Source organism: Paroedura picta, chromosome 10, assembly GCF_049243985.1.
Source record: "Paroedura picta isolate Pp20150507F chromosome 10, Ppicta_v3.0, whole genome shotgun sequence".
NCBI classification, from domain to species: Eukaryota; Metazoa; Chordata; class Lepidosauria; order Squamata; family Gekkonidae; genus Paroedura; species Paroedura picta.
In genome coordinates this window covers 60,191,767-60,335,945 of record NC_135378.1, presented here as the reverse complement: position 1 = coordinate 60,335,945, position 144,179 = coordinate 60,191,767, and the positions used below count along the sequence as shown (strand labels likewise).

Here is a 144,179-nt window from a genome sequence, read left to right as displayed (position 1 = left end):
ACCAATGCCTTTTGGCACACTGGCTCCTAGTCATGACAGATACCTACTTCCTCCAGTTCAAGAGGCAATATGTCTCTTTATATCAGTTGCTTGGAAAACAGGGAGGAAGATGCCATTGTAGCTTCCCAGGGGCACAGATATCACAGAGGCAGATCATCTATAAAATTATGTTGCAAGTACAGTGGGTTACAGAGTTGGTGAGTGGAGCAAGCAGGGACTGGTCCCTTGTTAGCATATAAAGGAAATGTGTCACTGGATTTCATTAGCATATGAACATATATAGTCTCGAAGGAACACCTATAATCATTTATGCCACAGTCGTGCTTTCACTTGGGGTCTGACGGCCAATTGAGACTCAACAGCATGCACCACTAATCACCCCAGTAAAATTCTTTTGTAATGTAGGAATATTTAGATGATTTGCCACAAAAGATTTGTCTCTTACTTGTCCACGAAGCAATTGATAAGCACAACATCAAACAGGCAGAAAAAAGGGAGCAAAATGGTAGAATATAGTGCAGTTTTATGGGGAAACAGTTCCCTAGGGAGGGACAACATAGAGTCCTAGGTCTTGATATGTCCATTTTTTCCTCTCTAAATCACTGTTCCAAAAACCTTCTCATTGGTCTCAGGCTCAGAAATACAAATGCCCCTTATCCTCATTTCAGCTACCCTCTTTTCTCTATGGGCAGGTATGTTTTTTTATAATTCACTGTTGTCACCTTAGCTCATTTTATGATGCATCACATTTGTGAAGAACTGTTCCCCAACTTATAGCTTCATTGTGACATATTGAATTCCCTGTATATGTTATTTCCATTAGAAAAGTAAGCAGTTCAGCAGAAAAGATGGCTAAGTGATCTCCCGCATTTGATTTTTGGAGGGGATAGAGATAATTCCAATGGCGCCTCACAGAGAAGACAGTTTGCAAAATGTCTAAAATGATCACATTGTTTTGCAGAGGAAACTAACATGAAAGGGCAAAATGGAGGGGAAGTAATTTTGGTTTTCCATTGTCCTAAAATGTTTACTTTCTCCTGGCATGTTACATGTTTAAGTTCAATGAATCTGTGGCCACAGCTGTGGGCACACACAAGGGCAAACACCAAGAATGGATAAAGTTTTATTTTCATCTCAGCATAAACATTTTATGCTTGCATACATTTGCCTTCAGTTCTGGGTGTGTTCCAGCCATGTTTTGATCTATGACACCAAACCAAGAACTTAGACTGGGACCCTGCAAATAGGTGAGATCTTCTCCTGGAACCATCTGGGGAGACAGCCATTGTGGCAACCCTTCAGCCAGGGATTTCCACAGGCGAGAACAAGGAAGATCTCATAGTAGCAGGCTGTCTTCATCCCCTTATTCTCAAATACTAATCACACATTCTAAGAAACATCTTCCTCCACAGGTGATTAATACCACACCATGAGCAATATGAGACCTAAGCAACCATTGGAGCACAACCCTCAGGAACAAATCATGTCCTCTTTAACTGAAAACTGAAATCCTCCAGGGAGGTAGTACTTGTCATCCTCTAAAAGCTCTCCTAGAAAAAGGAGGTTAAGATCTCTGCCAAACTTGTTCACCTGTTCAATTTTTTTTTTTTGGTAATAGGATTTTTTTTTAAAGAAAATAAAATACAGCTAATAAATTAAACTTGTATTGTGGTATTAATTGTTAGATTTTCTCTTTATATCCATTCTTTTTGTCTCTTAACAACATATCATTTTTGACAGTAAGAATCAGGTGGTGGCGGCCTGGACACTACAGTCCCCCAGACTGGGGAACTTTACTGTCCATGCTGAGCTACCATCCTCTAGAAATGCGCTGGATCTGGTGTCTGCCATGATGACACTCGCAATTTGTTGTTGGCCCTACCCATCAGGCAGGGCACACCCTGGACCACACTTTCAGCGCAGGTTTAAATGTAGATCTGGTTGTAGAAATGGGGACTGAGATGACTAGAATGAGTTTGGAGGAAAACTCGCAATAAGATTATAGAATGCAGATGAAAGCCTAGGAGATAGCGGTGAAATCACTGAAATGCAATTTTTTCTCAACTACCATCGCATACGCTAACTCACGCCCAGCGGAATTGTTTAGTATAGTTGAATCTCTCACTGCCCTAGAGGAATGACAACAAAATAATAGCCAATTGGATATCAGCTGTGAGGCATTTGCGAGTCATTTTGCAGACAAAATCTCAGGAAAGCAAGTGGAGCAGGGGCTCAGGCGGCGGCGACGTCCCTCGGCAAAAGACTGCCTCAGTAAAATTGTCAAGTGTTGACCAGTCCCCGGTGATAAAAAGGTTGGGGACCACTGGTTTAGAGCACTGAATCCAGTTGGGTACCGTGATGACATATCTGTGGGAGGATGCCTATACATAAAGTGCTGTGAATTGTATGGCACAGTTAAGTTTGAATATGCAGAAAGAAGCCTACTTTACAGGCATGAACTGCTCGTAAGCAGCTGGACTCAATCCTGACAAAAGTTCAAGTCCTTGCTTGTAACTGGCTACCTCAGCTGTACCATCAGGTGCTTAACTATCCCAGCATAGACCTTAACACTTGTATCCTATGACATGTCTTAGAATATATCTGTTCTGCTCATATTTATTTATTTATCAATTTCTATGCTGTCTCTTCAGAGTCCTGCTTGAAGTAACTTACAGGCAAAATCACTACAATGTAAGAATAGGCATTAGAAACAAGTGGCTGGACGTTAGCTGCATACAGGTATCCAAACGACATACCATTAAAAAGCTGATAAGATCAAACTTCTAAATAAAAACCTGGGTGAAAATGTTTGTTTTGGCCAGGTGTTAAAATGAAAGTGATTAGATACCACACAATAAGGCAGGAGTCTGAGGGGGGCAGGAGCATAGGGGACTGTCATCCCGTGATAACATCTCCTTAAGAATCACTGGAAACAGTGTGACAAAATCACCATTTCTGGCAATTCCTAGAGTGAACTAATATAATTTCTGGGTTTTTCCTGAAAGTGATCTCACACCGTCATCAACTGTCCTCATTTTGCTCTAGAGGAATCACACTGGAAAGGAAGGAGTTAACTTCCCCTTCCTCAGTGCCACAACTCAATCTGTAATATACAATATGGTATCAAATCATAGATCATTAATTGATGGCATGTGCAGTTAGGCCCTGAATGGTTGTACTTGATCCAATCTCCAGGCACATCAAAGCTTCCTGAATGGCAGGATTTATTAAGGCTTTATCTCCTAAAGTCAGAACAAGAGGAATCTTGTACCTAATGTTATGCCCCTTTTAACAGACTACAGCTGAAGTGGCATACTTTGAGCAATAAAGCATCGAAGGGAATACGGTTTTAGGTTAACTGCTCAGCATGCTTCCAGCAGACAAGCAATGGATATGGAATTCTCTTCAGAATTCACAGCTGGCCACAGGAGCCTTTTGCAAAGGGAGACATTCAAAGTCCGCTGAGTGCTAAGCCACATGTGGTAACATTATAGGGCTTGGCAACATGGATGGAAACCGGTCAATTCAGCACCAACAGTAAAAGGAACTTTTATACAAAACAACATTTTCTTATTCCTGGATCCTTCACCATAGAAAATGTCTGCTATGACAAACTGTTCCAATCATCCAGACAGTTTTCTACCATATATTAATATATGCAAAGTACTAATGGGACTCCACACCAACCTTTGAAATATAATCAGTAGGGTGAATGAAAGCTTTAAATGTTATTGATGAGAAATGTGTTATAATTCATCACAGCTCCAATTCTGAAGTTCGAGATTCACCACTATGTAACCCTCTACCACCCCCACCACCCATATTCACAACATGCAGTATTATGGAAGATTCCTCATGTGGTCAGATTTCCATGTCACAATATCCTGAAAAATGCTAGAAAACAAAATATACCTACTATTTGAATTCTGAGGTTAAAATGTCAACTCACAATCCTTGTTCCAGAGCTGGTATTCTAGTATCTGAGAGTGATCAAAGAAGAAGAAGAAGAAGAAGAAGAAGAAGAAGAAGAAGAAGAAGAAGAGTTGGTTCTTATGTGCCGTTTTTCCTACCCAAAAGAGGCTCAAAGCAGCTTACAGTCGCCTTCCCATTCCTCTCCCCACAACAGACACCCTGTGGGGTGGGTGAGGCTGAGAGAGCCCTGATATTCCTGCTCAGTCAGAACAGTTTTATCAGTGCCGTGGCGAGCTCAAGGTCACCCAGAAGAGAATGCACAGCTGAGAATTAACTTTGCCACTGGTTGATGCTGCACAGGGCTGGCTGGAGGTGACATGACCCTCCCAGCAGCCAGTCCTGGGTGCGCGCTGGGCACGCACAGCATGCACCAAGTTGCGGAGCAAGGCAGGACCTACAAAAGGCACCATGTGGGTGGGTCCCAGCATATTTTGCCCAGGATGCCACAGAAGGAGCTTCCCTCCCATCCACCCTGTGTTGATGTGGAATCAGCCATTGTTGCAGTGTTTGAGTTGGTTGTTCATGGTTTAATTCATCACAGCTGCAGAGTTGCATGAGATGGAGCCTGTTAGCAAGAAGTCAGGGCCTCCCTAGGCCCCATTATGCACGGCCGCCGAAAAGGTGATTTCAGGTCACATGGAAAACGTAGAGGGGGAAGAAGCAAAGCAAACCGCTTATGCACGGGACGGGACGCAATGGCGGCAAAACCCAGAATAACCGATTATGCACGCGGCGACCCCGGTGCCACTTCTGGTTGCGCCCCGGTCACCCGGAAGCTGTGCTTTCTTCCATGTTTTGCTAATGCAGCTTTTTCAGCAGTATGCACCGAATCTGCAGCCGGTTGCAGCCGCCTCCGTGCGTTATCGGTGATTTTAGTCGCTGCCATTCCACCCCAAATGTGCGCTACCCCCCCTCCCCGTGCATAATGGGCCTAGGAGGAGGCATGTAAATGAGTATGGCTAACCCAACTGGGAGGCCAGGGGCTCATTTGCCAGGTGGCCTGGGGGTAGCCAAATGAGGTTGGTGCCCATTGGCTTCTCCCATAGTTGTGGGCTCCAGTAGGCAAGAAGTTCTGCTCCCCCAGCTGGGAAAAGTGCAAATCCCCAGGGTGCCTCTGGTCTCCATGGGTTTTCATGCAGTCTACTGACTACTAGGTCAGGCTCCCTCTCTCATGCTGTGCCAGCCCTCCCATGGGGAGGTAATAAAGCTGTAACCTTGTTTATACCCAACATTAGTGTCGTGTCTTATTCTAGCCCAAAATTCCCTTCTGCTAATCAAGTTAAATTTCACTACATACTTTATTTTTTAAATTTATACCATGCTTTTCTTTCCCAGTGGGAATCCCAAATGGCTTATGGCATTATAATCTTCTTCTCCATTTTATGCACTAAACAATCCTGTAAGGAAGCCTCTTGTGGCAGAATTGGTTTCAAACCTGCATCTCCAAGATCCTAGTCCAATACTCTAACCACTGTACCATGTTACTAGATAGACGTAGGAAAAACATACTCAGCTTTAGCTTCCTGATTGCAATTTATCAATAATCTACTATTCATTGTTCATTGTTAGGATTTAAATAGTACATATTAATTGTTTTAAATGCTTGAACATATTGTATGAATGGTAGGTATCATCTCAAAATTGACCATGTGGACTGAGCAATTATTTGCATACTTTTTTTAACCCATGTGTATTCTGTGAAACCCAGCAATTCATGTTCACTTTGAAATGTGTCTAACTGTGCTCACTGGGATCTCTACTGCCAATAAGTGAGCACAGGAGTACAGCTTTCAGATCAAACAGAATATTTGACATATAGTTTTACCAGCAGCTACTCTTCACCACAATCTCACAAACAAAACTTCACACATGGGGAAAAGAGACTGGAGGGATGGTTGGCAGGCAGAAAGTGCAGAGTGATGGAAGAGTTGATCATATCCTCCCTTCTGAAGTTTCTTCACTTCAAATGACCCCCATTTTGCAAGTGGTTTAGCCAAGACATGGCCCTCTGCCAAGTATGTTGCTTCATCCTTTTTCAGTTTTATCTCTAACACATTTTTTTAAAAAATATTTGAAATTCATCGAGGTAACAATGTTGTACAACTTTCATACCATGAACTGTAACCTCTTTGCAATCTCATATCTAAGGTTCAGAGTCAGACAGATCTAAAATGGAAAGATGCCCAGATTTCTTACTGTGCTCCCAGATGAAAGTCCACTAAATTAATTCATGCTTCAGCACTATTGCATATTAGTTGGTGTCCGGAGAGCATGGGTCCACTATATAACACTGTGAACCCTGGTCCATAATGTTATGCTCTTGCTGGGGAAGCATGCCAATTGCTGCTCAGTTTGGATCAATTATACTTCACTGCCAGTGGGGAAATGGCACAGGGACCCCAATCTAAGCCAACTCCAGCTGGGCTCACACCTCTTAAACACTCTAAAAAAATATCATTCCAAAGTGTCTTGTTGGCAATTTTTAACAGTGCAGCCATCTCCTCTGTTGACATGGATCACTTCTGGTCCTTCATAGTGGGTCCTTTGGAATGGCAAACAATTCAGTTGTAGAGATCATATAACTAAAACAGCTGTCTTTGCTTAACTGGTGGGCTGGATGACTCCATCTCAACCATGGACTCAGTTAAGAGGCTATCTCCCTCTCTCAGCTTTTGGCTGACAGAATTTCATTGATTTTTAAGGGGTCAGAGGGCTGCTCATATTCCCTCTTCTGGGCCAAGCAGCAACAAATGGATAAGACTGACATATATAGCTTGATTTACAAGCAGATTCACTCAACATTTAGGCAGTTGCACAGACCCAATAAAGCAAATAGCAGCCATTCTGGGGCAGCCATATGGAGTGCTTTAAGCTGGAAGTGTGCCTAGACATGAAGGCCAGCCATCCTATTCATGACCACCTTGTAATGTAACACCCACAGGCACAAGAATACCAAATAGTCCTGGGCCATATATGGTCATGAACAATAGTATATATTTAAAACATATAGTACTTTAGAGTATTATCCTATATTGCATTATGACTAGCCTACAGCAGCCTAGCAAGTTAAATAACAGAAACAGTATTCAAATCAGGACTTCTTGATTCATAGTTAATGACCAATCTAGACAAGATAGCTGGAAATCTAAGATTATGGAGCATTTTTTGAAGTTAAAAGCAGATACAGGGGGTTCCATATCCAATGCAGATTGTGGCAGTGAGGGAACAGGGTAAACATTATACCCTGTGCTATTTTTCTGATTTAATTATCCTCTCTCCTGATTAGGACTGTTTCTATTGCACTCAAAAACACTTCGGCACCTGCAGGGTTTCAGTGGGGTGTGATTACAAGGGTAGAACTACCAACATTCCTCCAGCATCACAACTCCTATTTGATTCCCACCTTTCTTGTTCTGTCCTCTGACCTGTAATTGAATTTAACATTTTAAAAATTTTTAGAAGATTCTGCCAATGGCTTTTTTGCTGTCATTTACTTTAAATCATTCAAAGTGAGAAGGAACATATGAATTGCTTCTAGGGTGGGAATTGGTGTGGGTTTTTCAGGGGGGAAATACAAACAAAATATAATTTTGCATGTTTATTTTGACTCAGATCTAGTAAACACATTTTAGAAGAGTTGGTTCTTACATGCCGCTTTTCCGTACCTGAAGGAGTCTCAAAGCAGCTTACAATCGCCTTCCCTTTCCTCTCCCCAGAATGTGCTACCTATTGTATTCCTGTGCAGGAAACTGCCTCCCAAATTTCAGAAAGATTCTGATTTCTCCAGACTGCAAGAACCACATGCCTGCTCCCTATGCCAGGCCCCAATTCTTCTTCTCTGGGCTATTCCCAGTCCCTACCTCTCTTAGCTGACTTTTGAAGATTCCCTTTGTCCCAGGAAGAGTCTACAGCAGACAAGGTCTTTCCACTACAGGCAGGCAGTGATGATTCTCAGTGCTGCAAACCCACCCTCTTTGTCACTCCCTCTGTTCTGCAGCTGGGCAGCTGCCTCCTTGAGGGCTGATACCCATACTGCCTTCTTTCTCCCCAGGAAGGACTGCCAGCCATTACATCACTTCTAGAGAAAGCCCACAAGTGGCTTTGGATAGTTATAAGAACCACCAGAAATTCTAAAGTGAAAACATTGCAAGTGACACAGTGATGCTGGTAATGGTGCAGCCTCCCATCACCTCATTCCCAACCTTCCCACCATGACCGGGCAACCCTCCTTCCAGGCTTAGGTTCCATGGGGTATGACAGCAGAGTATAAATGTTTTAATTAAATAAATAAATACACGGTACATTTAGTGATACAAAGGTGTCAGTTTTCTTTACTAATGCATTTCATGCAAGTTGCCATAGCGTTTTGACTAATAGTTAGTAATCTCACCAGGGCCAAACTGCTTTCTGTATAATGTTTCTTTTTTCTCAACATCGGTTTTTAAAATTATGAAATCTTAATGCTCTGTTAAATTGCTTAATAAAAAAACTAATTTATTAACTCGTGTTTCTGAAGAGTCAAGACTCTCACTGAAAAAAATGAACAAGAGTTGGCTCAAGCCAATGGAGTTTTCCATTTACTTCCATGAATAAACTAGACATATTGTGCGCTTAACAATTGGGCGGGGGAATAATTTTAATTAAAATGATTAATACTTACAGAACAACATAAAGGACAGGAAAGAAACCGTTTAATTCATATAGTGGCTGGAAAAGTTATTTTAAAACTCTTGGCTACTCGATGACTGAAAACTACCTTTAACTCATTATGCTATATATAATATTAAACAGCATGCAATTTGCTTTTAGAATGTAAGCTTTTATACTTAAAGTTCTAAAGAAATGCCAGTGGAACTTTAGGGAAGCAAACAGGATTGAGATGAACAGTGTTGTCTGGATACCAAATCTAATGGATTTTATACACTAAAGAAGACTCTTAAAGGCCCATTATGCACAGGGGGAATAACGCACATTTGGGGTGGAATGGCAGTGACTAAAATCACCGATAACGCACAGTGCCGGGTGCAACCGGCCGCAGCTTCGGTGCATGCCGGCTAAAAAGCTGCGTTCGCGAAACGCGGAAGAAAGCGCAGCTTCCGGGTGACCGGGGCACAACCGGAAGTGGCGCCGGGATCGCCGCGTGCATAATCGGTTAATGTGAAGCAAATTTATTTCCTTTATTTATGATCCACCTTCATTTTTGAGAGTCAAGGTGACGTAAAAACTTAAAACACATAGGAACAGTAATTTATTTACTTATTTATTTATTAAGGGATTTATATTCTGCCCTATATAAAACTGGATTACAAGATCTGAAAACACTACAATGAAACAGGGTATGACGAATAAGAAATGCAAAAACTAGATTACAGAAATCAGAAAACAATGCAGTGAGGACACAAATTGAAAACAATAAACAGTTCCCTTATGTCAAACCATCCACCTGAACAATTCCATTTCACTACAGCCCTATTCCCTTTAGCCAAATGCTCTCCTAAGTAGTTATCTTTAACACATTCATCTGAACAATGAAAGCATGAAAACATTTCATGGAGGCCACCCTACAAAGTGGACGCCACAACAGAGTGCTCTTATACAGGCTGGTGTTCATCTTATCCAAGGAATGGGTGGCACCTTGAACCATCCTTGCAATGAGATCTGTTCACCAAAGTGTATTGGGAGACATGCTTAGAGCTGGTTTACAGTTTTAAATCCCAGTTTCATCCTTATATACCAGTGATAAACAAAAAAGCTTGCCATACAGAGGCAGCTGCAATGAAGAACCATTTAAAATGGCATCCAGGTGGTTTGTTTACTGGTTAGATTTATATTCCACCCTTTCTCATAATGTGGACCTCATTGATGCATTTTGTCAACACAGTGCTTTCCCACAATGCAGGGTTATGATCTAATATACACTGGTGCTAGACGCTTGCTGCAGAATTCATTCCCTTCAGAAACCTCTTGCATTTCATGTTGGCTCATGCTTGTCTGGGTGGGTTTTTTATAAAGAGGAAGATTCTTTTGAATTTACTCAATTTTATCTATTTAGATATTTATACCCCACTTTCCTTTCCAATAGAGACCCAAAGTTTATATCATATATAAATTTATATCATATATAAATAAAATTATTATCAGTCCTAAGCCCTTCTCTTCTAGAATTCCATCCAAAGTCCAGAAGTCCTTTTGGCCAGACACCTCTAAGAAGCTCTAAAATCAAGAAGGGCAGAGTTCTGAACAGAAAAGATTCTTGCCTCCGACTATAATTGTATAATACATAGCAATCCAATAATAGCATGAAAACTTGGCTTAAGCCTGAAGTGGTCCTAGGTTTTGGACAGAAAGCTCTGATGTGTAATTATACAATTTACTTAAACAATTGCTTTCTGGAATGGAAGCAACAGATTTGTCCAACTGCATTCTGGCAAAGCCCATTGCCTGAAATCCACAGTTTGGAACAAAACAGTTCTAAAATTTGGAAACTGTGCAGAAAGGATCTTTATTCTTCTCTGTTGCTTCCTAAGGTTGTTTCGTATTTTTTTTTACAAATAGTATATGATTCAGCATCTCTGGTCACAAGCCATGTTTAACACGAATTGGTCACAATATGTGTGGAATATCTCCTTTACAAATGCTGTTGAAGAAGCTCTGTTTTTGTCTTTGCAACAAGATCTGTTAACCAAGCAGCAAGAGCACACTGGTATGTCTGGAGTTGGTGTGCACTGTAAATGGCAACAGGGTCTTCAGAGTCCAAAATGTACAGAATAGCTTGTTAAATGGAGACAGGTGTCATCTAGTGAAGATGATCTGAGGAAATAAGACAAGAAATCACGAAAGCTTTCAGGCACTATATTGAGAGGCAGAGACTCCTGTTTGGCTGTCAGACTGGTTCTGCATTCAATGGGATTATTCCCCACACCCACCATTTTGAGTCATTTGGGAATGCCCCTTTCCTCATCGCTGTTCTCCCTCCCTCCTCTCTCCCCTTCCTCCCCTTTGTTCCAAAAACACTACCCATGTTTTAAAAGGGGAGTAATCGCATGACAATTTTAAAAAATGCAGCCTTGCTCAGCAGCATTATCTTAACATGAGCCCGCGGCGCCGCGGGCACCACGGACTAAATAAAACAGTAAGCCCTTGGAAGGCAGGCTGTGTCCGGGATGAGGAAGGGTGCCGATTGGCCCCTTCCTCTGGACAGACTATCGGAGCGCCTGCCAATTAGTCCCTCCGATTCCCCGCTGGAGCAACTGTGACCCGCGCACAGCGTGGCTCGCAGTTGCTCCTTGGCCGGCGGCCTGAAGCCTCGGGAGGCGTAAAGCGCCTCCCGAGGCGTCAGGCCACCGGCAAGGGAGCCCCCGCCAGCCACTCGTAGCCTCTCGCCATGTCAGGCTGCCGGGCAGGGAGCCCCCGCCAGCCACCCTGCGCGCAGCTGGCGGGGACTCCCTTGCCTAGCGACAACGGAGCTCCACAATACCCTCCCACAGTCGAAGATGACCGCCGAGGATCCGCCGAGGACCCAAGGACACCCCGCCACCGCCGCCCGCCCTCGACGACGTCTCTTCTTTAAGGTCTGCTTCCTTCCCACACGCTGCCCTCCCCTCCCCTATCCCTCCCTCTGCCCCCACCTTCTAGTGCCCATTGTATTTTTTTTACAATGGGCTCTTTTCCTAGTAAAATTATAACCCAGGGAGGTGATCAAGGGTGCAAAATGGTGGGATTAAGGAACGCAATGAAAATAAAGGTACAAGTAGGCACCAATTGGGGAATACTGTATGTGGCAGGAACCAAGGGAGATTCATCAGGAGAATTTTAAACTAAAGCCACAAGGGGAAGGAGATGGCATGTCCAGTATATGGATTTGAATGTAGAACAAATAACAGTAGCCTGCCTGGTAAGACCAGATCAAATGGAATCAAGGATCAGAGGCTTCAGGTGCCTAATAACAACACTCAAAGCATGGGCAATAAAAAGGAAGAGCTTGAACTTCTCATGCAGGCAGACAGATATCATTTACTAGGCAATACAGACATTTAGTGGAATGATTCCCATGACTGGAATCCAGCAGTGGATAGATATGAGTTGTTCAAAAAAACAGAAAAGGTCAGGGGACGTGGGGTGATGCTGGATGTGAGGAGAGTATAGTGGTTGGCATCTGCTACAGACTACCTGTCCAGGATGAGGATATGGATGCTGCCCTCCTTGAGCAGCTTGTAAGAGTGAGGACATGGATGCTGCCTCTGGGCAGCAGGACCTTGAATAATGAGTGACTTCAATTTCCGTGATGTGTGCTGGGAAACAAACTCTGCTAAGTGTCCAGAATCATGCAAGTTTCTGACCTGCCTGACCAAAAATTTCATTTATCAAATGGGGGAAGAATCTATGAGAAGCTCAGCCACACTCAGTCAACAGGCAAGTAGTAACAGAATTGAGAGAGGTATTTAAATTGCATTTTATTGCTTTTAACTAATGTGTTATACTATTCTATCGTTATTGATATTTCATTTGTATGTTTTAATCATTATGTTGTTAACCCTCCCAAGCTGTCTCACCAGGAGGGGAAGTCATAGAAATCTAGATATAAATAAATAAAAATAATAAACTGTCACTTGCTTATCCAAGAGCAGACTATGAACCTTTCCTTCAAGGAGAGTACAATCCCATTCAGGATGGGTGACACCTTAAATCCTGAGTCAGACCTTCCACCCACCAGTAGAACTTCCCTGTATCCATCTTCAATTCCATCTTCAATTCCAAGGATGTGCCAACTGCTCAGAATGTATGTAAGGCTTTTGATCTCAAGATGAATGAGAAATTTCCCAATGAAATATTTTTAGATATTTGCAGTAGTCCATAGGATTCCCTAGCTACATATACTCAAAATTCTACAAGCATTTAGAAACCTCATCATTTTCAAATACTTTCCTGAATTTCTGCTTACAAATAGGTTTTCCACTTAGCTGATAATACGATTGGTTGAGTTTCCATCATTTATCTCTGTATAAAAAACAGCTGCAGCTGACAGGCCTCAAAAACGGGCAATACTAATGTCCAACCTAGGCTTCCGCTCAATATTGCTACAGCCCAAGGGATTGATTATTTCCCCAACCATTCCATTTTGTCTTATTCTTTGACCTGACAAGTGCCTCTCTAACATTCTCCCGGTGATGAAAATCTATCCTTAGCCCCATCAGGGGAAACTTAAAAGGAGTTTGTAGTTTGGCTGTATATTAAAGAACTCTTTCCAAGATTAAACTTGGCACACTTGCTCTTAACTCAAGACACTTCTTTTCATGTGTGTAGGTGTGGATGTCATGCTTGTCCAGTTACACATACAGACACTTGCAGCTTATGACACAGAGCAAAGAGTGTGCTGAACAATGACCTTAAGAAAGGAAATTCAGCCCAACTCCATCTTTGTTTCCGTCATCTCCTAAAATCATCAGGAGAGGATGGAAATGGAAGAACCCAGAAAGTTAGAAGAGTGGCGAAAACTTCTGATTGACTGGCACATTAGATGATCTTCTTGGTCACTGGAAGCCTGTCTTAAATACTATACTTCCCTTGCTCTCTCTTTGGCCTTGACTTTTAAATGACAGATGGAAGAAGAGAGGGAGAGGTTGTTTGGTTGTTTTGGGGATTCAATCAGATGAAAGAGTAGATTGTGCTATGTGCAGTCCTCTTGATATGTGTGATATGTGTATGAACAAGGAAGTGTGCATATTTTCCAGCTTCAAGATGGACAGTCAGAAACCAAGATTTTGATGTTGTGTATTCATGTATACCAAAGATGGAAAATATGATTATTCTCCAATTTGTATAAAATGGCCATTGTATGGGTAAAGCCATTGTTTGAGGTTGGAGCACTCAAATTGTAATGGTCGAATATGGCTATGATTAGGCTGTCATTGTGTAGCCATAGGCTACCCCAAAGGTAAAGTCAAAGAGAAAATTAGGGTTTAGGTTTGGTTAATTAACTAGATTTGGCAATATCTGGATAGGAAAGGAACTTTAGAGTGAATTCACTGAGGAAAGCAATTATTTGTGTGATTTGATGTTGGCAGCTGAGAGCTTGCACTCTGCTTGTGGCCTTCTGCAAATCAATGGTCCCTCGACCTCACCAGTATCACTTCTGTAATAAGGATGGCACTCATGTTGTACCTGTAAAAGTGAGATCAAAGGACTGACTAAGACCCCACCACTGTCTTATGCCCAGATTGTGACCTTGGGCAAATCACTTATCGTGTTCTACTCTGAAAACACTTCCGGGATGCTTCTGGTCAAGACACATGGGTAAGAACATTTCTCCTTTGAATATGGAGGTTTCATTTAGCTATCATGGTTGACAGGAAGGGCTTTCATGCACAGACCAGGGGTAAAACTGATACAAGTAACAGATATAGCCAAAGGGAAGTGTGATGTAAGTGGCTTGACAGAGGGATAGGAGTTCTAGCACTCCCACTTTTTGAATGAATGAACAACTCCCCTTGCAAACACAGAATATTTTATATGCAGGAGTCACTGCAAAGTTCCTCCATCTCTTTTTAATTACGATTCAATAAGGACAGTTTAAGTTTAAGGTACAAGTATAGTAAGTGTTGCAAATCAAGAGAAATCTTCCACTTGTCATTTCTTATACTGTGATTTGGGAAAGGATATTAGTTAAGCAATAATCCAAAAGAAATTATTAAATAGTTTCTTTTACTTGTTCAGTAAGAAAACAGCAAACACAAGCCAAAATCACATGTGTATTGTAAAATGCAGAAAGGTTGAAATCCACTTGTAAATCAACCTCTGGTATGGCCACTAATCATTTCAGAAACATGATACAAGTACCATGAAAAGCAACTTTCTTTCTTTACACTGAAAGGCACTTTTATTAGTCCATGTTAATCCAGCCATTTTTCTCTTCCCCCCCCCTCCACACCCATCAAGACTATGTTAATCTTGTTAATTACCTAGAAGATTGGAAATTACATGGAATACTGTGACATCACTGTCTGAGTCAAATTCATCCCCCATAAATCTAATAAAACAAACAGAAGCAATGCTTCTAGGAATGCTATACATTAAGGAAACAGATCTGATCTCACTGGGATTGCATTAAAATCCGTGACTCCACTCATTGAAATTCCACTGGCCACAATCCAATACAAAGTTAGGCACATTTAAACCCACTCTCTGTGCTAGATTGCAGCTTATTACTATGATTCAGAGAAAATTAAGCAGCTTGTCATATTGAACTCAAAAAGCCTTAGCATTTAAATGCACACTGAAGCTCTTTAGGTTTCAGTGGGATTTGATCACACTCTTTCTCTCGATTGTGCATGTTTCTGGAAAAAGCACCACGTTGGGCACTGAAATAAGATACTGTAATGAAGAGAGTAACACAAGAGGATGTCAGTAGAAAGCTCAGAAAGATGGCAGAATAAAAACAGAATGTGAAATCGTGTTCCTCATTCTCCAACATGAAGTCTTCCTGACAATGCAGTGGATTGATCTTCAAAGGGAACAAGATTTAAGGAATCTGAGAAGCATTAGCAGAAGTCAATAGAAATGTGCAAACTCAAAAAAACAGTGGCAGAGCATCATTAAGGAAGGGATGGAAAGGCCAGGTTGTTTCCTTAAATCATCCTATTGAGCAGGGCTGTTTCTAAGTGATTTCACAATTAAAAGAAGATATGTAAAGGAAGATATGACTAACCTTTGAAGGTAAATATGTATACACCTGACACAGAGATCTTTGCCTGAAGACTGGCTTTGTGTAACTTGCATACTTCATGCAGGAAGGTGAACTGACTGATATATAAGACAACAACATCTGAATTTTGCTGGGGTTGCTGGGGGGTTAATTACTGAATTTGTTTACATTTTACACATTCTGCCTTAACATGTATCAAACCAAACATACGATAGTTTTAAAGTTTCCATTAAAATCTCCTGGATAGCATATTGGTTTAAGAAATTGATAACCTCTAGGATTGGGGGGAGCAGGGGACTTTCACATGCAAAATTTTATTTTGAAAATAATTGCTTCAACTTTCTGGAAGTTGCTACTCCTAGTGTTCTATTTTGGTTTGTCCTTAAAACCACATGTTTTGACTTTTTTATAAGCAGAGATTATTACAAATATTTGTTTGTGAATATCTTTAAGATTCAACAGAGAACAAGACCTCCTATTGCTGGAACATGAAACTTGCATTTAAGAAATTTAAATTACCAGAGCGCCCTCTACTGATAGACTTTCATTTCCATTCCACAATAAGACAAAAGAGGTCGTTTGACTGTTTCACAACCACAAAAATGCACCAGAAAATACATTGTTGCTCAGGATTCTAGAATAAGTTTATTTTTAAAAAAATTCAAGGCAAATGTGAATGCTTAGGAATAAACATTGAAGTTATACAGTCATCCATATCCATAAAAATAAAAGCATTCCTCATAGAAATTGAAATTATGGGGAAACAACCATACCTTTGCATCACAAATAGTAATGCCTAATGTCTTTGCCTAAAACATGCATCATATTCAATACTATCTCCTTCACACAAAAAAGCACTTCATTTCCATGCAAATTATGTGCCTGAAACCAACAAGGGATTGTAAATAATATTCCACACTAGATAAATGTTAATTGAAATGAAAAATAAAATAAGAGTCTGACTTTAGGGAACATAATGTCTGAACTTCAAAACTTCCAGACCCAATGAACTTTACAGCTGAATTATAAACCACTGATTTAATATGTCATCTAGAGCCAAAGCATTTTGGGGGCAGGATAAAAAATACCCTTTCAGGGTAATTTGTGTGTAAATGGAACTCTCTATTTAAAATTCTTTCAAAGGAAAAACATAAACAAGTGTCTGGACCACAGAGGGGGAAAATTCCCATGGCAAAGTTTGCAGTCTGATTTCTCAAAAATACACTGGAACATAACAACAGCAAAGCAACTCCTTGCACTTCTTTGTTAGCAGCCACAAAATGCAATACGAGGCCACGCCCAGCAAATATTAAACAGAGTGCCACACCAAAGAGAATATTCTTATGCCTAGCCTAAGTAGATGAAACGTAGGATCATCCTCTGACTCCAAAACCAGGCACTCTTGACACCTCAAAAAAAAATTAGCAAGTGAGAACATGAGTCATTGAGATGGCAAATGGTTAGATTATCATTCTTAATCTGGATTTATTCTCTTTGCCATCATGCTACAATAGGGTTGTAGTACCTGGAGATTTGGGAGTGGAGTTCAGGGAAGGAGCTCAGTACAAATGTAACTCCATAAAGTCTCCCCTCTGAAACATCCATTTCCCCCTAGCAGGGGAACTGATCCCTGTAGTCTGGAGATCCCTTATAATTCCAAGAGAAATCAAGGCCTCACCTGGCAGGTCACAACCCTATACTACACCAACTCCATATCTGAGAACTGGAGGTTGCCTTTTCTGTAAAAACAGCATCATGTGTTGATCGTCATCAACATGCAATTTTCCTTTGTCTTGCCCTTTTGGCCCCTATTTGTCCCCCCAAGCATGGAAGAAGAAGAAGAAGAAGAAGAAGAAGAAGAAGAAGAAGAAGAAGAAGAAGAAGAAGAAGAAGAAGAAGAGTTGGTTCTTACATGCCGCTTTTCTCTACCAGATAGAGTCTCAAAGTGGCTTACAGTCACCTTCCCTTTCTTCTTTCCACAACAGAAACCTTGTGAGGTAAGTGAGGCTGAGAGAGCCCTAATATTACTGCTCTGTCAGAACAGCGTTATCATTGCCATGGCAAGCCGAAGGTCACCCAGCTGGTTTCATTCAGGGGAACATGGAATTAAACCCGGCTCACCAGATTAGAAGTCCGCACTCCTAATCGCTACACCAAACTAGAAGCATCTTTGTATACAATCTTTGTATACAAATAATTGTCAGATAATTTGTCGCAAATAAGTAACTGCTTCTCTTATTCAGATAAGTCTTTAAAATCTGAGAAGTCTCTGATTAAATACTCTTTTAATCCTCTGCATAAGGAGGAATGAATCTCTGCTTAAATACACAGGTATAAGCTTCTTTTTTTTTACAGACACTTTGCTTGGTGAAGGCAGAAACATTCAAACAAGTTCCAATGTCCTTCTTTATTCACTGGCTGTGGAGCACCCTCTTCTTTTAGGAGCTATTTGCATCACACTGGTTAGGAATGGGCTGAACTTCCCATTTGCCTAACTCAGGATCCTTCATGATCCTCTCTGTCAGACTGGATAGGGATCACCTCTCTTTTCTAGGTGCTATTTCCCTCAGACATGAATGGAGATCCTTCTTAATCCTCTCACATTCTTAGCTTTCCTGTCAAATCTCATTGAATTCTCCACTCCTAAATGACTCTCTCAACTCAAGAATTCAATTTGAATCCCCTGTCACTCAAGATTCTTAAACCAAATTATGACATTAACCATTTATTGTCTGTCACACCTATTTAGAAAAAGAATTTTCTGGAATCTCAAAAATGAAAGCTGAAAAACAGGTGATTGTTCACCATTCAGTAAAGGATTATTACATGCACTGACAAATATCAGAATTTATGCTTTCACCAATAGATGGAGCTCATTAGTCTTCTAGCTCTTGTTATGTTAGGAAATTATATTAGCCATTGAATGAGGACTTCTAACAAAACTCCATATTGCAGAGATATAACTTAAATAATCCAAGAGTAATAAGATACATTAACCAGAGATGGGAAAAGTAGAAAATAAATCGGTCACTGAATTAGGTTCTGACCACTTCTTTGCAATCCAAATATTTAATTAAGACTTTTGTGACAAAAATATATTACATTTTAATGAGATTTCACTCATGAATTTCCATTTTACTGGTAAGAGTCTGTCCTCACCTCTGTTTTTAAATGGAGACAGATAACAAATCAAAAGGATGTATGCATGAAAAAAGAAAGAATTAACATTTATACTTGCCATATTTTATGTGCCAAACGAGTATTCACCATTTATGAAGCCCAGAGGACTATTCTGGTAGTTGTTTTCCTAAGTAAAAGCTAGGTGGCAAATATATACCCTTACTGCTCAAATGAACATGATTTGGAGTTGAAGAAAATAATATTTTCATCTTTGGTTGGTGATTAATAAGGGAAGGAAATTTCATCCTGAAGTACATTCCCTGTATCCAAATCCCATTAGAAACATGTTGAGGGAAAGTGGGATTACATTACCAAATTTTATTTCCACATTTACTACATTGCCTGACTAGAGTCTAGGGCAGTGATTAGTAGCCCTTAATCTATAACCATCCCTAATACAGAACATCATCGAATCCCCTCCCCCATTTATTTAGAAAAATATTTATATGTGGCTTTCCCCTCAACCATGGCAGCTCACAGGGGCTTGCAATACATCTGACGTACAGGTAGCATTTAAAAATTTTAAAAATACAAGAAAGGCAGAGCTGTACAATTTCCCTCTCAAAATCATGGCCACTTTATGCAATGCCTATCTTTATATTCTTCACAGAAGGTGAATAGCATGGGGGTCTTCTACACTTCCCTAAGGAGGCTGTTCCATAACACTAGAGCCACACACACACACACACACACACACAAAATACACAGACAAAGAATTCTAAGGAAAGCCTCAGCCAGGAGGAGGCCCAGGTAAGCTTTCAGATGGCAAACAAACATAACAAATAAAAAATTAAGGCATAAGAAAAACACCAGAAAAGGTAGCTTTATTTGTGTAGATATCTATGCACACAGTGTACAGGGCACATTCAGTGAGACCCTGGCAGTAGAACTGCTAGTCACCCTCTGCATTGCAGCAGGCTATAAACAGAAGGCAGAAGAACCTTTTTCGGGCCAGGGACCGGACCGTGAGGGGGTGGAGAGAGAGACCAAGTTCCAGTGTGCCAACGTGCACAAACGCACATGCGCAGAGCTGCCACACCTGCGCGTTTGTGCCTGCCGGCGCGCTGGCACCTCGCTCACCCCACACTGGGAGCGATTGGCCAACAATGTGGCTGATCACTCACGATGCAGCAAGCGCCGCACTGCGGGGGGAGAGAGGGAGGCACGGGTGCCGGCGCACTGGCAGGTGCAAATGCGCAGGAATGGAGCTGCTGTGCCTGCAAATTTGCGCCCGTCAGCGCACTGGCACCTGCACCTCCCTCCCACACACACACAGAATGGCGTTCGCTGCACTGGGAGCACTCAGCTGACGAAGCAGCCAATCGCTCCCGATGCAGCGAGTGCCGCACTGCAGGGAGGAGAGGGAGGTGTGGGTGCCAGCATACTAGCAGGCGCAAACACGGAGGTGCGGTGCTGCCACGCCTGCGCGTTTGCACCCGTCTGCGTGCTGGTATCTGCGCCTTCCTTCCTCTCCCTGCCACGGCCTGGTACCGAGGGTTTGACGGCCTGGTTGTTAGAGACCTCTGATCTAAAGAACTGAATTCTGACTCATATAAACTCATACTGTCATAAATGTTGTTAGCCTTTAATGAGCCACTGGACGTGAGATATTTTGGTATAAAATATGGCCACATAAGGATTACCAGAACATTCATGGCAATCAGCCGTGCATAGAGACTTACTGGAAGCAGAGGAAGGCTCAACTGACATTGCAGCAATGTGTCTATATCACTTCCAGCATAACTCAAGTGACATCATCACACATTGACATTAGGGCTATGCTCTGGTATCTGGGCTAAAACTCTATGGTAAATTCAGCTTCTACCATAGAGTTTTTGCTCAAATACCAGAATGTTGCTTGAATTGCTTTGTGTTTCTGTTTCAGCCCATCAGAATTTATGGGGATTGCAATTTGGCTTGGATATGCACAGAAAGTACTCAAATTAGCATTGATTCAAGTATTTTCTGGCTTATCGGAGCTGAAATGTCCATCCCAAATCTGACTTGTACAAGAGCTGAATTTTTAGCTTTCCAGACCAGTCTTCTGGATATGAAAAGGAGCTGAGATTAGGAATATCTCTAAAGGATCGGAAAATGTATAACTGCAGTGGACAAAGATGCTCACCTGAGCTGAATTCAAACATGTGGTTCTTCACTTTATGCTATGATCACTAATGTTGATACATATTTATTTTGCATTATTACCTGTTTTATATAATTGAATTTACACAAATACCACATACATATATTTTCCATTCTTTTCTGCAATAGAAGTAAGAACTTCTTCCAACTACATATCTGTAGCCCTTTCAGACTGTTCTGAAGAGCCTGTAAAACAGCACTCTTCCACCAGGCATATGGTTAAGGCCAAGGCCCACACTTACTAACATCTGAATGGTCCCCCACCCCACCCCTCATCCCCTCCATCCAAACCTGTGCTGTAAACATCTTCAATTCATCTGTCTCCAGGTTTTAGTGATGGAGCATGTTTTTCTTTTAAATGTAAATGGTTGTCACCTGCCCTGAGACTGTTGTCAGAGAGGAGCAGCCTAAAGTATAATAATATAATAAATAAAAATAATAATTCGTGTATATTTTGAAATTTCGTCTTTATAAATCATGGTGATTAAAGAAGAATGGACACTTCTAAAAGCCAATGTCGGGTTTAGATTTTTTTTCAACACCAAAATGTTTACTATTTGGCTTGTAGGTAAAAGACAAAGGATACTGGCTCTGGATGGTAATGGATGTTTATTACCAGCTCTGTTGTCAGAGAGCGTTTCTATACATGACTTGACAAGAAGTTTATTCTTCCGGTGATTGCCTTCAGAGGAGGAGAAACCTGAACCACTGACTGGAAGTAACTGTAATAGAGATCCTGTTTGGCAGGAAGCCTGAAGCCATATATTCCTTCTCAGTCGGCTCCAGTCCACCACCACAGATGTCATAGCGGTTTGTCAGTACAGACAAGGAAGGAAGGAAGGGCTAGCCTATAAAAAGGAAGAAAGTCTGTGAGAAGAATGTATTGAATAAATATGTATGTGAGTATAAGCTAATATAAGGCAACTGGGATTGAGCGAAATGTAAATTATCTTATATTTCCCCACCAATTCTCATTAGATGACTACAGCTCACACCATCTCAGGCTACCTCATACCATCAGTTATTTTATTACTTTCTTTCAAAGCAGTGAGTTTTCAGCCTAAAGGACAAACACATCTGTTCCGACAGGTCACAGGGTCACCAACAGGACTACTTTGAGGTAAATTCTCTACCTGTTTTACTGTCCCTCACCTTCTCAGATAGTGCAGTCCCAGCATTATTTAATGCTAGAAAGCAATTTCTCCAACAAGGACCACTTTTACATCTGTAAAATTCTGCCACTTAACAGCTTGCCTTTTCTGTTGACCTTTAGGGGGGAAATCTTGCCACCCAAGTAGTAGGGAATGCTGTACTAGAGAGGTGGGAGAGTCGTAATACTGAAAGAATACATACGCATACACACATATGTTGCATTTCAACCATGATAAAATAGTGTACTGATTACATTTTTCAGTCATTACATTAATATTCATCAGTCCTAGATGGCCAATTATTTTTATTAATGCATGTCCTGTAGGATTGCCAAATCTGGGTTGGAAAATCTGTGGGTTGTACCTACTGAGAGTAGAATTTGGGCATAGGAGAGATGTCATATTTGATGTTGTAGAATCCACACTTGGAAACAGCCATTTCTTCCAAGAGAATTTATCTCTGTAGTATTAGTACATATTAGTACCTGCAAAACACAAGGCCCTATGAGGGGCATAGGGAGTTAAGTGGTCCCTATATGGGGCATACAGAAGTATCTCATGTATCCTGTTCAATAATATACAACCACCACATTTGGATCTAAAATGAGCTTGAAAATATTAAGTGAGAATCCCATATTGTTTCACAAGTATAGAAAAGTTGTCATTTCAGTAGGCTCATTGTGTTGAGCTACACAGAATGAAATTGACTTTTTATTCCATTATACTTGTGTTGAAGCCAAAGCAAGCTAATCCATCTTTGCAAGTCCTGCATACTGTGGCCAGTTTCACTACATCTGTACATCATCATCCCAGTGGACATACAAATGCTGATATTCATTAACTGCAAATGTTGGCTAAGCAAGAAATTAGCTTTATTAACTCTGATGACAAACCAGATTCTCTGGCTAAATGTTTTGTTTTGTTTTTTTGAGAAAAACCCAGGGCAGTAACTGAGCAAAAAAAATTTTTTTTAATTCAAATATACTGGGAAATTTTATAGAAAGAATTAAGGAAGAAACACATAGTCCTCCCTAAAAGTGGTATTTTTTCTGTTTAGTGGTCCTGACTTGATTGTTTTAACATGGTGGTTTACACCATTATCAGACATTTGTGTAGCATAGAGATTGCTGGTCTACCTTTCAGTAAGTACTTGCCATATTTTTTAGTATTGCCTTTCCATTTTCAATTCCATTTTGCCCCTCCACCGATGCAATCCTAAACAGATAATAGGGATGCCAGTCCCCAGGTGGGATCTGCGTATCTCATGGAATTATATTTCATCTACAGATTTCCCAAGTTGTCTTTCACTGGCTGGTCAAAGACGCAACAGTTATTACCTTGAATGATGGAGGCAAGAAGGTATCATGGAATTATTGATTATTGAATTATTGATCATACACCATAACTGTAGACAACATTATTTTTGTTCTGGTTATTATTATCCCCTCAGTGGATCTGGCAATTGACAAAATGGTAGGATGATGGCTACTCTCAGAGTTCTCTCAGCCCCACCTTTCACACAGGGCTTCTTTTGTGGGGAGAGGAAGGGAAGGCAATTGCAAGCCACTTTGAGACTCCTCCGGTTAGTGAAAAGTGGGGTATAAGAAGCAACTCTTCTTCTAAATAAATAATTCTTAAGTATTGGAAGTTATGTTTGAAGTAATCATGTGCCTGACCTTAGTGATTCTATGCTGGGCCAGTCAAGAACTAACCAACCGGATACAAAATTATCTATTCCCTTTAATATACCTATCTCTCCATTTCTTCCTTTCACACACAGCAAATAATGCTTCTTGTGATTCATCTGGCTTGATACTGAAGGTATGAAAACATTAAAGGCTGCTTCAAACAGTCAACAATATTGGGAAGTTTTGCCAATAGTAAAGCTGTAGTTTCTTTTCAAATAACAGTTTTCTCACCCACCACCAGACAAGGACCATTGATAACCTAAGACAAACATAATCCTTCATTTGAATATCTTGATAGAACAACAGAATTCATTGTTTTGGACTCCCCATGATAGTTTCAGCCCCTTCCCCTTAAAGTCAAAGCCCATTACTCTCTTATCCCCAGGCCCATTAACCGAAGGGTCTGTGGTCTGGCAATACTCCCATAAATCTCCTGCGATCCACTGGAGTCTACCAAGTGGCCATTTTTAATCCCTGCCTTGTCTCACTGAATTAACTGACCATATGAAGACAGAAGCCAATGTGTGACAATATGTAGACAAAAGCCAATCACTCATCTCAGTAATAAATATTAACCCCCCCAAAATCCACTGAAAATCAGACACTGGGAAACATTAGTCCTGTTGTTGAAGCGGGGGGGGGGGGGGGGATTGTGTTCTCACTCTCAGTTATACCGCTGAGGTGCATTTAAACTGGAATGATAAACGTGGCAATGCCGAGATTTGTGTAATGGTCAAACACTACACAGGTGTCCTTCATAAATGTCAGCTATGTACTGATGGCTCCTTGGAGACGGGAGTTTTACAAACCTGAACATTCTATGCACATTCATCATTGGAATAGGCAGGATGCCATCAGCGCAGGCCAAAACAAAGCCAAGTGTTCTCAGCCAGACTCCGCAGCACATCCAGCCATCACCTATCCTAAAACGGAAAGCAGAATGTTTGTTTTAAAATTATCATGGGAAGTCAAAGCACAAAGTCCTATAGACAAGTCTGCAGACCACAATCAGGCCTTCGTTCTTTTCCTTAAACGTTTTCCAAAAGGGGGGGGGGATAAAATCAATTATTTCAAGCAAAGGGGGGAAACGTTGTGGTTTCTCCCCATGGCCAGCATGCTTTGCTGTCTCTTACTATGTTTTATGAGGGTAAACGCTGGGTACACAGACCTATGTAACCAGACACAAATATAGTCTAATAATTTTATAATTCTACATTTTGCTCTTCAGAACAAACACATGCCTCAAGAGCCAACTTCTGTTTACAAAAAGAGCAGGAAGCTGGAGTGATTCGCAGATTCTTTGGAAATGGTGTGCATGATTTTTTTTTTAATCCTTACTGTTTTGGAACAGCGATATTTAAGAATACATTTCATTGGGGTGTAAGACTTCTGTTATATTAACTGGAATGCTTTGAAGGTGTATTTTAAAATCATTATTTGGTTGCCATAGAAAGTGCGCTTCAACTATTGAAAGTGATGAGAAATTAATTTAGTCATAGTGCATATTTTTAATGGTTTCATCTGCTAAGTGTTTAACAATGGAACTGTGCATCAAATAAATTTGATTTAAGTTTTAGTCATTTCTCCTCATTTTCCTGCAGCATCTATGAACTGTGCCAATGAGCAGATTTTATAGGCAGATTGGGAAACATGCAACAGCAATGCTTGGGATGTTGGCAAGATAAAGCGGTAAGGCAGCACACACAATATCCATATCAGAGTGGGAGGTATAGTTAACAAGCTAACAGGCCTTCAGCATCAAGACTCTTACACTCTTCAGCACAGTTCGGTTTTGTTATGCTCAGAGGGATAACTAAAAGGAGGCACTATATCTGGGAAGATGCACAAGGTGTAATTCCAACTGGAACCATTTCTGTACAAGTGCAAACCTCTGCAGTGACATTCTTAAATATTCAAGGTTTGCAAAAGTTTCTGCACAACATTTTGCCTCCCTAGAAGTAGATCCAAATTTATTATTATTATTATTATTATTATTATTATTATTATTATTATTATTATTATTGTCATCGTCATCGTCATCATCATTATTATTATTATTATTATTATTATTATTATTATTATTATTATTATTATTATTATTATTATTAGATTTATTTCCCGCCTCTCCCGATAGGCTCGAGGCGGGTCACAACAACCAAATTTAGTGCCCCGTCACCTCATTTTTTCAAATTTACTTTTTCTCCCATTTCCTCTCTTCAGATCTGAACTCAGGGGCTTTCCACACTCCTTCAAAATTGCACAATGGTTACTAATTGAAAACGCTACAGTTTTGCCGTTATGCACAACGTTGTTGACAATCTGCAACACTCCTGAAACCACAAAAAGCGCTTGGTTGTAGCGCTTTCACGGAAATCCCAAAAAGTGGATTCACCCTCCGGAAAGCGCTACACTCCTGCAACCAATCTGCAACACTAGTGGGAAAGTTCTGTGCGTTACCATTGTTGTGGTTTCTACAAAGTCCCTCCCCCTGGCTCTCTCCTCTGATCTTCCGGCGAAACGATCGCCATTTTTTTTCTCTGAGCGAGCGGAGATCAACGCACCGGCGAGCCTCCGTTTAGCCAGTGAGGCTTCCCCGTCTGCAGTCCCTCTGTTTACAGTCACTAAGCACAAGCAACACAGAAGCCTGTTTGCTGATTTATTTTACCTTTATTTTTCACACTGTTTTCGGCCGAAAATCGCGCCCGTGGGGGGGGGATTTTTTTTTCACTCGGGGGGAGCGTGGCAACAATGAAACGGCAGCTCAAACACCACCTGCCAGCTGGATGGGTCTCTCCGTTGCAACGAATCAACGCATATTCGTTGCAACGGGTGTGTTTTTTTTTAAACCTTTCTTAAAGGGAAAGGGGCTGTTTGGGAGCATGCTAACGGCCGCCCATTGATTGCTTGACGGCCAGGGGTGGGACGAGCTTGGCAATAGCGCTTCCTGGCTAGGGATTTTTGCCGAGACCGGAAGCCTGTGGGAAACGATAGAAATGCAACTGGATTCCACTACAAAGGCAGGTATGCATAACAACAAATTCCACTATTTAAAATGGCGATTTTTCGTTCAGCAAACAATTTGCTACATGGATCCCGGTGCGGAAAGCCCCTCAGTTTTCTGGTGAGGAGTTCCTGGTTTCAAATTTTGCTCCCCGCCACCCTTTCATGCAATCAGTCTTGCATGTTCACCCACCTTCATGCTTCCTTTCAGGTTGCCCCAGAGCAATCCCTTAATTTTTTTAAAGTGTAATGTTGATTGCATTGCACCATGGATTTTTTTTTCATGATATGGGACAAAATCACATTGGGACAAAATATGTAGCCTTCTCCATGCAATAATCCATTTATGAAGTTTCTTTTCTCTCTCTCTCTCTCTCTCTCTCTCTCTCTCTCTCTCTCTCTCTCTCTCTCTCTCTCTCCCCCTGCAAGTAAGTTTTAACACCACATGCTTGTTTTGTTTCTTCATTCTGTACACCCCCACACACACATAGCTCCCAGTGTGTTTTCTTTTGTTTTTACAATATTTTGGTGGGCTTGTGAGTTGTGCTGGAAGTCACCAGTGTGAAAAACTTACAGTGCAGAGGCGTTGTTGTGAATATATTTCCCTTTCCCCTGAAAGACATGCAGGAAAAACCAGTTTTATTAGGAACAAGGGGAAACCAAGGAAGATATGAGAGAATGCTGGAATGTTAACAAAATGGTGGGACCACAAGAAAAATGTATTTACATTAGGTAATATAAGTGGATTGTTAAGTAATTGAAAGACCCCTATGTCTGGAATAAAGTTTGAGTATAGTAGCACCTTCAAAATCAACAACATTTTATTCAATAGCTGGGGGAGTGAAACTCTGGGGCTTTTCGCACGCCTTCAAAATCGCACAATGGTTGCCAATTGAAAACGCTACTGATTTGCCATTATGCACAACGTCGTTGACAATCTGCCACACACCTGAAACCGATCTGCAAAAAGCGCTTCCTTGTAGCGCTTTCAGGGAAATCCCCAAAAGTGGATTCACCCTCCGGAAAGCGCTACACTCCTGCAACCAATCTGCAACACTAGCGGGAAAGTTCTGTGCGTTACCATTGTTGTGGTTTCTACAAAGTCCCTCCCCCTGGCTCTCTCCTCTGATCTTCCGGCGAAGCGATCGCCATTTTTTTTTCTCTGAGCGAGCGAAGCTCAACCCACCAGCAAGCCTGTTTAGAGGCTTCCCCGGCTTCAGTCCCTCCCCAGAGCTGTTTAGTCACTAAGCACAAACAACAGAGAAGCCCGTTTGCTGATGTATTTTCCCTTTATTTTTTACACTGTTTTCGGCCGAAAATCGGGCCCATGAGGGGGGGGGGATTTTTTTTTTCACTCGGGGGGAGCGTGGCAACGATGAAACGACAGCTCAAACACACCTGCCAGCTGATGGGTCTCTCCGTTGCAACGAATCAACACATATTCGTTGCAATGGGTGTTTTTTTTTTTTTTTAACTTTCTTAAAGAGAAAGGGGCTGTTTGGGAGCATGCTAACGGCTGCCCATTGGCTGCTTGACGGCCAGGGGCGGGACAAGCTCGGCAATAGCGCTTCCTTTCTAGCGATTTTTGCTGAGACCGGAAGCTTGTGGGAAACGATAGAAACGCAACTGGATTCCACTACAAAGTCAGGTATGCATAATGACGAATTGCACAATTTTAAATGGCGATTTTTCGTTCAGCAAACAATTTGCTACAAGGATCCCAGTGCGGAAAGCCCCTCTGTATTTTAGGAGCTTGGGGGACGTGGTAGGGGATCTGGACCCACTGGTGAAACTACTGATGGCACCTGGGTTTTGGGCACTGTGCCACACAGAGTGCTAGACTGGATGGACCATTGGCATACTCCAATATGGCTTAATATTTGCATATGTTCTTATGTATCTGTTCCAATCATTTCAGTAGATCTGCTAACAGAGCAACAAACTGCTGATGTCCCCAAGAAGAGCATGTACGAGACCATCTCATCGCCTCAATTAGAAGTAATGTGCATACTCAAAATACAAAACAAATTACATCAGTCATGATGCTACATTATGTTCCTATAGCTTCAAGTCATCAAGTGTACTGATTAGTGAGAATGAATGGGAGGAAAGTCAATGCATTGCATGATCACAAAAAGACCAAATAAGCATCTGATTTAATTGCTTTCAATTCATAAAACTGAGATAGACTTTTAATAGGTTTTTTCTATGTTTCAAATGGGCTGGGAATAAAGTAGCTTTCTTGCTTGCACTGATGTCAGAAGTAATAGTTCTGCATATTTATGCAGGGGTTTTTCCCGTTCTTTTGCAAACCTGAGCATCCTCCAGATCTGAAGATGCATACCTGTATCTGAACCTGACCTCATTCTCTGAATCAATTGATCCACATGGGGGTCAGGCTCAGCATTATATATAGAATATGCAATGAGAGATTTAGCAGCATCTAGCATTGTTATCCTTTTTTCCATTTTATCCTTGCAACTATAGGGCCAAAGGCTCTTGGAACACAAAACATTATTTCCATGCAGATTTATTCCTGACTTTAGAAACCACCCTTGCTAGAGAATCATAGCTCAGAAATCAGCTCCAGGGGCAATCAGTGACGGTATTAGGAGGACTGCTGAAAAACAAGGGCTGATTTTGCACTTACTTTGTTTATTCCATTGTGGATCCTATTGAATTCAGATCAATTTGAACTCGGGTCATCCTCTACACCCCCCCCCCTCCCAATTGAAACAGAAAAGTGTTCTGCATGTGATTAGGGAAGCTCAGAAAGGAGGGAGCAAAGCACAGCAGGTGCCTCTTTCTTTTCTTAAGGGGAGGGGAGGATTGGAGACAGCAGAGGAGAGAGAATAAATCCCAGAGGCAAATTTCTGAAGTTAAGGCTTCTGGAGCTGCTGCTGAAAGAAGTTAGGGCTTCCCCTTTAAGGGAAGTTTGCAACCTGGGAACAAGGAAGTCTTTGAACTCATGCCCTGGTCAATCAGGGATTTTCTACAGCATCGGAAGCTTGGAAATAGCATTCAGTGTAGATGGCAGTGATTGAATCGACCTGGGATTGAAATAAAAGCTCCGTACAGATTCAGCCCAGGATGGAACATGCCAGATGTAAAGTGTTAGGGGAAAAAGGCATGGCGGGAACTGGGATGGAAGCAAAACCCAGCAGACTTGGCAGGAATCTAAGCTGCTAGTAAACATGTAGACCATTAGAATGTATATCATAAAGCAGATGGCTCTTTACATTAATACTGGGCCTTAATGTGCTAATTCAAAGTTCTCAGAAATACTAGACACAAGTAACCTTTCCTTTAACTTCCTCTTGACCCTTTCTTTGGCATGCACCCTCAAGTTATCCTCTTTTCCAAATAAACTTTGTTTTCCCTTGATTCATGTCCAAAAATATTCTGGTTTTGATCTTTGTCAGCAACAAACAGTTTTCCGCACACAATCATGTATTATCTACTCAGTTTTTCTTGTGTTTCCTGACACACTGTACTGTGATCAAATACCTGCACTGGATTCAGCATCCCAAACCACATGTGGTTTCTGCTAAGACATGGCCAAATCCATGCTGGCATTAATTGGGAGTCCATAATAATTGGGGCCTAGAATTGCAAGGGAAAAGAAACAGGTACTGAAATCTGTATCTAATCCTAACATTTACCTAAGAGTGAGTTCTACTGAATTGTAAGATTACAGTCCTAGGTTTATTTTTGTAGCCAGTCTGGATGCTATGTGGTGGGAGCTGGGGGGGGGGGTACTTTTTGTCTTTGACATGAGATATGTAAGTATATATGATCTATGATCCCAGAAGAGGATGAGTGACTGCAATGAGGATATGAACAGGCCAAGTAGAAGAAAATCCTTCCATTTTCAAAGGAAAAACATAGTGATTATATTTCACCATAATGGCCTTGCAAGCATAAAATAAATGATATATTAGTAATATAGCTGAGCTGTCTTCTCAGGTGCTGGGTGAACTGAGCATACTATAGCAGGAAGATTAATCACTAGGCAATATTAAGAGATTATGAGGAGAGATTAAATGATTAAAGGGAAAGACTCAAGCAATCAAAAAGTATATATCGTCACCAGTTGACAATATGAGAGAAATAGGCTTTCAGTGCACATAAATCAAGTGACTATAAAAGCAAGATATACTAGCTCTACCAAATAATAAGGAATAACAGTCCACTTATATGTCTAAATCGAGTTTGAAACATGAATGGTTCATTGAGCTAAGTGCTGAAAGATATAAGTAGCCACTGTTCCATTTACTTAGCAAGTTTATTTAAAACAAGATATATCCAGAGATGGAATAGGCTGCCTAAGGAAGTCTCACTGGAAGTCTTCAAGCAAAGGTTGGATACACACTTTTCTTGGATGCTTTAGGATGCTCTGGGCTGATCCTGCATTGAGCAGGGGGTTGGACTAGATGGCCTGTATGGCCCCTTCCAAAGCTATGATTCTATGATTCTATGCACAAATGAGAAAACCAGTTTGAGCACATCTTTTAATTTAGGACAAAATGTCAGTGTGAGGTGAGGAAAAGCCACTGTCTTACTCCAGATGCAGGAGAATTATGATCCCCCAGACATTGCACTGAGATTTGGCCACATAAATGGGTGTAGCCAATGTACTGATTTGTATTTATATACATAAAGCATGAGATTTCACACTCTATCTCTTCCTCTTCCACTTGCATGCTTGGGACCCATTAATGACTTCAACTGTATTGTAATGATGACTGCCCTGATACTGATAAGCTATGATTTGTGTTTCCCCTCCAACCCAAAGCTGCTCACCACAGTTTGGAACCTATCTGCAATCATGAATTGGAAGGTAAACAAACTACTTTCCCAGTTTGGATGTAATGGCAATCTGTGGTTTAATGCAAATGGACAAATGGACAACAAAAAATGGTTTGATGAACCACCTTTCAGAAATCACCTGGAATTCTTGCTGCTTGCCAGACGTGTCTGAAGGTAAACACAGCATCAGGCATACAAACTTATTCACCAAGTAGAAGGGACATTATTGAAAGATGAGCACATGTTTTTGGCTATTCATCAGCAGTCTAAATGTGTAAACACCTGCATGTAATATTGTAGAAAAGAATGGAAATTAAACAATATAATGCTAAAGAATCATGTTTAACCATAATCTTCATTTATATAGACTACCTAGAGGCAGAGTTTGATGATTCTCAGCTTGTATTCAGCTCTCAGAGTACAGGCTAATGGGCATGCCTAGTCACATGACCTCTCACCACATAAAAATACAGATGTTGTTTTTAAAAAATGGCTCCCATGGGGATTCTATGAGTAGACACTAAGGGGGCTTCAAAAATATAGCATTGTGTGTTTGAAAACATGTATATTTGAGTGCATACATACTTGGAAACTATTCACAGCTTCCCAGCATAAATATAGGATAAGTACATATGGCAATATATATACACCATGTACAGCAGAAATCACCAACCTTTTGGAAGCTTTGGGTACTTTTAGAATTTTGAGAACACTGAATGACTGGAGCACAGGTGCATGCTGCAGCAAGTAAGATTCCTAAAGTGGGGTATATTGGTTAAGATTCCTTTTGTGGAACCACTAATAACATTAGTGGTTCTTGTCTGAAGAATTCGAAACAGAGAGCCACTGTAGAAATTGTCTTTCACAAGGTTTATCAGAATAAAAGAAAGAAGACATTTCACACAAGTTTCTATGCCTGAACTTTATTCATGTTGATGTTCAGAGCCAACACAACTTGTTTTAGTTGCTTGTTGCACTGTGTTCTCCAGAATATTTTGCTTTTGTCACATACGTATACAACATGGAACATTGGCTATAGTTAGTTCAATCTTAGCTTAGGCCTTTTTAAGACTAGCTCGTTGTGCTAGTCTACTGCAGGGAGCCCTGGAACATGAGGAGAGCTCCTAAGAGGGTCATGGCCCAAAAGAGGCAGAGAAATGGCTGATTTAATGCACATCCAGAAGAAACTAAATTGACTTAACAACAGTGAAAATGCATGCAAAAATGCACAACAGCCATGCGAAAAATCCATGCCCATACTGATTTCAATGCCTGTGGACTGAATTGCCAAGAAAACTAGGAACAAGACGAGTCTTTGGAAAAGCCCCAAGACATGATGTTCAAAAATCAAGAAAAGAACTCTTACTAAAAGTATATCAAGAAAAGAAATTTGAACTCCTTAGCAATGTAATATTTCATAGGCTCTTCAAAATCTTACAAAGACCAGCTTCTGGCCCATAGGTAGCTAGCCAATCTTATGCATCAACTATCGTATACTACTGTAAATATATTACTGCAAGATTTGGCAAAATAAGCTAAACCGTAAGTTGCACACATTATGGACTGCACACAACTAGCTAGCCACACCAAGGGACAAAGGGCACGGTTTTCCAACAGCTCTCCCACAGTTTTTCACCGGTAATATTGTCTCTTATCCTGTGATGCATATGTGAGAATCAAAGGGGAAATGCCACAGGAAGCTAGATTCCAGGGAAATAAAAATATGAAGGAAAAGGCCTGTTTTAATTGTCTTTAGCCATTTTCATGACCTGCCATTTGTCCCACTCTCTCAGACAACCGGGACCCAAGGCATCTGGTAAAATAACAATAAAAAATGTCAATAAAATCAATTTAAAACGCTATCCAATAATATCTTTAAAATAGCCATCAAGTCACAAAACCATAATAACCCTTTACAGACAATTCTCCACTAACACTGCAAACCTATGCAAAATTACTCCAGATTAGAGCAATTGAAATCAGTAGGATTATACAGTAAATCAGCAAACAATCCAAGCTTTCCCTATTGTGTCCACTCTCATACAGCCCCAAATACCCTACTGAACCTCTCCACCTGAACAAGGCTGGGGAAATGGTGTAGCCTAGTCCAAAAGGCTGTTATTAAGTAATTTTTAAACAAACAATGCTGATCTATTCACTATTTGTGCAGCTTCCCAGCTGGTTTGATCTATAAAATTTTTAATTAAACAAATTGTTTTTCAACTCTGTTCTGCCCTCCAGTGGAAATGCCTAAAGTTGTCAGAAATCAGCCTATCAGTATAGATGCATACATATTGATTGCAGTGACAATGTATCTTTAGGGTTTATACTTACTAAGACAATAACTTAACTTTTACTGAAGTGTAGGAGCTGTATGTTGACATTAATGGGCACACTACTTTAAACCAGCTTGGTCATATACATTGTCATCTCCCCTTGTCAACAACACAGGATGCCGCTGTTACAGTCACCAAAGTAAGACCAGATGCAGAAATTGTACAGAACGATTAATGCCCTCTAGTGTCTCTTTGCTGAAAATCAGTCAGTTAAAACTAGTGTACTCACAGTAGGACGAAGAGGAACTGTGCTATTGTTAACTGGCTGTTTTAACGTGGGTTGGTGCATTGTACACTATCTAGTGATACAACTTGCACAGCCAATAAAATATTGATGACAATATAATTCATCTGTATGTTTTGAGCTATGAGATCAAAAAAGTTTGCTACAAATAAGATATTTTGGTATAGATTTCTGGTATCAAGAAATCCAGACCCTGTGCCTCACATGCAAATATTAACATTGTGCCTTTAACACATTCTGAAGGATAATATGACTCTATGCAGATATGCCTATGGCAGGAAAAGGGGAAATATTCATTCTTTCAATGCATTATTCACAATTCCAAGCAGTAGAAAGCGAAGATCTGGGTCTGTTAAAAAATACATTCCATAAATGATGCTTGAAACAATTGTGCAAGTCATGGGGCATTATTTATTTATTTTATTTAGAAAATTGGATGCTGCTTCTTTAGGGAACCTTTCTGAGGCAGCTTACAAAATAGAACATAATAAAAAAGATGAAACATCTAGAAGTCTTAATTAAAACCTAGCATAAAACTATCAGCTAGAGAGCATAAATAGATAATTAAGAATCTTAAAAGTAAATGCCAGTTTCCAGACCAAAACATAATATTTAAATTGTAGTTTAAAAAAATCAATAAGTCAACAGCATGGGTGAACACAAACATTTTGGCCTGGCACTTTAAAAAGATCAAGATCAAGAGGAAGGGAATTCCACTGGCGAGATGCCAACAGTGGACAAAGCCCTGTCTCTGATTGCCATTCACTTCACCTTCAAAGGTGGGGGCAGACAGAGCAAGGCTTGTGAGGCAGATCTTAATTGGCTGTCAAGAAAATATGGGAGAAGGAGGCCTTTGACCTAAGCCTAAGATTTAAATTAAGAGCTACCATTCCAGATTGTGCCCAGAAAGCAAATGGGCAGCCAGTGCAGATCTTTCAGCGCTGGAGTAACACGACATAACATGATCTCACAGCATAAATTTGTGCAATTTCTGAGTCTAAAGCATAATTCCCTGTGAACTGAATTCAGAGTTTTGGCTGCTCTCTCAATCCTACCATCACTCCTTTATCTTCTGGATCCAGGATCAGGGCCAAGGCTTTCTGGTAATGGTCTGTTTTTTTTCAGTGGGTGAAGTCATATTGTTGTGTTGATCCTGTTTATTTTATGTCTTGAACTGTCATTATTTCCCTATTCTTGACTCTAGAGTAGATTGGATCTACTGCCATGATCGTTTTTTGAGATATGCACACACTTTGACTTCCATCCCTGATCCTTTCTGGATCTTAACCATCTTTGAATTACATTTATGTATGTTGATAACCTAAGGTTTTTCAGATATGACCTTTTTTTCTTCCACACAGTGGCAACTCAAGGGCCACCCAGGGGCCACTCTAATCCCAGTTGCATGACTAGAGCTGCTATCTGGCATTTGTTATGACAAGCTAAAAGGGAAAATAAAAACTCTTTTTCCTTTGTGTTCTGAGAAAGCTTAGGGTTTGTTTGCAAATGGTAAAGAGTCCAATTTTGCTTCCCTTACTCACCAGTCAGGCTGTGGCTGAATTAGATCAACCAGTCAGGCTGTGGCTGAATTAATATTCCTTGTCCTGATGTGTCTTTGAAAGTAACCATAGCTGCAGACCAAACAGATTACATGTGAAACTGAAGGTCTCTTGTAAATAATTCATTCTGAAAGCTTACATGGCAGCAGTCAACTTAACTACCACAGAATGTTTCAGACCAACAAAATATACTTACCTACTGGATAATTAAGGAAGTTCTTCAGTCTATTTGCTAGAGGAATTGTGCTGATGGAATACCTCCATATAGTCCAGCCTTTAACAGAAAACAAAATGCAAACTGCAGAACTAATTTCCATCTAAAAAGTATGGGACACTCATAGATAAGAGTCCAGGGCTGAATCTGCACTTACTTTGTTTATTCCATTATCAATCCTGTTGAATTCAGATCAATTTGAACTCGGGTCTTCCTCTTTCCTCCCCTTCCCCAATGAAACAGAAAATTGTTCTACACATGTTTAGGGAGGCTCAGAAGGGAATGGGGGAAGCAAGCACAGCCTCTTTCTTTCTTTTCTTGAAGGGGGGAGAGAGAGGATTGGAGGAGCCAAGCATAACCGAGCCTCTTTCTTTCCTTTCTTGAAGGGGGGGGGAGAGAATTGCAGACAGCAGAGGAGGAAAAAAATCCCCAAATAATCCAAGACGCAAATCTCTACACTTCTGCTGAGAAATTAGAGGCTCCCCCTTTAAATCAAGCTTGTCATCTGGGCAGCCTTGGCCAATCGGGGCTTCTCTACCACGGAGTCAGCCCTGGCCAATCAGGGCTTCTCTGCCACAGAGCTCATTATTTCTCAATCCGATTCTTAAAATATTGAGGGTTAAAAGCACTCTAAGATATCGCAGGATAAAGATAGGGTCACTCCGGATCAATCCTGATTGTTGCAGAGGGAAATTTAAAATCGGACAAAATCAAAATGGAAATCGTATTCAGTGGAGATGGCAGGGACTGAATCGACCTGGGATTGGAATAAAAACTCCATGCAGCTTACACCTAGGTTGTCAAGATATCACTTGCTTAAGATCTATCAATGAAATGGATGGCAGGCTGCTTTGGAGGAGAACTGTCACTAGCAATCACCAGATTTTAAGACAAAAGACTATTGTATGGCCAAAACATCTTCATGAATGTGGCATGTGGAAGGCAGTATACCAAAGCACTAAATAAATATAGAAATACATATTTCAGGTGTCCATTTAGGATGATGGTGCTCACCTTTAAAGTTCTTATCAACCCAGACTGTATCTTCCCATCTTAGTTATATGCATGTTCCATCGTACTTCTCTCTCATGTCGATCTATACATTCCTCCTTTGTTCAAGTCAAAGTTTTCCTGGCAATTGTTCCAATTCCACAGAAGCCCAAAGGGTACCATTACTGTCTGCCTTTCAAAGAAATGTAAGGCAATGTCATTTCAAAGGCCACTTAAAGGGCACCTGATTCAGATTCACCTGTGTCTAGAAAGTTTCTAAGGCAAATGTTGTGTGATAAACTCTGTCAATTATGGTGACATTCTCTAGAGTAGGTTGTTCTATTGTTATGCTGTGCTTTTGTTATGTCCTTTGCCAAGTGGCCTCTTGTTTGCTAGTTTGCGAAAAAGACAGTATATAAATCTTTTGAATAAATATATTCAAAGAGTACACATTACTGTTTTTTGTTCATACTACTTATTCATACTATGCTTATTTGTGATTAAATTTAGGCCTAGCCCAATACCTAATACATGTGGCAAGATGCAAGCTATATGAAAAGAAAACCTAGGTAATCCAGACACTAATTAAAAGATTGTGCTGGAGTTGAGTCTTGCTGTTCAACACTAGGTGGTGCTGATTTGCTTTAAAAAAAACATGAATTTTTCTCCTGAGAACTGAGTAGTATTCCAAAAAGTTCCTATCTGCTGTTCTCCTAACATGCGGTTCTTCAGTCAAATGTTAAGGTGCCAAATTGATCAAAGTCTTAGGTGCAAAAGTGAGACAGCATCATTCATTCAAACCAACTTGTCCTTGATATATTTTTAACAGTAGCTGGCAAAATCTCATTTGCTCTGGATACTCTCTCTTGGCATAAGCCTTAAGGTCTGAACTACTTTAGATTGAGCAATTGCCCCACTATCAATTACTGTATCCATAGGATAGATCCAGTAAGAAGAATTATTCTTGTTATTTGTACTGAACCTATTTCCCAACAGTTTCACTGACCCTGAGTTCTAATATTATGGGAGAGAGATAAAAAGCTCCCTTTGACTGATTGTGTATGAGAGGGATGTGCTGAGCCATTGCTTGCACATCAGCAGGGAACATCCCAACAGATGCATAACTTTGCTGTCAGCCCAGCCCCCTCCCAGTCCTGGCCTGCATTCGGGCCTCCGATGCCCCATGTTAAGGGAATGCCATTGATGTCCATGCCAGGCTGAGCCCTCTCAACAGCTTCAGGGGGGTATATGGGGGAAGCATTTAAAGACTCCACCAAGCAGCTGAACCTCAGGATCAGCTGCTTGGTGAGATCTCGGGCTAGGGCTCTAGGCTGCTCAGGTGAGGGTGGGGGGGATAGAGGCTGGAGGTCTTTCAGGTGGGCAAGTGAGTCAGTGTGGCAGAGGGGAGAGGCTGGAGGCTGCTTGGGGAAAGCAAGTCAGCGAGCCCATTCCCCCCATCTTTACTACAGCCTGTCACACCGGTCCTTCCCCCTTATCTAGAGCCCATTATTTTCCCCACAATGGGTTTTATTAATAATGATATCATTGTACAATACCTGCAAAAAGCAACAGCTATGCAGTGTTAGTTGGGAAACATGGCAAAAGCAGTCCCAGTTTAGATATGCTGCTTTGTAACTTGGAGGCATGCTGAGAAATAACTACCACAACTGCATATTTGCTTATCAATTGAGAGGTGCCTACTCTCATACAATGCCCAATATTATCATATATTACCCAATACAATATCATCTGAAATGACTCTCAAACTTCATTAATATAAAGACTAGTAATTTTTTTCTACCACTACCTGCCTTACAAGAGATCTGAATATTCCAGTTAGTGGTGAGGGAGTCATCAGGTTACCTTTACCTTTACCTTTACCCCCTGTGCAAGCACCAGGTCATGTCTGACTCTTGGGGTGACGCCCTCTAGCGTTTTCATGGCAGACTCAATACAGGGTGGTTTGCCAGTGCCTTCCCCAGTCATTACCGTTTACCCCCCAGCAAGCTGGGTACTCATTTTACCGACCTCGGAAGGATGGAAGGCTGAGTCAACCTTGAGCTGGCTGCTGGGATCGAACTCCCAGCCTCATGGGCAGAGCTTTCAGACTGCATATCAGCTGCCTTACCACTCTGCACCACAAGAGGCTCTTATACTTTCAGGTGGAATGTGGCAAATTTTATTTCTGCTTCTCTTTGTCCCAGCTGCCATGAGGCTAATATTTGTTTGCATGTTAGACCAAGTCATCCAATTTACAACACATTAGAACACATTCCATTTTGAAACATCAGACACCGGGATTATTCCACCTTGTCCTGAAGTGTCATGTTCTCTCTTCAACCCCACCACCTTAAAAAAATACGCCCCAATCATCCAGTCTGATGAAGATTTCTGGGATTGTGAGTTGCAGTCCATGGCTTTTCATTGTATTTTGATTGGTCCTTAAAAAAGGTATTACATGACTTTTGCTTCTTTTTTTATGCTGTTTCCTTCCTCAGTGTTTTCCTGAGCTTATTTATTTTATTTATTCACATTTAAATACATTTAAATACAATACATACTAGGGAAGATCAGTGTTTGTCTGTAGCAGTAGAAAACAGGAAGAGCCCAGTAGCACCTTAAAGACTAACCAGATTTGTGGTAGCTTTCATTGGGTTACTACTCACCTTTCTATATATGAAGGAGTACATTGTGGATGGTGTTGAAGTGGTGTGCCCTCTAACAGGTGGGGAAGGTGTGTGGGGGGGGACTAATTTGACAATCTTTACACTTTTGATTTAACTTTGGCTTTTGAGCAAAAGGGGAAGGGAGAACCACCCCAAGTCCCTTTCTGCTTCCAAAGTTTTCTCCAGATTTTGATCATGGTTGATGCACAATGGCTAACTTCTGATAGCTCTGCACAGAACCCGTTTCTTTGTAGTTTTCATCTGTGTGCTGGGAGTAAAATCTCTGCACTACATCATAAAATGTGAAGAATCGGAGGGTTGTTTGGTGTGGGTGGCTGGAAATGTCTCTTTGAATAAAGTTCCAGATTGGTCCAAATTGTGATGGGCATGTTTATGTTAACATGAAGGCAGTTCCTCATGCTGTTTTGATTTCTCTTGGGTGGCTATTTCTGCAGAATACCACGTTCCCATCCTGTACAATGCTAGAATCTATTTTATCCATCTAATTTCTATGACCCCCAAGTATGCAGTCTAGCATTAACACTCTCTGTGCAATAAACTATGCTTCTGAATGCTTTTGTAGGTATGCCCATTTGTTGGGACTTTTGGACTAGACTTGGTCCTGAGTCCCTCCAGAAAAATAGATCTGCAGAGTAACAGAGCATCTGCAGTTTTGGGTTACCCTTGGTAGATTAGGCACAGATCCAGAGTTACAGCACTTTAGGTTTAAAAGGAATAATCTTTACAGAATATATATCATATTCATCTGCTTCAGTCTCCTCAAAGAAAACACAATGTAAGCCCCTATGGCTGGCTTTGCAAGTAGGACTACATGGCCACACATGTTGACATCACCAAATTACTTGCTGATTGCAATTCCAAAAGCATGAAAAACTCTCAAGGCGGTGTGACGGTGAGGCAGGAAGGCACAGAGCCTGCTGCAACCCATGCCCAAGCTCTTGCATGTTCTTTCCCCTCACCTATGTGCAACCACAGAGTGGAAGCAAGCAGGGGCAGGCAAAGCAGCCCTTCCAGCTGCAGCTCTCTAGCTCACCCACCCTCATTGCTCTTTGCGCTATGGGTGCACAAAGGCATGGAGAAAGAACGTGCAAAAGCTTGGGTATGGGCTGGGGCAGCAGCAAGCTCTGGGCTTCCCTACCTCACCTTGGGGAAAGGGGTGCATTGAAGAGGGAAAGTTGGTGGAGGAGCTTCACTCCCTGCTGCCGCACATACACCCAGCATAAGATTTCAGGGTGGCTGTAGGAAGCACCTCTGATAAGGGTCTGATAAAAACAGGGGGAAGACTAATAGGATATGCTCTGATCAAACCAAGCAGAAAGCAGCCTGCCTCCCTGATTTTGTTTTTATGCTGAGATTTTGTTCCTCCAAATATTTTGCCCACAGATGCCCATACCCACCAGCTCTGTTTGCAACGCAATAACAAACAGGGGGGGAGGGTTTCTTTTTTTTTTTTTTTAGTTTTCCAAAGAGAGGAAATTGCTCCATTACATTTTTGTTTAATATTTTTTAGAGCTTGCCTTGTCAATTTCTTTATCTCAGGGATCCAAGACTAGTGTTCAATCATAGCACTATACTTCCCCCATTCTTGCAAAAAATAATAAATAAAAGGAATAGAGTTTCTACACAGATGAAAGGGAGGTCCACAAGGATTTAAGGGTCTGTTAAAATAGAGTACATATAGAACAATACAAATGTGGTCTTAAATAAGCCAAATAAAACAGGAAAAGGGGCTAAGTGAGGGCTGAAGTGATACCGAAGGAAATTTTAATCCATGGTGAGCTTCATGGAAATGTGATGGGGAGCAGAATGCCAAAAATACATCATACAAATAGTTTCCCCAAAATGGAAATATGGGCTGCCCATTCTGCAAGATTCCCACTGACTCTTAAATTCTACCTCAGTGCTCTGCTTTTAATTTGACCCAATTTCACTTCTGCGTAAATACTGCTGAAGAGTCCCCTGATATCTAGGGAACACATGGTTACACACATACAACCCTCTTTCATTTGTAAAATGTGAGGGATGAAACCTCCCCCAAAAGGTTGACTAGCTGAGTGGAGATCAAGATGAATGACTGGCCTCCCCATCCTCTGAAAATGAGAAGGGGCTGCTGGAGTGAGCAAAACACAGTCAGAGGATGTGGATTCTTGATAGAAACACTTGACTGCTTCAGCTAATTTCCATCACACCAGTTGCTTGCTGCTAGAACTGCATGCATCCGCATGCATGTACATACAGGATCCTGTGCCCAGTCCCAGAGCTCTAAGGGGAAGATCTTAGCTTGTGGTTTCTGCTAGAGAATGCAGGCATTGATCCTACTACCTCTAGTATGTAAGGTAAACACTCTGCCATTTGAGCTAACTCCCTTGTGTCCATATGGACTAAATACTAACTGCACATATTTTTATAGTGATTTTCTTGCTGGGATTTTTAGACCAGATGTACTTTCATGTCCCTTTCTGAAAGGCCTTTAATAACCCTTTTATTTTTTGCCCAGTGGTTTTTGAAGCTGTTTCCAGAATCTGGTGGTAACTTAAGATGAGTCTGAGAATTTATAGATAACATTCCCTTTATTTAGATATAATTTCAGCCTTTCCAAAGCAGTGGAATCAGAAGGGAGGGAAGGCTGGGCTATGTAGCCTGTTCTGGAAGAATTGCAAATAGTAAATATGCACACACTCCAGAAGCATTCTGAAGTATTTATTTTCATGCAAACAAATGCTTAATCCTCAACAGGCAGCACTTTTTCCTTTTCAAAACCTGTATGCTAATAGTCAGCTGTTTCACAATCTGTTGAAAAGGACTGGAAAATGTTAGCACCATATGATATTTCTGTCCCTTTCAGAAACCAGACCTCCATTACAGCAAACATAACTTTTGCACAGAATGAATACAGCAGAGTATCTGTCCAGATGCCATCCTCCTCTCTGTCTATGCCCCTTGAAGGGAATTAATGGTTTTGACTTATTTTCTTAATAGTTACAGCACTGATTACTCTAAATATCCATCAATTTGTGCTTTCTCATAAAAACGGGTACCAAACAACGCAAAGTAATGCATGTCAGTCCAAGTTGTTTTTGCTCAGTTTTTTAAATATGACTAGGAATAATTTCAGGTTTGCAGTTCAAAGACCTGGCTGTGTGTGAGGATTTACTTATTTATTTAGCTTAAATTGGTTTGTAATGTGAAAGTATCTGCTAACTTATCCAAAATTAACAGGAAAACTGTTTTCTTTTCCAGCCATTACTTCTCTTTTTACATATGCTGGTTTCTTTGATAACCCATACTTTGTGAAGGGCTCTGATACAGAAAGGGCATCTGCATACAGGAAGTGGCTTCAGCTCCATCATGCTACCAGAATGCAATCAAATATCCTGTTTTCAAGCAGTAATTCTGCCATAGGGGCTCTTCACCTGATAGAATCCTGCCATAGTCTTCACTTGTGAGGCTTAAACCTTCAGAGCTATGGGTAATAAAAACATAAATCCAAATCAGCAAACCAGGACATTTCTGTATTGCTGTCTGCCTTATGTCAAGAACTTTCCATTCTAGTGCAATGAGCCAGTATCAGGTTGTCTACTGGTTCTCAAACATTTTGAACACAGACCCTCTTTTAAATTTACTGTGCTTTTCAGGACCTACCTGCAAAGTAATTCCACAATCTTTTTTGACCAAAAATGTAAGAACTTCACAACACTTACTTTTTTGTTGTTGTTTTATTTCTAAACGTAAAGCACTACTAAGCAACCAGCTATATTTAATTGCCATTTCAAAACTTCTGGAGAGGCCAAATGTACTGTTCATCCGCAGAGAGCTTTCCCTTCCAGGTCACCCCCACCTCCCTCCTAGCCTTGCAATAAGTTTCTAGCCTCCGGGTAGGGAGTTTTCCTTGAGAAAATGGCTGCTTTGGAGGATGAACTTTATGGAATTATACCCTGCTGAGGTCTCCCCCTCTTCAAACCCCATTCTCACTCCACCCCTCAAAGCTCCAAGTATTTCCCAAACCAGAGCTGGGAATCCACCTGAAAGAGCCATGGACCATTTTGGGATTCTAACCCTAAGTATCAGAGCAACTAGTATAGTGTTCAAGGCATTAGAGTTGACCTGGGAAGGTCTGGACTCATCAGTCACATTGTGTCAGGAATTTCAACTGGTGACTTTAAACCTTTAGACTTCTAATCTACTTTACAGTATTGTTATAAGGGTACAAAAACAGGAGGGCAGAAACATGTATGCTGCCTTAAGATCCTTGTAAGAAAAATAGGATAAAAAATGACAGAATGCCAGCTTAAAGGCATACATTATGATTTTTTATGTTGATATATAACTGTTTTTTCCTACCATTCCTACAGGAACCTCAGGGTATCACATAGTTCACCCTATTTTATCTTAATTGTAGGAGTAGCCAAGATCTGTAGTGTGCATGATTCAAAAACATTTGACAAATGTCCTACAGGGGGCATCAGAAGACATATGTGTTTAGCATAGTTGGAATGGGAATGTCCTAGCATTTTTCAAATACTCTCCTTCAATGTCCAGATTGGTTGTTTGGAGACTTCCTGCTCCTTTTAGCATACTTCCTGCCATGCTTACAGAATGAACAGAACAGTTAGACTTTTGGGATTCTCTCTTTCTACACAAAATTGCTTCCCTCTTCACAATAAAACTATTTTATTCTTTTAAGCAGCCTGGTGCTTCTCCCCTCTTGCAGATTCAAACTCTTCCAAGAACAACCCTTTGTGGTAGGTTAGGATGAGAGACTGCGAATGAAAATTACTTAATACAATCAAAAACAGAGTTATATCCCTCTAAATCCGCTGAAGTCAATGCAATTAGAAAGGTGTGTGACTGTTTAGGATGGCATTGTGAGCAAACTTGTGGGTAGCGTGGAACTTTGAACTCTGGTCTCCTCTGATGCTTTAGAAATGAGAAGTCATCATCAGTGACATCAGATTCCTGGATGAACACTGGCTAACAAACTCCATCAGTAATGCCTGAAATGTCTCAGGAGAGTTGCACGAGTCCTTCCATATAAGAGTGCTTCTATGCGTGAAATCAGTTTTTACTGCGGAAAAGACAGGAACAAGATGATAGGTTCGATTTTACAATGGTTCCCTTATGCACAACTTGCCTACCACCAGAGAGGCTCAGAAGTAAGGCTCTCACTATGGGATTTAGACCCAGTGACATAAACTGGCAGCAGTTCACAAAAGCGAGAGGGGGACTTTAAGACCCCGGAGAACTGAAGAGGAAGCGGGAGGGCCGAGCGGCTCCCACATGCTTTGGTAGAGCAGCCGGCGAAGTTTCTTTAGCGACAGAGTTCGCCGTTGCGGTGGCGGCCGGGTTGAGGCACTCGCCCGCTGCAGATGACCAGAGATCCCGATCTCGGATTCTGAATGACGCCGGGGGGGATTCAGATCTCCGGACGCAGGCGAGGCCGCCGGGCCCTGCAGGGAAGAGCCGGAGCGAAGGCTTTGCACTTTCTCCCGGCGCGGGCTGCTCCCATCTGCAGCATTTGGTTTCCCACCTCTTCGCCCCCTCCTGCACGGCTGCCTTTGCCCGGACGGCCCCGGCGACCGACCAGATCGTGCATGCAAGTCGATGGGCTGTGCAGGCGCGGCTTCGTGCCCGGGCAATGAGGAAGAGGCGGCGGCGGCAGCGGGAGCAGCAGCGGCATCTCTTTCTGCAGCATGTTCCGCACGGGCAAGCACAGAATCCCCAGACCTGTCACCAGAAACCTGGAGGATCTGGACTCTCTTGAGAGCATCCTGCTGCACAGGTCAGTGCGATCCTCTCGGGGGGCCACGGCAGAGCAGGGCCCTCCCCGGCTGAGGGCAACATGCTATGTTCACCACCACCCCCGCCGACGCCAAAAGCATTTCTGATTTCCCCTCTGGGGATCCCACTTCCACGGTTTTCATGCTTGCTCTCTCCTCTGGCAATGGGCACAACATGCACAGCACACCCTCATCATACTCATGTTCCTCTCCCCTACATACACCTGTAGGTGTCACAGTAGCCATGTGCAGCTGACTTCCATGTAGAGTGAAGGGGGGCACGGACTTGCTGCCCCCATGGATGGAATGACCATTTAACCGACAGGGAAAGTTCTTGGTCGACCAGTGCGTAGGACCACTGGCAGCCAGGCACGTCACTCCGGAAGGAGAAGGAGGAGGAAGAATTGGTTTTTAGGCCCTGCTTTCACTACCCTCAAAGAATCTCAAAGCAGCATACAACCACCTTCCCTTCCTTTCCCCACAACTGACACCTGGGGAGGTAGGTGGGGCTGAGACAGTCCTGACAGGACTGATCTGTGAGAACAACTTTAACAGGACTGTGATTAGCCCAAGGACACCCAGCTGGCTGCACTGTGAAGGAGTGGGGAATCAAACCTGACTTTTAACCCCTACATCAAGCTGCTGTGGCCATAAGTTCAGTCCTAGCCTACAGTGCAGGCATCGATGTGGTAGACTCAACTGGTGCATCCCAGGTCCAAGCTGAGTGGCCCCAGCAGTGATGGCTTATATAAGAGTGACTGTGCCTGACTTGTCCTTGGCCATTTAAACTTCCAAGTATGCCTTGGCTGTTTCCACAAAAGTGTTCTCGGTAATCTTTAAGAGAAATGTGATAGTGCATTCATGCTGCATGAAGCTAATGTCTGCTCAGGATGAATCCTCTATTAAAGAGTTCTTAGACTTTCTACCATCAATTGTATGTGGACTTGCCTGCCAAGGAACTTCTGCTTAACTCCCATAGAACCTCGGCATGTTGCCAAAGATTATATTCTTAAAATTCACACAGGACACTTGTCAGGCCTCTTGGAATTTATTATTTCACCATGTCATCAGACAATGTATTATCTTAAAGCATTCTCAGTACTCCACCATAAGATAGGCAGTTATATGTAATAGCAGGTAAATTCTCCAGCTTTAGTGACCCCCCTGTCGAAGAATCCGTGCAAAATTCTGAGAAATCTTAAAGTTGTTAGAAACAGTTTGAAACCATAAATTTTAGGCACAGCAAAGTGAGATGTTGGAGACTAAAAAGCTTTGTAGCCATTTTTAAATTTCTTTTGAAACCACCATGGGAAAGGAGCATTTAGACCATAAATTGGGCATTACTTCCCCCCACATAAACATGAAACCATGCTGTTTCCCCGAAATAACTTATTCCTACCACCACCATATATAGCAGTTATTAATCCTGATTTGGTGGGGAGGGGAGTCAGAAATGTCTTTTTATCCATAAGCACAAGCTGAAAGGATAGCAAGTTTTGCACCCCTGTTCTATTTGCAGGTATGACTGTAATCTTGTATATGCACGTCAAATATTTTTAAAAGTAGTTTTTCCCCCCACCCCTTATGGCACAGTTGTGTATTGTGTGAAGATTATGCTCTCCTTTAATTTTTGTAAATCAAAAACCATGGGGTGATTGTTGAGGGAGGCTAATCCAAAGTAAATGTTTTTTTTTAAGAATGCAAATATTTCTTTTTTAAAATAGTTAGATGGGCTGAGACAGTATAATTCTGAATATGTTCATATTTTTAAGTAATTAAATATTGGTTAGTTCAGGTGACGATAATTATTTTAATCCTTATTTCCTGAGAGATTTAATCCTTTAACATAAGAGTTCCATTTATATTTTAAAAGAGAAACTCCCCTATGTTGGTGATTACTTCAGTAAACTTACTACTTCAGCTTGTTATTGATTAAATATGCACACTATGTTGCCTCACCTAACTGATAACTTACATCCATACTATAATATCTCCCCTTTAATTCCTGCTCTAGCCAGAACTGATAACAGCATGGAAAGGCTCCTAAATGTTGCAGGAAATCTCCAGTGAGCTATGCAATAAAGGAATCATCTCTTGTTCTCTTACTCTTTAATTTATAGACCCTGATGGGGGACTTACTATTCAGGGGCAGACAAAGTAATAGGAGACTCATAAGACTGCTTATATAAGCAGCAATTCAATATAGCTTATTGCTATGCCTTAACACAACCGCAAGAAATGAAAGCCAAGAATGGCAGTTGTTAAAATTACACGTTGTGTCTCAGTTTGCTCAAATGATGTCACAATCTCCATGACTCGTATGAGATTTATCCAGACCAGGGGAGTGATCATTTTATTGTTTAGATCACAAACAAAATCCTACTTGGAACTTTCCCTTATCACAGGGAATGTAGATGGTGAGAAAAAGAACCATTTAAGGCCTTCTAATTATTATAATAATGTCTAATAGATATATCAGTGCTAGGAAAGAATTAGAATGGAGGCCAATAAGGCTCTGCTGTCAAAATTAATAGCACGAGAAAAGAAATGTCTACTAAAACTTTGCAATGAGAACACTGTATTATTACAGTGCCATCCCATCCTCAGTAGAGATACATCCTCTTCTAAGCTCATTGCCTTCAATGGACTCAAAAAGATATGACATTGGTTTATATGGCATTGTTAAATCTGTTCAACTGGACATCCTCGTGAATGTACACACTGAGGGAGCAATCCTAAGCAAGTCTGCTCAGAAATAAGTCCCATATTAGTCAATAGAGCTTTATCTCAGGAAAGTATATTTAGGATTGCAGCCTTAGAATGTCAAATATGTAGTTCTGATCCTAAAGGGAGCAGTGGTTTGGATCAATAGATATATAGAGCAGCGATTTGGAAACTGCATCATAAATCAGCACCTATAAGTTTCACCAGGAATCCCCTTCTCCAGAAAACGTAGGGGAAAGGACCAGAATGTGGGAGGCCTAGGTTCAAATTCCCCCCTTGCCATGGAAAATTGCTGAATGGTCTTGGATCAGTTACCTTCTCTCAACCTCCTTCACAAATTCATTGTTGTGAGGATAGAATGGAGGAGGAATGAATGATAAGCTGCTTTGGGTCCTCATTGAGTAGAGAAGCAGAGTATAAGTACTGAAGTAAAATAAATGTGCAGAGATGAAGCTTCACGAAGACAGTTTATGCACTGAAGGTTTCATGCTGTGCTACAGGTTGGAGTTTTAGTCGTGGCAGGATGCCCCACCTCTTCCTGCACCCATATAGAGGAGCATTTGGCCTGGAGCACCTCATCCGCCCCCATTTGTGCTCCTGCGCAGGAGCTGGGGCAGTGAAGTTCCCAGTGCATAAACAGTCTAAGAAGGGAACATGTCAGTTTGGGAAGAGCCAAGAACAGGCAGTGGTTGACAGGATTAAAGCATGGTTATAGCCTGATCCTAGTCATGAGGCCACCAGCTGATTCTCATGTAATTGTGCTTGAACAGCAACATCCAGCTACTTTGCTGTCTCTTCAGGAGGGAAAAGATGGAGAAATACCTTTCCCACAGGCATTGTGATTGTCTTTGTGGTTACTGTAAAGGCAAACAATTATTTCCCCTTCTCTCTTTCTCTAAGATAGCCTCAACTGTTATATACCAATGGTTATACAAAATGCCCCGGGCTAGCCTGATCTCCTAAGTTAACCATGAGTTTTCATGAGGATCCGTGGATGGCAACTAAATGTTTTAATCAGTATTGGCACCAGAACACAGTGGATGCATGATTGTTGTTGTGCTGTTTGTACACTAAGACATGGTACAAACAACATGATGGTGGTTTTATTCCATTTCAGTGTAAAAAATCATGTGAAATAATGAGGATCCATGCCTCGGAACCAGGATTGTCTGCTGCTGCTGTGCCATGTTTTGTCATGGTCCCGTCTGTAGTCCTAGCTTCCACACGTGTTCTTTTACTGGATTTGGTGGAGTTCTCTTTTGAAAAGTGGAGGATCCATGCACATCCGTCTTTTACTTTTTTCGGAATGTGTGCTGGATAGCACGGACCCGCTGCTGCCCATCTCTCAGAGTACGGGGTCAGAAAGCAAGGCTTGCCCGACCCCGTCCTAATCATCAAGGCGCTGGAATTAAATCCCTGTTTTGGTTAAGGTCAGGGCGCACTATTAGGTGGCGGGGGCGGGGGCTTCCCCCTTCCAGTTTGGCCCAGGCCTCCTGGAGCTTCTCTTGTTGCCATGGCTTCCTCAGCGGGAGCCTATGGAGCGGCCGAGTGGGGGTCACATGCTTCCCCTCGGGCTTCCCGCTGTTCCTGTCATGGCGGCGGCCGGCTGCCTAAGCCCGTAGGAAAGCGGCAGTCAGTGCTATGGAGAAAGCGCTCCTGCCGCTCGCCGAGGACTGTGACGACGCATGTGGGGACAGTCCCTCGACAGGGGACGGCGGCGACTCGTGCTCTGCGTCTGTGTCTTGGAGCTCCGAGTAAGGAGGGGTGGGAGAGGAGCAGGTCTCCCCGTGGGGCAGGCGTGTGAGGAGGCGCTCTTAGACTCCCGCCCGCAGTCTGGGCTCAGCCTGGCGCGGGTGGTCGCCGCCCCTTCCAGCTGCTGGTGATCAAAGTGGCGCCTTAAGGCGAGGTCTTTCAAGCCTCATGCTGTTCTTCCCAGTTGTAGTGGATCTCTCTCGCTTTCAAGCCTACATGCCGCGGAAACCTTTTAGGCTAAAGAGGGGATTATGAATCTTCTAAATAAATAATAGTCCAGGAACCTCGCCGATGTATTAATTAGGGTGCTGCATCCCTAGCCCCTTCTCCCCCACCTAGAGCTTGAATGAGGGGGGTGCAGATCGCAGAAGTGTATTTTTCTCACTTTTCCTCTCAGTTATGTTTTCTCTAGTCTGTTGTATTGGAAGGTCTGGAGAGGTTGCTCCCATATTTGTGGACTAAGCATGAGCAGGCTAGGAATTCAGGATTCCTTGTTCAGAGTCTTCTGCCCCCACCCAACCACTGGAGTTCCATACATCTCCTTTTCACTGATTGCTAGTCTTGAATTCTAGCTCAAAGAGGTCACTATGTCAATATGGAATGTAAATATTGTTTGGAAAAGGATCAAAAAGCTGGGAAGCCGAGGAGGGGGAGTAGCTTCTTCTACTAACCCCTGCTTTTATCTGCCAGAACAGAGTCTGCATGTGGACTCACATATGTTTGGTCCAGTTCTGTTCTCCTATACACTCTCTTGTTCAAATGGGTAGCTGTGTTGGTCTGAAGTAGCACAATAGAATCAGAGTCCAGTAGCACCTTTAAAACCAACAAAGATTTATGCTCACGGCCTGAATAAATCTTTGTTGATCTTAAAGGTGCTACTGGACTCTGATTCTATTGACTCTCTTGTTCAGTACCTCTGCCTCTCTAGCACAGTCTGCAATAATTCACGGTGGTTCTTCTCCTTTTCAGGAGGATCATTCTGTAAAAGTGACATGCCTGCGTGAATGTTATGAGTGTACCTTATAACATGCCTGGGAATTGCCAAAACATTTTTGAAATAGAGTACTTAGAATTTTGAAATGCAAAGTTCCAAAATACAGGTCCAGGATGTGCTAAGACTTCTAAAGATACTATATAAATAAGGGTTGTGCCCTCATTTGGTCAAAACCTTAGGTCAAAACAAGTATACAACTGAAAAAGGTAGTAAAGATAATCAGGGAAATGGTGATAGTGGAATATCTGACATGTGGAATGGCTAAGTAGATTGTATCATTTTAGTTAAGTAAAAGGACAGTTGTGAGGAGAGACTTGACTTTGTGCAACTTTAAAGTTGCATGAAGAAAATAGGGAGGATTTCTTCCCCTTCTATATTATCGACTTGGAGCCAATCAAAGAAATTAATCAACTGTAGGTTCAGGGCAGACAGAGAAATAATTTTTGACATCTGTAATTAAGGATTTTATTACCACCAGATGTATTTAGTCTGCCAGATTATATAGGTTTTTTAAAAGGATCTGCCAAGTTCAAGATGGATTGTTAATTATTAAAGGCACTACATCTAAGTAGAACCTCCATGATCAACAGTATATCTAACTACAGATGCCGGGATAAATGTGAAGAAGTGGACATGGGCATTGGACTGATGCCATGTTTGTGAGGTTCCCAGGGGTATGATAAAAGGTTGCATGCTGAAGTACCTGGATTTTGTTCTAATCCAACAAGGCTGTTCTTATCCTAATAACTATTAATAATACGCAGGAGACTAGTAACCACATGTATTGGATTTATTTGCTTCATTTCTACCCTGCCTTTATCCCCAATAGGGACCCAAATTAGCTTACATTGTCTTCCTCGTCTCCATTCCGTCCTAACAATAAGCTTGTGAGTCTGGTTAGGCTGAGTGTGTGACTGGTTCAAGGTCACTTTAACCACTCCGCTATATATTACATTAAACATCAGGAACAGCTGATCATAGGCACCACTACCCTCAGTCACTAGGATCCTCATGGGGACATCTTGGAGGGCGCATATCCAGCCGGTGCTGAGGCAGCTGCGGCTTGGATCAGGTTCAGGGTTTTGATGTTAACTTTTAAGGCCATTCACAGCTTGACCATTCCCTGTCTGAGGGATCGCTTGTCTCCTTATGCTCCCCGCAAGGCCCTTCACTCTGTGGGTGCTAATCTACTGGAGGTCCCTGGCCCTAAGGAAGCACGACTGGGGCCTTTTTGGTCTTGGCCCTGACCTGGTGGAATGAGCTCCCAGAAGAGCTGAGGGTCCTGTTGGAGCTTTCACAGTTCCACAGGGCCTGTAAGATGGAGTTCTACATCCAGGTCTTTGGTTGAGACTAGGGATAAGATCAACAGGGCTCCTCCTCAGGTTTAGGTTGAGCATTAATATCTGCATATCCCACCGCTAGGATGGCTTGCTCTGGGGATGGGGAGGATTTATGCCACCAATCTTGTGGGTTTGTTGTTGTGTGGGGGTTTTATAGTTAATGGGGTTTACAAGGTTTTATCAGCTTTATGTACTGAAACCCACCATGAGCCCTTGGAAAGTGGTGGGATAGAAATCTAAAAATAAATAATAAATTTAAAAGTGCTTGAGGAAAATAGAGGAAAAGGACATGAACTGCTGATTTCTAGTATCTTGATGCTGTTTTTCCTTTCCCTTCCCAATACTATGTTCTGAAAAACTAAGGTCTGCAGAACTTAGATGACTTCAGATCTTTTCACCCTTTATGTCATGGTGATTGTCCTTCTGTCTTCTTTTTCTCAGTGACTTTGAGCCTGAATGGCTGGACAGTGTACAGAAAAACGGAGAATTGTTCTATCTAGAACTAAGTGAAGATGAAGAAGCTGCCCTTCAAGACAATTCTGTGGATGTGCCTGTGGTGAACCATGTCAGGTTTTGTGAAAATGAACCTGAAGTTATTCATGAGATATCTCAGAAACATAGACAAAATGCACACAAATTGGAAAAATTCACAAAACTATTAAGAAATAAAAATCTTTTATCAAAACAGTCTGTAAAGAAGAAAGCAACTGGGAAACGTGATGTACATGCCTCTGGTCCAGCATCCATATTGAAACACCATTCCAGTCAGAAAGTAGGAGTTGTAATCCAACAACAGTACAAAGATGTCTATGTTTACATAAATCCAAAGAGGCAATCAAATGCTGAGACGGGAGAGCAGCTCAAGCTTCTGGAGTCATTAATAGGGATTGCCCATCAGTCTCCATGGCGAAAAGCTGAAAAACACAGACACGGTATTGAGTATAGAAGTGCTGAAGAAGAGAAACTTGTTGTGCATGGCTTGATTCCTGGCAGTTCAGCAATAAGGTCTGGTGAAATCTTGATTGGTAAGTGCCACTATTTATGCAATTCTGGAGGTTAAATGACTTCCAAACCAAGGCTGCTTCCATATGGATGTTTTGCTCCAACTTGGCATCCTTACAGCAGGGCTGTTTTCAAGCGCATATACATGACATTGTCCTCTGTTTGTCCTTCAGCTGTGCCCCCCCTGCCTTGCTGTGATTGGAACAACCTTTCTGGAAAAATAGTGTCTGTCATATTGATGGGAATGTGTGCATTTTTAAATGTCCTGTCCACTTTAGCACTATTTTCCTTACTGTGGCCCCTGCTTTTTTCCCACATATACCACTATAGGCATTTTAAAAATGCAGTAATTGACAGTTTGCTACAGCAAAATAACATCATAACAGTCTGTTGCAATAATTACTTGTTCCCAACTTTCTTTTTTTAAAGAAAAATAAATGTCTAGCCCATTTCATTGCAGAGTTTTAAGGCAAAATGTGAACCTAGTACATTTTCCTCTTAAAACTTCAGAACAAAAAGTGCTAGAGACTTTTTAAAAATGAAAACTGGGAATTACATCGTTAAAGATCATTATGGTGTCATTATGCTATAGCAGTCTGTAAATTAATGATTCTTTAAGAAGTCCTACAGGCGTTAGGGCAAAATGACCAGCTGAAGCAAGGAAAGTGCTAGGGAAGCGGATGTTCCATTGCCAGTATGAATGCTGCAGCAAATGCAGAGGCAATGAAAGCAACATGGAGAATCATCTCTGTGTAGAAGTAGCCCAAATAACAGTGCTTTAATTGGGTAAAATGCAAGTTGCCTTGTCCTTGATTAAAGAATCCTAACTTTAATTTGGCAACAGACTTTTAACCCAAATAATGTTGTCTTGTCCTTGATTAAAGAAGCCTAGCTGTAATTTGGCAATAGACTTGCCCCCATTGCTCATGTTATATATTATGTGGTCAGGATAGGATTTTTTAAAGTTCAGATTGTCTCCAATGGATGTTTCTGGGTCTCATAAAAGTCTTATTTTATTGATTTATTTATAGCAGTTCTAATCCCTATTTTCCACCACAAGTGTTGTAGTAGGCTCAATGCCTAGCACACATTATAATCATGTGATTCCAGTAAAAGCTATAACAAAGCGCTATTCAAGGGCTTTCTGTGTCCTCTTCCTGTTGATGCCACTGTTTATGCACCCTGACAACTTTGACTATATCTTGAAAACAAAGAAGGCTGATATCATTTGATGTGGATGAAGTGTTACTGAATTTGACTTTGAGATGTATAGTAATCTTGGAAGATCCAGTAACACAGGGCTCTGTAAGTGTTGCTTTGTTCTAAAACGGTAGGTACGAAGCAGTAAAAGCTATTTATTACTTATCTAAGAAATAAATGTTTTATTTGTGTATTATGAACAGACAAATAGGGAGGCATGAGGAACCTGTGGGGGAGGGGAAATCCCTGCTTTCCCTCCTATTGAATGCCCTGTTCCTCCTTCCCACACAATTATTCTGATGTCTCCTTCTCTTCCCCACTTTCTGTTCTATTTCCCATTCACCACTAGTCAGCTGACTGAGCGGGTTGGGGAGTCTGAGCTAGGTGCAGAAAGCATTTGCTCTGAACCCAGCCAGTATCCATCAGCTCTCTGGCAGTAGTGGAACAAAAATCATACATTTCTGTTGGCCAGCTGGTCCCTGCTTTTCCTGTTTCTTTTTCTTTTTTCCCTCCCACCTGCTGCTGCTGTGTTTTTTCCTTCACCACATCTTTCTCTCTTTGCCCTTCCTCCTTCCCTCCCATGTCTTTCTCATCTTCTCTGCTGCTGTTCCATTCCTGCCACCAATTTACTCCTCCTCTCATCCTGGGAGCACTGATTACTGACTTCAGCCATGTATATAGGGTTGTGATGCTAGGCGCCTTGCAATGGTGATTGGGATCTTGGGGGATGTCATTTTTTTCCTTAACGGTCATGGAGAGATTAAATTCCTCTCACCGTTTTTTTTCACTTTTCCACTTTTTCTGCAAAAATAAGAGCCCACTCCCAGATTTGTACAACAATTCCCCTATCTGCATATGGTTCCATTGTGCAGATTTAAATTAAAAAATCCAGACTTTAGGGGCCTATTCAGAAATAGCTATAAAGATGTGGACAATTTACTGTTCTAAACTAAATTTAACATATAGAACTAAATAAGTGAAAATTAGTATGTCCAGTCCTGAAGACTAGAGAGGAAAGCTGCTAAAAATGAAAGAGCATATGTTCTGAACAAGCTGTGTGAGAGCAAATATGGCTACAATAAATCTGACAGCATTCACTAGGAATGTTATGCATAAATATTTTATTAATCTTTACCATTGTACTTACAAGGGAAACTGGAAGACTAGGTTTCATGTAATGTGTTGCTTTCGGTTCTTTTGTAGTAGAAAAGAAAAGCTGAAGTATTTAAAAGAAATAAAATGTAATGAGCCTCTTGTGGCGCAGAGTGGTAAGGCAGCCGCCTGAAAGCTTTGCCCATGAGGTTGGGAGTTCGATCCCAGCAGCCGGCTCAAGGTTGACTCAGCCTTCCATCCTTCCGAGGTCGGTAAAATGAGTACCCAGCTTGCTGCTGGGGGGTAAACGGTCATGACTGGGGAAGGCACTGGCAAACCACCCCGTATTGAGTCTGCCATGAAAACGCTAGAGGGCGTCACCCCAAGGGTCAGACATGACTCGGTGCTTGCACAGGGGATACCTTTACCTTTACCTTTAAAATGTAATGTTTGCATAATGTGCTTGAGTAGTACTATTCTCTTAAAATAATCACCTTTTCCTCAAATGTCAGTCTTTCGTACCTTTCCTCCCCTAAAATGCCTTTTTTAGGAGAGCTACTAAATTGATTATTTCTGTGTCTTAAGGTTCCTTACAATTTCAAAATACATTGGACACAAGCTGTATAAATGAAAAACTGAAGCAGATCATTTTTCAGTTGATAAGTTAAAACCCCTAAAGATTAGGAGAAAGCTGGGTTTTTAGCCTGGTCCATAAATGAAAGTAAAGCAGGCACAAGGCAAACCCGATTGCATTATGACACAATTATCTTTCATGATATTATAGCAATGTTATGACCTGGGGACAAAACAGGTATCAAGGTGTCATGTATCCTTCTCCATTCAGTTACCCATCCATTAAATTTCTTTGCTTTCCTTTGGGGAGCAATACGTTTTGATGCCATGTTCTTCATTTCCCCCTCCCTTTCTCTTCACCTGTAGTTCTCTGTGTTTGTGGGTTTTTTTGCAGTGTTATGATATAATAACATTACAAAAAAGGGGGGCTGCATTGCTGATGAAGTACATGAGGACACGTTTAACATACTTCGTACATTGAATTGATGTATCCAGTTTGACGATTGCCAGCTATTTTCGTAGTTGGCAACTAAGGAGGAGCAGGAGACCTTTGAAATGGCAGCATCCATGCTGTTCCCCACAATACATCCAGCTCTTTTTATGATGTTATGATGTTAGAACACCAGTAGAGAATCAGAAAATTAGGTCTATCACTGATGAAGTACATGAAGACACATTTAGCATGCTTCATAATTATTGAATTGGTGTGTCTAGTTTGATGATTGCCAGCCATTTTCATAGTTGGCAATTAAGAAGGACGTTTGAAATGGCAGCAACCATTCTGTTCCCCCCAATACATCCGGCCTATTTTACAATGTTATACGTAACTGCACATGCACAAAGAAAGGAGGTTCTGTTGCTGATGGGGCATGTGATGACACGGCCACACACAACGCCTTTGCAAAGAAGTGCAGAACACATGGGGAGGGTCATATCCGAATGTAAGAAAAAAATCTCTAAAATAAATGCCCTTTTGCAGCTGTGGATTCAACACACTGGGAATCAGTAACAACTCTGAGGTGCAGAAAAGGTCTTTTAAAAATGTGTTGCTTTGATTTGACAGACCTCTACTTTATTTAGGCATAAGAAAATCTGAGAAATGGGCTGTGGAAAAATTAAAACTTTTGTTAAAAAGCAAAATGGAAGAAGAACTAAGTTATCAACCACTGTTTTATATTCCAGCCTGGATTTGATTCTATTCTTTTTCAGTCATTTGGCTTTGAATGAACAAATCAGCTACATCGCCTGCCAAATCTTATACACATATATAATTTTCATATAAAATTCTTCAAAATTATAGATCTGCAGTGAACACTTAAATGTGGCATATTGCAAATAGTTGCATGAAAGTCATATTCCCTGCAGTTGGCAGGAATAAATCATAATTAAGTTGAAACATCAGTCTTTTCAAAAAAAGTAAAATAACTGTGCCAGATTTTGCATTTGGTAAAAATAAAATATATGTTAGCATTGTATATTTAGAACTGGAAGAAAAGTATTAAGAAACTATGTATTTAAACTTATAATGAAATGATCCTTCCAAGTTAAAATTTCAGCAGGCTGAAATTGCAAAGATCCAGTGAAAACTTACAGTGAAACTCAAGAAACTTCTTTACCCCATTTTTCATCCAGGCCTAAATCTCAAGTGTTTGAATGGGAAGCGCTGGCAAATAAATAAGCCATTTTTTTTAAATCTGAGAAGTACAGGAGGAAAAACATACCTGTTAAAACAAGGCAGATGTAATGCAGTGTATGATTGTGTCCTTGGAATAGTATCAGTGCTGTTCTTGCCTAGAGCAGTGGTCCCCAACCTTTTTATCACCGGGGACTGGTCAACACTTGATAATTTTACTGAGGCCTGTGGGATCCAAAGCCATAGAGTCCCTCCTCCCAAGTAGCCCTTTTCCCCAGGGAGTCTGATCTCTATTGCCTGGAAATTACCTGCAATTCCATCAATCCCCAGGTTCCAAGAAAGTCCTTTCATCTCCCGGAGCCTGGCGAGGAGTTGTTATTGCAGAGTCCCCCCTCCAAAATAGCCATTTTCCCCTGGGGAGCTGATCTCTAGAGTCTGCAGATAACCTCCAATTCCAGATTTCCAGGCCGAATTGGGAGGTTGATGACCCCTGGGTCGGGAATGTTCCTTGGCAGGGCCTCAAGAGTCCAGGGGTGGGTAGGAGCTTTTGCCATGTAGCCAGCCCCTAGGAAGGCCCAGGGCAGGTGTGCATATTAGTGTCCGTTGTTTCTGTGGGTGTAATGGCTTTATCTCTAGTACTAAAATAATCTTTCATACACTGGTATGCAAAATTTTATTTCTGTTTTTTTCCTGTTGGGTTGCTTCTTGTTTAATTAATGGTTGTCTCTTGTTAGTTTCAAAATGTTCAGAATTTTAGATGGTTGGGACAGGTAGACAGAAACAACATTTTATTTGTTAATGGCCAAAAAAACAAACAAAATTCAAGCTAGTAATGACCCTTGAAAAAGGAGCAAATATGTAAAAGAGGGAGACATGGTAAGGCCACAATGTACTTCTGCATGTCTTAAGGATTCATAAACAGTGTATTTGAAATCTGGCTATTTGTGTTGCACTTTCCAGGAATGAGCAATGTTTGCTAGACCAATAATGATGCTCGTAAACTAGACATGAAGGATATGTTAAGGAGGAATTTTTGCCCTCCTTAGTGACTTACCAACACGTCTTCAGAGCCTCCCTAACTCTTTAAGAATCCAATAATTTGTACATTATCACATTAAAGGTGATAAGTTGCTTTCCCCACATTGCCTTGTTATTGGCAGTTTCATAAGATATTGTTCTTTGAGCGGTGCTTACTTTATAATACACTGCTTAAAACCACTTCCATTTTTGCTTCCTCTTGGCTTCCTTACAGGAACACTGTATTCAGGATCATGCACATGACACTACTATCTATTTATCATTTTTCTTCCTTTGGTATAACTTATCCAAATTTTATTTGATATGATGTCCTTAGAAAGATTGCAGACAAAGTGTTCTTAAACACTGTGGTTGTGAAGGCATACATTTGTATAGGTTCCAAACGCAATGGCACCATTTTAATTCCCTTAATCCCCACCAACACTAGGAAGCTTTTTCATGCTTTTCGGACCTCAGTAACAGACAGGTAGCCAGGTGGCTAAAGCACAATAGCACTATAAAGAAAAGATCTATTGAAACAGTGTGCCAATTCCTTAATTTTATTTTTAAAGTCTCTGTCTCCTTACAACTGCAGAAATGTTAGGGTAAACACACAGGTTGTACTTTTCTCCTTATAACTCCGCAACAAAAAAGGCAAGAGCCTTTTGTAATGAAAGCCTGGATTTAGTAGACTATGGGAATAGATTTTTATAACATTGTAACGCTATAGCAAGGGGTCAATAACCGATCATCTTAAAAGTCTGAATAAAGCCCTCTGGCATTGAAAGGAGATTATAGTTAAGGCAACAAAATTCTAGAAAATACTGCAGCATGAATAGACCGTTATCACTGCAAATACCTCTGTAGCACTGAGACCTACATGAAGAACTATCCAAGTGGAAGCAACCTCAGTTGTTTCCAAAGATGTCTCATATGATTATTTGTGTTGCCAACCTCCAGGTAGTGCCTGGAGATTTCCTAATATTACACTTGATCTTCAGAGATCAGTCCCTCAGGAGAAAATGGCAGTTATGGACAGTGAACTGTATATCACTGTACTCTGCTGATGTTCCTCCACTCCCCAAGCCCTGCCTTCCTCAGCTTCTGCCTCCAAAATCCCCAAGTATTTCCCCACCCAGTTTAGGAGTGTGATTGATTGATATATGACATCAATATTTTTTAATAAACTGCTGAGAGTCCAGCAGAGTATGAAAGATTTCTTTGTTGCGGAGAACAGGAAGAGCTGCCTAGTAAGCACAATAATATGATTACTGCCAGAAAATCTTCAGTTCTCTTTGTGGAATTGTGTTCTGTCCCCTCTGGTATTGTATTATGTCCGTGTTTATTATTTAATTTATCATATAAGATAAAGGTATCCCCTGTGCAAGCACCGAGTCATGTCTGACCCTTGGGGTGACGCCCTCCAGTGTTTTCATGGCAGACTCAATACAGGGTGGCCTTGCCAGTGCCTTCCCCAGTCATTACTGTTTTACCCCCCAGTAGCAAGCTGGGTACTCATTTTACCGACCTCAGAAGGATGGAAGGCTGAGTCAACCTTGAGCTGGCTGCTGGGGTTGAACTCCCAACCTCACGGGCATTGCTTCAGACAGCATTTTTGCTGCTTACCACTCTGCGCCCCAAGAGGCACATAACTTAACATATAGTAATGATGAAATAGCAAGATAAAATTCATGAGGAAATGTTACTTATTAATAGTTCTCAGTTGTAATTTGACAGGGGTTTAGCAGACATCAACTTTCTTTTGGGGGTATTGTCTTGTTTTAAGAGCTACTATCTCACGTGGTGCGTGTCTAGTCCTTTTTAAAATCCTGCTTTTGCTTTCAATCTCAGGAGATGTTCTTGTTGCAGTAAATGATGTTGAAGTCAACTCTGAAAATATAGAAAGGGTATTATCTTGCATCCCAGGTCCTATGCAGGTATAGTAATATATTGTGAGTTTTCTTTTTTCTTTCCTTCTTTGTAATAAAAAGCATTTGGATCAGTCTGCTTTAAGAGCTTTAAGAGAACTGCTCTGAAAGAACAGCTCTAAGAGAACTGACTAATCCAAGGTCACCCTGCTGGCTGCATGTGGAAGAGTAGGGAAACAATCCCAGTCCCCCAGATTAGAGTCCACCACTCTTTAACCACTGCACCATGCTGACTCTCAGGTCCCAGCGTCAACCCCTAGATTGTAATGAGAAAGATCTTTCTCTACCAAGGATCCCAGAGAGCCACTGGGTCCAGGTTAACAACACTGAGTCAGATGAACCAGATGAAGCTTCAAATGAATTTAATTTGCTGATCTTCATGCTGAATAGATTTTCCATTATAGATAATTCACATGAACATATTTAAAGAACTGACTGGGAAAAAATTAGGTCTCTAATTATATTGTATTAAAATATGTTTACTTTTTCAATAGGTGAAACTTACATTTGAACCATCAGTATTTGAGCAGGAAGGAACATCACAGCAGAGGCATAAGCCCCCACAATCCTCTATGAATAACCTGCTCAAATTGCTATGGAAAGACCACGATAAGGACCCACAATTATCTCTCCAGAGTATACCTCATATTATTATGTACCTCTCACTCAAATTGGACTCAGATACCTCTAAGGATGAGGTAGGTTTCTACTTCTAAATATATGGGAAGGAATCAAGCCTTTACTTATCCCATGAACAAGCTAGTAGAAAAAAAACTGTATCTGTTCTACTTAATATTTCTGGTAAGGGCTTGGAGGAGGGGCTGGTATCATGGCTTAAGTGCCACACTTAACACCCACTCAGGGTGGCTGTCCTGCTCCTGAGTGCCTCCTCCTCAACTGGCTTGCCTCCTTCCATTTCCCTCAGAGGCTGCAGATCCCTGCCACGTGAGAGCTGCCCCTGCTGGTGAGTTCCCTGCCCAGGTTGCCTCCAGCCTCCAGCCTTTCTATGTCCTGGGGAGGGGGAGAAGCTGTCCGCAGAGTTCTTCCACCCCCACCCCCCACAATCTAGCACCCGTTGTATTCCTGAATGCAATGGGCTTTGCTCCTAGTCTAGGTATAATATCGAGGACTGTACTAATGCTGCAATTCCTGCCTTCATTTAAAAGGCAGCTTCCTAGCTTATGTGGTTTTAACATTAAGTGTAGTAAGAAGACCTGCTGAAATCTCAGAAAGCCAGAGTGATTGTTGGAGGATGTTAGCATGTCAGTCACATATGTTACTAATTTAATATCATTATTTGGGGTGGCTAAAAGTATATTGTTCAAACCATTGCAGCTTGATCAATTTGAGCTATTTACCTTTTATCTTACTTTTTTAAATGTACAAGTCTTACAAAACATCCAAATAGTTATTTTATTTAAAACATTTTTATGCTGCCTTTCTGCTCAGTCCGGGTCCACAAGGTGACAAACAGAAGGACATTAATTTTTGTAAACAATTAAGAATACAGTTAAAATTATAAAATACATTTTAAAACACACAAAGAAACAAACGAGACCAGAAAGGAGGTCCAAAACCTTTATTGGAGTATGCCAGGTGAATATTCGTGGGAAGGGAGTTCCACAGTTTTAGTGCCACTGAAAAGGCCCTTTCTGGGTTGCCACCTGTCTGTACGCAGATGGCAGAAGCAACTGAAGCAGGACCTTCAGGATGGCTGGAGTGAGTAAGTTGGGTCACATGGGAGAAGGCAGTCCTTAAGTTGGTCCCATGACGTACAGAGCTTTAAAGGTCAATACCAACAACTTCAGTTGAGCCCAGAAACAAATTGAATTTGATTTTTCCAGTTCATTCTACTGGTGCTTTCCTTTGGCACAAGCAAAGGGACACAACCTTTGCAATGGATGATTGCAGTGATTCCAGTAGAATGAAATGGGATTTTATTCTCTGAGATGCCAGTACCAGTAAAAATGAAATGTTCCTCTAAAACAAGACATTCATGAGACCTTGTTGGCTTCATGCATGTTGAAGCATGGCATTCGCCTGTATAATGTGAGTAAATTTCATGGAGGTTATGGTTGTCTTGTTTTCTAAAGGAGCAGAACCACACACAGTTCTCTCCTTTCGTAGTGAAAAGACTCTCATTTAGAAGGCATCCTTCGTCAAAGTCCAGTACTTGTTAGTTTTAGGAGTCTTTCAGCCGCCAATTCTATGCGGAGAATTCTTTTCAGTTCCTTCTCTTAGTGCCAAGGTTCTGCCTGTTGAAGGAAATGGCTTCTTAAAAGCTCACTGTGCTATAAATGAAGATAACTGAAATTAAAATGTAATTTATTTATTGTCAAACTATTTAATAGAAGAATGCTTTGTTCAGAAAACTCTGCTTTCGCATCAGTGTCTCTTCACTTAAGTCCGTTATCCCTGGCCTTTAGAGCCATTAAACACGACACTTTTCTACTTGCTTGGAAGATGACTAATGTTATGGAATGACACTCATTAGATCTTAACAGCACAGCAATGTTTGTAGGCTGCTGTTGGGATCTTTTGCTGTGTTTTTCCTCTCTTTCCCTGGGAAAGGGTATAGATATTTCACAAATGAACATTGGAAAGTTCCTTTGTTCATAAGAGGTACGAGAGGACTTTTCTTTTCCATTTCATGCAATGTTGCTACTTAAAAAGATGTTTTTCTTCCTTGGTGAGACAGACTGATGCATAGAATCCTAGTTGGTAACAGGGCATTTTGAAATGGATAATTAAACGGGAAGAAAGAGGCACAGACCTGCCAGTTCTCTGAATAGCGAGATTCAAAGCTCTTTTTGAAAAGAGTATTTGAAAAGAGTATTTTCCCAACAGGGTTTTGGCCATGCCTGGATAGAAAGAGGAACGGGAGGTTCAGGACATAGCTATGATAGTTAGTGAAGAATGATAATTAAGTCTGAAATTGCATGTCCTGCTCTCTCTCCTCCTCCTCCTCTTAGAGAATGTCTTCAAAAATAAATGCTTGTGTTGCAATGCAATGTACATATTGTTTTTTATAAGTAAAAAATTGCAGGACTCATGAATTACACTGTCTCTCTTAAATGACAGAACTTTGCTACATCATATTTCTGTTTATATCCATAGAGGAGTCTTGCTAAGGTTTCAGAAGAAATGAATTTTCCATTGCTAAAAACTTAGACCTTTCTTCCTTAAAGAACTTTTAAAAAATTAAAACTGGCAAAAACCAGAATGTGAATTATTTTCTGGACGTGTTTTATCTTTATGATGATGGCTATTAGGACCCTACACATTTATTCCTATCAATTGTAGGTCAGACTCAAAGAAATACTACATTATACAAACAGAGGCCTTAATAGAAAAGAGAATACCATATTATATGTAGTATTTACTGATATATTTTTTCAGTGATATGTAATATGGCTGCTGTGCATTTCTAGCAGAAACAAAATAAACATTCTTTGTTTTCAGACATGAGAACATATTACTAACCATGCCTTGTATAGCTTAATCCTAAAATTAATTCTGTAGCTCTTTTTCTGAACTAATATACACATTGTCATTTTTGGCAGCAAGAAATCCTTTACCAATATCCCATATCAGAAGCTTCTCAAAAAATGAAAAGTGTAAGAGGAATATTTCTAACATTGTGTGACATACTGGAAAATGTGACAGGAGCTCATATAATCAGGTAATAGTTGTTTAAATAGTTGTCTATTTAATTCAGATATCCTTCCTTTCTGGTTGTTTAGTAGGGACAAGTTTTAAAATGTGGCTTTGAGAAAGGCATTGTTTGCCTGCCAGAAAGAAGCTGCTGGTTGGATTTGCATAAAAGGGAATAACAAAAAGCTAATAATAAAAAAAAAACTATAACAGATGAAGAAAAGAAGAGCTGTTTTTTTTGTATCCTGTTTTTAACTACCCAAAGGAGTCTCAAAGTGGCTTACAATTGCCTCCCCTTCCTCCTCCACAGCAGACACCCCATGCGGTAGGTGAGCCTGAGAGAGCACTGAGAAAAACAAGGTCACCCATCTGGCTGCATGTGAAGGAGTGGGGAATCAAACCTGCTTCTCTAGATTAGCTCTTAACCACTACGCCAAGCTGGATATCTTTGATAGAAAAAGCCAGAGTTGCAAGTAAAGGGGAAATATGTTTGTTTCTTAAGTAGTGGTGGCAGTGGATGTTGTTCAACTGGCTATGCAGTTATCATTTTCCCTCAGGGGAGAGCACCCTATCCTCTATGTTTCCATGCCAGGCCACTTTTGTGATTGTTCTCTGCTTTTCATTGGGTTTTTACAGTTCATCTATGTTTCTGTGTGGGAAATTAATTCATGTGGCTTACTGGAAGGAATCTGACAAGCTCCTTGTAATTGGCCTTCCAGCTGAAAGGTAAATTTACAAGATATTTTGGATATTTGGATTTACAAGATATTAGAGCGGAGCTTGGGGGAGGGATGGGATTTTTAGCCGCCATGTTAGTAGATTGATATTTTAATGGGAATTTTAATGGGATTAGTTGTTGTGACCCGCCTCGAGCCTATTGGGAGAGGCGGGAAATAAATCTAATAATAATAATAATAATAATAATAATAATAATAATAATAATAATAAACATGACAGAACTTGTGGCCACCTCAAGTTTGCCACGGCTACTTTAAAGTGATTTTCATTTGGCTTGAAGGTGCAATGTCGATGGGACCCAAGGCACAGAGCTACACACACACACACACACACACTCCAAAGCCTTGCAGCTGCCAAAGAGGCCATGTTCTGTTCCATTCTCAATGACCATTAATAGCAATTGAATTTTGTTGGATTATGAACAATACAACAAAAGAAATCTCATCTAGCTTCATCAGTATTCATTTATATTTAGAACTCACCTTATTGACTGAGATTCACTACCACATCTTTTTGTCTATATTTTTCCTTTTTTATATTGGGTCAAAATATTTGATTCAAGGCTCCCTGTTCACAAAGCCAGTTTTAATAAGGAAGACTCTGCCAAATAGAATCTTTATATTTGCTCAGGAAAAGATTGTAAAAAAAACCAAACTGAGGTTTGTTAATTACTGATGGCAAACATAAATGCTCTCCTCTACATTATAACATTGTATATAAGGATTCTTTCACTTTCTAGTCTTATTTTTATTATTTGACAGTGCCCAGATTTAGATGAGAATATATGCCAAAATGACGGGATGATTTAAAGTTATCCCTTCATGAGACAATGGATGAATTATTTATTTTCATCTATGGGATTGTATATTTCTTACTGCTTTATATAGTTGCTATTTTTAAAAAGTTTTGGGATAAATATATTACTCTCTGGTTTGGATACTTGGCAACAATTCACATTGTTCAGAAACTGAAATGCTTATTTTCCTGCAAATTAAAAAAAAATTGCATGGTGGATGCTAAGGGCTTTTGGCTGTTAAATCCAAGGAAAGTCTTTGTTTTATTATACAAGAAGAAGTGCCTTTTTTCAGATTAGATTGTTTTGATTTTCTAGTGTACCTCTTTCTCAGCTAAGGAACATGACTGCAGATGTGGTACGAACATTAATATTCATGTATGGTTCTCTGGACAGGTAAGCACTCTTAAAGACAATCTGCTTCATAGTGATTATTCATTCTGCAGATCTGTATACCATATATGTATGTATGTTTCGATTTATATCCCGCCACTCCCACATAGTGGCTCATGGCGGGTCACAATCTAAAAATCATCTTACAAAACCCCTTTTAAACCCAAACCCCATTTAAACCTGATTAGACCCAACCCCAGGCGGTGACGAAACTCTGCTCACAGATTTGTTGACACACCTCCAGAGGGCTGCCTCTGTTCCATGGAATAATAGTTCCGAAACTATTATTGAAAGTCCTCTTAATTCCAGAAATTGTTTACATCAGTATGTTCTTTGAGAAGCTTATGTTCATAAATGTCTTGGGCTCACAGAAATAATTCAAAGCCATAATGCATATCTGATTATGGCTCAATTTTGGGATAAACCTCAGTTTGTTGTTATAAACTAGCTTTTGAGTTTGTGCACTCACTTCCCCCCTTTTGTATGAAAATGACTGGTTGAAGTCCTCAACTCACTGCAGCAATTTTAAAATCCAAATGAGGGCATAACCACTAATACAGGTTTGTTTCTTCTTCAGTAATTGGGATTCTAAGCCAGGATTGGACAGTGTAACTAATATAGGTGAGCCGAAGACTTTGCTCATCAATCTTTGTACGAGGGGCGGAGGGAGGAAACTTATAAACTCAAGAATTTACTAGGTTTATACCCATCATGAACAAGTTGAAACATGTTTGTTTCAACTTGAGAGCCTTCTAAGTCAAGAAATAAGTTGCTAAGATTTAATATACTTACGTATTATCAAGCCTGTTCATGTTTTGGCCAATATAAATGCTTCTTGAATAGTTCACCAACCCCTAGACTCCTGGAGTTGTAAGTTGAGACATGAACCCTGTTGAGCCCAGTCCTACTGCTGCTTGAGCAAGAGCAAAAAAAAAAAAAAAAAAGCTTACTGGTTCTTTGGAACATGGCTCAATTCTAGTGAAGCATTGTAACCACTATTTTGATTAATTTCATTTTTTCTTCATGATGTTTAAGCTCAACTGTTCTAGCATGTACATAGATATAGCCTGCCTTCAAAGCTTGTATCTTCACCCATTTAAGGATAATTTCTGCACCTTTTCCAGAGGCATAATTAAAATATTATTTTAATCAAATTGCATGAAAATCTGAAATGTGCGTAAGTCATTTTCCTGCATTTCTTGCACACTTAGAAACTGTTTTTCCATAGACCTGCATCATATAACCTCTGCTTTTTCCCCCTAGGGGCTCAAGCCCAGATTAACTGCAAAAAGCAAAAACAGTGGCACATTTTTGTTGTTCTGATTTTTGTTTTTTATTCAGTGCTTTTTGTCAGATGGAAAACCTTTCCCGGATGGATCACTTTTTCTGCCTGTTCTTCCAGCAAGCCCTTCAACCTGCCAGGCTCCACTCAAGTGTCAGCCCTGGTTCCCATCACTATGATGCATGCAGTGCATTATTTTTATACAACTTCCCTGGAGTACGGTGGCTGTCACTGCCACAAGAAATCAAGGTAATCCCACTTACTCTTTTAGCACAAGATGACACATTAGATGCATCAAATTTTGTAAGTTCATGGGGAATCTTCATAGGACTGAGTCCTACTGCTATCAATTCCTTTGAAATAAGCAGTGTCTTATCAGTACAGTGAATGCTACAAGGGCCACTTTTCAGTTGTGTACCTGGATTTTGCTTCATCGTATTAAAGCTTAGTTCACTCATGATTCAGGTGCTAAAGCTGACAGTTACAGAAATATGACATCAGTACTTGTAGTTTATGTTTTTCAGATTGAGTTGCAAACTCTGCTTTCAGCTGATCAAACACAAATCATGCTTCTAAAATCTTCAGGGATTTGATTCCAAACAATGCTTCTAATATCTCTCTATAATAATTTCTAGAAAATACAATTGTGTTTTTTATAGATTAATCTGTCACCTAAATTTTGGTCTGGCTTCTAGATCCAAAGGAAAATGGTCAAGGCCTGGATTAGTGTATATCACAGATGTGTGATTCCAACCTCCAAACATACTCTAGAACTGAACCCATCCCATACACCTATCCTGTACATTTTTATCACACTTTTTCTCCAAGTAGTACGAAGTGGTGTACATTGTTCTCTTCTATCTTGTAGTATCTTTACAACAACCTAGTGTTGTTGGTTAGTTTGAGTGTGACTGGCCCAAAATCACCCAATGAGCTTCATGGGCAGCTGCCCAAGAAGTGATGGTACAGCCTCCCTGAGAATGCTGCCTGAGTGGGTTCCTTCAGGTTCCTTCAGTCCTGCTGCCCTTGCCCTACAATGCCCCCCCCCACACACACACAAGAAGAAGTAATGTAAAAGCATAAGAAGAGCCTTATGAATCAGACCAGTGGCCTGTCGAGCCCAATATCCTTTCTCATAAAGTGGCCAACCAATTCCTCTGGAGGGCCAACAACAGGATAGCGGCTGAGGCCTTCCCCAGCTGTTACCTCTTAGCACATGGATTCAGAGGTTATCTGCCTCTGACCATGGAGGTTCCATTTAGTCACATCCATTTAGGAATTAATGTATAATACCAATTCTAAAACTATGACCCATGTGCTGTTTTGTGCCACCCATAATCAGTCTCTGTCTACTGGGCTTATGAAACATTTAAATGCTGCTTTATTGCAAAACTTGTACTGGTATCATGGTACAAAGTTTTATTTTTGTAAGGTCATTTTTAATCACATTAAAAAGGTAGCTAATGACAGGAAATTGTGTTTGTCCTGTGTGGAACAAAAATTCATTTAAAATCTGGATCAAGGAAAAATTGAGAAATCTAATTGTTTAAGCACTAACTGTGTGGTTGGCAATTTTAACAGTACCGGTTAAAACTAGTGTTTCTTGTCATGATACCGTGTTTACATACCACATTGGGAGTGCCCTAGGCTCTTTACAGACTTAGTGCTCTTTTAGCACAGTGCATGTTTTGGGCTTGAATCCCTGAGACTGTTTTTCAAATACATAAATAAATGTGATTTCCTGTAAAACTCTAACAAGTGGTACTTATCATTGCTGAAGTGTTCAGCTTTAATGGTTCTTGGGTTGGACAGAATGTGTGAGAATGTTTTGGAAATTTCCATAGAGACAAAAACTAAATCCTCTTTGAAAGATTTTTCTAATAACTCAGTTGGATACTAAAGCTTTGCCAAATTTCGAAGGAATCGACTGCCTTCATGTTTTAATCCATGAAAAAATGAGATTGACATTGTTTTTATGCTGAGCTGTGGGTTTGGGGAGACTGCAAATAATTTTCTTTCATTTTTAGAAGGTTCAAATGTGCAACTGCTGGATGGTTTTAGACCCAAGGGTGTAGCAATTTGTAAGAGCTTGATCCTAGATGTCGCTGTTATTCCCTATCAGCATATGCAATTTGTTTTTCTCTGTACTCTATGGGGCATTCTCCTTTAGCATGGTGGTAATACTGAAATGCATGATACCCCCTGTGTTTGCTACCAAATTTAATCCTGGTAATGTGTGTCCATTTATTCCTTACATGTTTCAGGTGGAAATTGATACAGCTCTGAGCGACTTGGAGGCAGGAGACTTTGCAGAACTGGTAAGGATTCAAGCTTTAACAGGTTTTATTATATGTTTGTACTAGCCTTACTCAGTACATGTCCACTGGTATAACTAAACTCTTACATTGCCAGTTGATTATTTCAAAGTGGTATAATGGTCATTCATGCCAGGGTTGCTTTTGAGAATCCGAAGACCCTTGCTTGATGGCCATACCTCGCTGCCAGCTGCTAGTCAAAGAGTAACACTGAGGCTTCAAAGAGTAACACTGGCCTTTCTAGAGCTACCCTTGAGTTGCATTGTGTAGATCAACTAAAACCAGAAGCTCTGACTTCATTGTGCTTTGTTTACAGTCTGAAGATTACTATGACATGAGACGACTGTATACCATTTTGGGCTCATGCCTCTTCTATAAGGTAACAGTATGAAAACATGGGATGCTAAAAAAATGGTAACCTCAAAATACCAATGCTAATAAACCTAATAACAATCAAGATTATTTTTCTAAATGGAGCTGTAATGTGGAAGTAACAGGTATTGATTAATCGTTGCAATAAATGAAACAATTACAAGATTTCTCTTTAGTTCTTTGCATCACTTTCTTAGTAAATGAGGTTGCTGAATTATAATTAAATCTTCCTAGGCTCACATGTTTATCAAGCTTCTTTCAACTATAGCCTTCACTTACCCCCCACTTTGTGAATTTAGTGAATGTGTGTATCACTATGCAAAACAGGCAGCAAAAGTAATTCTCAGAAGTTCCCCAACCGTTTGGATTAATCTAAGGCAGCAGCCCCCAACCCCCGGTCGACAGACCGGTACCGGTCCATAGATCAGCCGGTACTGGGCTACAGCTCCTCCTCATCCTCCTCCCCGGCTGCTGCCTCGGGGGCTGCCCTGCCACTGGCTCACCTTTGGTACTCTCCAGCGGCCGCCATGGCTGGGGCTCCCCCTCAGCGTGGCACTGCGCAGCAGCTGCTGGCAGTGGGCGGCAGGAAGTCGGGCACTGGCAGGAAAGCAAGTGGAACAGGGGCTCAGGCAGTTGCGGTGACGTCCCTCAGCAAAAGACTACCCCCTCCCCCCTCCCGGGCCTCAGTAAAATTGTCAAGAGTTGACCAGTCCCTGGTGATAAAGAGGTTGGGGACCACTGATCTAAGGGATACTTCATTTGTTTCTTATGCATCTTGTCCACCTCCAAATGTCACTACTCCAATTTAAATCAAGATGTAGCATAATTCTCATTTAAAGCTTTTTTAAAAAGCAGGAAATCTTTGTTATTACCTCTAGTTTGATTGTGACACATTTTGCTTTCTAAAGAAATCTGATTTGTCATCAGTAGAAGTGTTAACTCTCTTGTTTTAGACACTCTTCATAGCAAAGTATGGTAATAGCAAGGAGGAGTAGACGATGGGATATTTACTAATATGTCAGAGCAAAGGAGTGTTATCCAAGCCCATAGGAGGAAGAAAAATGTACTGTGGGCTGGCAAAAAACCTCACTGGTTCATTAATCCACCCACCCCTCGAATCGCAGAGGCTTTGCCAGACTCATGCAGCTTTGAGGGCTAGGTATTTGCTTTGTTTGGGAGAAGAAGGCCCAGTTCCTCAGGAATCCGATGGACACCCAGCTTGATTCCTGGCAATTTGACTTTGGTCACTATCATTTCTTCTACAAAGATAACATGAATCAAGGAAAATGTTGCCAGAATAAAGGCATGGAGTGGTGTACAGTATCTTTTCACTCTGCATGTGCTCTTTGCTTTTAATTCAGGGCTATTTGATCAGTAACCACTTGCCGAAGGAGGACCTTACTGATATTGCTCTGTACAGCCGGCATTATTGCCTCTTATCCTTGGCAGCAGAGCAGCGGATTGGTCAGTTAGTAATATGGCGAGAAGTGTTTCCTCAGCACCATCTTCAGTCATGTAAAAGTCCATGTGATGGATACAGAGAACCTGAAGCAAGATACTTTTTACTCATTGTTGGCTTGGTAAGGTTTTCTGGGCATGTTTATCTCTTTTCATATTGTTAAAACTGATAGAACACACACTGTTAATGAGGATAGCCTAAGATTCTACGGAGGGAGAAAAGGACATGCTGCTAAAAGTATCTCTCGTTACATGAAAATGTTTTGTTAGCAAATCTACCATAGATTTCCTGATTTTGCTTTTCTGATTGCAGAAGCACTTTATGCTGAGCGTCTTGCTGGAGGCAGGAGGCTGTTCCTCTAAAGCCACTGGAAATCCTGGGCCAGACTCCATCTATGTGGATCAAGTTAAAGCAACAGTCCTTCAACTTGAGGGAATCGATCTCAGCATAGATGAGAGATTAGAATCACCCTCTGCTCCACTGGTGTCCTGTGTGGACTGGTTCCTCCCCTCATCGCGTGACAAGCTGGAAAGCCTGGCCCCACTGCCTCTCCTCAGCAAATGGCAAAACACCTCACATTCTGTGATTTCACCAGCAAGCAAAAAAATGCTTTTTGGTGATTCTACCTTAAAAACACATAAAACGAGTCCCTTACGGGGTAGTGGAGGATCCAAGAATGATGGGGACAATCCTGAAGGAGGAAAGGGGAGTGTTAATCCATATGCTTCACAATCAAAAGGTCCTGATGGATGTGATGAAAGCAGTAGTCTATTTAAGGTACTGTAGATTTTAAATCACCCACTAAACTTTTGTCCCTCATCCTGGAAAGATGACAAGATGCCTAAAAATTTTCAGCAGCAGTTCTTGAGGAGGAGGAGAAAAGGAAGCAGTTTGCGCCCATAGGGCACCTTCCTAATATTATTTCTTTTGCATAAGCTTCTGTGGCTGCAATCCTCAGAACAAGTTCCTGAAAGGTGGGACTTATTTCTGAGCAGAACTGCTTAGGCTTACTGGCTATATAATTCCAGATGCAATGGCTGGCATGGCCAGCCTAAAATGGCTCTGCAGGATGCAGATATAAATATAGTCTGGTTGGCAGGTTTTGGTGATAGTGGTATAATTTGTTTTGTGGGTGAGCCTTTCTCACAGGATGAAGCCAGTAAATTATTACGGTCACATCCAGTAGTTAAGGATCAGCTTAGGACTGATCCTGCGTTGAGCAGGGGGTTGGACTAGATGGTCTGTATGGCCCCTTCCAACTCTATGATTCTATGATTCTATGAATATTCAGCTAAGCTGTTATTCCTTCTATGTGGCTTCCAGCCACCGCCACTAGGACCAGTAACTTTCCCTGCAAAGATTTTTCTGTGCTGTTCAGGCAAAAAAATAAAACAAAGTTGAGAAATCTGAACTTGGCATTCCTTTTATTTCCATACTGAGCAGCTAGACAGCTAGTGCAGTCTTAAGCATAATGATACCCTTCAAAGACCATTTAAGTCAATGAGAAGGTATAACTCAGTTTAGGATTTCACTGTAAAATATGCAAGTATCAACTAACTAAATGTAGTAAAAGTGCAGCATGTGGATTTATGCCAAAATCTATATCCATTTCCCATAAATAGGGCAAAACTTATTTGTAATACAAACTGTGCATAGGTTGATTTAAAAAAAACAAAATAAGGAAATGGAGAAGCTTTCAAAAAATGATGTGTCATCATTTGTAGTGGTTAAGAACAGCAGCTTCTAATCTGGAAAACCGGGTTTTATTCCCCGCTACTCCCCATGCAGCCAACTGGGTAACCTTGGGCTAGTCACAGCCCTAATAGTACTCTTCTTACAGAGCAGTTTTGTCAGAGCTTTATCGGCCCCATCTATCTCACCAAGTGCCTGTTGTGGGAGAGGAAGGGAAGGCAGTTGTAAGCCACTTTGAGGCTCCTTTGGGTAGTGAAAAGTAGGGTATAAAAACCAGCTCTTCTTCATTGAACTGTTACAGCTCAGTAGATATTCACAAAATATGCAGATTGTTCAAGCTTTCATATAACTGTTAATTAAACAAGTATCTTTGATTGCTTGTATTTTAACTAAAGTTCTTCTGCTTGTTTTTTTTTTCAGATCACTAAAAAGAAAAATATTCTTCCCAATCCATTTAATCTAGGAAGCCTGAAAAAGAACCTTTCAGTTAAGGAGACTGAATTGTACAATGTTTTAAAGTAAGGAGCTATTAATTTGTTTTTGTTAGTAGTGGCAGCAGTGTATCCCTTTTCCTGTGTGTCTGCCCTCCTTGCCGGCTAAAGAATTCTTTTATGGTTAGCGCCATAATGATTGGCCTGGGAATGGGGCAGGTCAGAGTGGAGACTTCTTTTCAGTGAAATCCAAGTAAGAACCCAGTCTAAATGAATCAGCCGGTGTACATTTTTCTTACAGCTAATTAACTTTGGTCTGTGAATCGCCTTTGCTGTCTTTTATTTTTTATGGATTTACAAAATTTGTATGCCACCCTTCTGCCTTAACAAAGGCCACCAAAGTGGCTAACAACATAACATCATATTTTAAAATCATTAAGATCAACCCTCCATACGGACATCAATAAAACAATTTAAAACACAGTTAAAATACATACAAAACATAAAAACAGCAGTTAAAACATAGGTTAGGAAGAAGGGATTGCTTTTTGTTGGCTGCTGGCTGAAAACCCCAGCAGAAAATTTTTCTAGGTTTTATAAGAGTCTTGTAGAAGCTTGGGTGTTCACTTTCTTTTTGTAATTGGTACACGATTTTTTTTTAGAGTATTTGTTCTTTTGGCTCTCATTGCTACAGAGCTTGGAAACAGGACAGATCTTCGTAAGAAGAAAAATGGGGGTCAGAAATACCTTTGAGATCCTTCAACGGTTTTGCCTTATTCCATGTCAGCATGAAGGGTGTCTGTCTTGAGGCTTTCTTTCTTCACAGGTTATCCAGTTTCCTGCTCCCCATTGCAACCCACAACAAACACGAGCACACTTTGAATTCTCAGATGCCAGATCCTATTTTAAAAGCATCAGCAACATTGTGTAAAAGAGCACTGCCAGCCATTATTGTATATTAGGATTCCAACATGCAAAATGTTGATAGTTCATTATTGCATTTTGAATCACCTTTTTAAGGAATCTGTTCCTTATTTTTTACATCCTCTCTTTTTTCAGAGTAGTGCAGCAAATTTCTGTCTCATTCTTCTTAATTAGCGTTTGGGAAGAAGACCTTATTGATTCTGGTAAACTCTGAGTCCAAATGTGTGCTCTTGTTATTAATCATATGTTACTAACTTAATCAAGCCACACATCTCATCAGTCGTGAATTTAATATGGGTTTAGAACCCGCAGTCGAATAATGTCTTTCTTTTCCTCCTGAAGGTTGACATCTGGTCCTGAGAACACCCTGTTCCACTATATTGCTCTAGAAACAATGCATGGAATTTTTATCACTCCAACACACACTGAAGTAGCACAGCTCGGGGGAACTCTCCATCCCCAGCTAATAAAGAACTTCCATCGCTGTTGTCTTTCCATCCGTTCCCTTTTTCAGCAAACCATAATGAGAGAAGTATAACCCCATTATCTTGAATGACTTGGGAGAGGGATGTTTCCATTATTAAATACTTTCTCTTTTGAGGCAGGAGTAAAAGCCTGCAATGATAAGTTTAACTGATAAGCTTAAGGTACTGCAGGTTCCTAGCAGGGCTGCTGTTTGAAAGAATGTCTATGTCTGGAGATGGTTTGCTCTTCTAAGACCGTTTACGCACTGGAGGGTTCATGACAGGCTGCAGGCTGAAGTTTTAGTCGTGGCAGGTTGCCCCACCTTTTCCTGCACCCACGTGGGGGAGCATTTGGCCTGGTGCACCTCATCCGCCCCCAGTTTGTGCTCTGGCACAGGAGCTGGGGCAGTGAAGTGCATAAACAGTCTAAAAGAAAGCTGACAGCACTCCTTTAGAGCAGAGAAGGTTGGACTTCTTATATAGCAATATTTTTTATAACTTTGGCAAAATGCTTGCTGATTATCTTTTGATTTCTATGACAGTTGTGTCCGTTTGTACAGAGAGCTTACATTGTGTGTTGGCTTACTGCATACCATATCCCCCTGTCTTTAGTCAACAACATTGTAGCATAGCAGCTAGTATAGCATATGAGAAGAGAAATCAGTTTATATGCACTTCTGTCTCCTTCAAATATAATTTATGTGGAAATATAAAAAATGAGCCTGTCCTTATGCCACATTTTGAAAGAACACAGATACCACCTTTTGGTATATAATAAAAACTGAATAAAGATAGCAAAACATAGTTCAAGTAAAGTCCATCAGCAGCTAATTTTAGTAAGAAACTCTAGCTAAGAAGGATCTTCTGGAAGTTTTTCATCGTTTGTCTCTGCTCTGGCATTATGCCTAGCGTACTTTTGGCTGTAACAAAGTCAGTTTGAGAGCAAACATTCAAGGGAAATATCCAAAAAGAAACAGTACCTCTGAGTCTAGACATCTTTTAAAAAAATCCAGGTGCAGTAGAGTTGACTATCAAGAGATTGTCACATATTAGAATGTACTATTTTCACTGTACATTTAGAATGAAATATTTGCTGATTATGGATTGTCACACTTGGCAATAGCAATTTTTCTCTCTTTTGTTCAAAGCACTGATTCAAGTTTCATTAACCACCCACTTCAATTTCATTGCAGACGAAAAAGACTGCAGGTACTAGGAAAAGTTCAGAATCCAAAAAAGCAAATTCTGGACTACATCAAGTAAGAGAGCATGGAGTGTTGTTTGAATGTTCACCTGACAAGTGGACTGACCAAAAGAAACCACCGCCTCCTATAATGTACTGGGTTGTAGGGTAAGCAAACTTTAATATGCCAAGCGGTCTTCCTGCAGACTTGTAATGCTTCTCAAATCCTCAGATTCCTTTCTTGTCCAAAACCTGTATGAATCAACATAAATGATGCTCATATAGGCAAATTAGTCCCTCTTTCCTATCCATGGATCTCATCTAAGGTATCTCCTGCACAGTTTGGACTGAAAATGTAGAAAAGGCTGAATTCAGGTTGGGAGTAAAAGTTTATGTAGGAAAGGTTATAATGAAAGATTTCAAGGGGTATTCTGGTATTTTGCCATGAACGTCCTGATGCATAGTTTGGCTAAAACCTTGCAAAAACATAGCCTGTTTTTACAGTAGTCTGATGATCTTGTTCTGAATCTGAACTTTGTTTTTGTTTTGTTTTTTGCAGGAGACTCTTTCTAGATCCAAAGCCTCGGGAGTTTTATGTCTGTTTTCATGAATCTGTCACAGAGGTTACTGTTGAATTGGCCTTCAAGCTATCCTTTGGCTTAGCTCTATAATACTGTTCATCTATACAGCTGTCATGAGCAGAACTGGAAACCTTCCAAGGCACTGGAGGTGCACAGATACAAGTTAAATTTTGCTAGTATGCTGGGTGATTTCTTTTTTTGAAGCATTTCTCTGAAATAACCTTCCCATTTGGAAAAACGTTTCAGGTTATTGGCAGTTGGAAGTATCAGCAGTCAGCTTCTCAAAATCATGTTTTAAAAAATCAGTCAGGGTATTTATCTCAATTGTATCATAACTTTATAGTGACAGATTGTACACATGAGGACTGAATTCAAGAATAGTGAATGTCCATTACCACTATGCATTCCTGTCTATATCTTCAAATTTTCTTCTTGGAAGGTGCTCCTCTAAATCATGCAAGTATCGTTTAAACTGGCTGCCAAGTTCAAAAAGCCATTTGGACTCTGGGATGGTTTCTGAAAATGAACCACTACATAAAACTACTTTGTGTACTTGTCTAGAGTTCAGTCAAGGGTGTGTATTGTAAGACTGAATAGATAACGTTGTGTAGAAGGTAATCTGTATTTGGAGTTACCTTCTGTGACTTTATACATTGAAAAAAGGGGAGGAACCCTTGTATTAAAGGGCTATTATAACAATTTTAATAACAAAAAAGTGCTTATGTATAATGAAATTAAAATTGTTCTAAAGTAAAATTGATCTTTTTGTGAATACCCTTAGACAAAGGACGAATTTACCATTTTGTTTATGAAAACGGCATAAACTATTTTTGTAAAGATTTTTATAATAAAGACATATGTTTGCAAAATAGCGATGTGCCTTTTGTGTTTTTGTATGCTTTCCTTTTGGGTTGTGAGTCAGGCTATGATTTACCATGGGATAGTAGTAGTTAGAGAAGTTTAAACAAAATGTTCAAACTCTCCATATCTTAAATTTGTAAGTCACTTACTGATGTTATTTTTGCACTGACAAATCAGAGGCTCCTCTATAACCTCATCTCTGGAGGCTGGGTAGATGGAGGGGGGAGGAAGAGGGATTTGGCTGTGATTTTTAGCTGTGGGTTGGTGGGGGGGTTTATGTTTTACTGTTGTTTTATTGTTGTTAGCCAGCAGGCCAGGAGCAGCGGCCTAAAAATATAAAAATAAATAAATTAGAGTATTATCAAACCTTAGCTGATAGTGGCTGTTCAAAATATCAGGCATGGGATTTATGTCTGAAAAAAGATGAGCTACAGCTGCCAGTTATTGAACCCAAATTGCTATTATAAAGTATATTTACAAAACATTGTGTGGGTATTTCGCTTCATTCACTGGGAATAAACTTAATATATATGTAGGTGAACAAGAGAGCATCAAACATTTTCTATCACCAAGTTTACATGAAGTGAACCCCTCATGCATTTATAACCACTAAAAGATAAAAGCCTTCCTCTAGTAAATGAATGGATTGGAGACCTTATAACAGTATTTGAATCCATGGCACATCAATGGTAATTTCACATGGACTTATTTATAGAAACGTGTGTAGATCCGCCACCACTGTTGTTATATCTTTGTTTTTATCTCCCTCATGCTTTTTTGTAAAACTTGTTTTGTTGTGGGATTTTAAGATTTTGTTCTTGTTCTTTGATTTTGTTATTATTGTTACTTATATTTTATGTGTTAGCTACATGGGATCCATGAGTTCCAAAGGTAAAGGTATCCCTCTGTGCAAGCACCGGGTCATGTCTGACCCTTGGGGTGACGCCCTCTAGCGTTTTCATGGCAGACTCAATACGGGGTGGTTTGCCAGTGCCTTCCCCAGTCATTACCATTTACCCCCCAGCAAGCTGGGTACTCATGTTACTGACCTCGGAAGGATGGAAGGCTGAGTCAACCTTGAGCCGGCTGCTGGGATTGAACTCCCAGCCTCATGGGCAAAGCTTTCAGATAGCTGCCTTACCACTCTGTGCTACAAGAGGCTCTTATTTCAAAGGTATGCCTTAGTAAGTAAAAGAGTTTCCCATGAGCAAGAGGGCACTTTGAGGAAAGAAAGAACTGACATTCTGGGTCCAAGGAAAGGTCCCTCTAATCTTTAGCAAAATCTTCATAGGAATTCTTTAAATGAGGACATGGCCCCACTACGATTTTATAGGTACTTCTAACTATAGTTTTATTTGACAGTTCAGTTTTTATGCCTAATTGTCAAGCTCTTCAAATTTCATCTTGGTCTCTATTGTAAACTTAAATCTAACACGCCCCAGTTATGATTTATATCAGTTTCTTCAGCTGGACCTGACATCTAGGTGTCAAGATAAATGAAGAGATGGATCATGATTCCTGTGATGTAATAGAGGGAAGACTCTTCACTGGAGGCTGAAGCTTCCTTCTTAGATTATTTTGATTTTAAGTTCTATTATCTGTAGATTTTAACTACTACGCATTATATCAGATAGACTTTTGAAACTGTTATAGAGTAAGATAATGCAGTGAAATTATTACTGTATCTTTTGTAAGGAGGAACTAGAATTGCCAGGTTCCTTCAGAGAAGGCAAGGATCCCATGCCACTAGGGCCCTGCCCCCTGTTACTCATCAGCAGGCTGGGGGGGGGGAATTACCAGGAGAGAAAGGGTGGCCCAGACTACATTGCCAATGACATAATTTCCAGCATGTACTGTAAGTGATATCATCACATCTGCAACATCCAGGTAATGCTCTGGTGTTTGGGTACAAACTCTATGGTAGAAGTCATAGAGGTTTTGTCAAAACATGAGAGTATTGCCACGATGTCATAGCATGATGACATCTCTTCCTATAGATAACAGAAGTGCTACAGCCACATCACTGGCCACATCACCTGGATGTCCCTCTCCTAGTAAGTCCCCCTCATCCCCTGCTAGAACCCTAGGAGGAACACCTATCCTGCTATTAGTGCTAAACTTGGAATATGAGACTGAACACATTGCAAGAATCAGCAAGAATCCTGTTTGTGAACATTTTAATATCTTGATGCCTTGCAGTGAGCAAAGGAGCAAAAAGACCATACTTCATCAGATCACCCAGTTCAGTTCTGTTTCTGTAATCATTTGTGTTGGTAGAGCAAGAAGGATATAAAACTGTATTCCTCCCCCCCACACACACACACACACATCTTTTCATCTTTAACTGTAATGCAAAGCCTTTTGCTGGCTGTATCAGAAAAAGAGGGCAAATAAGTTCAACAGCAGCCCTTTAATTTGTTTTGCAAATAATATATACACATGCAGATGTACATACACATTAACTGGAAGCATACTGTTTTTCGAGGTTCTTTTGCCATCCGATTTGCAGGAATTGTTACTATATTTTGCAGTCATTTTAGCACCTAGGTATTGCATTAATCATTTCTGAAAATCCAGCTCGTCTTACAACTGAATCATTGTTTTTAGTGAATCAAAATGGCTTTACATGTTTAAAACTATGTAATTCACTATTGTTCTTGAGGATCAAAATTTTAGGCCATGTGAATCTGCCTTCAGACTTTAGAAGCATGAGCTTTTAGTGTTTTTCTTCCCTCTCCTGGTAATTGCCCCAGGCCCTAGGAAATCAAGTTCCCTTAAAGACAGCCCTGAAAAGCTTTCTTACTGAGGCATAAATCTATATTCTTCTGTAATACACCATCTAAGTTGCATTTCTCCAGGAGATGTGGCAGTCAGAGAAATGCAGTGCACCTGTTCTCTTTGTGTGAGGGGCTTATTATAGCAGCTGTGCTCTCTAGTGCCTATCACTGTTCTAAGTCCAGGGAGATCTCACTCCAGTTTGCAGTTGTTCCTTTCTGGGCCTTAATTACTCATGGCTTCTTCACCACTTTTCCCTCCACCTCTAGAGGTCCTAGAATTTTTTTTGAAAAGCCATGCTCAGGGAAGCATCTGTGATTGGGCCTGTCAAGGTCATGTGGTCTGAGAAGGCATGCTGCTTCCTTGTGAGGGGAGGGGGGAGATCACCAGTTCCATCTGAGCAGTGGCAGTTAGAAGTGTTGCAGGGTGCTAGGTGATGCTGCTTGGAGGTTCCAGTTCCACTGAAGGCTGTGTGATTACCCAATTCACAACATGCAGGCCGCTGCAGAGGGAACGAAGTTTTTTGACCCTATCTCTTTTGGAAAGGACCTCATGGCAGGGGGCGTGGCAGCTGCCCTGTCCAAGACCGCAGTAGCCCCCATTGAGCGTGTGAAGCTGCTGCTGCAGGTCCAGGCCTCATCCAAGCAGATCCGTGTGGACCAGCAATACAAAGGCATGATAGACTGCTTTGTGCGCATCCCTAGGGAGCAAGGTAGGTCTCTGCAGAAAGCAAGGCTTCCTTTGAGTCATGGTGGTGTACGGTCTGGAGATCCTTAGATTAGATCCACTTCCAGGAATCAGTAGGTAGGCATAGGCAAGCCTCTTTGGTCCCAGCCCCACATCTGTAATATGGGAATATAATAATGGCTCCTAGGCAGGGTGGTTGTGAGGGTTTACTAAGATATCTATTGAAGAATGCACTGTGAAAGCTTTGCTGTTTCCATTCCCAAACAATATCCCACATTTTCCCAGCTTTTTCTTCTTTTCAAAAATGCTATCCTTAACATTTGCCATGTTGCCATGATTTCCCACATGACAATTTCCATTTGTCCCCCTTTTCGACTTCCAGTCAGATGGTATCTTCCTTTCTATGGCCATTGCAGGCCCTACATCTGCCTGCACCAGTTCTTCCAATCTGCACATGTAACTTTCTCAGATTGCATGTATCTTATTTATCTTCATTATACTTTCCTGAAATGTCAATTCTGCAGTAAGCAGAGATTTAATCTGTGTGTCGTGTTTTTTCCTCAAGGAGGCAGTGTCATTTCTTAATGGACTTCTTACCTGTAGCTGCTTCTTCTTCCTGCCTATCAGCAAATAAGGCTATAATCTTCTATGTATTTGGGAGTCAAAACCATAGAACTCAGTGAGCTTTGCCATTGAGTAGACAGGAATGGATTCGTGCTGCTTTTTTGCAGAACAGAAAGCACCAGCTATAGATTTTAAAAACTGAATGCAGTGATAGTTTTGACCTACCAACATCTCTAACCAGCAGAAACAGTTCATAGTGCTACAGGAATGACTTGATTTGGCCATTCCAATACTATGAACCCCTCCTGCACATAATCTGGCCCCCTTCTGGAATACTTTCCATGACAATATGTACTTCCTGACTGAAGACCACTACATTTGGTATTTTGGGCAACAGATATGGTTCGGAAATTTAGTCAGTTAAAATATTTAAACAGAAATTTATTTAAAGATACATATGCTGAAGTTCAAAGGGGTAGCTATGTCTGTCAAAACAACAGTGTCTTGTGGCTAGGGATGGCAACTGCCTGGAGAAAAAGAGGCCTAATGGGCTGTGATTTACCAGGTGATATTTACCTCCATGCTGCTAAGAGAAGATTTAGCTGCCAGTTCCAAAATATTAAGCCTCTTTTAAAGGAAGAAGACTTTTCTTTTCCCCCCTCCAGGCTGCTGGCAGCCCTTACTGTTCTGCTACCTTTCAGCTCTTGTTATATTCCTGTGGTGGAACCTTAATTTGTGAGGGCTCCAGTTTGTCCCGTTGTCCCTTTGTTCAGTTTTGCCCATTATCTCATGTTGCCATTAACAGCAACTCCATGAACTATTGGGGGGGGGGTTAGCTTGTCTCCTTTCAAACCTTTTCTCAACACCCGCTGTTCCTTCAGATAGCCTTCACTTCTATAACCTTCCCCAGATTAATCCTCTCTAAATTTTCACTTACTATACTGCCTTCTCCTTAACCCTACTACCTTCTCCTTAACAGGTCAATCATCACCATGTCTAACATGATCATGCTTTGTCTAATGTCAGGATTATGATGAAAGAGGAGCTACATGTGTGCTTTTAATGGCTACTAAAACCTAAGACCTAGGCCACCTCTCCTTATTCAAAAGGTCTTAGCGCTCCCTCTGCTGGTCTATCTTAGGCAGCCATGAAGTGCAGACCCTTGACGTTTTTATGGCCCAGTGGGATCACAGTAATCTCTTTTTACCATTTATTTCATTCTCAGGCATCACTAGCACCCAGCCCATCAGCATGAGTTTCTTGCCAACAGCAGCTTCCTTACTGTCCATGAATCAGTTCAAGAATGTGCTTTATACCAGCCATTACCAATTATGGAAAAGTTTACAGGCAAAGAATATGTGTTGTAAGGGGGGAGGGGGTCCTACAGTATAACTATCATAATTTAGCCATATCTTTCCTAAACTAAAGAGTCATAAAATTGTAACATCTGGCTTGGACCCCAAAGTCTTCTGCTCATAGATGATATTTCTGCCCACAGAAGAAAAGCAGATTTATCACTTTGGGGGCAGTACCTCCATCCTGTTATCCCAGTAGTTTCTTTAGGAAAGGTTTTCAAGAGCACAGAAGGCTGAAATAGAAAAGTGGGAAGAGAAGAATACTTTGAATCTGAACTGTCATATTGTTGTTTATTCGATGTCCCTTTTTCAAGGAATGTCTCTAATCGGGAATTTATCACAGGTCACCTGTTGTCTGCACTGTACTAGTCCTTACAGCACCAGGATCTCTTTAAATGCATACTAGCTGCATAAAGTTTGCATACTATGTAAAACTAGATGCATAAAGTGTATTTGGTCCATGAGCCAGTGTGATATAGTGGTTAGAGTGGCAAACCCAGGTTCAGATCCCCCACACTGCCATGGAAAATTGCTGGGTGACCTGGGGCCAGTCACACACTCTCAGCCTAACCTACCCTCCAATGTTATTGTGGGAATAAAACAGAGAAGAATTGAGCAATGTAAGCCACTGTGGAATTCCTCAGTAGGGAGAAAGGTTATAAATGTTGGAATATGCATGGCCTGTAGTGTGCATGACTGAACAAAATATATAGAGTGCCCTACAGGGGGCACTGGAGGATAATTACAGTTAGCATAGTTAAATTAGGAACTTCTTGGAATTTTTCAAATCCTCTCATCCAATGTCCTGATTGGCTCACTGGATACTTTCTGTTCCTTTGAGTATTCTCCCTCCCTGCTTGCGTCCAGAACAGATTAGATGGAATGAACAACATAGAAACTAGGCAATTAGAAATCTTTCTGTATAAAGCTGTTTCTCTTCCAAATAGAGCTATCTTATTCATTTAAGCAACTTGGTGCTGTACTAATGTTTGCACCTTTAAACTCTGTCAACAATAAATAGGATACAGTAAATAAATTGAATAAGTGGCTGTATATAAGATTGGCATTTAGTGGTATAATCCTGAGTTTGCTTCACTAGCCACATAGGAGTCTGCCACATGCAATGCAGCTGTGGACAAGTATACATTGGGACTACGAAATGCAGCATTCCAGAGAATAAAAGAACATGAAAGGCATTGCAGACTAAACCAGAAAAACCAGCAGTAGCTGAACATGTTCTAAGCCAATCTGGACACAGAATCCTGTTTGAAGATACAGAAATACTTGACAACAGCAACAGCTACTATGTTAGACTACATAGGGAAGCCATTGAAATTCACAAACACTTATACAGTTTCAACAAAAAAGAATTCTCTGGGGAAAAAACTGGCTACCCGGCCTAAAAAAAACACCAGAATAAAAACACATAGGACTGTAAAACCACCTTGCAACATTTCATCAGATAAGACAAGAAAGACTAATGCACTTTCTAATGAACTCCACTCAGACACAAGAAAAATACTTCCTTATGGACTTGCTAATAAACTTCACACAAATACAGGAAAAGTGCTTCCAATCCCAGATATGACAGAAAAATGATGCATTACACACACACACATACCTGCAAAGTAAATAAAATATCCAGCAATTGTTCATGACTTCAGACTTCAGCATGGAAAGATTCCTATCTTGCTGTGTCCTATCTCTGAAGATGCTAACCACAATTACTGGTGAAACATCAGGGACTTAAACTACCAGGCTACAGCCACACAGCCTAGAAAACCCACAACAAACAGTTTACTCTGGCTGTGAAAGCCTTCAACAATTCACTCTTCATGGATATTTTCCAAAATGCTGCTGAAATTTGCATAGAGAATGCAAATAGCTGCACCACTGGATAGGAGTACTTGCTATATTCCCCCCCATCCCCAAGCTACTATGATTGGTATTAACCAGTGGGGGGCTTGGGGGCTAGGGATGCCAGTTTCACATTTGGAAACTTCTGGAGATTTGAGGATAGAGCCTGGGGAGGACAGGTATGTTGCCATAGAGACCACCCTCCAAAGCATCCAGTTTCTCCAGGGGAACTGATTCTCTGTAGTCTGGAGCTGTAATTCCAGGAGGTCCCCAGTTTCCACCTGGAGGCAGGCATCCCTAGTATATTAACACATAAAACGTTTTGGAGCCATCAGGAAAAGTGCTGATGTCTAGTTTGTCCTATAGTTACAAAAGAAAGATGTTTTCACAAGCAACCCAAATTATACTCTTTCCTAAAAGGGTTAGTTTAACTTTGCTACCATTGCACTTATGATCTATGGCAGGGGTAGTCAAACTGCGGCCCTCCAGATGTCCATGGACTACAATTCTCAGGGGCTCATGGGAATTGTAGTCCATGGACATCTGGAGGGCCGCAGTTTGACTACCCCTGATCTACGGGATCTGAGGTTTCATAATGCATAATGATGGTTAATACCTGAAATAATATATACTTCTGAGGTCAGCTGTCAGGAAACGAATTAGGGAGCAGTCTATTCTTCAGACATTCGAAATAATAACCATGTTGCCTTGAAATATACAGCATTTAAGAGAACATAAACTGTACATTTTTAATCTCTGTAGGATTTCTCAGCTTCTGGCGTGGCAATCTTGCCAATGTTATCCGATATTTCCCTACGCAGGCCCTAAACTTTGCTTTTAAGGACAAATACAAGCAGATTTTCATGGCTGGTGTAGATAAAGATAAACAGGTAAATGTGTTCTGACATTTAATTTGGTGTGTGTGGGGGAATCTTCACATTCAACCCTTCCCAACTTTTTGCTTGCTCTGATCATGCAAAGTGATCAAAATGGAATTATTAATGTATCTTATTAGTGCATTTCAGTAAGCATAAAGATAAAAGCATCTGGAAAAGTAGTTTAATTTTAACCAAGTATGCTAAGATCTATCGCCCCTGGAGTTTTTACAAATACACAGAAATTTAAACCAAAATAGAGAGATAAAATATGGATCCTTTTATTAACTGAAGTGAACTACCTTCAGGATTTCTGTGATGCAGTTAGCTGTCCAGACTAGTTGTATGGGATACACAAGGTCTACGTGGGCTGTAGATAGTTGACAAGCTATTTTCTGGTAATACAGCCAGCTTGTTACCAATTAATTGCTTTTCCATCTGTAAATGTTTGAAGCCAGCATTTTTTCCAAAAACTTTGCATGAGCCTAGGGCAGGGGTGGCAACCATTTTGCCCCAGGTGCCCAAATGAGTCAGTGTTGTCCTGTGAAGATGCTGGTGTGCTGGTAAGTAAAAATGGCAGGGAGAGATTGTTGGACTCAGCTACACATTCCCGGATGTTGGGAAAGGTTTCATTCTGTGCGGAACTGCAGAGAGCCACTGACCGCCAGAATAGACAATACTGAGCTAGACAAACTAGCCGGACAATGGGCTGGCTTGGATGTTTTTATTAACAACTGCATAATTTTATTTGGATAATATCACTGGTAGCTATAGTGTCCTTTTCCTAATTTACATTTTAGTGCTATTTCCTGCTCGTGCCTTCTAGATTGTCAGAAATGTGATATTTTCTAAAACACATAACATCTAGTAATGCCATTTCGTTTTTATGTTCTCTTTTTGATTGGCATTTAAAAAAATATTTTGCAATTGGATTTATTGCCTTATCTTTCTGGCACATTTTATGTAAATTCATCTAAGCCGTTTCCTACCCTAGATAATATGAAATGCATCTTTAAATAGCTTGTGGAATTCATGATATAGAAGAACTCTTTATTTATTTATAATTTGATGATTTTCACATCATCCCTCTCTGCAAGCAGGCCCAGGACAGTTTGCAACAATACAATAAAGCCATAATTAAAACAGTTTAAAATGATTTCTTCAACCAGAATTTTTTCTGTTCTAAAATAGAAGCTATTATTTAAAAAACAAGCAATAAATAAATTGGGTGGGGGAAGAAGATTAAGCATGTTGTTATGAATCTTTAGCTCAAGATGGGAACCTCAGGCCCTACGTTTATTTTGCTTAATTTTGAACTAAGCCCTATTTTTCTGTTTCAGTTTGGGAAGTGGTTTCTTTTAAACTTGGCTTCCGGTGGGGCAGCTGGAGCAACTTCTTTGTGCGTGGTTTATCCATTAGATTTTGCACGAACTCGATTAGGTGCAGATATTGGAAAAGGTAGGCACTATAGCTTCATATTTAAAGGAATGCACAGGTAGGTAGTTGTCTATGTGTTGGGAAGGGGACAAAGTCAATATTGTATCCTTTCTGGTGGGAGAAGTGCACCTACCAAACACTCCAGTTTGGATCCTAAGCAGCATGAGCAGGAAGGCAACGTCCACAACTAGGGCCTTCTCTGCCCCCCAAATTGTGCTTCTGTAGGTCAGCAGTTCCTTGGGGAGCAATGGGATAGGGCAAAGTAATAGTCAACAGTGAAAGGGTAGAATCAGCAGCAATTGCTAATGGGAGGTAGAACGGCAACTGGAATTATATGTATGTTCTATACAAGAGCCCATTTCTTATTCCTCTCTTCTTTATGAACTTAATTTGCATAAATTCATCATTGCAGCATTCACAGATATTATGTTCCCCACAGATTTGACTGGGAAAACTTAGGTCAGTGGGCCTTAGTGCTAAACTTCAGTTCAGGTATGACAATTTTGTAAGATTCTGAAAAGGCAAAAGTTCTGAGATGGGGGAACATTGTTTCTAGAGGCATATCTCACTGTGAATTCCATAGTAAACATGTTAGGAATGTCTCTACAGCTGAGCTTTCCATAAATGTTTTAAAACTGGATTTGTCTAATCTGCTATGCATATAAAGTTAATTTTTCCTCAGCTTTTTTTAACATTACTGAACAAAAAAAAAGCAGCTGTAGAAGGGTCCCTACATCTTCCTGATATTTGTCCATGATTGGATGAGCAGGGATGGTTCCCTTGTTTAAGGTCTGTTTGTTGTTTTGCAGCTTATCACAAATCACAGTGCTTCCCTATTGCCCTGAATCAACCTGATCTTTTTTTTTGTTAGGTCCTGAGGAACGACAGTTCAAAGGCCTTGGTGACTGTCTTGTAAAAATTGTAAAGTCAGATGGGCCTCGTGGTCTATACCAAGGATTTGGTGTTTCAGTGCAAGGAATAATTGTGTACCGGGCATCCTATTTTGGATGTTATGATACCATAAAAGTAAGTTTCTCTGTCAAAAACCACAGTCTTACAAAACACCTTTGTTGATTATTGATATGCCACATTTATTGTGCAGTGAAGTATTTTTTTTTCATTCACTTTCAGAACTGCTCTGTCATTTCTGGCATCATTTATCCTATTTCACGAATTGTGAGGTGTATTTCACAGATCTTCTGAAGCTCCTCAGTGGTTTAGGGAAAATAGATTTTATTGACAAGTGCTGCTATAAATGTATACACCCTAATCCAGTAATTTCTAAAACAGAATTCCATTGCATATAGATTCCTTGCAGATTCCTTGCTCTCAGCAATTCTCTTCAATGGAGGAAACACATCAAATCCAATCCCACCCTCTAATACTCACCCAATAAGCTGTTTCTAATTTCTAATCAGTCATTGGGAGCCTGGTCAGCAGCAGAAATTGTGACCCCTGGCCAGGAATGTGCAGCGTCTGGGCCCGACCTACACAGAGCTCCCAATGGCTGATTAGAAATTAGAAACTGCTTATTGGGTGAGTATGAAAGGGTGAGATTGGATTTGACGCTGATTGATGTAACGGTGAAGATCTGTGTTGCAATTGCCTGCTAATTATAACAAATAAATTACAACTCGTCTACCTCTACACCAATGTGCTTATTGCTTTCAAATCCTAATAAAAGAACCATTTGCCACTTTGACCTGGTGAGACACCAACAACTAGACTACATTGGCTCTGAATGGTAATAGTAATTGCTTAAAATATTGTGGGTTTTTTTGTTTGCCTGTCACAAGTGTACAAGTAAAAGGGAAAAACAAATTTAATTATGTTGTTTATATGAAGTACAAAATAATCCAAAATTGTCTTTCCAGTGGCAATATGACAGTTTGAAACCACTAGTTTTTAGTCTCACATGATTTCTTATTCCTCTCCTTTTCAATTAGGGTTTATTGCCAAATCCAAAGGAGACTCCATTCATTGTGTCTTTTGCAATTGCTCAGACTGTGACCGTATGTTCTGGGGTACTGTCATACCCCTTTGACACTGTCAGAAGACGCATGATGATGCAGGTATACAACATACTTAGTGAGATTTGTTTTATATGATTGTCATCAGAGCTAATATTGTGGTTGTGTTTTGATCCTTCTGGGCCTGTCATTTATCTGTCTCAAATTCTTTCCCCCAAATGAACAAACATTGGCCTGCCTAAAATTCCTGCTTACTGAAGGATTTCCATCAGCAGATGCTACTCAAATGCTGCTCCAGTAGGGCTCCACAGGAATAGCATGAGGGCACAGATACGTGTTTGCTGGGGGAGGGGAGGTGGAGAGTCATGGACAATTGTCTTCCTCTTCCATCAGCAAAAATCTTATTTTGGATCCAACCAAATAGTTAATGATGTTTATCAGCCTGCATGTGAACCTTCAGCAGAAGTGCCCACCCAAAACCGGGCCACAACAGTTTGTGACTTTCCATGCATTTTATCCATATCTATTGCTTTCAGAGCCTCTTGTGGCGCAGAGTGGTAAGGCAGCCGTCTGACAGCTTTGCCCATGAGGCTGGGAGTTCAATCCCAGCAGCCGGCTCAAGGTTGACTCAGCCTTCCATCCTTCCGAGGTCGGTAAAATGAGTACCCAGCTTGCTGGGGGGTAAACGGTAATGACTGGGGAAGGCACTGGCAAACCACCCCGTATTGAGTCTGCCAAGAAAACGCTAGAGGGCGTCACCCCAAGGGTCAGACATGACTCGGTGCTTGCACAGGGGATACCTTTACCTTTACCTTATTGCTTTCTCAGAATATTTTGCTTATATTATTCTAGCTTGAAGAATGCCATTCCTATAAAATAATGCGGTTTACTGACAAATTCTGATTTTAAAAATTCATGGGAGGGAAGGCAGTATGATACAGCCCACTCTTGTCAGACTTTGGAAGCTAAGCACAGTTGGTACTCGAAAGGAGACCACAAAGGAAGACTCTGCAGAGGAAGGCAAAGGCAAACAACAGTTACTTCTCACTTGCCTTGAAAGCGCCTTACAGAGATTGCCATAAGTCCGCTGCAACTTGTTGGTAATTTACACACACACAGATTTATGTAGCTTATTTGTGATGGAGAGGGCCCTAGCTTAAAGTTACTGCACTCAGTGGAGAAATTTCCATGGATCAACTCCTTCGGACACCTTCCAAGAAGCTCCGTGTACATTTTACCCTTCCATTTTAATTTCCACAGCAACCCTTTGAAATTGGTTAGGCTAAGGAAGAGTGACTGGCTCAGGTAAGGTTGATAACTCCAGGTAGGAAAATTCCTGGAGATTTGGGAGTAGAGCCAGGTGAGGATGGGGACAGGGGAAGGGGAAGACCTCAATGGAACATAATGCCATAGAGTTTACCCTCCAAAGCAACCATTTTCTCCAAGGGAGATGCTCGGTGTCATCCGAAGATCGGCTTTAATTCTGAAAGTTCTCAAGGCGGCACCTAGAGGTTAGTAACCCAAGTCACCAAATGAGTTTCATGACAGAATAGGGTCTTACCAGTTTTAATCCAACACTAACAACTACAACACACAGGATGTCATAGTGACAAGATTGGCATTAATTTCCAGAAAGGTTTAATGGGTTCACTGGTGCTGGTTTCAAAGCGAAAGATGGCCAGCTCATGAACCACTGCAGCATATATTGCTATTGTATTATCAAGTTTCTTTCTTTCTGAACCTTTTAAACAAATGTTTGAGTTTTGTGTTTGGTAGTGCTGATCCATTTTGGGAATGCAAATATGTTCAAAATGGATCATGTGGAAAGATTTCTATCAGCAGAATGGCACTTCCTTGTCTCCCCATCTCCCCAAGGAGCTTAGTGAACTGTGGCTCATGGAGGATCCCCAGGAACATAAGGGGTACATCTGCAGTGGAAGGAGGGATTCGGCACACACAAAAACCCTCAAAGCAAAACAAAAAATCCTGCTCCTGTTAGTGGAAATCTACTATTAGATCCAACCACTATCCCTGGTTTTTAGAATATCCCAAATATCCTCTCCAAGTTATATTTACTGAAATTGTAAACCCTCCTCCGTGTGACCTTTGGTGCAAACCCTTTAAAAATCCATAAATATTAAGAAAATGCTAGCCCCAACTTTTGGAAAACCTTTTTTAAAAAATCCCAAGTTTCAACCTACACTGAAAACCTCTATCATGGTATGAAGATCTGCTGAAGAACAATGTTCCAAGAACATACTGCAGACTTTATCCAAGTCTCAGCAAGCTTCAAAACACCCCGAGGACAGAAGTGACCTCATTTAACTCTGAAGTTTAAATGAAACATCACAAGAAGATCATAAACTTGCTAAATTTAGCTGCAAAGATGGGCATCAGGGAAGTATTTATTCAGTAAGGTTCTTTTACTGAAATGGGAAACAGAAAGGTGTTCTTTCTTAGACTTTTTTGTAAAGTTCAGTGCTATAAAATCCTTGCTGTGAGTTGAGTGGGTATATAGCCTATTAATGTTGTGGTGTCTAAATCTCTTTGAATGCAGAGTGGCGAATCTGAGCGTCAGTACAAAGGAACCATCGACTGCTTTATTAAGATAAACCAGCAGGAAGGGATTCAAGCCTTCTTTCGGGGAGCCTTCTCAAACGTTCTTCGTGGAACAGGTGGTGCCCTGGTGCTGGTCCTATATGATAAATTTAAGGACTTTCTTAATCTTGATATTCCATCCGGCCCATCTGAATAAAAGCCACTGATGAGAAGCAACTTTACTTGCCGAGCCCAGAGAAGACTTAACCGTTCTGAAAATGTTCTTACTCACTATAATACCTTGAGTGCTGTCGTAACAGTCAGCCGTTCATTGTGGAGCTGCTAAATTGGCATTCATTCTCATGATGATTTGTTTTCTCTGATAAAGAATTTATATTTACTTGTTTTCAGAAACCTGGCTGTAATGTTTCACTCTGTTGCATATTCATTACCAAGCCACAGACCAGGTGCTTGCTGTATACCGCCAGCACTAGCTGCTAGACTTTACCTGTTCAACAGGTGCTTTCCCAGACGAAGCTTGGCCCACCCCCTTTATTCAGGATAGCAGTGCAATATTTTGTTCCCCAAAACAAGTGAGGTTAGATAGTTTTATAGTAATGATGGCATTGCTTGTTGACACATATTATTTTGCTTATACAATGTTGTGTGCCCTCAAGAACTAAGGAAGAGACATGGATAAGGAAAAAGCAAGTAACTTTGTGAAATACCTGCAATTTAGAATGTTTGTTTACAGAAGTTTAAGGGATTCTAATAGCATGTCTTCCTAACAAATTCTATTTGTTACTGAGGACTAATCATCTTTAATTAACCTAAATACTCATTCAATAAAGAAGTACTTCCTTTTGTCTGTCATGGATGACAGATTCAGAATGGACAACAGGAAGCACTTCTTTACTCAATAAGTAATTAAGCTTTAGAATTCATTGACAGTAATCACTGTGATAGTCATAAGCATTAGGCAGATTTCAGAGTATAGGTCTGTCAATGGCTACTACTAGCCATGATGACTAAAAAGATCTTCCATGTCCACATTTAAAAACAGTTAACCTCTGAGTACCAGTGCTAGGAGGCAACATAAGACAACTGTATGTCAGGTGTGTTAGCCCTCAAGGGCAGCTCATTGACTACTGTGAGAATCCAGATGCTGGTCTAGATGCCTCACTCCTCTGATCCAGCAAGGCTCTTCTTATGGTAATGCATTACAACAAAACTAATTCATAATAGCAGTGACTGGCAATAATGTTCTTTGCTTTGCCAAGCTAAGGTAACACTTGTCGGGGAAGAGAAAACCTGTGCCTTGATTTAGACCTAGATAAACACAACCCAACTTTCATGGGCAAGGACTCTACTATCCACATTGAGGTTGTTCTTCCCACTCTGCACTTTCTGCTATCATCCCACCTTTTTCCATCATTTAAGTTTTTGGGTTTTTTTTAAGCAGGGCAAGTCTATTGATATGAGATTTTCACTAGTCTTGGATCACAGGGAGAAAAATTGACAGGGAAAGCTTTAAAAGTTTTAAATGATGCATTTAACAAAACTAGTTTCTCTTTTTTGCAAAATGAAAGAAGATCTCAATAAAAACCAATATGCCTCTAAGCTCTTTTGCACCAGTTGCAAAATATTCCACAATTAGAAAGCATGCATATAATTAGAGTGGCTTATAATATTACTGGAGGATTCTGGTATTAAGGACCTATTGTCAGTTCAAATACTAGACAATGATCATAGTTGTATAGCCCTCTTTCAGAAAGGAAAAGTGTGAGGACAAAGCACATTGGAATTAGGAATCCTGCAAGGACCAGGAGTTCTCAAGCTCAAGGATCCTGCAAGAACCAGGAGTTCTCAAGCTACACTACTATCCAGCTGAGAATATGACAGTGGACATACTTACCAAACCACTACAAAGAGACAAATGCCAAGGCCTGCAGGACAACCTGAACACTGTAAACCCCAATGGCTTATAGACTCAAAAGGGAGTGTTGCAGCAAGCGACTCAGGGCCTACATCACACTAAGAGTGCAAAGATATTATATACTTGAATGAGATGCCTCTCTTTGTCTTAACCTGAGAGCTGCCCTCTGACCCCTACTATCTCACTCTTTCCTCACATAGCCTTCTGTGGAGACACATGTCTCTACAGGTCTCTCCTGTATGCCTTCATACTCCCACACACCTGAGTCCAGATAAGCTGGACATTTGTGATAGGGAAAGCATTCTTTAGATTAGGCTTCTCTCCTTTTAACTGCAACCTGAATGTGAACTGAATCTACTTGAATAACGTGTTTGTTTTTGTTTTTTGCAATATCCTTGGAAGATGTATTTATCACACTTATAGCATACTAGCATATAAGCCCACTGTCTCTAAAATACAGCGGGCACTAGCACAGATGAGACCCCGGGGCGGCTGGCAGCGTTTCGCACGGCCCCCCCACAGGCAAGGCCTGTGTGCTGCGTTGGCGGCGGCGGCACTGGTGCATCGGCCGGAGGCAGGCAGCCACGGTGTCCGCCCGTCTGTGTGCGGGGCAGCGGGGAGGCGTCTTGTTGGCGGGCGGCGGTGCCACTGCTACCGCCGCTGCCTCCACGGCAGCTGCTGGCGCCGCCGCCGGTTCCTTGGAGGCGGCGACCCGCGCTGGCCAGGGGGATGCAGGTAATGGCGGCGGGTGACCAAAAGCGGAGGGGGGGCGGATCGGGAGGCGCTTCGCGCCTCCTGCTTTGTTAGTCCTGCAGCCAGGAAGCGGGGTGAGCGTCCTCCCTGGCAGCCATCCGGCGAGGATGGCTGTTCGGGAGGACTGCAGAGTAGGAGGCGCGACGTCAGGGAGACGGGCCAAGTGTCCAATAGGGAGGCGTGCAAATTGGACACTTGGCCCTGGAGTGGAACTCGGAGGAGCGAATCAGGAGCCGCTTTTATCCCGGACAGAGCCCGCCCTAACTCCTCCCCACCAGCCCTTACAGCTTTATTTAGTCCGCGGTGCCGCGGGCGGTTTAAAGATTTGTACGACTGGGCAAACTCTGCTATATTAATCAAATATCCCAATACTTAGAATATCCATAGACACCTTTTTAGAGTCATAGTTACTATTCCTTAAATACACTCTATAGAACAACGAGTTGCTCACTAAATACATGAGCCAAATATTAACAGACCTTTCTGCACTAGAGATTTTCACATAATATCACACAAATTCAACAATCTGGGTAAGTTCCAACAAATGAAATATAAAAAGATGACACTTTGGATGTCCAAGGCTATGGTGGGTTCAGTAAAGCCAAGCATTTTTTTCCCCACAATCTTGTTGCAAACTAAGTGGTTGATTTATTTTAACACTGCCACCACCACCTCAAATTTGAAAACGGGGGGGGGGGGGGGGGGAATATCCGGTTCTCATTTGACAGACTGTGAGAAGTGTGAAACTATGTTGGCTGATCAGCTTGCAGGCAGGTCCTTTCTCCCACCAGCTTGGCATTTATTCGCACATAGCAAACACCTGCAGTGATAACAGATGCTCAGTTGACTGTACCCTGAAAGCATGTTCAATGGAGGACAGAAGCACAGTAATTTTAGTCTGACATATTTCTGTATGCCTCCTTTTAAGAAACACAGAGTGATCTCAGAAAACAGGGAGAGAAGTAAAGTGATGGCACTTCCTATCTGGGAATTGATGCCATTCCTCAGGCAAGCAGTACTCTAAATATTTTGTTTTCTTTCGCAGAAATTCATATGGTTCCTTCATAGAACAGGTGGTGAAAACTGCAGGAGGTGGTGGTGGAGGGATCTGCTGACCCTTCATTTCTCCATTCTAAAGATCCCAATTCTGAACCTCCAGATACTTTTCATCCCATACAGACCATGTTGTTCACTGACAATCGCTAAGGGACTTTACAGGCAAGGAACAACAGATGAATATGAAAGAAGCAATATGATTTTGGTGGTGCAATAGTGTAACTAGCATTAAAGGCCAAAGGTCTAGACAGGATAGGTACCCTAGCAACTAAGAAAAATCAAACCTGACATGCTTGGGTATGTACTTTGTGTTATGTTTAGTGCAAGGCGTTGTGTTTAGTGTTTGGTTTTTCGTAAGCAGAGCTACTCATTTTCAGCTCTCCAGGCAGGCATATTATTTGAAACTGAAGAAGCTGGCAAATTGATTTACAGCCTGCAGAATAGATGTGTCTGCAGCAAACACTGTTCCTCAGAAAAAGAGGCTGAAAAATGCAGGCAGTCCTCTGGTCCTACACAGTGGGAGCTTCAGGCAAGGAGTTCATCTGTCAAAGCAGGATGGGATTGGTAAGGGACTGTTGAAGGAGATAACAGCATTACCCATTAACCAGCTGATGGCCATATCTATCATATTTCCACTTATGGCTATGAAAGTTGGACAGTGAAGAAATCGGACAGGAGGCGAGTTGATTTGTTTGAACTCTGGTGCTGGAGAAGGCTTCTACGGATTCCATGGACAGCAAAAGTCACAAGCAAGGAAATTCTTGAGCACATAAAGCCTGACTGGAAGGCAAAATCACAAAACTCCAGCTCACTTTGGCCATATCGTGTGATCCAACTCAATGGAGAGCACAGTTATGCTAGTACTGGTCACTGGTAAAAGGAAACTAGACTGATAAAGAAAGTATGCCCACAGACTCCTCTGTGTTGCTCTTGGAAATGCCTCCCTTGCCTCAGTCGGCCTGTTAGAGGTTTCCTTCACAGCAGGCCTGAAAGGGGGGAGGAGTTAACTAACTCACTGGGTGATGGAATCTGACAAATTTAAAGAACTGTGAGGTTAAAGAACTGTGAGATGGTATGGGGCAGGTCATGCACGCTGATTGGGCGGCTGCTGGGTGGATGGCCAATCAGACCAGAGGAGGACATAGCCAGGAGCAATACAGGTGACTTGATTGCCCAGTAAATGGTGAGGCCCAACTCCTCCCACCACCCCCTTACCGTTCTTATTTATATTGTACAGATTCTGGTCTGCTAAGGACACCTTTTCTCACTGTCATTAGTGACAAAAAGCCTTGTTGCATAGCCCCAACAGAAATGTCTCCCTGCAAGCTGCATACAATGGATAAATGCAAGACGTAATGAACAATGTCTTCCACTGCCTTTTAACTACCGAGACGCTGGCTTTTCTGTATCTTCATTCTGAAAACATTGAGGACGCTGCCTGCAAATGACATGCTGTTAAGGCAAGAACAGAATGTGGGCCTGCTGAGCACAATTACTAGTTAGAAAAAGATACTATTGTTAAAACTGAGCATTGAAAGGATTACAAAAATATTGTGTTCACAAAATGCCAATTATAGATGTGACTGCTAATGGTGGTCACTGCAGCAACACCTTTGGGAAAACAGTCAGCTGCATAGAGCTGCTGCTTCCAACAGCTCAGCTTTGCCTCACTGTTTCTTCCCTGGTGCTCCAGATCCAGATCCAAAGCACCACATCTGTATTTCCTTCAGCAGGTGCTAATCCCATATCAGCTCATGGGCATCTCTTTGGGGGAGAAAAGGGGGAAACAGTGATTAATAATCCAAGAGCCAAGCCTGGTGGCTGACTACCTGCAACTCCCATTGATTTCAGGCCTAAATCATTTTGTATTCTACCTGCAATGCAGTGCAGGCAACTGGTACAAGATGCTAGAGTAAGAACAAGCTATTCCTTTGCACTAAGGAACTATCTTACAGAAATCCCCTTGGTCTGACAATAGTTACAGAGGGCAGCTGTATTGGTCTGCAGTAGAACTGCTAGATTCTCAAATCAAGTCATCCTTCCTATATCACTCGGATGTGGAGTTCTCTATGGTATATGGATTTATGACATATTCCAGGTGAAGCATAGCTTTTTAAGCAATGCAGCTGCCATTAAAAAGATACAAAACAGGATTTAGAAACACAAGGCTCTTTTCTGAAAGCATACTTCTCAAGCGTTCAGTACCATTGAACTGCCCTCTTACTGGTCCATCTGTTATAGATGGGGCTACTTAAAATCATAGAATCATAAAGTGGGAAGGGACCTCCAGGGTCATCTAGTCAAACCCACACACAATGCAAGAAACAATGCAGGAAACTCACAACCACTTGGAAAAAAGGGTAAAATAAGCAATCTGCTTTTTGACCTTGCACATCAATGGGGACACACACTGTTATATGAGATTTACATAGAGTAGAATGAGTGGGATGAAGCTTGACTGATGGTCGTACAAGAGATCGTATTGATTACTTAATTACTATAAGCAGCCACTAATGTCACTACTGAATTCTTATATAATAATGTTAGAAGATTTTAAAGGATGAAGAGGAAGGATGGAATCAGCAACACTACCCAGAGTCTCAGCTTCCTTTATCTATGTCAAGAAAAGTTGTATGCTTGTGTTTCTGCTTGTAGGTTATGATTTTTACGAAGGATCTTTAACATGATTCTGTCCATAAGATACAATTCTAAGACCAATAAGGTTTTATCTAACCATTTTTTCTGTAGGCGGAAATGACAGAAGGGATCTCTTTTTGCTACCCAGAAAGGCTATATGGGGGATCATGGTACCCGCATGTCCAAAAGACACATGGAATGAGGGCTCTAGCAAGATAAAGTGGAAAAACTCACTGGATCCAACCCCTACTTGGCATGCGTTACAAAATATTTAAGCTACATTGAACACTGGAAGAGTCATTTAATGCCTTCTAATAAAAATAAATGATCTAATAAAAGGATAACACTGTTACAAAATAACATGATGAGCAGTATTGCGCTGTATAACTATGTGAACAAATTAATAAGCAATAATTATTTAATCTCCCAGTGATAAATTCATCACACTTGAAAACTTTGAGCTCCTTATTTTTTATTTTTTTTACATTTTATTATGCTTATAAACATCTACAAATAACAATATCACCACAGAACAAAAAACCCCCCATAAAACACAAAAATAACATCACAATCACGACCTAAAATTTGACTTCCCACCCAGTTCATCCTCCTGGACAAATAATCCCTCCTCCTGTGCTAAGAAAAATTAATTGGAGTTATTTGCTGCTTCACTTTGTTTTGTAAAATTTTGCAGAGTCCGGAAAAATTTTCATCATGTAGTTCCAGAAAGGTGTCCACTGTTCATAGTATTTCTCCAAGTTATTGTCCTTTGAGCTCTTTATGACAGAAGTAGCCTACTGAAATTACTGGACTATTTTTGGGAGAGGCTTCATTACCATAAAGCACCTATTCTTACTGGAGGTACCTATTCTCATTAGCTTCGGCACCTATTCCTATTAGGAATGAGAATGAACCGAAATCATATTGTTTGATGTGGTTTATGGCAAACCCAGTTCTCAAACCACAAACTATAATGAACTTTTAGCCTCCAAACCAGTTTGGTTCATGATGCAGTAGAATAACCCCAACCCCTCCCAATGTGCTAGACACACCAAACTCACAAGGGATCTCCAGCTGACTTTCTACCTGCCCTTCAAGATAGGTGAGGATTGGATTTACGGGTTACAGCCCCCCAAAGAAGGTGCTTTCTGCTGCAATGACAGGTGCAGTTCCAGGAGTGCATAGAACAGATCTTGTGCAAGACAGATATCAAAGTCGCACTTTCCCCAGATACTTCTCTGTATGCTTTCCAAGCCAACCCCCATTACTTTGAATTGAGTGCAGGCTGTCTGGAAATGTATCCATTCACTGTTAGACAGTTCATGAAGTTTGTGCCAGTTGACCTGCCACAAATTTCAGTTCACAAACCATGAACAGGCCTAAAATTTGTCATGTGCAGGTTCATGGTCATTCCTAATCCCTTTATGAACCTGCTTGATTACTTTGATCATCATCTATAGCCTTATTTTGTGTGCATGTATTATCTGAAATAGGATAGATGGTCACACGAGGCAGGACTTTTCCTGCAGTGGTATCTTGGTTATGGATATTTGGAAGGCTTTTAGTGTACTCTAATGCCAGCTAGCAATAGTTGTTTGCAAAAGTTTTGGTTGATAATAAGGTTTTGTTTTAAAAACATGTTGATGTATAATTATTGTCTGTAACTTTGTTGTAACTTTGATGAAGAGAATGGAATAAAAATTATCCATAATGTAATATGATGTACAATGTCTATTATTTTCTGGCCGGAAAATGACTGTAAATTAAGAGCAACAGAAGTGATTGTATCAAATAAGTAGCCGTGTTGGTCTGAAGTAACACAACAAAATCAGAGTCCAGTAGCACCTTTAAGACCAACAAAGATTTATTCAAAGTGTGAGCTTTCAAGTGCAAGCACTCTTCGTCAGACTAAGACATCTGACTAAGACTAAGGGCCATTCCACACTCGTTCAAAATTGCACAATGGTTGCAAATTGAAATCGCTACTGATTTGCTGTTACGCACAACGTCGTTGACAATCTGCAACACTCCTGAAACCAATTCGCAAAAAGCGCTTCGTTGTAGCGCTTTCAGGGAAATCCCAAAAAGTGGATTCACCCTCCAGAAAGCGCTCCACTCTTGCAACCAATCTGCAACACTAACGGGAAAGTTCTGTGCGTTACCGTTGTTGCGGTTTCTGCAAAGTCCCTCCCCCTGGCTCTCTCCTTTGATCTTCCAGTGAAGCGATCACCATTTTTTTTTTCTTGGAGCGAGCAGAGATCAACGCACCGGCGAGCCTTCGCTTACCCAGCGAGGCTTCCCCGGCTGTAGTCCCTCCCCAGAGCTGTTTAAAGTCACCAAGCACCAAGCAACACACAGCCCCGTTTGCTGGTTCATTTTCCCTTTATTTTTCACTCTATTTTCGGCCAAAAATTGCTCCCGTGCGGGAGGGGGTTATTTTTTTTTCACTCGGGAGGAGCGTGGCAGCGATGAAACGGCAGCTCAAACACCACCTGCTAGCTAGATGGGTCTCTCCGTTGCAACGAATCAACGCAGATTCGTTGCAACGTGTTTTTTTTTTTAATCTTCCTTAAAGGGAAAGGGGCTTTTTGGGAGCATGATAACGGCCGCCCATTGACTGCTCATTTGATTGACAGTCAGAGGCGGGACAAAGCTCGGCAATATCGCTTCCTGGCTGGCGATTTTCGCCGAGACTGGAAACCTGTGGGAAACGATAGAAACTCATCTGGATTCCACTACAAAGGCAGGTATGCATAACGACGAATTCCACTATTTAAAATGGCGTTTTTTCGTTCCGCAACCAATTTGCTACATAGATCCTGGTGCGGAATGGCCCTAAGTCTTACGAAGAGTGCTTGCACTCGAAAGCTCACGTCTTGAATAAATTTTTGTTGGTCTTAAAGGTGCTACTGGACTCTGATTTTTTTTGAAGTGATTGTAGGCTTAGATGTTTAGCAATGGGGTCAATCATATACAGAAAGAAGAAACAGCTTGTATCCTGCAGTAGTTGACTGGTTACACAGGGAATTGCCTTTTCCTTCATGGATCCTCCTGGATAAAATCAGTACCAGCCACTGACAGAAAGTTATGGTGTAATAATAAAATCACACCCTTCTGAATACATTTTAAAAGGGTGTAACTCTACCAAGGAACACCAGTTGCGTCCAATGAATTCAAGGGAACAATTAATTGCAGCTATCCTTTAGCTCAAGTGCTTTATTATCACAATAAAAAATCAGCTTATATTACAAATTAATATAAAATAAACTTCTTATTCAAGACTACTTGACAGTTTTAAATTAGACTAAAATGTTGTCAATACAACAATATATAATATTTAAAAAATCATGTTAAGGTACATTTCTCTGTCTTATTAGACAAGCAACAGCACAGAATCTTCCATAGGTAAAGAAACCACTGAACAACTGTAGTGAAATTTTCCTCATTGACAAATAAAATCCTTTTATCAAAAAAGAACAGTTAGGTGGGAAGCAACCCTAAACTAGAATTTAATCCAGATCGGCAAGGCTGGTGTTCTGTGCCAAATTAAACATTACTTCCTGTACATCCCCGCCCCACCCACAGTGGAAAACATTTAGATTTATTTAGTATCCTCTCCCATCTAGTCTAGAAGTAAGTAAACTGTAAGCAAGCATTGGTCTACCTGCTTTATATTTGTTTGCGTGTTTTGCATTGTGTATATATATACACAACTAATTTCTATCTCAAATAGGGTCCATTTAATCCGCGGGGCCGCTCTCCACGCTTAGCCCGCGCCGGCCGTATGGAGGCACGCGGCGGCTGCGCGTGAGGCGAAGCGCCCCAGTGTCAGCGGTTATGATGGCAGCAATACCGGCCGGCGGCCGAGGGATGGCGGCCGAGGCGAGCCCGCCGTGTCCTTTTTCCAGATCTTTCTCGAACTCGGAGGCCGGCCGACTCTGTGCGGAAACTGCCGATGCCGCATCCGGAGTTTCGCTGAGTCCCCCTTTGGCGGCGCGGCGCGCTTGCGCAGAAGAGCGTATGTGCCGGTTGGTGGCTGTTGCTCCGCAGTGAGCGAGCGAGCGAGCGAGAGAGGACCCGCATCGCAGCCGCCGAGAGCGCTCGCCCGAGACCGCCGCACGCGAGGCCCGGCGGGGGAGCAGGAGGGAGAGGCAGCGGACCGCACCCGGCGCAGCAGCCATGTCCGTGGTGGGCATCGATCTGGGCTTCCAGAACTGTTACATCGCCGTGGCGCGGAGCGGCGGCATCGAGACCATCGCCAACGAGTACAGCGACCGCTGCACCCCGTGAGTAGCGCCCCGCCAACCGCCATTTCAGGCGCCCGCAGCCGCTTCAGGGCCCGAGGGCGCCGACACCCCCCCCCCCCTCGGCCGCCGCCGCCGCCGCCGCCGCCGCCGCCGCCGCCGCCGCCGCCGTTCCGCATCACAAAAGCTGCGGGTCGCCGCCTCTCCTTCCGGAGCATCCCTCGGCCAAACCTCGAGGGGTCTCCTCATCACGGCCTGGCGCCCCACGGACTCCTCCTCCCCCCCCCCCCGGGGCTGCGGGTCAAACTTACTGCGGCCGCCGCCCCCGCTTCCTTCCCCTCTCCGGAATAGGCGCCCACGGATTTTCGCCCCTTTTCACAAGGCGGCGGAGCGACCCCATTCCCCCCTCCCGCCGGGCATTTATTTCCCTTCGCTCCCTCCCTCCCTCCCTCCCTCCCTCCCTCTCAATGGCGGGGGGGGGACGACTCCTCTTTCAGGCAGTGACCCTTGGTAATTGAGACGAGCCCCACCTTCTGTCAACCTCCCTCCCCGCAGGTGATAGTGGGCCCAGGGGAAGGGAGAGCAGCGGGTCCCCCCCTCCCCCCGGGTATTGGCAGCCAGTGTGGTGGGAGCTATGGCGGCTCCCTTGTAAACATTCCCATTTGGGGGCAATTCAGGCCACGGGGATGTGCAGCCCTCCTCCGGGCTGGGGGTGAAAAGGGAAAGGCTGGAGGGGAGGGGCACAGTGCGTTGGTGTGGCTTGTTCCTCAATGCGGCTCTCTGCCCGCACCTCCGCTCCTTCTGCCTGACCTGTTTTTACTTGTCCTGTTGTCTCACCTGGCTGCGAGGCATGAAGAGGGATGAGCGGCTAGAAGAGACAGAGGGTGTGTGTTGTGCGGCTAATAACAGCGGAGGCAGCAGTAGGTGGAGGTGGCTCACTCTCACTTGTTTCCACGGGTAACAGCCAGGGGTTGTAAATGAGCACTATGTAGCTAGGTGATGGTTCCAGCAGAAACCAGGAATTTGCATTATCAGAAGCATGCGGAAGCTACTGGTTGGCTCAGGTTCTCTTGGGAAAATGATTTGCAGGCTTGGGGAACCAGTGGAAGTTGTACTGGGGGGTGTTAATTGCTTGGGGGGGTGTCAAAATATATATGAAAGCATGCACTGGTAACCCTAAGGATTAGATCATTTAGTTTGGTATTTGGGGAGGGGAGAGAGGACAAAGATGACTGGTTTCACTTCATTTTCAATCCTCTAGTGTCCTATGCTTGGAGAGATGGTGCTTGTAAACAAGGAATTCTACTTGGGTACCATTGTTACCCAGAATTATCTATGGTATCATGTGCATTTTTTATTCTGCCATTTCTTTAAGGAGCTCAGGGTGGCAAATTTGTTTCTCATTTTATCCATGCAAGATAGATAAGATCAAGAGCCAGTGGCCAGAAAATGGGTTTGAACCAGAGGCTCCCGGGTCAATAGTTTGTTGCTCTTTTTATCACAATCTCTGTACTTTGCAATTGTGCTTTCACCCCAATTCCAGGTCATTTATGACTATATTAAATGACACTACAACTAATACATTACCCTGGGTAGTATCAGGATTTGCTTCCTTCCGTTGTGAAAAGCTTTCTGAAAGCTGTAATTGTATAGCGTGGATCAGATTGTCCCTACCTACCCTTTGAATTCTCTCAACATAAATTCTTAGAAATAGGGCGATGAGACTTTTCATTGTAGAAACTACTGACTTTCTCTCTACTAGGCATGTTATTCTGTTAAATAATTAGTGTCAGATTTTGTCCTCTTTTTTTTTCATTCATTGTGAGTGTATAGTTCAGATCAGTTTTGTAAAAAGAAATATTTACTCTATATTGAGTGTCTTCATTGTATAGACCAGGGGTAGTCAAACTGCGGCCCTCCAGATGTCCATGGACTACAATTCCCATGACCCCTTCCCAGAAAACGCTGGCAGGGGCTCATGGGAATTGTAGTCCATGGACATCTGGAGGGCCGCAGTTTGACTACCCCTGGTATAGACCTTTAGTTTGACGGTGGGCTGGGAATAGTGCAACCAAGAACTATAGGTACTTCATTGGGTTGCATTTGAAGAGAGGCAGTGTGGTTTAAGTGGGAGAGTGTTGGACTAGGATCTAAGAGAATAGGGTCTGAATCCTCAGTCTGTCTTTAAAGCTTGCTGGGTGACTTTGGTCCAGCTTCAACCTAACCTACCTCATATAGTTGTAAGGATAAAATGAAGCAGTTGAAAATTATGGAAACCATTTTGGATCTCCATTGATGAGAAAAGCAGGCTATAAATAAATAGAGTGCACGTTAAGCAATGAGTTACAAAATAAGTAATTGAAAAAGCTGATGAAATGATACAAGGAAGGTGAAGCTTTTAAATATTTTTTTGAGGAAGATAGCAATATGTGCAGGTCTCTCTTCCCATACTGAGATAACTATGTTGTTCGTGTTGGAAAAATTTTGTCTAGATTTCCCATGAACCTTCGAAAAGTTCTCTTCAGAAATCCAAACTAGCAATTGAGACATGTAGCTTTTAAGTGTTTTTCTAGGTCAAAGTGTTAGCTATGAATTAAACAGCCTTGGACATGATTCAGACAAAAGCTACAGGCAATATTATGGTAGTGATCCTTCACAGCTTAATTAACTAAGAGTCTTGTGGCACCTTAAAGCCTAACCAGTTTATTCTTGCATGAACTTTCATGAGGCTGTTTAATCAGATTGAACTCTAATCTTTTTATATGCAGAAATAATAGGTTAACAGGCTTGACTTGTGATATTTTTTTGCACAGAGCTGTATATGTATAAGCACTGGTGATTGCTGACAACATTCCTCAGTTATGTTAATCAATTTAACAGCTGTTAAAGCCAAGAAAATTAATTGTTAGACCTGTTTTGCTCGTGGCTAATGCTATCAGATCTGTCAATTAACTCTTTTTCAGCAGTTTTCTTTTGGTGTTTTCCCTTGAATTTTCTTTTTTAAAGAATGCTGACTTTGAAAGAGAATGGGCAGAAAAAATAATGTGGGCTCCTACTGACTTAAAAAAAATTGCCACTGTTTAGATCAAATATATTCTCATTTACAAACATTAAGTAAAAGAATAAAGTGCAGAAGAACACTGTTGACATGATAATGTATAGTCCAATAGTATAATAAAGACCTGAATGTTGTTTGTGGGAAAGCATTGTTAGGTTCTGAATGAGGGTTGTCTGAGGGTAGAGTTGGCGTCTAGGTTTGTTACAGGTTACAGTGTTTTTGTTTTGCAGATTTTTGAAGTGTCTCACAAGTGGAGTTTGGAAGAAATACAGTGCCCCCTCAGTCATCCCTACTGATTGCTTTCACGATAGTACTCAGAGTTTGCCCCTATGCAGTAGTTGTTCAGTGATTTATTTGAATGGCATTATTAATTCGTAGATCAATAGATGTAGATGTACAGTTGTGTATCTGCTAAGCAGGAAGCTGTGACATTACTTCTACCCACATAATATTTTATGATTCAATAGCTACTTATTAGCAAGCTTTTCCCCCCACAGTATGAATGTCTCAGAACCACTTGATTTTCAGCATTCCTCCACAGTCTGCTCTGTTTTAGTGTGGCTGCACTCTTAAGTTGGCGGAGAACCAAGAGGTCTAAAGTTTTTAAACTATTTTCTAGCTCCCCTCTCCCCTGCTGAGAACAGGGAACACCTTCCCTTCTCTTAGTAGGAATCTTCTTTGTTATTGTCACTAGCAAAAAAATTTTTTGTAATTATCTGTGGCATGCTGTAAGTCTCTGAGTGTATGTGTGTTTTACGTAAGAGGGGTGCCTTTGTGCTGCCTCTGCCAGGGCTTACTGTCAGTACTGAGCTTCTTCTGGCTAGCGTAATTGAGCAGCATTTGGAAAAACTGAGTGAGATTCTCCCAGGCAATTTTTTCACAACCAATTCAAGCATCACGGATATAGAAGTGCTTTAATAATTACATGCAAATCCTCATAAGCAGTTACTTGGGAATAATCCATAAACATTGCAGACTTTAGGTAGGAAATTACAGAAGACATAATTTGCTAGTAATTTCCTATAAGTACATTTACATTCCTCTGCATGGAAGGGGACAAAAATTGAGGAGAGTCTTGATACAGGTTGTCAGTTGGTCTCCCCGATATATTGACACAGTTTCTGTGCCCTATTTCTCAAAGTCTGAATAAGGAACTACAAACCAGACAGATATATTTATGGACCTTTTTCTAGCCTTGAAATTTCCTTCTTGAGCTAGTCAAAATGTAGGCTGTCAATTCTGTTTCCCTACAAGCTGACCTTTGACCATTCACTTCAGAAGTCTAGATTAAAGGAGTTAAAGGAAAGCCAATGATAATCCATCAGGGTCACTTGAAAGTTTAGACAAATGATGACATTTCATCTAGGATAGTTTCCATTCTCAGTTCATTGATCACCATATACTTGATGTTCTCATCTTGGAATCCTACTTGGGATTGGATTGCCCCATTACAAGAGATAAGCTTCTTACATATTGGCAAAACAGGATTTGCAATTACATCTGAACCACCCCAGTGTGGTTTAGCTGCCATTGCTCCATAACAGACATGGTGCCCTAACTCAGGCACACATTCTCTTTGGTAGAAGAAAGTTGATAATGCAAAAGAAGAGTTGATTTTAATACCGTATAATGCCTCACTTTTCCTTATCTTAAGGACTTTACAATGACCTTCCCTTCCCCAGAACAGACACTTTGTGAGGTATGTGGAGAAGATGATAGAGTTCTGAGAGAACTTTGACTAAACAAGCCTGCTGGATCGGAGAGCCAATCATGTACTGCTAAGATAGAGGATACCAAACAGTACCTTGAGCCAGATTTGCAGGAAAAACTGTGGTGTTTGTAAAGTAAAATTCATTATGTTGCCTCATCAGCTTCATAGAATCCTTACTGAATTTTTGTTATATCTAGTTTTTTAGAGTATATGGTATACCTTTGGGCCAGCCTTCTTCAACGTTTTGACTGTGGAGGAGCCCCTGAAAGAAATTTTCAGGCTTTGAGGATGTCATCTGGCCACACCTCCCTGCCATGCCTCCAGAAGTGAGATAACCACCTGTACCCTTTGTCTTCCTTTCACTCCCTCCCCCTGCCTTTATTACTGCTACAGTAGCTCCACCACATGTAGGATGGGGAAAATGGCAGGAGCTGAGAGGACAGCTCAGACCCGTCCCCCCAATACCTCACCACAAACAGCTCCTCTCCCCCCTGTTTTGATTTTGATATCCACAGCCTAACCACCGAATCCTCTGGGCATAGCTAGCCAATTCAATAGCTTGTGACCAAGTCCATTAGGGCAGGAGGGGAAAGGCCACAGACCCTTTCCGGAGCTCCCTTGTTTGGGAATCCCTGCTGTGGACAGATGTCAGAATGAAAACAGGTTATGTTAATGGCTTTAAATCAAAGATACAGCACAAGGGTGTTGACCTTTTCATACTAGTTTGTAAGCTGGATAACTTTGTCTTTTATTTCAGAGCTTGTATATCACTAGGATCCAAAGCCCGAACTATTGGAAATGCAGCAAAGAGTCAGGTAAAAATTAATTTATTGTTACTTTAATGAGAAAAAATCCTGCTTCCTAGCAACAGATCTGAAATTTCATCAAGAGTATTTTTTTTACTAATTACAAAAATGTTTTCCTAATCCTGGCTTCAGAAAAAAAGTTTAAATTCCATAAACTTTGAGCTAGAGGCCACTATAACGCCAATTCCTCAGCTAAACTCATTTAAAACAAAGCAAATCTCTTTTAAGAATGTACATATTTCAAGAGTACGCTTGGTTGTGTTTATTAGATAAAACTGGGATGAGGAGGCTACTTTGCAAGAAGAAGTACATAAATATTTGTTTCAGTATATAAATTAAAACTAGAGTTTAAGACAGCTTCCCTTCTTTGGAATATTTTAAGCAGAGGCTAGATAGTCATCTGACAGAAATGCTGATTTTATGAACTTAGGCAGATTGTGAGTGGGTGGGCAGGAAGGGATGTACTAGTGTTTATCTTTTGTGGCCCTTCCTTGCATACCCAGGGAATTGTCATTATTACAATAGTGATGGTTAAAAATGGCTGGGCTCAGGAGAGAAAGGAGAGAGCCAAGAAAAGAAATATATTTTCCTTTTGAATAAATATGTCAGATGCCTGCAAAATGAATAGTGCTAATAACAGATGTTATTAAACTGTTCTAAACAGTATATTAATTTTTAAAGGCATCCTGTTAATGAGAGCTTCCTGAAATATTGAAGACCTGCTATCATTATGCTTAACCTCACTCTCTGACATTTTGTGGTTGTGTTTGCTACCTTGTGTCACAAGTTGAAAGCTCCCCACAGGCTAGAAAGGGTTGGGAATCTCTGGTCTGAGAGATTGATGAAGGATTGCAAATTCAGTTAATAGCATTACTATAGCTGAAGTTGAGAACAAATTTGAAATAGCTTGTGTAAATTAATAAAATACAATGGCAAAATTTATGCCTCAACAGATGGTCACAAATATTAAGAATACATTGCATGGATTCAAAAAACTTCATGGGAGAGCATTTGATGATCCTTACATTAAAGCTGAAAGAATCAAACTGCCCTATGAGCTTCATAGAATGCCCAATGGAAGTGTTGGAGTAAAGGTGAGTTCTGCAACCTCAAGGCTTGATAAGGTTAACCAAGATAACAGTACTGTGGGCCACTATGGGCAGCTATGTCTATCCCAACTGGTGCACCCGGCGTATAGGATGACCCCACCACTTGGAGGCATGTTTTTCACGGGGGGGGGGGAGTAGTCTTATACGCCAGCAAATACAGTAATTTTCTGGTTCTCTGGTATTTATTCTCATAGTAAAAAATGAACATGGAACCATTAGTATACCTAATTAATGTACTGAATGTTAATAGGTGCTGCAGTGTATACAAGTTTGCATAGGGAATAACATCAGTTTTGAAAAGCCAGTAACAGCCTGGTTCTGACCGAGCAGTTATTAGGAGTTCAGTTGTGTTTGTGTCCAAGTAAATGTACAAAGGATTGCAATCTTAGTAATATGACTTACATTTTAAAAGTATAGTCCATCTTCTATCCTCAGTAAGTGTGGAGAAAAATTCATCTAAACACAGAGGAATAAAACAGGAAAGACTTAGGAGTGAACTCTGGCAGAAGAGATTTGGTGCTCTCTAGCGGCCACCATGGCTGGGGCTCCCCCTCGGTGTGGCACCGCGCAGCTGCTGCTGGCAGTACCTCTCAGTGGGCAGCGGGAAGTCATGGGCACCGGTGGGAAAGCAAGCGTAGCAGAGTCTCAGGCAGCAGTGACATCCCTCAGCAAAAGACTACCCCTCCTCCCCCCGGGCCTCAGTAAAACTGTCAAGCGTTGACCGATCCCCGGTGATAAAAGGTTGGGGACCACTGTTCTAAAGGATGTGCAATAAATGAAGGCAATATTAATTTGGAAGGCTGCAGTCCTGACAGATAACATGCTTCTCACTTGTTGAAGGGGTCTGATGCTCACTGACCTCTAGGTCTTAACTAGGGGTTATACTGGATCCAGCTTTAGTGAAACAAGCTTATACAGCTGCAAAAATGGCATTCATTTAGCTTTGGATATGGCCTGCTACCTTGATTGGGCTGATCTGGCCACATGAATCCACACTATACCCTCTGGTTACCTCAAGACTAGGGCCATGCATTCACATCTACCCAAAATACCAGCCAGGGTCTCCTGCACCATGCAGAGCAATGTGTTCTGTATAGCACAGCAATTTCTGGGGCTCCCTATTCCTGCAGACTGGTTTAAACTGTTATAATGTTCTATGTAATTATTCTATGGCATTCTATGTAAACTTCCCAGAGCTGTATGGAAGGGTGGTATAAACAGATAAACAAACAAATTGAGCTGCAGGAATAGCCAAGCCAGCCAAAGGAATTGGGTGGCTATTTTTTTTTAAAGTATTTTTCTTAGGTTTATTGGACATGGAAATAATCAGGATTTCTGAAAAATCCTTAATCCAAATACCATGCTGGTTTTGGGATCTGGGATTTTTTGGGAAATAGTGAATTTAAAAAAATGGCACAGCCCTTACTTAAGAGTAGATTATTAACATGCACTGTGCTTGGATCTGTCCTTAAAGACACCTCAAAGTCTAGTGTTATTTAACAGTTTATATGTTGCTGCTTTTGTCTAACCAACTCGTAGCAGCTCACGACAACAGTTCATAACAATAAAACACCATGATAAATAAATAAATACATTATTAGTATAAATAAATAGGTACAGATGGATGTAAGCCACCTACTGTTGGGCATGAAGAGGAACATAACATATCACACTCCTTCAGCATGCACTTTTTGGGTCAGCTAATGGTTTCAATGCAAGGGTCTGGTCATCACCTACAGAGCTTTTAATGACATTGGGCTCATATACTTTCATGATCTCCTCTCCTGTCATGTTGCACTTATAGCTGTTTTGCTTATCTGAACAAAGTCTTCTGAAGGTGTCACTTCTCAAATGTGTAAAATCCAACAACCCCTTGTTCATATGCATAGGAGGTTGCTTTGGTATTGTAGTCTCTAACAATGTTTATTGTATGCATGGCCACCTTTTTTTACTACAACATCCTCTACTTTTGTAACCCCATTTCGTCGTTATTGGTATGTCATGCCTCATACAGTTTTGTTACCTTAATTGTTTTTTTTAATTTGAAATGTGTTCCAGTACTGTAGTCCTAGTCCTGCTGCGTTATTTATTGGAGACCCTTGCTGTCTGATTGAATTGCTTTTCATATGTTGTAATCCATCTTGAATCTAAGTGAGAAAAATGGGCTGTAAATGAAGCTAATAATAAGTAGTAATAACATTTCAAACAGCTAAAAAAGGGTGGGCCTGTTCACATTTCTTGATTTGATTCTAAAAGTTTATGTTTAGGATTTACAGGTACTGCATGAAGCATCCTTAAAGACGTTGATTACACATTTCAATGTACAGCTTTTCAAGACATAATGGGTTATTAAGTCTAACATATTAGAAGGTTATCTTAAACTTAAGAATGTACTTTAATTAATGCCATATTGTGGTTTTACTTTTGGGAAAGTGTCTGCTTAGTACTTTGTCCTTGTGTTGTAGGTTCGATACTTGGATGAGGAGAGACCTTTTGCAATTGAACAAGTTACAGGCATGTTATTGGTTAAGCTTAAAGAGACATCAGAAAGTGCACTTAAAAAACCTGTAGCTGACTGCGTCATTTCAGTAAGTTGGTAATGTTGATACTTGTAGCTATGTTATTATAGGAGCGGATCAAAATAAGAATTGCTGCTTAGTTTCCCAGAATTGTTTCTGTTTATATAAAAGGTTGGATAAAAATTAATTTAAAAAAATGAACCTCAATTTTACAGAGGAAATCAAAGTTAAATTTGTAAAATTTCATTTACAGTAATTTAATTTTTAAAATGCTTTAAAAAGCTGCTTTAAGGAGCTGCATTTAATACAAATGTTCCGTGCAAGCCTTTTAAAAAATGAACTATGTCCTCCTGTGAGTTAAAACTGGTTTTTCTATGTAAAAAGGTTTAAACATTTTAAAATACAGTAATGGCATACCTCTCCATGACTGTGAGCTTCCTAATGGGTCTAGACACTAGCAAGTAACGTCAGGCATCAATCAAACTCCCAGCTTTGTACTTTCTATGCCCACTTCTGTAGGAAAGATGTTAACTGATTCTCCATTCCTTTATGCTGCAGTCAGGGAATCCCATGGGGATAACATGGAATGCTGTATGGTGGGCCACAATATGAGAGGGGAGCAAATGTACTTATAGTACATTAAATCTACTAAATTATATGTTAACTAGTAATCAAGCCCGCTGTAATAAAAATACAGCGGACCGCTAGGCAAGGGAGCCCACGGCAGTTGCGCAGAGCGGAGCGCGGCTGCCGGGGGCTCCCTTGGCCGGCGGCCTGACGCGATGAGAGGCGCAAAGCGCCTCTCGCTGCGTCAGGCCGCCGGCAAAGGAGCTTCCTTGTTGGCAGGGCGGGAATTGGGGACTCCTGCCCAGATGTCTTATAGCTTAAATCAGGGTGTAGGGTATATAAGTCCTGAGCAACGTGTTAGCAAATTTGTTTAGTCAGTAAACTAATAATTTCCAGAAAAAAATATTCTGCAAGTCCTTTTATTTAAGAACTGGGATGGCAGTCATGATCCTAATAGCTTGGTAGCAACGTATGTTCTTGAGTGTGTATATAAATAGCTTTTAAACAACTTAATATATCAGATCACTTTTAACTGCATTATATTTTTAAAAATAAAACTAGATTCTTTCTTTAGTAGAAAACTGTTTTATCCTTCTTCTAAATCACCAATAATCAGTAGTTGGGGAGTTGGTTGTGGCTCTTCAATATGCCACCAGTGACTCTTCTGAGCACCATTCCCCAATATGGCGCCCTGTATTTCCATAAAGTGAGTAAGTCCCTTGCCTGGTGGAAATTGTGTCTGGCAGTTGATTCCCACCTTGAAACAGCCACTGCCAGAGGAATAGACAAGCTGCAAAGCCACCCTGAGGTATAAGCCTCCTGGCAGGGGTGGAAGTAAATGTGAATCTTTGGGTTGATGACAATTGCAAATGTAGTTCTCTACAACCTCCACACTCAATTTTATCCTCTCAATGTCCCTTGACTCCAGTCTACTCAGTGAATTTTGTGGTCTACATTTAAGCTTTGTATCTCATCAAACACCTCTAGGTCAGCCTTTCTCAAACTTTTTACCATTGAGAAACCCCTGAAATAGCGATCCCCAACCTGTGGGCCGTTGACTAATTGGAGGTGGCCCGCGAAGGACGCCTTCTCCCCCCCCCCCCGCCCTTTACTTCACCCCCCCCCGGCCCTTTACAACACACTTCAAGTGTCATTGTCTCCCATCACTCCCAGATGGGACTGTCTCGTTGCAGAGAAACAAGCTCAGGATTCCCATTGATTTGTCATTGTCATGAGTTAAAATTTCCATGAAAATAAAATGTTCCTTATGTTCATTGTTGTGGCGTGTCTGTATCTTATCTTGAAGGGATGTTTAAACGTTACCGTAGCGATCAGAGAGCGTTAGGGCAGTGGTTGAGAGTAGAGGAGTAAACTACCCCCCCACCGGGCCTCAGTAAAATTGTCAAGCGTTGAGTGGTCCCTGGTGATAAAAAGGTTGGGGACCACTGCCCTGAAACATTCTTTAGGCTTCAAGAAACCCCAGAAGTGGTGTGATTGTGCAGAATATGGTTGGGAAGCGTAGGTGGGTGCATGCCTACCCAGGGCCCCTCCCCTTCCCACCCCCTCCAGGACCATCATTGGCCATTTTGGGAGGGGGGTCTACATGACCAATTATAGTCATATCATATCAGTTAATTTAACTCCCACCCATTCAGGAAATCCTTCCAAGGCCATCAAGAACCCCCTGAGAAAGCCTGCTCTAAACACTCTACCATACTGATTCTGTATCAAATTATTGTTGGGCTTTCTAATTCCTATGTAAAAACTGAATTTGGCTTAAACATAAATCTATATATGTAAGTGGATCCTCAAACTAACAAATTAATTGAAGAGCTCATTTATAGTAAATAGTGCAGCTGGTTTAAAAGTATTAATTTGAAAAGGCTAATCCATTTGTGAACTGTTAAATTGAATATTATGGTTTAATAGCTGTAATTCTACTTAAATTGAGTATTTTAGCCTTACACAGTAGTAGACTGCCAAATGATAAACTATTTCATACAGCAAGATGATATGTAATGAATATGGTTTGCTTGTCTGAAATTTGCCAGAAAAGAAAGAATGCAGTAAGGCTTACATAACAGAACACTATTTTAAAACAGATCCCAGGTTTTTTTTCTGATGCTGAAAGAAGATCAGTAATGGCAGCTGCGCAAGTAGCAGGCTTAAACTGCCTCCGGCTAATGAATGAAACTACTGCAGGTAAATGAGACTTTAATTCTTGCTTTATAGTTACGTTGTGTATAAATTCGACTTAACAAACAAACCCCCCCAGCATATATAGCCACAGAAATTAACAAAATAATGCAGCACTTATTCCATTCTAGGCCAGCCTTTATAAGCTCCCCTACAATGGAGATAATATTTACAAAACATGTTATGTGTAATATAAACTCAAGACCAGGATCCACAGAATTGGGGGATTTATTCCATGAGCCCTGATAGGCTTTAGAATTGGTTTTTTCCCTAACAGGGCAGCAGGGCAAATTCCTTCGCAAACTCGAATGGCCATTCGTTTGCGAGGAGGGGTAGCTTAGGTCCTAGCCAGAGCAAGAGCTTTAGATGGAATGCTTTCAACAGGAAGGGGATGAATGTCAGATGCAATTCTCTGTGTGACTTGAGACGTGAGTGTTCGCTGTTGTACCACCCATCAGAGCATAAGGTATTTTAAACTTATGAAAGCAAAAAGGAAGCCACATTCATTAGTGTTGAGTCACTTTGACCATTTATGCACTGGGAACATCACTGCCCCAGATCCCCTGCAGGTGCACAAATCGAGGACGGATGAGGCGCACCGGGCCAAATCCTACCCTCTGTGGGTGCAGGAAGAGGTGGGGCAACCTGCCACGATTAGTACTTCAGCATGCAGCCCGGAATGAAACCTCCAGTAAATGGTCTTCAAAACATAGTTTTAATTAGGATTAAAAACTAGTTCTGGCTCAACCATAATACTAGGATGCTATGTTGCATAATAAAATAGGGGAGGGGAGCAGAGGAGAAAAAAATTTATTGGGTCCCCAACTTTTTTTAGTGTGTGGGCACCTTTGAAGTCCTGGCAGTGTGGTGGGCAGAGGCACTAAATGAGCTCCCATACAAATGGTGTTGCAGGAGGCCGAGCCAGCCTCAGAATAGATGCTGCCATCATACAGTAAGGATCCTTGTGCTATGATGGCTGATGGCTGATGCCAATCTCAAACAATGTTTTGAAAAATCTGTACAGCCCATTATATCTTCACTTGCTAGAAGGAAGCCTTACTGGGCACCATAGCACCCACAAGGCCATGTTGGGGACCACTGCTTTAGTCACTATCTAGATATATAGCTTCAGTTACATCAGGTCCTGTATCTGTAACATTCACTTAGCCCTTACAGTTCAAATCAAGGAGAGAATGTGAAATAATAGTGCATGTGCACAGAAGTGTGGCAATATCTTAAATAAATATAATTTATACACCATGTATATTTTAGTAGATCTTCACATAGGAGCATCTTTATGGAATAGATGTGCTGTCAACATAAACCCATTGATGTTGACACAGGTGTTCTTCATTTTTTGTGCAGTCAGACTTCATTGGTGGCTTGCCTTGTTGATTATTACAGGACTTTGGAATGCAACCAGCTGGGTGAACTTGGGCTCGCCACAGCATTGATAAAGCTGTTCTTGACCGAGCAGTAATATGAGGGCTCTCTCACCTACCTCACAGGGTGTCTGTTGTGGGGAGATGAAAGGGAAGGCTAATGTAAGCCGCTTTGAGACTCCTTTGGGTAGAGAAAAGCAGCATATAAGAACTAACTTTTTTTTTACTGTACTTGAAGTCCTTTAAATTCAATTACAAGTACAAAAACTTGGTTACATTCAGTGTAACTCTTAAGTTCACACCTGCCAAGTTTCTTAATCTTATCTGATATTAACCCCTGATTATCATACAGGAGTGACCCTCACAAATCCCTGATTCTGCAAAAGGTACCGTATTCTATTCAACAATGCACTGAAGTTTCTGTCTGTTCAGAAGCATAGTCACAAAATCTATTAGAGTGTGAGATCCATTGAATTCAACTTTGTATTATTTGAGAAGATATAGTTTAATCTTGCACACATAAATACTACCCTGTATCAAGGAACAGGGCAACTTTGGATATAAACAATTACAAGTACACTACAGGCTTTCTTTGTGGTGCTGATAATTCACTGCAAAGCATGCTATTGTTGGTCCCCATATCTCCAACTCAGTACTGCTAGAGCCCATTAGAGTAGTGTAGAGTCAGATTTTAATAAACGGAATCACCCTTAGTTTCTATGGCAAATAAAATTTTCAGCCAAAACCCCTGATTCCAGAGACAGTGTCTAATTCTGCCCATAAAGAAACAGTAGCCATGTAACATCCCTTCTGTGTGATCTTCTACAAAAAAAATGACAACAGGGAACCTTGTGTTTATCTGCAGGTTACGATCCTTAGCTGCTTCTCCTTAGTGAAGTTGATCACCCACTTTTGCATTATAAACTTGATAATAGCAACAGGGACAAACTGATCATCTTTGCTGTTTAAAAAATTATATTATTGCCTTTGTCATGACTAGGGATGTGCATTAAGAGCTACCCAAGCTAAAAATATACCAAAAAATACCTCATTTGTAATTTTTGTGTATAATTCAGCTAGCTTAAAAAACAACAATATTTCTCCTCTTGGTTCTTTTGGAGCAGAAGAAGATTGAAATTTCCAAAAGTTTCCAAAAACCATACCAGTATTAAATTGATTGTTCTAATTAAACTAAAATCGTTTGATCCCTCAAATTTACTCTGCTCATGGTACTTTCTGCTAGAAAGATTATTTCATTTGCAGAAGGCTCTGTGATCTGGAGAAATGTGCTGATGATAACAGAATGGACATGCAGAATCCAACCTGTCACTTGCAAGGATACTGTGTGCTTCTATAATTACCCTTATAATTTTCATAATACTGCAACTTATTTTTTATCTTCACTTGCTAAGTTTAAGTATCTATTCCTTATACTTTTGCAGTTGCACTTGCCTATGGAATTTATAAACAGGATTTACCATCATTGGAGGAAAGACCAAGGAACGTGGTCTTTGTAGATATGGGACACTCTGCTTACCAAGTTTCCATTTGTGCTTTTAACAAAGGAAAATTGAAGGTAAAATATTTGCAATAATTCAGCAAGGAAGACTGAGATAAGGAAATATAGAGACATGTCAAAATTTGTGTTGAGTTTGAGTTTGTGTTCTCTGGCAAATTAAATGAAACCCGAGATTATCAACTGAACCACAGTTCTTGGTAATGGGGATAATTTGCTATTGATTTCTTCTGGTTTTCCAAATGAATACAGTTTGTTGTAGTTGATATAAATCTCATTTTATAACGTGTAATTTATCACAACATAATTCTGCATCCTAAATATACATGGTATCAAACTACATGAATTCTTAAGAGTCATTTGCAGTATTATGTGTGTATGCATGCGAGAATAGAGATTCAGGTGTGTAGCTGTGTTGGTTTTAAAGGTGTCACTAGACTCAAACTTTGTTCTATATACAAGAATTTTTATCATAAAATTATGTTTTTCACTATCGACATTGCATCTTCACAGGTACTAGCCACTACATTTGACCCATTTTTGGGTGGCAGAAACTTTGATGAGGCTTTGGTAGATTACTTCTGTGATGAATTCAGAGCTAAGTATAAATTGAATGTGAAGGACAATGCTCGGGCACTGCTGAGGCTCTATCAAGAATGTGAAAAGCTGAAGAAGCTTATGAGTGCCAATGCTTCTGACCTGCCCATGAACATAGAGTGTTTCATGAACGACATTGATGTCTCCAGTAAAATGAATAGGTATCTATGCAACTTATTTAGATTTTTATATCCTGCCTTTAGAGAGCCAGTTTGGTGTAGTGGTTAGGAGTGCGGACTTCTAATCTGGCATGCCAGGTTCGATTCTGCGCTCCCCCACATGCAACCAGCTGGGTGACCTTGGGCTCGCCACGGCACTGATAAAACTGTTCTGACCGGGCAGTGATATCAGGGCTCTCTCAGCCTCACCCACCCCACAGGGTGTCTGTTGTGGGGAGAGGAATGGGAAGGCGACTGTAAGCCGCTTTGAGCCTCCTTTGGGTAGGGAAAAGCGGCATATAAGAACCAACTCTTCTTCTTCTTTATTAATGGGAACGCAGAATTCTCCCTTCCTCTTTTTAATCTTGAAACCAGCAACTCTGTGAAGTAAATTAGCCTGAGAGTATGTGACTGGCCCAGGGTGATGCAGCAAAGGTTACATGGCAGAGTGGGGTTTTGACCAGAGTTTCCCAGATCCCAGACTAAAACTCTAGCCACTATTTAATGCAGTTGTTTAAGTCCTAAATAAAAATGTTATTTATTTATAATTTGGATATTTGGTTTTTCTTTCTCTTTAAATAGAGCTCAGTTTGAACAAATCTCTGCATCTCTTCTGGCCAGAGTAGAACCTCCTTTGAGAGCAGTGATGGATCAAGCTAGTAAGTAAATTCTGATGCTATTGATTTTGGCTAATTTCTGCTGGATAGCCTAATCCACAACATTAAGAATTCAAGCATGAATATTATCTTTGCTTACTGTTTTCAGTGTTAAAATTCTAATTTAACATTTAAGAGACTCTCGAGGGGAAATCTCATTTCCCCTTTACCCCACCTCCTCACACTATCTTCACTGTCTTCCTTTTTCTTTCTTCCTGTCATCCCTAGTCTCTCATAAGCTATACATTTTGAGTAAAATTTTGTTTTTCATTTAGCCAATTCCAAAAGTTTCCCTATTTCCCAAAATGTAAAAAGTCTGGGGACTATTTTCATGCAGTACCTTTGGAATGAGAGAAATACTTTTCGAATCAAGGGGTTTTTCACTCAAAAAGAAAAATATTTTGAGAGTTTTCTTTGGCTAATCTCAGAATTCCCTGATTTAACTTCAGACTTATTCCTGTTATATATTTTTCATGTGAAAACCCTTGATTTAAGAAGCATTTATCTCATTTTAAAACAATATTTCACAGGAGGGATGTAGGGCAAAAATATGTAATCCCCAGATTTCAAGGTTTTTTCATCCAGACTTTCACATCTCTAGTTGTTGCCAATAGACTCTAGGATAAGTATCTAGTAAGAGCTGTTTGCAGTGATTAAACTTTGTGTTTTATTTCCCAAGAGGATAACTATTAGAGCACAGTTAACATGTCCTTATAGTGCTATGTTATATAGTGAGTAAAATGTTCAATCAGTTTTAGAAAGTATTAGCACATAAATCTTGTTGCAGAAATTTTGGTTAGAAATTATTCCAGAAGCAGGGGAGATAATGGGAAGGAACTTATTTTCCGGGGGGGGGGGTGGTGATCAGTTGTTAAAATGCACACAAGCAATATGTACATTATGAAGAAACATTATAAAATTTCATTTTGGTAGGCTACAGAAAGGTAACAGGACATTAAATGAGATCTTTTTGAGCCAGGCTGTGACCTTTTATCTCTTCTAAGATGTATTATATATCCTTCATGCTAAACTGCACACTCTAGTTACTTTATCTGAGTAAAGGTATCTTTGGCTTTGAGATGGTGGAAACTAAATAAGAATAATTGTATTAGCACTAACTTAAGAAGTATTTTGAAAAAGATTGTGAAACTATGCTGTTCTGTGTTTGCAAAAACCACAAGGATAAAACAGAGCTTCATGAGACAGTGAGTGAATGCTAGAGTTTCAGTCGTAGGCCCTGACATGCACAACTAGATTTTGTGCAAATAGCTGCACACTGGGAAAGGATTTTTATGGTGATTAGGAGTTTACACTGACTATAAAATAAGCCCGTAGTAGCCCAAGCATTTTATTATGCCTGACCTTCAGTAACCATTCATGACTACTTATGTAGCATAAGAAGGAACTTCAGTTGTCCCTATTTTGGTGAGGTAGCAGAGGCAGCTGCTGCTGCTAGAAGAAGAGAGTGGGAAGTGTTTTGATAACAAAAGAGGAGCAGTAGCAGCCTCCATTTGGCTGCTTGCCTACTTGCCTGCTTTCTTCACCAATCAAGAGGGATAGGGGAACTAAATGACTAGCAGCTGTTGTTCTTTACTGCAACCGCTTTGGTAGCCAATCCAAGTGCCTGTAGCTTACCTCCCTTTAACTCCCCTCCCTCTCCCCAGCTTTCTGGTGTTGCCTCCCACAGCCATTCTTGATCAGATTCCAATTTCTGATGCTGGCTTCTTCCACTTATCCTATCAAATTTTGTTTCTCCTCTAGAATTGCAGCGTGATGATATATACAGTATAGAAATAGTAGGTGGAGCAACTCGAATCCCAGCAGTGAAGGAGCAGATTTGTAAATTCTTCAGCAAAGATATAAGTACCACATTAAATGCGGATGAAGCTGTGGCAAGGGGTTGTGCATTACAGGTAGGTACACTACCTAGTATTATGCCATCCATTAATTGTAGCTTACTTTTTCAAAACAGTTCTTTGACTAAAAATTCTGGAAAGCAAAATTGATATTGGTGGGTTCTTTTTGGAAACAGTGGCACATTTCTTGTGGGGGTGAGGGGTAGACAGAGCCTTCTTTCTCTTGTGTATCTTGCATGTATATGTGACTTTCTTGGGCCTCTAGCAAAGTGTATACTTAATATAAAATCAAGGTTTTGTCAGTATAACTTAAGTAGTTGGGATTAGATTGTCATTGGTTTCATTTTTCACACAAGTAATAAGGGCATAAGGGGGGAAATCTATTAATCATGTACCAATATTTGATTTCTTCTCTAGTGTGCAATTCTTTCACCAGCATTCAAAGTGCGAGAATTTTCTATCACAGATGTTGTTCCGTACTCAATTACTCTGAGGTGGCAATCATCTTATGAGGAAGGAACTGGGTAAGAGCTTTGAAATGAATAGTTATTAAAGGACCTGGATGTCCCTTCCAACTCTATGGTTCTGTGACCACAGAGATAGGTCTTCGACTCTGAGTGCATCCATTATAATCAGAGCTAAGGTTCAGCATGTAACTTTCAGACTTCTAACAATTTGTGGGTGTTCATAGGATTTAGTTGGGCAATTACTCAGTTCTTCTATTTTTCATAGTATAGTTGATCATAACTTGCGATTATTCACAATTTGTGGTTTTAATTGTCTATATCATTGGATATGTGTCAACTCTTATTTCCGGTAGTGAATGTGAAGTCTTCAGCAAAAACCATGCTGCTCCGTTCTCAAAAGTAATTACTTTCCACAAGAAGGAACCTTTTGAGCTGGAAGCATTTTACACCCATCCACATGACGTTCCTTATCCTGATACAAGAATAGGTAAAAAGTTGCCTTAACTTCAGAGTACAGTGTTGAATAGAATTTACCAATGGTGAAAAGGAGGCAGTTCTAAATGTGTGAATGCTTAAGAACCATATACAGTGTAGTTCATTCCAGGGTTGATCTCCTGAGTCTCAGTTCCTCATGTATTCTCCTTTCTTCTCTGTCCGTCGATACATTTAATGTGTAACTTTATTGCCTCAGTTAAGACTGAATTGGATACTCCAACTAGGGTGAAATCTAATCACCAGCTGATTTCAAAATTTAACTCTGCTTTGCAGGCCAGTTCAAGTTGCCTGGTGCATGCTCTGTGACACCTCTTTATTCATGCTGACATTCCTGCTTCATTAGACTTCTTTGGAATCCCTGTGATTAAAAAGCTTGATTTATCATTGATAAGGAATTTCAAGGCATCTGCCCTTAAAATCTGGATGGGTAATTCTAGATCTGTTGAGTAATCTCTCTTTTGTGATGTACCCAAAGAACTGAAGAATAAGATTGCACTGTCAGTAGGCTTTGTAGTAGATTCCTCTTTGGACTTGATACAGATTTCAGCAAGAACCATAGCTCCTAGTGTAGCAGCTTGGAGAAACACATGATTGCACTGTTGGAAGGTGAATCCTAACTCACTGTTCTGATTGGCAAGCTTTCCATTTAAAGATTCCAAACAGGGCAGGGCAAGGGCCCTACTTTTAAGGAGGAAAAGAAGGTCTCTAAAACATGTTCCTTTTGAGACTTCCTCTTGAGTATTCAGGGATTTAAGTAGAAGGTAAATGGCAGCGATGAAAGCAAAAAAGCATAGGCCTCTTTTATATGGGGAAGAATGTTAACGCTCCATGATGTTTACTGCACGGAGGCCAGTGCACCAGGCTGCAGCCTGCTGTTTGAGCAGGTTGCCCCAGCTCTTCTTGCTTCTGTATGGAGGAGTCTTTTGGCTGCTGTACCCACTCCACCCCAGATTTGTGCACCTGCATGGAGCAGCATTTTGGCAGCTGCACTTGTCAGCTGGGGCACAATACAAATGGTATTGTGTGGGGATGCAATACCATGTTCCTAAACAAAAAAAAAATCCCAAGTGACTGCAGTGCCACGGAGCTGCCTTGGGCACTTTTTGTCCCTTCTGGGACATCGTGGTCAGCGGAGGAGCCTGGCCTGAACGGCCCAACTCTTCCCTTCCCCATGACCCAAGCCCACCATATGCTGCATTGCCACTCAGGGCAAAAAGGGGAATGCAACTATATTCACATTCCCTTGCCAGGGAGGCAACAGAGGGAATGAGCCAGGCCATGCCTGGACAGCCCCGACTCACCACCAATGTGAACGGAACCAAGAATTTGCCTTGCCCCCAGACAACCTGTCAGGCAGGGCTAATTCCCAGTGTAGAAATGGTACATGCTTCATCTCCATTTTAGTAGAAATGTGAAAACAGTCACAATTGGGTACTGGAAACAATAATTGAAAGCCATATGTTGGAAATAGAGTAATTCTTGCTCAATAAGTTCAGTCAAGGATCACTGAACAGATATCAGCTTCCTTTGTCACTTGTGCCCTGTGTACTGTTGAACCCATCTCAAAGGGCACCAGTGGTTTAATTTTTTTGATAGTTCCAAAGAAGAATGTGGATATAACAGAACATCAAAAGAGGAAGAGGAAAAGATTCTTCATGGAAGTAGTGTGCCTCAAGATTACAGTCATCAACTACAGTTCTGGTATCAGACACTACTAATATCCGCATTTGTCAAGGTTAATCCAATTGTACCCAGTTACTAATCCCTAAGTTGCCATAAACATGTATTAAAGCATGCTACTATTAAGCCTACAAACCAAAACCTCCTTTATTATTGTTCTTATTATTTAGGGCACTTTGTTATTCAGAATGTTGGACCCCAACAAGATGGCGACAATTCCAAAGTTAAGGTTAAAGTGCGTGTCAATGTCCATGGTATCTTCAGTGTGGCTAATGCATCCATAATAGAGAAGCAAAATATAGAGGGTGATGCCAGTGATGTACCAATGGACACAGAATTGCCTTGCAAAAATCAAAGCAGAGATGAACCGGTATGTGATCTATAAAGTTCTCTTGAAACGGTGTAAAAAGATTTTTTGCAATTTATATTAAGTGTTGTGATACTGAACACATGAAGCATATCATGTGAACATTTTAATATCTTCCTCTAGTATTGAAATCAACATTGGATCATCTACCAGTGCAGCAGGACCCACTCATTTTGTATCCTGTGGGGCCACCAAGAGGTCAAGAAAAATACCACTTTGAACTTTAACAAAATAAGCCCTCCCTCCCTCATCCTCCAGGAGCATGTTGAGAGCCATTTAGGTTTAGTTAAGAGGGAAATAATCAAAAGTAGAATAAAGGCAAAATGTCCTCAAGCCTGAAGCATGGTGGCCTTGGCAGGAGAACTTTGAGTCAGTTTTCTTGTCTTCCTTCTTTTCCTCTCCGTCTCACCCTCTGCAATGAATCTACTCACATAATTCCTACATTTTAATTATCTTAGCCTTACCCTACAGTTGAGCTGTGAAAGTTGTCTTAAATTTTGTGTTTAATGTTGCTTAGTGTGTTTAATGTTGTCTTGTTAACTTTTCGCCTCTGAATTAAATTTCTTTGCCTTCTAGTGATTCTCCTTTATCCTCTATCCCTCAAGGCTTGTACTTTTGATAGTTTACCTACAGTAGTGCAAGCAGTTTCCAGTGGCTTCATTTTTTTACCCAGGTTTCTTTGACTATCACATCCAACACATTGTTGCTCATTGAACTAGGAATCACCTAAACAAAAACTCTGCATATTTTTCTTTCCATTTCGATGAAATTGTAATTTCCCAAAATAAGTTTCTGCAGTACCTCCTTAAATTGACTGCAGCCTGAAAAAAAAATTCTGCTGTATAAATATTAAACAATTTATTATAGTGGATTATTATATAAGTTGAACATATCACACTAGTAATCGTTATATTTGAAATACCAGGGGGGGAAATGGCACTTTGCTCAATGTCGAAGTAACCTGTCTAATGCATATGCTTTGTTCCATATGGAGTACCTACTAATTATCTTCTGTTTTTACTATGATGCTTATCAGCAATTTCCTTTCATAATTGAGGATGAACCCCTCGACTCTGAGGACGAGGTTTGTTTATACGTGTAGAATTCAATAGGTTTTTTGAACATATATAGAAACAGTATTTTTCCCTCCACTTGTTCCTTTTTTGTATAAGCAGTAAGAGATGAATGAAGTAGCCTATCCTGAAAGACAAAGTCTAAGAACTCTGTAGCTGTGAACTTCAGAAATCCAATGCTAAGTTAGTCACTGTGCACTTTAATAGTTTATTTAAGGTGAAATTTGAGTGAATATTCTATGTGATAATTTGACAGCCATTTTTAGCAAAAATTGCTTCTAGTCCCGTACTTGACTGATCGTTGTGGCCACTCAGAAATAATAAAACCATATAGAACTGTCTAGCTAAATTTCCAATTAAGCAATGACATTTTATGCCTTATTTGTGCTCTACTTAGCTTGTTCCAGCTTCCTGTTCTGCTGCAGCTGCTTTGCTTATCACTGTAGTTGAGCTTAATTCCTCACGTTGTTTTACCCAGTTCTTCCTTGCCATAAACTAGAGAAAGCCTGTCCTTGTAACATAGTGTTGTGCTGGATTCTGTTGTATTTAAGGTTCCTGTGATACAACTATTTTGAAGATTGTTTCTAATTTACTAAATTTATATTTCTTTTATGCTCAGTCAGGGCTGCCAGTGTGGCTAACACTTAAAAACATAATATTATAAAGCTATCTTCAACCAAAATATGTATTAAACATACCTAACAATTTAAACATAGGGCAGGAAGGAGAAGGGTTTTGTATTACATACAAATTAAACCTAGTACAATACAGAAGTATGTTAAACTCATAATTTTTAGAAACCTTGCTTTCATAAGGGGTTATTTGATTCTACCTTCCTTGTCCTTTTGGATGATGTTTTTTTAATATTTCAGGAGTACCATGACTTGGCTACTATTTGGGATCTGCTCATCTACAGCTTCTTTTCCTTGTCTTAACCATACCGGAGGAAAAGCAGTTTAAGAAAATCCTAATGGATTCATTATGTTTTAAGTCTGTTTTAAGTAATGCAATAAATATCGAAGAACTATTTCACACAGTATTTTCATTTTTTTAGTAACTCATCTTTGATTCTGAAAAGCCACTTGTATTGTTGACTAGAATCAGAAACCTGAGTGTCAAGTTTAACTTGGAGTTAAAAGTTCCTTTTTTTATAGGCTAGAATGCAGATTGATCAAGATGATGGTAATCACAGAAACCAAGCTGAGCAAAACAACCAAGGTGATGAGGAGACAGATCATCTGGGAGCTGAAGGAAAGGTCAGTATAATATTAAGCTACTAAGGTTGGAAACTGATGTGGTTGGAAACTAATATGCTCATTCTTCTTTGGCTACTAATCTAACACTCTTATAAGCATACTTCCTTTTCAAACATGCTTGAGCCAGCAACTTTATGCCAGTAAAGGAATTCTGATTCTAATGCAGAAAGTCCATAATACCTATTGCCAGGTCTGTCATTTTAAAACTAGCAAGAAATTGAAATGTTCAGGAATTAGTATAATAGACTGATATCTTTTCCCCACCACACTGTTGCTGCTGTTTCCCAGTGTATTGAATTTTCAGTTGATGCTTTGACTTTGCATTACAGTCTTTCACAAAAAGGGTCTTTTGGGGGGGGTGAATTTTTTCTTGAAATTGGATCTGACTTTCCCCATGTGTTCCACATCTTTGAACAAAGGGTTATGCAACAGGACTTTTTTTTACACATCTGCAGTAATTTTATAATATCAAAGCATTGTCCCAAAAAAGCTGGACATATTATGAGAAACGGCATGGTTGCCACCATTTCAAAGGTCCCCTACTCTGCCTCGATCAACAGCCATGAAAATGGCTGGTGATGGTTGAACTGGATACACCATGTGTCCTTGTGTACTTTGTCAGCAAAAGAATGTCCTTTTTGTTTTTGCATATGCATTGCAAAGAAAACAAAGAAAGATAACACACTGGAGGCAATAGGGGAAGAGAAAGGGGGGAATGAAGAAAAATACAAGTGTGTGGCATCAAGACCTACCCACCAAAAAGAAAAGAAAAGGAGCTTCATGGACAAATAATTGCACAGAGAAGGGTACTTAGTAGACGGGGTAAAGATGTGGCATGGTGAGAATCATATCCCAATATGGCAGTTCCTCACTGGAAAACTGCAAGTTAAGATCTGAAGGGGGAAAAACATCACTGCAAAGGAGGACTCAAAAACCACAAGATGGTGGGGTGGACAAAATTCAGACCTACTCCAGAAGAGGCAAAATTTTGTGTGGAAAGTTGCTTTGTTCAATTCTTTAAGAACACCAATGTGGGGTTTTGCTCTTGTGCAGAAATTATATTAACCATTAAAAACAATGATATAAACCAGTGGTCCCCAACCCGCGGCCCGGTGCCGAGCCGTGACGGCCATGGCACCGGGCTGCGGCTCCCTCTCCCCGTCCCCCCCCCCCCGCAGTAAAAAACTTCCCAGGCCGCAAGCTTGCGGCCCGGGAAGCTTCTTACTGCGGGAGGGGGGAGAGGGAATCAGGACCGCGCATTGCGCGAGCACAGCCGGGCCGGGCCTGCGCATTGTGCATGCGCAGCTGCACGTGCATGGCATGCGCGGGCGGGCAGTTGCTCTACCGGTCCCCAGCCTCAAAAAGGTTGGGGACCACTGATATAAACTACAGAAATTATAGTTACACAGAAAACATGTGAGGTCAGTTTTCATTACGCTGCTTTAAAGACTTTGCTTCTTCAGCTATCTGAATAAGTGTGCAGTGACTCATGAAAGCTTATACCCTGCCATGAATTTTAACGTAACATTTTGTTAGTCTTTAAAGTCCTACTGGATTTTGCTCTTTTCTACTGCTAAAATAAATAAATAATAGAATCAAACTACCTATCTTGATCCATTGCATTGCTATATATTGATCTAAAAGTGTTCTAAACATTGGAACATTGAAGTATCTGTCATTCTGTAGACTGCATCAGGAGACAAGCTTGATAATACGGCTCAGTCTGGAAAAACAAAGACAAAGATCAAAAGTATTGATCTACCTATTCAAGCTAACCTATATAGGCAATTGGGACAAGATATTATTAACTGCTACATTGAAAATGAGGTAAGAACATTTTCCCACTTGTTTATTTTTGCCTCTGTATAGAGGTGTGCAAAAAAAAGCCTCATGGTGTTTTTCCGGTTTGGGTGTATTGAACACAAAGAATCCCAGGACCAATATGGTGTTCAGATTCAGTAAATATTTCGGAATGCTGATTTTATTTATTTAGTTTAGTTTCATTACACTCCATGGGGACCATTCTAGTCAATAGTTTACTTAGGGTACAATAGAGAGTTGATATAGAGGTATCTGAGGCTCTGGATTGGGCTGTGTTTTGAGGTAGACTCGAGCAACAAAGTTGAGGGGGCAAGGAGGAACTGTCAGCTGCACTGCTAATTTGGTGCAGCTCCTAAAAAAAACCCAAAAACAAGTTTGAAGAAGATTGGACTAAGGGATCCAATTCTATGGGCCACTAAAGATGGTGTCCCCATCCTCTTTTGCTTTCAAAGAAACGTGATTCATTTAAAATTTAGATGCCTTTTGCAAATCCACCTGGAAGGTGCTTAAAAGACTGCAGCCTCTTTAAAAACTCTCCAACTTCAGCTACCTGGTGTTCTTGAAAAGCTCACAAAATATTAGATATCTAAAAAATACAATGGCAGCTTCCTTTATTTTTATTATGTCTTTATTTATTTGTATTTATATACTGCCCTCCCCTGGGGCTCAGGGCAGCTTACAGAAAATGTTAGATGAGTAACGGAGTACAAGATAAGTTTGGTAACTGTGTCAACAACCTTAACATGATCAACAATGATAAAATACCATATTAATTCAGGTAGCTATATCAACAGTCTTAACAGTCAACAATCATAACATAATATGTTCAGGTAACATTTCATTCACAGTCCCAGAGAGTGCGCTTATCTGGATAGGAGGGGGTGCAGGCCCAATAGATGTTGTTTACTGGTAAGTTCAGAGAATATGGAATATCTGTATCAGGTTAACAGATTTTGTAAGTTTGAATGGTTTGTTTGGGAACATTACCAAAATCACAAGTGAACATCTTTCCATGCATTATACTGATCCTAAAATTGTGGTGTTTTTACAGGGGAAAATGGTGATGCAAGACAAGCTGGAAAAAGAGAAGAACGATGCCAAAAATGCTGTTGAAGAATATGTATATGATCTTAGGGACAAGCTTTGTGGTGTCTATGAAAAATTCATTACTGAAGATGTAAGAACTATTGTAGGAAATATTTAACATAAAAAATCTTAATCCAATTAAGCAATAATTGCTGAAATAGGACAAATAAAGTTTCTGTCAACTTGCTGCTTTGTAAAAGTGAATCTGTGGCTCAGATGTACATTAGGCCCAAAAAAAAAATGATCTCTTTAGGCTAATTTTGTGCTTTAATTTTGAAAGCTGTGATAATGGTTGCAATGGTTACACTAGTCCAAAGTTCACTTAACGATTTTTAAATGGCTTGGCTACAGAGTTGATTGGCAGAGTTGATTGCCTTGTTGTAGCCAAATATAAGTAGCCAGAACTGAAGAAATTCAGAGGCATGATACAGCACCCACTTCTAGATTTTTCCACATGTGTGACACCATAAATAAGATCAAGAGCTAGTTTTTATACTCTACCTTAAATGGTCTCAGAGAGGCTTCCTCTCCCTACAACAAGCACTTTGAGGTAGGTGGGGCTGAGAAAGTTCTAACAACTGTGACTGGCTCAAGTAACCCAGCAGGCTTCACGTGGAGAACTGGGGAATCAAACCCAGTTCTCCAGATTGATGGCATTGAGTCCCTGTCACCATTCTTAACTTCTTTTCTGTGAGGTGTTTTCTGATAATCAGTGTTTTGTTATTATCATCTTATATCATCTTATACTGATGTTTGTAATTATGAAAAATATAAGGGTTTATACCCATTTTGGTAATTTTTCTATAGCTTGTATACTATCCTCTTGATGGTTCAGTTACATTGGTAATTATGGGGCAGTAGTTGGAGCATTCTGAACCTAAATCCCATTAGATTTTTTGATAATTCAGAAGGGTAAGGTTTAAAGTACTAGCTAAATATTTTTTTAACTCCTAGGATTCAAGGAAGATAACATTGATGTTAGAAGACACAGAGAACTGGCTTTATGAAGATGGAGAGGACCAGCCAAAACATGTATATGTGGAAAAACTTCAGGAAATGAAGGTAAGATATGCATACACGTAAATGTAATTCTTGTACTGTCTGTATGGTTACTATTGGTATCTTGCCAAAGTCTGCAAAGTGATTACATTCTTAAAAATAGAAAAATCATAGTCAAATGAGACTGCATATTCAGCTGATCATGCGTATATTCATATTAAATTTAACTGGTACATGTATAGTTTTTAGGTTTCCTAATTTTTTAACTTATATGCTGCCCAACTTGAGCCAGGCATCTTGGGGCAGTGTACAGTCTTAAAATATACATAAACAAAGTTCTGTAACAATAAATAAGCATTAAAATCATTTAGAACCTAATTTAAATCACAACTGAATTTAATACAGCCACATTTGGGAGTGGTGAGATAGGGTGAAGATATAAGGGGAGCCCTACCAAACTGTATTGGTAGGTTTCCACTGGCCCCAAATCGTGAGCTTGGTGGAAGAGATCTGTCTTATAGGCCCTGTGGAATTCACTGAGTTCTGTCAGGGATCTGTTCTCACTCGGTGAGCTTGTTCCACCAAAGGGGGGGCCAGAGCCAAGAAAGCCCTGGCCCGGGTCGAGGCCAAGAGTAGCCCTTGGGGCAGGACTCTCAGACAGTTGGCATTGGATGATTGCAGCTCTTTCTGGCGGATGAACTCAGATAGGTGCTCCCTCAGATGCTCAGGACCTGGACCGCAAATGGCCTTGAAGATCAATATAGAGTTGGATATTCTATATCCCACAAAATGTTCTTATGAACAAAAATCTTAGCACATATGAACAAAAAGTAAACACAAATTCCTGCTAAAGAACCTTGAGTTACTATTCCTTGAGTCTCATCTAAAGGTTTATATCCTGTATTTAGCTGTAGTCCCTCCCTAGGGAATATTCCCAGTTCATACACAGACCTTTTACTTTTTCCCAAGACTGCCTGAAAAATATTTTATCACTCAGCATGCGGTCCTCAGGCATCTCTTCTCTCTCACTGGTTAATTTAACTATTTTCTATTAAACTATTCCTGATTTCTGATTAATTATCCCCAGAAACTCTTGCTATATTTGTGTGTGCAGGATGCTACCAGTTCTTCCTTCTCTCTGCATGTTCATGCCACATTTAGTACTGTTCTCAATGTTCTCAGCTATTACGACCCATTTTTTTCTGAAACTGGAACAGAAAGGCAAAGTTGGAAAAGCAGTACACAACAAGACAAGCTCTGCTCACACTTTGGCGTTATACCCTTATCATGACCTAGGTTTTCTGTACTGTTTCTGCACTGTTAAAAATATATAAACATTGTTATATTATAGAAATTTGGTGATCCTATTCATGAAAGACACATGGAACACGAAGAGAGGCCAAAAGCTTTAAATGAATTGGGAAAGAAACTTCAGCTGCTTATGAAAGCTGTAGAAGGATTCAAAAATAAGGTAGGAGAAAGTGTTGCATGTTCCTAAGTAAAGTGAAATTAGAATTTTACAGGACAGTTTTAATAATACTGCTTCAAATTTCTGCATAACTTTATAGATAATTTACAATGATTCTAGCAACAAAACTTTTTGGAAGAGGGAAACTGGTATCTGGAGACAAAGCTCAGGCATCCAGCAGTTTACAGCAGTCAAGAAAATATAACTGGATGGGCCAGGGCTTGGAACAAATACAAAGGCCCAGTAAGAACTGGTGTTTTGATGGAATGCTTGCCATAGGGGAACAGAGCATTTCCAGCTTAATTGTGTTTTATTATTCTGGATAACATCTTTTTTTCCAGGATGAAAAATATGAGCATATTGATCCTGTTGATATGGAAAAAGTAGAAAAATATACCAGTGAGGCTATGAGCTGGTTGAACTCAAAAATGAATGCACAAAACAGGCTGAGTCTATCACAGGATCCTGTTGTGAAAGTGGCAGAAATAATCGCAAAAGCTAAGGTAAATATCTGAGATATTTTTATGAAGGAAAAACTAATACCATGTTTCCTTGAAAAGAATACAGCCATGAATATAAGCTGCCTCCCACCAACTAGTGCCAGGCTGAATACAAAAGTGGAGAACCCTGAATTTAAGACTGCTGTTTGGGCACTTTCTCAATGAGACCAAAGGCATGGATGCAGAGAGCTGCATGGCATCTGGGTCCTTGGTGTGGAAGGCCCCCACCCCACTATGGTGCTTGTCATATATTCAAATAGAAGACCACCATCACCGTTGTTTGAGAACTAATTTTCTTTAACAGCTTTTGAGTTAATGTATTACCAAAATACTACAGATACGTGGCATACTACTAGAATACTAGAGTACTAGTACTACAGTACTAGAATGTTACCAGAATATTACAGATAATTGCGAAGGCATACATTTCTGCAAACATTAATAGGTCTTCAACAAGTACTTTGTTTTGTATCAACACACCTGTATACTCAACTTGTTAATATAGTCTCTATGCAAAACTCTTGATCACTTTTTTTCAGTTCACAAATAGTACTAAGCCCTACTCCCTTGAACTGGAGAGAGGCTGACTAGCATCTAGAGGTGTAAGCAGAATATTGTAATGCTGTCATAATGACAGTTCATTTTTTTCATGCAGAAAACAATCAGAAAAGCACACACATTGGCTTTACTGTATCTTTGTAGTTAAACTCAGTATTCTAGTATTTGAACATGGCAGCTATAAATGAAATTTGCCAAATTGTACATGGATATTGCCATTATCCAAATTATATATCCTGTCTCTGTTTATGCACCCTTAAAAACAACTTTCTCCAACTTCATGGGTGACTTAAATTTTAATGTATTCCAGTTGTTAAATAAATAAGATTTCCATTATTGTAAAGCTCAAATTGTGTTGCTTAATACCAGAACCAGATTCTACCAAATCATAGGCAATGCCAACTTTGTATGGCTGTAGTTTCTTATTTCTTCATCGAGTTGCTGTATTTACTTGTATTTTTTCTTAATTTTAATAATATTAGGAACTGGACAATTTATGCAATCCAATTATTTACAAGCCGAAACCCAAGGTGGAACCACAGTCTGAAGGTCAAGCAAAATCTAGTAATGAACACAATGGACCAATGAATGGACAAAGCGGTTCTGAGACAAAATCAGAGGACAGTTGCCAGCAGACTAAATCATCTGAAGAAATGGATATGGACTAATTTACATTCCTTTTGGTCCATTAAAAACAGTGCAAGTAATAAGAGGGTCCATTGTTCTTTTTATGTCTGATACACATTACAGATGTTCAGTTACTTAATTGACTTTCTGTTTGAAAGTGTTTTTCTATTGAATGCATTCCCATTGTTCATTCCATTGACGCCGCTTATGTGGAGCTTTAGTTGAATGTAGATTGTAAAAGTCAGTTGAAGCTTTCCCGATATATTTTATATCAAATAGGCAGAATTGATATATAAATGACAACAATCTACCTTATTTAAAGCTTTTATTGTGGGTAAGGCTCTGCTCCTTTATTCAGGAAAGGCCACTGTATTGCACTACTGATGCTGAAGTGTAGATCTTTGCATCTTTATCTTGGAAACTGTTGGGTTTGGTGTGGCTTCACCATTGCCACTTGAAGCACTGACCTTTTTCTAGTTATTGTACTGTTCTTATTTAAATATTAAACTAGAGGTTAGCTGGCAAACTAGTTGTTGGTGTACCATGAGAACTGTAAGAATTTGTAGACAAATCATCCAAGGCTTGAAGGAGCCCAATACCAGCAGCATTCTTTGTCATAAGACTAGCAACGTTACTGAAAATAAAGCTCATGGTCTCCATACACACACAGTTCTGTATATCATATTCTGTGTTAATACAAAACACTGTTAGTTGTAACAGTCTGAAACGTTAGTGAAACTTTAGGGAGGGGGCTTGTATTCGTTTTTCTTATTACCTCTAATTTTGCTGGTCTGGCTTCATCCTGAACGCTGCCTTTGCATGTTTCTTAATTAAAATCAGACAATACATATATAAAATTGTCAAAAATTGGTATATCTATGTCAGTACTCTTTAGTGAAAAAGTTCTCTCACTCTATTTGGCAACATGATGATAATTGGTGCCTGGAGTAGCAAACTGTTTGCTCAGCATTTCCAAACATCCATTGTTTACAATATAGGGCAAACAAATCTGAGAGAGACTTAAGTTCAAGCTGCTAGTGTTACAACTTTATTGATGTAAGATTTTGACACTTGTAAATTTCCAAGTGTAAAAGCCAGTCTGAGGAGGTGCTACCAAAACTGTCTTGAAAAGACAAATACACATTATTGATTAAAACAAACATGAAGAAAGAGTGCATCCTTTATTGGAATACCACAGTGGTTGGCTTAAACATTATTTTATTTTTGTATCAGAATTCTGCCCTTTTGTAAAATCTGAATTGATTCACCTTGTCTGTCCTGTTCTCCCACTACTACTATGCAAGTTTGACTTTCAAATTGCTCAGTCACTTATCATAATGTATCATGTGTGTGAGTGTATAATCAGCTCTTCTATACCAAGATGCATGCAGAAGGATTTTCCATACTGATTTGTATGTGTTCTGATTCTCAGACTTTGTGAAATATACCAGGATTCCTTTTTATTGTACAGCATTGTTGGGCCCAAGTCTCCATAGAGTTTTTAAATGTTCTTTTAAATTACATGTGATACCACTCCAAAGCAATCATGTTTTATCTCAGTTCTCAGGAAGATTTGTACAAAAGGCCACCTTTTTATATACTGTAACCCCTCCTAAACTGCCCCAGTCATTTCGTGCTTCTGTAGCATAACATGCTTTTCTGCAGGTCCTTTTACTTGGGCTGATAGCTTTCTGTGTTTTGTTTCTTGAGAAAAGCATTGTTTAATGCTTATATGGATAACGCTCATCTGACTCACTTTAGACTTGAAGCATTTAAATAGATTTGTAAGTCTAAGGGTGTTTCATATAGGCTGTATTATGTATATGAGCATAGCAGCTGCATAATCTTATTAGAGCAAAAAAAGCACCCTTCTGAGTCAGCGTGGTATAGTAGTTAAGAATGGTGGACTCTAATATGTGTTTGATTTCTCACTCCCCCCCCCACATACAGTCACAGTTCTCTTAGTTTTCCTAGAGCTCTCTCAGCCCCACCTGCCCCAAAGACTGTCTTTTGTGGAGAGAGGAAGGGAAAGGTGTTAGTATCTACTTTAGAACTCCCTCAGATAGTGAAAAGTGGGATATGAAAACCAGCTCTTCTAATAACTAGAGTGACCTGAATTTACTTAATTATTACTATTGTGCCTTGCCCTTTCTACTACTTTCTGAACTTTCTACTACATCCAAATATTTGCAGCTCTGTTTGTTATTATGGTAATCTGCCCAAAGCTATTTGCAACCATTCTTGTCTAGATGACCTGTTTAGTGGAATATTGCCTCTTTGTTAAGATATATTGAGAAAAACAAGTATGTTCACATAGGTGGAATTTTTCATGATCTTTGCAGTCCCATGGGGAGACTCCATGAGCAGGCCTGCCATCGGATACCTATTTACAGCTAAAAGCCTTCAGTGGGTGCTGCACACTGGAACCTAGAACTTTATTCCCGTCCAGGGCTCACATACTCCCTTTCTTGTTACCACCAAAGGAGACGGTCTTGCTTTTAGAGAATCCAGCTATTGGTGATAGACTTTGTATGGATTATGAAGCTACGCTGGCTTCTGAATATCGTCCATTACTTGGAAGACCCTTCTCTAGAAGTGATCCCTATGTGGAGTGAAGATGACCTTGACTGGGTGAGAAACATAGTGTCTCCAAATGTAAGGCCTGCCAATGTTTCATCACAAAAGGTAGAGGGGAATAAGGCATTGAACCTTAAGGCAGAGTTTTGACAGAAAGCCTTTAAAGCCTCAGAACTCTTGTCCATTGTCTGTCCCTGGAGAGATGTCCTAATTCTGTGTTGTCAAAATAGAGGCATTTAGCTCCACCTCTCAGATCTTATCTTAGTCATGCTCCTCCAGGGCTCATTGTGCTTCCTCTGAGCCTCTGGTGAACAAGGCTAAAGGAAAAGTGCAAATTGGCTCCCCAATGAAGGGCCTCATTGGCACTTCTGAGTCACCACCAGCCTTGCAGGGAAGCCCAGGATTGCTCTGGGTCTGAGATTTACACCAGCATCTATCTCCAAGGGAGATGCCAGCATACCATGGGGCCAGATTCCACTTGAGTCTGATTCATAACAAATGACCACAATTCTGTGGGCTCAGTCTCAACTGCCGATGTGGTAGCTTTCACGTCCCTACATGATGTCACCAGGCTATGTGGAGGACTGGGGACACAACTTTGCAAACCCCAGGGATATAAATCTATTATTACTCTCATTGGATGTCGTAGTATCCTCCATCAGTGACCATCTCACACAGGCTGAGTTATCTTGCTGCAGTCAGCGGAAAAGAAGCATTGATTGAATCTGACGGATCCAATGCAACATCAGATCTGAGCCCTGATGAAAGGGGATCTCCACATTTTTGGAAAACATGGTTTGAATGGCCCAGCCACTTGATACAGAAATAATTACTTCAGAACACAAACCAAAGACAAGATCTTGAGTCATCTTTGTTGAGTCTCTTGGGATTATTGCTTTCCCAGTCTTGAGGACATCACACAGGTACTGTGTCAAAAGCCTATGTCTCTCTAGTCTACCTTGAAAAGGGTACAACATTTTTTATAAAATTAACAAGGAACTTTTAAATTATTTCACAACTCATCCATCTTTCTTGATTACAGAGGAGGTGCAAGACTACCACACTGTTTTTATTGACAGGGCAGGGAAAAAGTTAGGTGTCCTTGGCCAAAAGTTATATTCTTCTGCATCAATTTCAAAATTGCTAACTATGAAACTATCATGGCACGTTATCAGCTCTTGTGGGAGAAGATTTCTCTCCCTGTAACTCCTGTCAGAAGATAAAATCTGCTCACTGAAGTTCTGCACACAGAAACTTCAACTTTCAAAGCAGATTAATGCAGGACGGCATTCTGCAGATTCAGCTGTAAGGTATGAACAGAATCACTGTTTTCCTTTACAAAATGTTAGTTCTTAGCCACAATATTTCCGACTCTATGTCTCATATTCTCTAAGAATTGTATTATGGATACTTATCTATTTTTACTTTTTCTGTAAGCAACTACCATTCTTTACTAATAGCCTTAACAAAAATATCTTGAAAGAATTCAGTACTCTTACATATCTTTTATCCATTTCAGGACTCAAACACTACCTGCCAGTCCTTTATTACTCATGGTGGTTGTAATTCATGGACATCCGGGAAGGCACAGTTTTGCCACCCCGACATATTGGATTTGGAGTTTTTGTGTATTTTTACTTGACCGCTAGAGAGGATCCTTTGGGTGCAAACACATTTGGACATTGGTCATAGTATGTGTAACCATTAATTTTATTCTTGGGAATTGTACATGCAACATTTCATAGGTTATTGTAAATGTGTATGTTTTTAATGATATTTTGTTTTTATTCCTATTTATGTGCACTAGACAATAAATAATGTATTTTATTCTAATTTTCAGTTTGCTAAACCTTCAGGTTCCTAGCATGATCTTTTAGGTTGGGCTTTTGTTCCCTTTTGCTCTTTTGATTTGGCTATGAGGGCCATCACAAGCTCCATTATACTCAGGTGCCGTACTTGGTGGAGATCAACAGCGTTGCCAATTATGACTGGGCTTAAAGTTGAGAACTTATCTTGTGAAGGTTCTACTCTTTCTTTCTTCCAAAAGATACTGTGCCTGATGAAGAAGAACAAGCAGACAGCTAAATTGTTAGGAGTCTTGCAGTTGCCAGTTTGATGTAGTGGTTAGGAGTATGGACTTCTAATCTGGCATGCCAGGTTCGATTCTGCGCTCCCCCACATGCAACCAGCTGGGTGACCTTGGGCTCGCCACGGCACTGATAAAACTGTTCTGACCGGGCAGTGATATCAGTGCTCTCTCAGCCTCATCCACCTCACAGGGTGTCTGTTGTGGGAAGAGGAATTGGAAGGCGACTGTAAGCCGCTTTGAGCCTCCTTCGGGTAGGGAAAAGCAGCATATAAGAACCAACTCTTCTTCTTCTTCTTCTTGCCCTTAGTTTAAGCAGATGTTCTTTGTGAGACAGCTCTGGCACCTAAATCAGAGTACTGATTTTCAGGCCCAATGGGATCTCAATATCCTATGCTTCAGCTATTTACCTCACAACAGCATCATCATAAGTGTAATGGTTCTAATACACCTAGGTCACATCAGCAGCTGCCCTCCTCCAGAGTGGCATCTTCATCTTATCTTAGAAGTCATAATTCTGACTAGGAGTGTTGCCAATTCCAGTTAAGTTTGGGGACAGACTGACAGCTTGGGAAAATGTTACCTCAGATGAATAGGTTTTGTCCATCATTAAGATATAGATTAGAATTTAAGCCTATTTCTCATTGTGTTTCACCCTTAAGGGGAGGCCAGTCAAGCAGCTTTAGGTCTTGCTCAGGCTTTGGCTTCCTTAATAGATAGTAGTGCGAATAGAAGAGCTTGGTGTTCTCAGACATTGAAGGGTTTTTCCCTATATATGTTCCTGGTAGACAAGAAACAGAGGGGAGTTAGACCCATTTTAGAAATCAGAAAGTTAAATGTTTTTCCGCATGTTTTAATTCACCCTCAACATCATACATTTTATAGGTTTCTCATGGGGATAGAGTTTTCCAGTACACTGTTCTGTCCTTTTGCCCAGCTACTGCACTCAAACAATTCTGTACATGTATACTCCTGCTATTACTTAACTCTGTCTTGGGTTGTCATATATTTCATTATTTGGATGACTGGTAACCAGTGGCTTATTCAAAGGACTGTTTGAGTCAATGCACCCCTGTCTTGGAGACCTGTCAAAGACTAGGCTTCCCGGTAAATTGTCAGAAATCACAATTAGTTCCATCTCAGAGAGTACCATTTATTGCAGCTATGATGGGATTTTGTATCTCCAAAAAGGGTACAAGCTGCTTTTGCCTTGGTGAGACAATGCAGATCTCACTGGTTCCAATTGGTTCAGAACATTCTACACCTTTTGGGGTATATGTCTACTTCCACAGACCTGTCTCTGTCTACGTTACATACATGACACCTGCAGCTTTGGTTTCTATCCTGCTAGGGTTGGTGTTCACGTCTTGTGACACAGATCAGGAGGTAGTCCTTACTATAGACAGTTTGCTTTGGGTTGGGGTGCTCATTGTGAAGGATTTTCAGCAAGGGGTATTTGGTTAGAGGATGACATTTTAGTAATTAACATTTTAGAAATGCATGCAGTTTCTTATCCCCTTAGTAATTTCTCAGATATTCTGCAGAAATGTTCCATTCTTGTTCAGATAGACAACACAAGTATGGTGTTTTATTTAAAGAATGGCATCCAGGGTCCTGTGTCAAGAAGCTACTCTTAAGGTGGGCATAGCTGTGATGCTCATTGTTTCCATTCAGGCTATTCACATTCCATTCACAAGCCTGTCAAACCTCTTGATACTTGTTCTTTTTGCAGAACTTTCAATGTAGGTATGATTTTTAGTGGTTGCTATTTCAGCCAAGAGAGTGAGCAAGCTGACAGCTCTTCAGATAGATTCCCCGGTATAGAATTTTTTTACTGAAATGATAGTCCTTTGCCCAAGTATTGGTTTTCTGCCTGAGATATTTTCTAGGTTATATTTATCCCAAGTTATTGTGCTGTCTGTATATTTCCCCATTCACTGGGATCAGAGAATGAGTGCCTGTTGCATTTTTTAGATGTTAAGGGGGCAGGACATTATTATTCTGCCTCAGGAGAACCCTTGAGTTTTATAGGGATAAGGCACTGTTTATTGGCTTTGGTGGCTCAAACTAGGAGAAAATCATCTCAGCAACTGTCCAGATGGATTGTCAAGGTTGTTTTGAGAGGGCCAGCCTGTTGAACATTCATGCACATTCTACCAGGGCAATGGCTTCTTCCACAGTTTCCTTGAATGCTTTTGATGGAGATATGCAGAGTGGCTACCTGGTCATTGATAGACACAATTGTACATCACTATGCATTGGATCTACAGGCAAGACATGAGGCAAGAGTGGGCAAGGCAGTATTTCACGCGTTGTTCAAATGATGAGTGCATTCCCTACTATCTGGTTAGTAGTTCACTAGAATCCCCATGTGGGACTGCATAGAAGATCAATGATGAAAATAAGGTTGCACTTACCTGAAACTGTTGTTCATCAAGTATCTTCTGTGCAGGCACACATACCCTCCCCTCTTGCCCCACTGCATTCTCTGCTTTGGCAGTACTAGAGGTACTGAGGGTAAAGGGGACGCTGCTGCACAGGAGCACATAGTATCTAGTCAAAACCAAGCTTCTGGCTCTGGTATACAGTATCCCCTGGAGGCTTTGAGCTGTGAAGACCTATCCAGTGGCAGGCCTACCCATGTTCAGACCCCTTGTGTGCCTGCACAGAAGCTATTCAAACAACAGTTACAGGTAAGTTCAACTTTATTTTCCTGGACAAGAGGAAAAACTGATTCTGCTTCCCATTTATGCAGTATATAGATCTGGATTTTATATCTAACAAGATATTGTTCACTAACAGTACAGGTTATCCATTAATCATCTATGTCAAGACAGACAGGAAAACTAAGAGCAAGAGTGTCAAATGTTTCATGCAATAAGATCCTTCTTTGAACTTTGGCTGAGGTCATTAATGTTTTTTCTAGCACCACCCTTAAGCAATTATTGCAGAAAATGTTTATTGGAAGATGCATTTTCTGTTCCACATAATGTGACAAAAGGAAGCCATTCAAGGCAGGGTGAGTCTACACTTGCACACCCAAACAAGCCTAATATTACTATAGGTGCCTGACTAGAAGAGATTAATGAGCCTAATTCAAATACCTGGTTTGCTGTGGGGAAAGACCTTCATTCTTATGTGTTGGGAGTACAGAGCAACATGCCTGGTTCTGCATCCTGACTCACTTTTTGTGGAACCAAAATGGCCTTATTTGATGGGTCATAGTTCAGAACATCCTGAGATGAATGTGCAGAGCAACTATATCTGAGTATATTCATATTTACTTTTGAAATACAAGCACAGTTCCTTTTCTGCAGCTGAAGCAAGATCCTTCAGCCTGCTTCAAAATAATTCCGTTTTATTTGGGAAGTATTGTTTATGCTGCCTGGAAGGACATTTGCTCTGAGAGGTATAGGTCTTCCATAAATTTCTTTCCAAATCTGCTTTGATAAATTCCAGTTGCTGTTTCTGGCACTATGTCTTGCTATTGTGAAGTACTCATCCAGAACAAAGTTTTACATATTTGCAAAGGAAATGAAAACAAAAATGGAAAGAGTGGCATGTAGTGTTCTTAGGTTGCTATACAGTGAATCCCTTGAACGGTTGGCTTATTTTTACAGAATTAGGAAGCATTTTCCATGCACTATTTACTTTTGAGACCTTGTTTTTTGCAGTTCCCACCATCTAAAACCTATTTGAAAAGATGGTTGTTTGGGGGCTAGATTCTTAGCTGGGAGACTACAGGAAATAATAGTTTTTCAAGAGATTATTTAAACAACTTTGTGTGGTACAATGAGTATAAGACAGCTGCTTTGGAGCAGTATTATAGGTAATCTAAAATAGAACATTTCATATGTAAGCAGTTAACTCTTCATATGGCCCAAACCAACCCAGGACAAATCATTATGCAATTTCCTTACCAGTTGTTGAATTATACATTCCTCTGATCTGATATGTTGAACACATGATTTCCTATCACAGCTAGTTTCACACAGGTACTTATGGGAAAAGGTCAGTCTCTTCAGATTTGCAACTTTTTCAGTTTATGACATTCTTACTTATATGGCTTAATTTGGCTTCTGATGTGCCAGTGAGTTTATAGTTACATAACGGAATTAAAAAAAATTAAATTGAGAATTTGTTATACAACTTATGTGTAAAGTGCCTAACCAGGAAAGTTAAGGTATACAATGTATAAAATGAGGAAAGAAAAGTATTTCAGAAGTTGTTCAAATTTAAGAGAAATGTTGCAGAAGGGCACTTGAATGCATTTTATCTGTCATTTTTTCTATTGGTGACTAGACTAGAAAATATTCTGACTCTTAATTTGTGCTGCTGGCAAACAGAAAGATGGCCATGCATGTTTGTCAAAATACTTTTCCTTCAGTATTTCCCCAAAATATCTATATACTATCAGCCACCCATGGCCGCCTTCTGTGGACATCTAAATCTGCTGATCGGGGCCATGTGGAGATGAAAGTTTTGCATGGTGTTTGCAGAAAAATGGGGGGGGGGGATACACAGGGAGGTTTAAATTCCCTAGAAAGTTAAAGGAACATTCTCTGTGCTTGTGCAGAAAGATGATCTTTCCTGACGTGTGGTGGAGCTTGGGTGCCATAATAGGCAGGTTGGGAGCTGCTGCCATGGTGGCAGACACTGGGAGTTGTGTTATGGCAGATGCCAGCAGATACTTGGGGCCCTGTTGCAGCAGCAGTGGATACCGGGAGCCTCTCTGAGCCGTGCTTTTGTCAGGCACTGGGCAGGACATTATTATTCTGCCTCAGGAGAACCCTTGAGTTTTATAGGGATAAGGCACTGTTTATTGGCTTTGGTGGCCCAAAGAAGAGTAGGAGAAAATCATCTCAGCAACTGGCTACTCCTGCTGTTGGGCTTCAAGGCAAATAGTAAGGCTGGACTCATGAAGGGGGGGTGGAGATAAGATCCCTCCCATGCGTTTTATGGGCCCTCTCGTGTCTATATGATATTAGCCAAGCATGGCTAGGATCTACAGATAGCTAAGTCCACAGATTGAGGCTAAAGAGGTTTTTGTGCAGACTTGGGGGACTCGCCAGAAGTGCGAAGAATCTGAAGTCCTCCTAAAAGTATGTGGATAAAATTGAGATAATGCAGAGAAGAGTGACAGGGATGATCTGGGGACCAAGCCCTATGAAAAAAGGCTAAGGGACTTAATATTCAGTCTGGAGAAGAGGAGATTGAGAGAGGACATTTGCTGTCTAAGTATTTGAAAGGTTGTCACTTGGAGGAGGGCTGGGAGCAGTTCCTGTTGGCAGCAGAGGTTGGGATCTGCAGTAATGGCTTTAAATTATGTGAAGAATGATACCGGCTAGATATCAGGGGAGAAATTTTCACAGAGTAGTTCAGCAGTGGAATAGGCTACCTAAGGAAGTAGTGAGCTCCCCCTCACTGGTGATATTTAATGTAGCTAGATTTTCTGGAATTCTAGGGCTTCCACTGGAACATCCAATTTGTGAAGAGTACGGCGCAGAGTGGTAAGGCAGCCGTCTGAAAGCCTTGCCCATGAGGCTGGGAGTTCAATCCCAGCAGCCGGCTCAAGGTTGACTCAGCCTTCCATCCTTCCGAGGTCGGTAAAATGAGTACCCAGCTTGCTGGGGGGTAAACGGTAATGACTGGGGAAGGCACTGGCAAACCACCCCGTATTGAGTCTGCCATGAAAACGCTAGAGGGCGTCACCCCAAGGGTCAGACATGACCTGGTGCTCGCACAGGGGATACCTTTACCTTTACCTTTTTTACATGTTCGGGATCTTTTAACCATCAAGGCATAATTAATCCATACATATAGCTAAGAGCAGAAGGAGTATTTGGTGGTACTGAGATGGAGAACTGCCTAATCCAGCATTCCTTATATTAAATCCTGGTAACAAACTGACACCATGTAGAAAGCTATGGTATGCTTTCTGCGTACCCTGCTGTAGAATTGAAGATAAACCTCCAACTGATGTTGTCTGGCCTTGTCCATTCCCCATTAAAAAATAACTTGTTTAAATATGTCGATAACTATGTTATCAGTTCCTGTTCTTAAACCAAAGAACTCATTGACTTAAAAAATACTTTATATATAGCACCAAGACTTCTACTGCTTTACAGATCCTGTTTCCATAATTCTGTCACCCATTTATATTTAATCATTCAAATGATGGTCATAATTTAGGAGAATGCTTTGGTAGGCACACTAGCATCTCTTTGGAATTGATATAATTTCATTCGCAACGGTCAGCATTCCTTGCCATCCGTAACTATATTGTTTGCCAGTAGTTCTATGTTCTAAGGATTTTTTTTTTGCATTAATACATGCTTGTTTTAGCTTATCATTGTTTTGTCTTCCATGACTACTATCTTAAATGTTTGTCTTTTTAATCACCCCACTTCCACTAGGAAAGCTTTGCCCAATACTAAATTTGGGACAGTTTGAAGTT

General features: G+C 40.8%; 3 protein-coding genes across 5 annotated transcripts; all 3 read left to right on the top strand.

Annotated features, from left to right (window-relative positions):
* Positions 1-44,956: 44,956 nt before the first annotated feature.
* Positions 44,957-77,857, top strand: INTU (inturned planar cell polarity protein). Of its 2 annotated transcripts, none has more exons than XM_077300346.1 (16): positions 44,957-45,452; positions 52,702-53,285; positions 60,629-60,714; positions 61,200-61,403; positions 64,269-64,387; positions 64,996-65,085; positions 66,209-66,286; positions 67,625-67,814; positions 69,830-69,883; positions 70,197-70,259; positions 71,614-71,832; positions 72,024-72,488; positions 73,824-73,921; positions 75,101-75,290; positions 76,416-76,573; positions 76,965-77,857. In XM_077300346.1, exons 1-16 carry the CDS (start codon positions 45,364-45,366, stop codon positions 77,074-77,076), a joined length of 2,799 nt encoding a protein of 932 aa, XP_077156461.1. In that variant the 5' UTR covers positions 44,957-45,363; the 3' UTR covers positions 77,077-77,857. The 2 variants fall into 2 exon arrangements, with proteins under 2 accessions (XP_077156461.1, XP_077156460.1); XM_077300345.1 differs by lacking the exon at positions 44,957-45,452 and adding an exon at positions 49,727-49,928.
* Positions 77,858-81,012: 3,155 nt separating this feature from the next.
* On the top strand, positions 81,013-92,319 carry SLC25A31 (solute carrier family 25 member 31). The gene is made up of 6 exons (XM_077301838.1): positions 81,013-81,334; positions 85,848-85,975; positions 87,301-87,418; positions 88,269-88,423; positions 89,344-89,469; positions 91,925-92,319. The coding sequence occupies exons 1-6, from the start codon at positions 81,115-81,117 to the stop codon at positions 92,120-92,122; spliced, it is 945 nt and encodes a 314-aa protein (XP_077157953.1). The 5' UTR covers positions 81,013-81,114; the 3' UTR covers positions 92,123-92,319.
* Positions 92,320-102,219: 9,900 nt separating this feature from the next.
* Positions 102,220-137,469, top strand: HSPA4L (heat shock protein family A (Hsp70) member 4 like). 2 transcript variants are annotated; one of them, XM_077300340.1, is made up of 20 exons: positions 102,220-102,573; positions 108,058-108,115; positions 109,060-109,200; positions 111,681-111,803; positions 114,404-114,503; positions 117,322-117,455; positions 117,909-118,153; positions 118,733-118,809; positions 120,568-120,719; positions 121,080-121,186; positions 121,483-121,616; positions 123,475-123,674; positions 124,708-124,755; positions 125,899-126,000; positions 127,687-127,827; positions 128,873-128,998; positions 129,862-129,969; positions 131,258-131,377; positions 131,716-131,877; positions 132,915-137,469. In XM_077300340.1, the coding sequence occupies exons 1-20, from the start codon at positions 102,467-102,469 to the stop codon at positions 133,098-133,100; spliced, it is 2,571 nt and encodes an 856-aa protein (XP_077156455.1). In that variant the 5' UTR covers positions 102,220-102,466; the 3' UTR covers positions 133,101-137,469. The 2 variants fall into 2 exon arrangements, with proteins under 2 accessions (XP_077156455.1, XP_077156458.1); XM_077300343.1 differs by lacking the exon at positions 124,708-124,755 and having other exon boundaries at positions 102,225-102,573.
* Positions 137,470-144,179: the final 6,710 nt, after the last annotated feature.

What these genes read in the sequence shown, in the direction of transcription:
- SLC25A31 (XM_077301838.1), top strand. Translation starts at nt 81,115, where the DNA reads ATGCAGGCCGCTGCAGAGGGAACGAAGTTTTTTGACCCTATCTCTTTT. An exon ending in AGGTGCAGATATTGGAAAAG is followed by an intron (nt 87,419 to 88,268) that starts GTAGGCACTATA and finishes TTTTTTTGTTAG; the next exon opens with GTCCTGAGGAACGACAGTTC. An exon ending in GATGTTATGATACCATAAAA is followed by an intron (nt 88,424 to 89,343) that starts GTAAGTTTCTCT and finishes CTTTTCAATTAG; the next exon opens with GGTTTATTGCCAAATCCAAA.
- INTU (XM_077300345.1), top strand. Translation starts at nt 49,816, where the DNA reads ATGGAGAAAGCGCTCCTGCCGCTCGCCGAGGACTGTGACGACGCATGT. An exon ending in GTCTGGTGAAATCTTGATTG is followed by an intron (nt 53,286 to 60,628) that starts GTAAGTGCCACT and finishes TTTCAATCTCAG; the next exon opens with GAGATGTTCTTGTTGCAGTA. An exon ending in GAATTGTACAATGTTTTAAA is followed by an intron (nt 73,922 to 75,100) that starts GTAAGGAGCTAT and finishes TTCCTCCTGAAG; the next exon opens with GTTGACATCTGGTCCTGAGA.
- HSPA4L (XM_077300340.1), top strand. Translation starts at nt 102,467, where the DNA reads ATGTCCGTGGTGGGCATCGATCTGGGCTTCCAGAACTGTTACATCGCC. An exon ending in AATGAATGAAACTACTGCAG is followed by an intron (nt 114,504 to 117,321) that starts GTAAATGAGACT and finishes ATACTTTTGCAG; the next exon opens with TTGCACTTGCCTATGGAATT. An exon ending in AAAAACTTCAGGAAATGAAG is followed by an intron (nt 129,970 to 131,257) that starts GTAAGATATGCA and finishes GTTATATTATAG; the next exon opens with AAATTTGGTGATCCTATTCA.